Source organism: Oryctolagus cuniculus, chromosome 7, assembly GCF_051225735.1.
Source record: "Oryctolagus cuniculus isolate XC-2025 breed Fujian yellow rabbit chromosome 7, ASM5122573v1, whole genome shotgun sequence".
Taxonomy (NCBI): domain Eukaryota; kingdom Metazoa; phylum Chordata; class Mammalia; order Lagomorpha; family Leporidae; genus Oryctolagus; species Oryctolagus cuniculus.
The window spans coordinates 53902628-54028143 of NC_142873.1; the positions used below are offsets into that span (position 1 = coordinate 53902628).

Genomic DNA, 125516 nt, shown 5'->3' on the forward strand with positions numbered 1-125516 from the left:
GAAGAGGAGTCAGATGGCTTGTTCCTCGTCAGGTTTTTCTTCATCTTTATTCTCAGGGGTCCACATGCTGCCAGGAGGTTTAACATCCATGGTAACTGCTGGGCTCTACTCCAATGGTTGTTTTTCTCTCCGTTCTTTGCATCATGCAGGTGGCTACCAAGGCTGTGGCCACGGACACAGAGGCCACCCAGGTCGTCCCCACTGGTCGTGCTGTGGAAAGTTTGCTGAGAAGTCCGAGTGCTCGTGCGCAGGTGGGCAGACTGCACCGAGGGGTCTGCTCAGGACCGTGGCGCTCTGACAGCCCTCTGGCTGTGGACTCAGAGCTGCAGCGGTGTGAATTCAGTTTATCAGAGGGGCCCCAGGCCTTGATTACTTCCGAGAGACAGAGAGAATTAAAAACAGAGTGCCTTATCGTACATCAGAGTCCAAGTGCTTTTTTGTGAGTTACTCACTGCTTGTTTTGTGGATGGTTGCGAGCCAAAGACCTTTCTCTTGAAGGGTCGGTTATTCTAAACCAGAGGAGTCTCCTTTCTGTTTTGTACGAGTGTGGGGGTATCTGTGCCTTTGGAATTTAGAGATCATGGCGAGTGTGTGTGTGTGTGTGTGTGTGTGTGTGTCGGGGGGAGGGGACTTAGTTTACTAACTTCTGGTGCATTAGAACTTTGTTATTGCCTGAGCCACATATTAGCTATTTTCTCTCAGAGAATAAAATCTTTGATTCTGTGCACATCTTGTTAGTACCCTTGCAGTGGCGTCACTGGTACATTTCGTGAACTTCCCAAGTGATTTTGCTGTTTCAGTGGGCATCCCCTCTTCCCTCTCTACACGGCACTCACCCCTACCCTGAGCCTGGAAGATTACTGTTTGGTCAAGGGATACACGTAGGAACTTAGTAAAGGTGACGGTGTTGAACTAGAGCCCCATCCATTTACTGCAGTTCTGGTCATGCCAGGCAATCTAGATCTGCAGTCTCTTTATTTATGAGAGAGTACTCTGTTTTTGTCTGTATGAGGGGATTTCAAAAAGCTCAAGGAAAATGAGATTAAACGATTATTTTGGTGCAAAAAAAAATTTGGAAACTTACGCCTACTCCTAGGTGTGGAATGTCAGAGCTTTGAAGCTCGCAGCATACCTTCTTCGCTGCTAGAGAACGCTGGGGAGAGGCATGGTGTGGTGCCTCATCCCTGCCGCGTCTTCAGTGTTATGTGTTTTTGGGACTCTATTTCTTATAGAGAAATAAACTCAGTATGTATTAAATATAATTATTAAAATCTCCATTGTAAGATCCCTTAGGAAGTGAGCGACTCATGTTGAGCTGGGTCAGGCAAAGGGAGTGAAGTAACTAGGTGCTGTCCGATTGTGACAGAGTAATTTCCTCCTTGAGGCTCACGGGTGTGGGGCACATTGCAGCTGGATGTTCCAGGGTCCTCCCTACATTCTTACCCTTTTCTGGGAACATTTCTGTAAGCCCCTTTCTCTAACCAAAATCTGACCTTCCCACGAGACACTGCTGCCCCGTCACCCTCTAGATGGTTAGCCTTTGCTCCGACACACTCCTGAGTCACTGAGCCGGAGGTCATCAGTGCTTCCGGTCAGCAGTGCTTCTGCCCTCGTGGGAGACTTGGTTGCCACTACTGGCACGTGGGTAGGTCAGGGTCTGCTGATCACTTCACAATGCTCAGGACAGCTTCCCCAAACAGAACCAGTAAGTCCAAAAGGTCAGTTGAGGAAACCCATTCTAGATCATTAACTCTCCTTTCTAAAAATGGACTGCCTAGAGGCTCATGTCTTTAGACTATATAACTTACTATCACTCCCTGGTCCAGCCATCTGTAGAGCTCCAAACGATGCCCCCGCGTTCCTTGAAGAGCATGGCACCTAGCTGGCTGTGTCTGCGGTTCTATTCCTTGTCAGTCTTGGGATAATTGCAGTTACACGGAATTCTTGGCTTTGTGGCCAGTCCCCCATGGTTTTTGCTTTACTCTAGCCGTATAACCACAGCCTAGACCTTAGTTCTAACTGCACCCTCTGCACAGGTTCAGTTTTGAGCATCCTATAATCACAGCCTCCCATCCTCCCAGCTTGCCCCTGTAACATCCTGACTTTACAAGTTCTGTCTTCTTAGACCTCACAACGCGGTGACGCCATTGCCTTCTCCCTGTTCCCCGCACCTCCCTCACGTCCTTTTCTTTATTTTTCCCAGCTTTGATTCAAAAATCACTATTATCACTCTCTTGGGGATAGTCCCCTTCTGTCATTCCTGCCTGGCAAAACGGCAACCCAGATTAGCTGCAGCTCTCCATGTAGCCCCAGGGAGTGACCCTGCACAAGAACACAGTGCCTGCTGTCTAGTCTCACTGAAATGTATGGCCTAATTTCAGTGGACTTTTAGCCTTGCCCAAAGGCCTGACGTCTCACTAGTCCATTTATCCTCCCACTCTCCTAAACAGTCATTTCATACTTTCTTCTCCTCAATCCAATTTCAAACCCAACTCTCCTGTCCACTTAAGACCTTGCTTCATATTCCACCAAGAAAATAAAAGGATTCAGAAGACAATTTTCCTGCCCTCCTAAATTCTACCAGTCTACCTGTGTTCCTATGAAAAGCCAACTTCTACACTGTATGCTAGATTCCATTCCGGAACACTGCTCCAGTGCGCCCTGCTACCTCCACACACTGCAGTGCCCACTTCAGAAAATAAACATGATGGGGCCTGGCGCTGTGGCTTACTTAGCAGGCTAAGCTTCCTGCTTATGGGATGCAGTACCATTATCCCATATAGGCACGGTTCAAGTCCCAGCTGCTCCACTTTTTTTTTTTCTAAGATTTTTATTTATTTATTGAGAGGTAGAGTTACAGACAGTGAGAGGAGAGATAGAGAGAAAGGTCTTCCTTTTGTTGGTTCACCCCCTAAACGGCCGCAACAGTCAGAGCTGCGCGTATCCAAAGCCAGGAGCCAGGAGCTTCTTCCAGGTCTCCCACGTAGGTGCAGGGGCCCAAGGACTTGGACCATCTTCTACTGCTTTCCCAGACTATAGCAGAGAGCTGGACTGCAAGTGGAGCAGCCAGGACTAGAACTGGCACCCATATGGGATGCCGGCGCTGCAGGTGGAGAATTAACCTGCACCACGGTGCCGGCCCCAGCTGTTCCACTTCTGATCCAGCTCCCTGTCAACGTGCCCGGGAAAGCAGTGGAAGATGGCCCGAGTGCTTGGGTCCCTGCAAACACGTGGGAGACCCAGAAGCTCCTGGTTCCTGGCCATTACAGCCATTTGGGGAGTGAACAAGAGGATGGAAGACCTCTCTCTCTCTCTCTGCCTCTCAAATAAATAAATTTTTAAAGAAAGAAACATTCTACAAGAATTCTATCTTAAAAGAAAAAATGCAGGCCGGCACCGCGGCTCACTAGGCTAATCCTCCGCCTAGCGGCGCCGGCACACCAGGTTCTAGTCCCGGTTGGGGTGCCGGATTCTGTCCCGGCTGCCCCTCTTCCAGGCCAACTCTCTGCTGTGGCCAGGGAGTGCAGTGGAGGATGGCCCAGGTGCTTGGGCCCTGCACCCCATGGGAGACCAGGAAAAGCACCTGGCTCCTGGCTCCTGCCATCGGATCAGCGCGGTGCGCCGGCCGCAGCGCGCCGGCCGTGGCGGCCCTTGGAGGGTGAACCAACGGCAAAGGAAGACCTTTCTCTCTGTCTCTCTCTCTCGCTATCCACTCTGCCTGTCAAAAAAAAAAAAAAAGAAAGAAAAGAAAAAATGCAAATTTTCCTTGATTTTTGCATTAGTCTTCATAGCCCCCATAACCACACCACAGACTGCGTAGCTTAATCCACAGTTCTGGAATCTGGAAGTCCACGTGGAGGGTGCTGGCAGGGATGTGCCTGGTGAGGCCTCGCTCCTTGGCTTGCAGGCGGCAGCCTTCCTCTGAGTCCTCACGTGGCCTTTCCCCGTGTGCCTGTGCTCCTGGTCTCTCTTCCTCTTCTTACAAGGACACCAGTCCCTAGGGATTAGGGCCCCACCCTGACGACGCTATTTAATTATTTCCTTACAGGCCCTGTCTCCAAAAGCAGTCACACTGGCAATTAGCGCTCTAACCTATGCATTTTGGGGAAATAATCCAGTCCCTAACAAATGTACATCTCCTTTAGCAACCTCTCAGTGCTTCCTTTGTAAAAACACCTCACAAGAAGTGTTTGCCACCCTCACTCCTGGATCTAATCATCAGTCTCATGCCCAGACCTACACTGCAACAGCCCTTGTCAAGGTGACCAGTGGAGTCCAGTCACAGCATGCACAGGCCAGTTGTCCTGTTGCCAGCCTTCATACACCTGGTAGCCTTCCCTTCCAGGAAACATTTCCCTCACCCAGTTTATGCAGCGTCACTCTTCTCAATTCTCCTATCTCACTGGCTGTTGGGATCGCCTTGATAATCTGTCTTTACAAACCAGACTTCCCTTCTCGCAACACCCCAGTAATTGTCGCTTACCCAAAGACTACTTGGGAGACAATCTAGGCCTTCTCTTAAACCTTTTGGGTAAGTTGAATGCACCTGAGGGACCAGCCTTGCACCTCCCCATTACCTCAGACATCCAGGGAACTGCTTGCCATGAAGAGCTGGTGGTGTTACATCATCTTCCCATGCATCTTTTAATGAACCTGATTTCAGAACAGGCTGAAAAAAACTCACTATTTATATTCAGTTGTTTCAGTAACTGGACAACACTACTCTGGAAAACTTGCGTAAGACATCTAGTGTCTGGCTAATGCCTTAGCCTTCAAGCAGTAGTAGGGGTAACGCTTCTGTTAAGATCTGAAGTTCCCGGGAGCGGGGCGGGGGCGCTGCCACTCCTTGGCCTGCACAATGGAGTGGATTCAACTGCCCTGCCAGCTGAGAGACCAGTGTGATTGATCTACAGGGCCCAAGGCTGCATGGTGAGGAAGGTGGAACTAGAGGATTTAGGAATTGTCTCAAAGGTGTGCCTCGGCAATCACCTTTGTGTTCTGATGTAAGTATGTCTCTGGTGTAACAGGTAAGAAAAAAGAGGAACAGTTTAGAGTGTCAGTCCCCTGGGATGTTCTAACGGGATAAACACCATCAGCCATCTTGGATGATGAACACACACGTAAACCTGTCAGTCCACGGGCTCTCTGATCTCCACAGTACAGCTGGCGCTCAGCTTTGCCCGAGGACGTACACCTGGGCATTAGGTTTGATTGCATTAAGAGGTGGTTTTGATGAAGTGAGTGCTAAGTAGATGCAGAACATGGGAAAAGGCACTGCGCTCTACCTTGATGGCTCCTACTTACTGATTTCAGTTTAGCACTTCCACAAAGACCTCTGGTGCCAGGACACACCCGTCTGTCAGCTCTGGCTCCACAAACCCTTCATCATAGCACTTGTCACCACCCTGCCTCAAAGCCTTCCGTGGCTATTTTATTCCTGCCTGTCTTGCCTACCAGCCGCGAGGCCTCAGGAGCACAGGACCAGGCTGGGTTTTGCCCCAGGGCCCAACAGTCCCTGGCACGGAGTAAATAGTCTTTATATATTTTTGAACTAATGTGTGAATAATTAAGCAACAGAAATGGGATTCTTGCTCTCCTTCCTTCCTTTCATGCATGATGTGCCTACAGCCAGATTTAGCGAGGACTCAAGATAGCAAATACATTGTATGGCTACGTACCCATCTCCCAGTTCCACCCCTAGGGGCTGGGCTGTTTTCAGCTCCATCTTCATTCTGAAACTACTGATTCCTGCTGTACTTTGCACTGTAACTGGCCCCGATTTCATTTTCAGTTATGAAAACATTTTAACCCGGGTTATATGCCCAAGAATTCTGAGTTTGTTATCATTATTTTTATGTCTGCAGGTCTGCTCTTCAGTTATTTCTGCCTTTTCCAAGGGCTAGAGGCTACACGACAAATGCTAGTACCACATCCCACCTTGTAAACCCAAGTCTCTCAAGGTCTTATGGTGGACAGCAAGATGCCAGGCCACACCGAGTGGGCACTGGTGTCCCTACGGTCATCCTATCAGTGCTGGAGGACCTGGCCTCACCTCCCAGCTACACGCCGCTTCACTGAGCAGGAGGGAATCAGAAAGAAGAAACAGCAGGGTGTTTAGAAACAGCCCTATCAAATCGCCATGCATGATCACTAAGGAAAAGGGTCCTGTCCCACAGAACATAATAATTCTTAGTACTGCTACTCCTAATGACTGCCTGGTGGTAAGAGTCCCGATGGCATCTCTGAAGGGCTCCTGGATTCCCAGCCATGGCACGCACCATGCTCTTGTTTGAGCAAGACAGCCAAAGCAGAGCCAAACTGAACCTTCCGCGAGGGTAACTGTCACACAGGAATCCTGTGTGAATTTGCTGCTCGGGAGCCTTGCGGTTTGCTGAGGAAGGTTCGCTACCTGGTTCTTCAGGCTGCGCTCGTGTTGCTGCCTCATCCTCTTATTCCCGGACTTTGTCCTCAGCAGTAACACTGGGACCTGCACGGCCCTTTACAGCCCAGAATCCTCGTAGCATCCCTGCTCATCTGGTGAGGCAGGCAGGCAGGCAGGCAGGTGTCGGAAGAAAATGCAGCAGCAGTGGTGCCACATGCAGGAAAGCGGGCTGGTGCTGCAGGGCTCGGCGCAGCACGTCGGTGAGGGCGCTGCACCGGGAGGTTGGCCGTGACTAGGGTGCGAAGACCCTCCTTGTCACAGCCAGACCCTCAGTAACTGCCCCACACGAACTAAAGAGAACACGAGCCTGAGACGAACACCAGAATGCCGCTTGTGTGCATTCGTAATGAGACGCTTCCATCTCAGGACCGGGACCGAAGAATACACTTTCAGTATATTCTACCCTTCTGGGACACTGGTGCCAACTTTCTCTGCATCCACATCACATCGATAGCCTCTCACCTACTTAAGACAATAATTATATGGCTCTGCCAACTTACAATCAGAACAAAATTAGAGAAATGGTTTAAGACACCTCTAGCAATCTACCTTCCCAGAGGTTACATTTGTCAATGGGCTGAGTATCTGGAAATTGTAGGTTGTAGGCTGTAATTCCTGCACTGTTCCAAACCCAAAGCCAGAATATTTGAACCTGAGAGTTAAGACTTCCTCTCCCCTAAACAGTGCTTTGGAACGGACACAGGTAACGGTCATCTCACTTACTTCTGATTGACATTACTAATCCATATCTATGTGGTCAACCAGGCTACAGTAAGCACACGTGCTGTGGAATATGAGATAGGAGGCTGTCTGAAAAAGTTCATGGAAAAGCAGAATTATTTTGGCACAAAAGAATTTTGCAATCAATGCAGTTTTTTCATAATACATGTTTTCCAGGAACTTTTGAAAACCCACACAGCCTACAGATGGAAGGCCTGAGATGCCCAAGGAATCTGTAACTAGCCTAATCTTGTACAGTCAGCAAATGGCTGAGCAGGGTTTGTACATTCTTCCTGGCTAGGAGCCACTGCTTTTGAGGTGACTCTATGTCGTGCTGGCCTAACAGCGTGATTTAAGAGGGCAACTGTACTTTCTTCACCTCCTGATTTTATCAGGGTCCACGCTGTAGCTGCTGAGTTCTGAAAACAATGCCCCCTCACAAATGAGGAAACGGAGCTGTGGAAGAGTTCACGATTCTTTCAAGGTTACAGCCCCAGAACTTGAATTAGGTCTAAGCTCTAGACCAGAACTCTCTCCACAGGGCAGTATCCTTCCTGTTGTAAGTCTCCTCACCTTGTCCTCAGGGGAATCTTTGCCCCAGTGCCTCCCTCAGTCCACGCTGTGACTGGGCTAACTCAGGGTTTCTCTCCTAAACCAAATGAAAGGAGGAAATATTTCTACTGAGGAAGAATTATGATTCTTTTTTTCCTTAAAAGATATATTTACTTGAACGGTAGAATTATAGGGCAAGAGGAGGGGAGACAGAAAAAGAGAAGGCTTCCATCCACTGGTTTACTCCCCAAACGGCCACAACAGGCAGGACCTAGAAGGCAGCCTAGAGGCTAACTAGGACAGTAACGTGGAAGACGGCAGTGACCACTGGGAGACAGAGTCGCTGAGTAGCCAGGAGGAAAAGGAAATGGGGTGAACATATGGCATTGTCTTTGCTACCTGGTCAAAGACATTTATTAAATCATATCAATGATAATACAAACACTAAAGGATACAGTGGTATAACTACTAAACAACACAACAAAATGCTGAAAATACTAAATGAAATGATACTAAATTCTACAAATACTGTAAATTTGTAATAAAAATTATACAAATATTAAATTGTATGATACAAATATTACATATGAAATACTCAATGGTGTAATGATACCAAATGACACAAATGCTAAATGACACAGTGATAATCAATACTAAGTGGCACACACACTGATATCAAGATGATACATTACTAAATGACACACTGATCCCGGATGATACAATTATGCTCAACATCTGTCTATACATGAGGGGACTTCAGAAAGTTCAGAGAAATGTATATTATGAAAAAGTACACAGATTTCAAAATATTTTTGCAACAAAATAAACATCTTTTATGAATTCCATATTCTGTGAGCTTTCTGAAGTACCCTCATGCAAAGCACCCCCTGTTCAGCCTGAGAGCTGCACAGGAACAGCCGGCTGGCCACAGCGATCCACCCTGCCCATCCACCAGGAGATGGTTCTGTGGGCAGTGTCCTGGGCAAGCTGAGAGAGAGATGGGTGCAGGCCGTGTTAGAGCAGGTAACAACGGCGGCTCTCCCAACAGCTGAGAAAAAGGAAATGGGATGTTCTGGTCTCCACCGGACCTTATATACATTTCTGCCAGTGGTTTCCAAAATGACCCAACTCCAAAGTGCTTAAAAACCAACTGGTTCCCATGCAGTTCATTAAACATGTTGATTGATTAGCCAATAGGGTACCCTCAGTTCTAGGGATAAGATCATGCCTCATTTTGAGGAGGTGAATGGGCTACCAAGAACAGCACTCAAGGATCATGGTTAGGTGGCCAGTCCCAGATCCCAACACAAGCCAGCAATGGCATTGTTATGTGCCCTGAAAACAAGGTTAGATGCCAAAAAGGACTTTGAGGTCCGCCAAGGTGAGCTTGGTGACAGATTCTGCAGATCCTGATAGAACCTGTTTGGCCAAATCCTTCTTTTTCTCTTGGAGCTGCAAGATCTTCTCTTCCACTGTTCCCTCACACACAAATCTAAAAAACAAATGATGGTTTTGATTTGTAAACTAACAAAAACCCAAAGCAGCATATCTAATATCATCCAGGCTTCTATTATGCTTTAGTTTGTAAATGAGCTTACTTCAAGTTTTCTAGGTTTAGTTGAGAATGTCATGTTTTGGGGGCCAGCGCTGTGGCATAGTGGGTAAAGCCGCCGCCTGCAGTGCCAGCATCGCATTATGCGCGCTGGTTCGAGACCCAGCTGCTCCACTTCCGAGCTAGCTCTCTGCTATGGCCTGGGAAAGCAGTAGAAGATGGCCCAAGTCCTTGGGCCCCTGCACCCACGTGGGAGACTCAGAAGAAGCTCCTGGCTCCTGGCTTCGTATCGGCGCAGCTCCGGCCATTGCTGCCAATTGGGGAGTGAACCAGTGGATGGAAGACCTCTCTCTCTCTCTCTGCCTCTCTTTCTCTGTGTAACTCTGACTTTCAAATAAATAAAATATTTTTTAAAAAAGAATGCCATGTTTAGGGGATCCAAATAACCTTGATTAAACACATGTCCACTTAATGGACTCAGACTGACTTTTAATTTCTTTCTTTCTTTCCTTCTCTCATTCTTAGATTTATTTACTTATTTGAAAGTCAGAATTCCAGAGAGGGGGGAAGCGAAAAAGAGAGATCTGTTGTCTGCTTGTTCACTATCCAGATGGCCACAACAGCCAGGGCTGGGCCAGGCCAAAGCCAGGCGCCAGAAGCTTCATCAGAGGAGACCCTACATGGGTGACAGGGCCCAAACCCTTGGGCCTTTGGGCCATCTTCCACTGCTTTTTTCCAGACCATTAACAAAAAGCTGGATCAGAAGTGTAGCAGTCAGGACACAAACCAGCACCCAAATGGGATGCCAGCATCACAGGCGGCTTTACCTGCTACATCATAATGCTGGGCCCTTAATTTCTTTCTACAATTAAGGTAATTAAGAAAACCCAAATATGCAAAAGCAAAGAGATCCAGTTTTCACATAAGTTCTATTTGATAGTCCAAGGCCTCAAAGGTTACCAAGTTTCTGCTAGGTATGTGCAAGATGGTTTTAAGAACAGTGTCTAATTTCTTGGCTGTTTCATACTGAAAACAGGGTTTTCAAATGAAGAAGATGCCATTCTGTCATTCTTTCAATCATTCAACAAGTACTTGATTAAGTACTTGGTATTTATCATGTACCATGCGATGTGTGGGACTTGAGAGATGAATGGTTTTGCTCTGCAGACAGACATGAAAATTAAACAAGAATAATATGATCTGGTTAGTGCTATACCAGAAGTATGCCCAACGTGCAAATGAAGGGAAAAGAAATCTGCCCAAGGCAGTCAGAGCAGGCTCCGTTACGGAGTAAAGGGTTAGCTCTTAATGTGTGACTTGTAGGATGAGCAAAGGTTTTCCAGAAGGAAGACTGGGAGGGGAATGCGGAATGCTGTGCATGTCATCTCAGACACGCAGAGTTTATCCTAAAGTGAGAGCCACTGAAGAAGGAGAACAGTGGGATGACAGGAGTCACTACAGCTGGAGAAAGGAGGTGGCAGTGGGGAGGGGATGGCTATCAGGAATACTTAGAAAATACAGTGACTAGGTCTGGCATGTGAGAAGTGAGAAAGACGCAGGATCTAGTTTCTGGCTATAGATTAGAGAAACAGGGATACTATTCCTAACAACAAGAAATACAGAAGAATGTGCAGACTCAAGGTGTTAGGAGGAAAGAAAAAATTTCAGTTTGAGTCCCTGGAACATGTAATTGTACTTGCTACATAGTGGTGCTCAATAGGTATGAGTCTTAGGAGCTGAACCCATGAATGAATGAGTAATTGATGAGACCGTGGGCACTCGGAGTCAGATATTTGGCAGAGGTCTGTATATCCAGGTCTGAAGGTTAGGAGTCCTTGGATCTGGAGATACAGATTTTGGACTTATTGGAGCTGACAGAGTTTTTAAGGGAAGGGCACGCAGAATGAGCCGAGGTGAAGGCAGGAAAGCTAACACAGTCACTGTATTCGCGAATTTTGGGGTCTCAGGTCTCCCTTTACAAGAGCAGTTTCAGTGGAGCCACAGTGAAGCCTGGGAGTGCATGGGAGATACACGAGTACAGGCAGGAGGTCATTTCCAATCCTCCAGGAACCTTGGTCACGAAAAGGAAGAAGGAAGAGAGGGCCATCGAGAGAGTGGACCACAGCACTGCAGCAGGTTTTGTTGTGGATTTAAAGACAGGAGGGTCTCAGAGGAAGGGTCTGCACATAGCCAGCACTATAACCAGCTCCCCAAAAACGTCAGCGTCGTGACACACACAGACAGGCTGAGGGAGTGTCCTGGATCGAGGGGACAAAGTCATGACCACAGCACATGCACATCTGGACTTCCTATTGCTGTGACCGCAAAGGACATCTCCGGGCCTGCAGACCAGGGAACAGCAGTGTGTTGTTAACACCTTCACTTTGGCCATCTTTTTTCATGGTTATATAAGAGATCGGCCTTATTTTTAGGAAATGCACACTAAGGTTCTTAGGAATAAAGGGGCATCATGTCTTCAACTTACTTTCAAGTAGTCCAGAAAAAAAGTTTATGCACACATGCACATATAGGCAGAATGTGCACATTTCTTGTACTATTCATGTCACTATTCTGTGTGTCTGAAATTAAAAGTTCAAAGCAAAAAGACAGAGAAGAGGATCCTTTCATGGGCCACCTTGACCGAGACACGGTTCGCCATCACACACAGACGTGTTCTTTGGCAGTGACCAACTCCAGGCTTGGCCTGGTTGCTCCTCTGGCTCCTGAGTGCCGCTGGCCTGAGGGTGGTGCCTCAGGAGCCTCGGCGGTAAGGTGATCACCGTGGACCTCACCGTCTATTATAACACTTCCCAAGAAGGACCTGCAGCAAAGCAGAGCTGGGAGGGGCCGTGGGGACCTTCACTTGCCTGTGAATGACAACATCTTTCTGCTGCCCGACTCGGTAAATCCGGTCGCAAGCTTGATCCTCAAGTGATGGATTCCTGTCGGAGAGAGTTAAAGCTCAAAGGTGCTGACATCCCAGGCCAGGGTGGCACACAATGGCCTAGGGGCCAGACCCAGCACACAGCCAGTTTTTGTGTGATTCTTGAGCTACCAACTTAAGAAACCAAAGCGAAACGCAAAGAATATGTCACAGAGAACTATGTGGCCTACAAAGGCTAAATAGGCCCAAGAAAGACTAGTGAGAAATCATCTCAGACTCTAACAAGAAATTGGGGTCAGACTGTGACTAACTGCTAGCACCTACCATCAATTGACAATAATAAGTAATGTAGGGGAAAATCAGAATTCAATTCTGGTTCTATTCTGTTCCAGCTAGCTGGATGACCTTGGACGAGTTACGTAACCACAAGGCTCTGGATTTCTCCCTGCAAATGTGAAGGCAAAGAATCTTGAATACTCACCTTTCTCACACTCTCGTATTCTGTAATTCAACTAAGGAGACTTAACTTGTTTCCTTCTTTATAGAGTCTCATTATCGCTCCAAATCAGGCTATTTTACTATTGAACCCTTATATTTTGTCCTATCTTATAAACAAAATTATCAAATTAAAATTTAACCAAGTCTATGAAATCTAATATCTAAATTATAATGCGTAATTATAATTTCATGAGCTATATTATCATTTTTATTAGGTAATTATATGTAATTATTTGTCTTTGGGGAAATTGTCTTGAAGGTTGGATAATCGCAGGCTAACTCAAAAGGCACTGATATCACTTTCTTGGTTATCTTTAGTTGAAGAGTGTAGCTAAATTATATATAACTTTTCTACCACCTGTTAACTATCAGTGTAAAAGTAATAAAAAATGAAAATTACAAAAAAAAAAAAAACCTCTTTAGAACCCTGGATGATATTCTCCAACTCAGAAAACCACATAATCTCTGTGTGCTTTCTCCTCTCTCAGACCTAGGGGAGCTCAAGTCAGACACAACATTCTCCAGGCTGGCCTGTTTGTACCAATTTGGGCTTCCTGGAGACTTCAACCAATGACAATCCCAAGCAGTGGTGTCTGCAGCCCTTGACTGGTCCAATTAAAAAATCAGACACTGGTGCTAAGAAGACTTTTCCCTTGGCAACCCAAGAACTCAGGAAGGATGTCTTGTGCTCCTGGTGTTGACATACATGCAACAAAGCCAAGGGCTCTGTATTTAGTGTATTTCTAACATACTTAGAAAATTCTTTCTCCCTTGGGAGTAATGCTTCTCCTCCTTCTTTAAGATTAAGTATCCTTGGATCTCAACAAATATGTCTAGATTACAGTATTCTGGAGAAGAGGTAAAATTAGGTGATGTCAGCTCCTAGCCAGGAGGAAAGCTGTGCTCCCAGTTTCCATGGCAACAGATTTGTTACATTAACAATCAAGTGAATGAACTATTTTCAGTAGTCATTTGAAGCCTTGCTTGCTCAGGTCAGCTAGACCTTCACTCTGCTTAGGAATGCTTCTAGACCTGCAGGCACCGAGGCAGCTCCATGACCCAGAGCTCCCTCACCATAGGAGCACTCTCATCAGTAGTGCTCATCACCCCTCTAGCCCACTGGCCTTCCTGCCATGCTCGGACAACTCAAGAAACATCCAGCATTGTTACCAGTGCATGTCCAAAAGAAAGAGATGGTTTCCTCCAGTCAGGTTTAGACCAACACCTCCAGCCAAGAGAGAGATCAGCATAACCTTCAAAAGGAAACACACCATTAACTTTATATAGACTTGTTCTCCCAAACATCTCTCTTCTGCCTCAGGTTCAAGTCCAAGATCAATATAGATGAACAATGTCTTCCTTATCAAATTTCCTTCAGCTTTTTTTTTAAAATGTTACCACTGACAAATCTTTTTTTTTTTTTAAGATTTTATTTATTTATTTGAGAGGCAGAGTTGCAGAGAGAGGGAGAGACAAAGGTCTTCCATCAGCTGGTTCACTCCCCAAATGGTTGCAATAGCTGGGGCTGGGCCAGGCTGAAGCCAGGAGCCAGGAAATTCAATTTAGTCTCCCACATAGGTGTTAGGGTCCCAAGCACTTGGGCCACCTTACACTACTTTCCCAGGTGCATTAGCAGGGAGCTGGATCAGAAGCAGAGCAGCCAGGACTCAAACTGCCATTCTGCCATTGCAAGTGGAGGCCTAACATGCTGCGCCACGATGCCAGCCACTAGGCTGTGAATATCTTTGAGTTACTATACAACTCTCTGCAAACTATTTGTTTCTTATCATACAGCTCTGATGTGACCAGCTCGTACCTGAGGGCCACTGGAGCGGTTAAATGCCTCCACCAAATCCATTCTCTGTTTGGGGTTGACGGAGCCATCGATGGTGGCGTAAGTCAGGCCATGCCTCTTGAGGTGCAGTGCTACAACTTTCAGCATGCTGGTCCACTGAGAGACAATAACACTGGAAAGAAGGACAAAATTAAAACCCATGCCTCCAAAATACATTAAACAAACCCACTGCAGGGCTTTAATGCCCTTGGCATTCTGCTGCCAAGGGGAAAGGCATCCATTGGGGTCACAGTATAAGATTCTAATGCTTTTAGTTATTTCTAGGTCCATTCTATAGCTTTGTTGTGCTGATATCAGAAAAGAAAAAAAAAAAAAAAGCAGTAGCTAAAGTGACATCCCTAGCCCTCCTTTCATCAAGGACCCAGTGCTCACGCAGAGACCTGTGGGCCCACAGGGACGGGACACCGGCCCCTCCCTGCGCCAGCCAGAACAGCAAGCTGCTAGTGCTGCCCTGGCCCCAGCTGTGGTGTCATTGGTTTCACATTTTCAGATGTAAGTATTTCATATACACACATGCAGATGTATGACAGCCAGGTAACGCATAACAACTGACGAAACAAACCTCCAAGTATCCGAGCACCCGATCAAGACGTCACCAGCCCTGCTGGAGCGCCCTCACTGAGTTTGCCGTCACACCCCTGCTTTGGTTCCCATGCTTCTCTCCTGTGAGAGTTTCTGCAGAAGCCTGGCTCACCCTGACTCTCCAGGGATGGCCTCTTCAATCTGTGCCACAAATACTTTAATTAGAAATCACAGGGCATTTGTGCTATGACCTCAGCGCTCTCTGCTGAGCACGACTCAGGTCCTTGATGTACAGAGACAGGATTTGTGACTATCAGCAATACCAATTTTTCTTACTTAATTACAACCAATGTCTGTCTGGATAATGAAATAATTCACGTACCTCTTTTGGGACTTTGAATTGCTTCGGATGGCCTCCAGTTCTGCCAACAGAGATGCTATCTGGGAAAAGTGTAGTACATTAACAGTGTAGTTTAAATAATTCATTTTTCTCCATCTTCTTACCTAAATTACTCAGTCTCCTGGATTGCCTCTATGCTCCGCTCTGGTTGTTTTTATTTCTTTGCATTTATTTGTTTGAGAGGCAGAGAGACAGAGAGAGCTCCCATTCACTGGTTCACTCCCCAAATGTCTGAAACCACCAAGGCTGGGCTTGGGCCAAACCCAGGAGCCAGGAACTTAATCTAAGACTCCCACATGGGTGACAGGAACTCAGTCACTTGAGCCAGCAGCGCTGCCTTCAGGGTGTGTATTAGCAGGAAGCTGGAGTCAGAAGCAGAGCCAGGAATCAAACCCAAGCATTGGGATGTGGGACGCAGGTGCTTTAACTGCTAGGTTAAATGCCCTTCCTCTATGTGTCTCTATTTCACTTTCCTCTCGGCATCCAGAAAGCTATTTCTAAACTGTCTGTCAAGTTACTTCCTGGCGGAAGCCCCTTCCACAGCTTCCTGCTGAGGAAAAAGCCCGAGCTCCTTAAAAAATGCTGCATCATGGGGCAGGCATGCTGACACAGCAGGTCAGGCTGCCACTTCGGATGCCCACATCCCATATCAGAACGCCAGTTTGAGTCATGGCTTCTCTACTTCTGATCTAGCTACCTGCGAATGCTTCCTGGGAAACAGCAGATGACGGTATAAGTGCCTGAGCTCCTGCCACCCATGTGGAAGGCCTGGATGGAGTTCTGGGATCCTGCCTATGGCCTGGCTCAGCCTTAGCTGTTGTGGGCATTTGGGGGATGAAGCAATGGATGGAAGATACCTCTCTGTCACTGTCACTCTGCCTTGCAAATAGATGAAAATAAACAGACATTAAAAAATAATAAAATCAGGCCAGCGCCGTGGCTCACTAGCCTAATCCTCTACCTGTGGTGCCAGCACACCGGGTTCTAGTCCCGGTTGGGGTGCCGGATTCTGTCCCAGTTGCCCCTCTTCCAGTCCAGCTCTCTGCTGTGGCCTGGGAGTGCAGTGGAGGATGGCCCAAATGCTTGGGCCCTGCACCCACATGGGAGACCAGGAAAAGCACCTGGTTCCTGGCTTCGGTCAGCACAGTGTGCTGGCCACAGTGCATCGGCCGTAGTGGACATTGTGGGGGCAGGGGGGGAGGTGAACCAATGGAAAAGGAAGACCTTTCTGTCTGTCTCTCTCTCGCTCTCACTGTCCACTCTGCCTGTCAAAAAAAAAAAAAATAAATCATTTTGTTCACTTTGAAAAAAAAAAAAAAAGAGCTAGATCCCTGCTGTTCTGACCCCTGCTTACCTCCCACTATACCCTTCTCAAACGACACCTTAACTATACCAGATTGTGCTTTCAATAAGCCACACCTCATCTCATCTTTGTCCACTCAGTTCTCTCTCCCTGGAACAGCTGTCTCCATGTCTGCTTAAGGTCACTTCTTCTTGGATGTCTTCCCCAACCCCCAAAGTATGGATTAGGTGCCCACTGCCTCTGTACTATTTCCATTACCACGGTTCCTGTGACACCATATACTAATTGCTTATTAATCACGTCCTGCTTCCTAACTTCAGACGCTCCAAGAAAGCAAGGGCAGCACATGTCTGGGGCCTAGCCCGCAGCACCTTGCAGGAACAGAGAGGGTATTATCTTAATATCTGCAGAAGAAGCTGAAAGCGCTTTTTCTACTTGAAGACCTACTCCAAATGTTGCTGGGGAAGAAGAGGAACCGGCCAGTCGGCTGCTGAAGCTCCCAAAGCAGCTCTCCGGTTATTTACCAGAACCTGAGGATGCGTTCAAGTCCACATGGGGCCTGACTCAGAAGGCAGCAGGGTTCACTCTTCTGACTGGTCTTATGAATGACCTTTCAAGGCCTCTGAGGGGCCTGGCATGCATGCCCAGAAGGGCAGAGGAGGAAGAAAACTGCACCAGGACAGATTGGGAGACAAATGAGTATAGTTCCTATCCTGCCACCACATGGAACCCAGGTTCCTTAGAAATAAGGAGATAAACTCTGAGGGACCCCCGGGATCCCACATTTTAGGCTGTCATCAGTACAGTGGCAACCTAGAGGGCTCCACGGCATGAGGCGGCGTCAGTCGTAACCAACATTCTGACGCCGGGGCCAAAAGCGCAGCACAGGACTGCACCGTCTGAAGAGGCAGGGGGAAGAGCAGGTGCACTTCTCTCTAAGCTACGGCCAGTGCACAGACACTGAAGACACTGGCGTTTCGACAGCTTGGGATGGTGGAAGGTGCCGCGATGCCGCGTGCAAAAGCTGGAGGGCTGGATTCATTGTTCATGAGATGGAGTCAGATTCTTTTTTTTTTTTAATCATTTTTTTCTTAAGATTTATTTATTTATTTGAAAGAGTTACACACAAAGAGGAGAGGCAGAGAGAGACCGAGAGGTCCTCTATCCGCTGATTCGTTCCCCAACTGGCCACAATGGCCGGAGCTAAGCCGATCCAAAGCTGGGAGCCAGGAGCTTCCTCCGGGTCTCCCACATGGGTGCAACGGCCCATGGCCTTGGGCTATCCTCTTCCGCCCTTCCAGGCCACAGCAGAGAGCTATATCGGAAGTGGAGCAGCCGGGACTCAAACTAGCACCCATATGATATGCTGGCACTGCAGGCGGCGGCTTTACCCACTATGCCACAGCACTGGCCCCTGGAGTCAGATTCTGGTGAGAAGATACCTTCCCTATTTCAAACAACCTTAAACAGTTTGAACTATTGCTAATGGGCGTACAGTAAGAAGCCTTGTGAATGTTATTGCCCGAGTATTAAACAAGGAGCACTAAACTATTTAACTCAATAGCTGGCTCTAAAAGCCCCGGAATGTGAACTCCGACCACATGCGGTGCTTGTTAGGTTTCTCTGTTATCCACAGCCGAGACCCGGGGAAATGCTTCAGAATCTTAATTAAAAGGCATTTCTTCTCTTAAATGATACCATTCTCCTGGCAGCGACCTCCTTTCCCATTACAATTTTTTCAAAAAGCCTTTCAAGAGAGAGGCTGAGACTACGAATGGCCGAGCCGCTTTCAGGGCACACAGGGTAATGGTGCACATTCCAAGCCAACAGAAGGGCAGGACTCAGGTTTCAGCAGAGCTGAGGCCTCCTAACTCTGCGGCCTTCAAAGCGCTGATGAAAATAGAACAGGATGACTAATGAAGACGGGAGGTCCTGCGGGGAAACAACCCTCACAGATGGAGGCCTTTCAACAAGCCACAGCCATGGGCGCTCGCGTGTATTACATAGCCCCGAGGGTCAAGCCTTTTTGGTTTTCCTTTCAAGCTTTCCCTAAACAAATTGCTCACTCCCTTAGGCCCGTCCCTAGTTTAAACGTAGCAGGCTCCTCCAGTGATCCATGACAGAAAACCTGCCTCGATGCTGGCCGGTGCTGTCCCAAATCTCTCTCTCACTGCCCACTCTGCAATAAAGCTTCCGGGTTATTCACGAAATGAAATGAGGAGCTGATCAGCCAAAGTCTGAGAGTTCCAGCACTGTGATCAAATGGCTGTAAGCCACTTGAAGTGCCTTCATACAGGAAAATGCACAAGGGTTCCAGGTCCCTACCAGAACATGGTGACCCAAGTACCTTGGTGCTCTCGCGTGTGTCTTCAAAAAGCTCCACCTTGAAGCAGGTGCCATTAAGGGAAACCGTAGGCGATGGGACTGGATCATGGAGTTCGGACAAGGTCAAAGCGCTGAGCTGCTCTTCCAGGGATAGGACAAGGCCTTCGCTCTTCAGTTCTGTTGGGTCCAGGGCCTGAGCAGAATGAAGAGCAGGGACAGGAGCAGCTGGGCAGTTGAGGAAGCAAGACTTACTGCTTGCTGATGAGGTTCTCGCTGTATGACATCACACATGGCAAGATGTCTTAAAATTCCTCATCAGTCAATCCCCAGAGAAACCCTGATCCTATAGGTTGTTTTTTTTTTTTTTTAACTAGATTACAGATAAAACAAACGATGGAACTTTTTTAAAGACTTGCCAGATTGCACAATTCTGTATTTCCCACCTAAAGCAAGTCAATTAAGCTGTTGATAGTCAACACACACCACCATGGATCCGGGAACATACTTCCCTTTCCAGTGCAAAGATAACTTTTCACTTTCTATAATGACTTGGGTTTTATACAGAAAAGCCTACCTGAATACTACCTGAAGGCAGAAAACACCAATAGCTAAATTAACTTGGTGACATTCTGAAATACCAAAAAGCATTCAGAAGTGGTTTCCTTTTGAAAAAAAAAATGCCATTTTCCATTCTAAAACAAAAGAAACAATAAGGATACACTGTTCTCATGCCATGGGAATTATCAAGATTAATAAGACTGACAGAATAAATACATGCCCCTCCTCCATGCCCCACCAGGAAATCCAGAACAGCGCTTCCCCTGCCCAGCAGCCTGGATCCCTGCCACGGGAGACTGAAACTGCTTTCTCCAGTGGCTTCCCTGGGCCAGGCAGGGGCTTCTCTTACCGACTTCAGTAAAGAAAGATGACAGCAACATTGGCGGAGTCTCAGCAACTGGGACAGTATGTGGACGGTGCTGGACCTCGGTGAGTCTGCTGCCATGGAGGATCCTGGCCCACTGGACCCAAACTCCTGGGCCACTTCCAGGAGGGAGAACAAACCACAGGATTTAACACAGACAGATACCAGGAAGACAGGGAATGAATGCACGCTATTTTAAACTTGTTGGTATCCAATAATATAGTATAGTTATAACTTACTTCTAGACCAAGTAAGCCAAGTGAAAAACTGGTTTTCCTTATAAACTCACCTGTAGTTTAATGAGGCAGATTTACAAAATAATCAAAAAGAAGTTCTGATCCTAGGTATGGCGAGTATATTTCACTCTGGTTTGAGGTTCCTTGCTAAGGTCAAGTCTCTGACACCAAAGATTCATAGCTCCCATTTCGGTTACGCAGCCCATTGTTATCGGCCTTACGTATTGTGAGCATTCCACAGCTTACCTCTGCTGAACGGATTATCAGGACTTCTTCCTGATAGGCTGCTTCCACTCTCATGTCGTTTTAGATAGGACTGCAGAGCTGACCTGCCTCACATCAAAAAAGCAAAGCCATGGATAATGTTTGCTAAGATCAGACAGGTTTACAATGGCCACTCCTCCACTGTGCTTGTGCCGGGGCCTTGGCAAATTATAGCAATGGACTTATTAAATGCTGCCAATCCTACAGCAAGCATTGGCCAAAGGTAACGCCCAAAAAACAATTATTTTAAAAACCCAAACCATTTTCCCAAATGAGCTAATAAGTATAAGGTAAGAAAACAGAAAAAAAAAATACATCTACATTGGAAATGAGAGGTATCAGGTGGGAGAGAATTAAGCTGGAATTCGGAAGACAAGAGCTCTAGAGAAAGTGCTAAAAACAGACAATATGAAGGATAGCAAGGCAGCTTTTTAAGTGTCAGTGAGATGCTGGATGACAGGTCAAAGGTCAGATTCAGTGTATATTGTCCCTCCCACCCCCTGTGACATCTATGCCAGGAAGTCAATGAGGAATAGGTTCAAAATTTTGCCTCCAGTGTGTCTATGACACACAATGGCAGAAGGAGGAAGAGAGGAAGAACCAAAGGAAAAAAATAAAAGAATACAGATACCAAACTTATCAATAATACCAGAAAAAATAGTTTATGGAAATTTGACCCTTGATTCACGTTTAATGAAAGATAGGAATAAAGCAACAATACCAATGGAAGGGGTTTCTTCATTGCACATACCTTGATCTTGCAAAAAAGACATTGTAAACAGTCTCTTCATCTTCGGAAAGCTTTAAACGGTGCAACTGAAATTTACGCTGGGGCAGGGTCACCTGGAAGAGTGAAAAAAAAAAAAAAAGAAAAACTGGCACAAACCTACATAAATTAACTGAAGTTTGCAAAGTAAATTCCCCAGATTGACACTGGAAACCTAGCCAACCCTGGGGGAGCAGCTACCACCCTTGCCTACACCCAGGCCCACTCTGACTACAGCACAAGGGCGCCGTTGTAACTGAGGCACCAGACGACAACTGGGGGTTCCAGGTTCCGGAAGCACAGCAGACAGCTGCTGTCCAAGCCAAGGCACACACCCCCTTCCCCTGGCCGCCACGGGGCAGGAACACATCTGCTTACCAAAGGCCTGCCAGAGGAATCCAGTTGGTCTTTTGTTCTCCTCAGCAAAAGGCTCTTGGTTAAAATACTTAACCGTTCTCCTCCTTTTTTTGAACCATTGTCAACCTGACTTTTCCACAGATTGAAATCGTCAAATGGAGAACAACGAAGAAATCTTTTGTGTTGTGGATGGAAAGGCAGAGTAGGGAAGGGGCAATAGAGGAGAAAAGAGTGAAGGTTCAAAGTGAGATACAACATGAAAAACAAATCAGATTTTCTGTTACATCTGTCATCTGATCATTTTTAAAACTGCATTTCATAGCAAAGCTCTCTGTTAACCTGATCAAAAGGATCCCAGTCAATAATGAAAACCACATTTTAAAAATGTAAGATTTCCCATTAACAATGTCTATATCCTCACAAGACATACAGCCAGTAGTTAGAATTTATTCCTAAAGCTTTAAAGGTTAGCAAAGACATTCCACATCCTGTTATGGGCTAACTTGAACAACAGGACGTATTTTAAAATCAGCATTCTTTTCTCTTTGCTTCAAATAAATTGGAGGGCAGACCCAAACATTCACTGGACTAAAGAAAGATGACTTTTGTTTCCTTTAATTCCACCTGTCCTGTGTTTTTGCCTATGTAGGGGCTGGATGTAATCAAAGTCCTAGATCAGGCAGTCAATCCACAGATCCCATCTCATAAATATTAATTCTCCTGCTCTCTAAAGGTTGACAGCCTTGCCATCTGCTCCACGAGATCATCTGGCACACACTGGAGTCATCGTGAGATAGGAAGTTACTCACTTCAGCAGGGAATACATATCCAGCAAGTTGTTTTGAATGGGGGTTCCAGTGACAGCCCAGCGGGCATGCGCCTTCAGCTTACACACCGCTATCGACGTTTGCACGCGGGGATTCTTAACATTGTGAGCTTCATCCAATATGATCCGAGCCCAGACTACTCCAAGCAAAGGTGTTGAAATGCCCTGGAAGAAATACAAGGGAAACCCAAGAACAATAAGGACGATGTACATATCTTCAAGGAGATAAGGAGAAGTACAAGCAGATATTGAGGATTCAGTTTTAACTTCAGATTTGTTTAGATCAGCTACACTGAACAGGAGTTAAAAAACCAAGAGTAGGGAACAGGTGTTTAGCGGTTAAGACGCTCATGTACCACATCAGAGTGCCTGGGTTTGATATCTGACTCCAACTTCCTGCTAAAGCAGACCCTGGGAGGAAGCAGAGATGGCTCAAGTAACTGGATTCCTGCCACCCATGTGGGGAACCTGGACTGAGTTCCTGGCTCCGGCCTCCAGCCCTGCCCTGGCCCCAGCTCCAGCTGACCTTTATGGGAATCTGGAGGGTACACCAGCAGATGGAGCTCACTTTCTTCTGTCTCTCTCTCTCTGGCTTTCAAATTAATTATTTATTTATTTTTCACAAAAAAGAAGCCAAGAGTAGGAATGCAGTTTCAAATCAATAAATAACTTGAAAGTCTCAGTCCTCCAGCTTAAGATGCCAAAGAATAAAGGATTTTTTAGAAAGTTTTCATTTATTCTCTCAAGTCACATTTGAGCAACAGCCACAGGTAAGGACTACATTGTGCTGAGTCTGCAAATTCACTCACTCAATAAAATATTTAGTAAATCTCACTAAGAGTCCCTACAACCGTTCTAAAGGTCCACTTTTTTTTTTTTTTTTTTTTTTTTTTTGACAGGCAGAGTGGACAGTGAGAGAGAGAGACAGAGAGAAAGGTCTTCCTTTGCCGTTGGTTCACCCTCCAATGGCCGCCACGGCCGGCGCACCGCGCTGATCCGAAGGCAGGAGCCAGGTGTTTCTCCTGGTCTCCCATGGGGTGCAGGGCCCAAGCACTTGGGCCATCCTCCACTGCACTCCCAGGCCACAGCAGAGAGCTGGCCTGGAAGAGGGGCAACCGGGACAGAATCCGGTGCCCTGACCGGGACTAGAACCCGGTGTGCCAACGCTGCAAGGCGGAGGATTAGCCTAGTGAGCCGCGGCGCCGGCTTTAAAGGTCCACTTTTAGACGTAAGGCACTAAGTCAGACATAAAGGACATTTCCGACTCGAGAAGCTCAGACTCCAGCAGTGGGGACCTAGCTGAGCTTGTCCACGCTGCATCCCTGACCACTGACACCACATCGGATACCCTGAGGATGCTCAGTATTCGCTGAACAAACGCAGCGCCACGACCTGCATAAACTCGAGGTACTACAGGAGGCATTCACTCGAACTGTGGTAGGGTGGGAAGAGTAATCCAGACAGGATTCTTGAAGCAGAACAAACAAACAAACATAAAACTACCCCAGGAAGAGGGGTGGAGAAGCCCTCGCACTCAGAGGGAGAAGGAGGGAGGAGAGTGTGCAGAGCCCTGCGGGAGCTCCAGATCCCCTGGTGAGGAAGGGCCCCAGGCGGGCACAGGGTGTGGGAGGGGGGAGGGCACCTCAGGAAGGCAAGGTCATCAGGACCTACTGCAGCATGTACAGGAGTGCTGAGTTTATCCTGAGAGCAATGGCGAGTCCCTGACGCATCTGGAAAAGTTCTTAATCTGGGGGAAGTCAGATCGGTCACAATCTGGAGAAGCCTTCTAGAGATCTTCCCAAATGCAGAAATCTCTGAACACTTTATTGTACTGAAAATAAGAGCTCACACAGAGGATCAGTCCTTGGATGTCGCTGCATCTCTGAGGGGGGAGGCCTCACAGTATTCACAGCACACAGCTGAGATGGCCTGGGATCCCCTGGCAAAGTCTGAGGGGTTTGTGGCTATCATTTAGCTTCTGCCCCTTGGGTAGCCCTGTTGTTTGCAAGTGCTTTTTCTGGGAAGCAGAGGAGAGGCGGGAAATGATATCTTAATATCAAGATAAAAAGTGTATGAGACTATGTCCCAAACACTCTAAAATGAAAACAGCAGCGGGAGGCTTCGCTATATTTATGCATTACCGCCACACTGCAATGCAGTCATCTCTGGTTCTGAAACATAGCTGAACACTGCGCCGAGCATCAGCCCTATCACTGAATGGCCATCTAGAGCGTGAGAGATTGGACACAAGGAGGACAGTCGTTCCACAGGAAGCACATCTGCAGCATTCCTGCCCTCACAGGAAGGTACATTTGCCACCTCCAAGGCTATAAATAGACTCCCGTCACATGGTGTGTGGCTTAAAAGACTCCACCTCCCTACCTCCCCCAAGCCTCACCTCCACACTGAGCTGTGCTCCTGGGACCTCGCCCTCCTGCTTCTTTGTGGGAATCTCCTTGGCCACAAGGCTATAGGTAGTGATCACAACGTCGTACGTCGAGAGGCTGCGTAGATACAACACAGAGCAAATGGTAAACAATCCTTCTACAGACTGGGACAACTAGAGAGATGGAGATGATCACTTCACAAAGATGCCTATGGCTGGAAAGACAGAGAGCAGCATTCATTAACTTTTGTCTCTCTCTCTTTCTGTCACATACACAAACACACACACAGACACACACACACACACAATGTTGGAGACATTAAGTTCCCCCAGTTGGCTTCCCTATCTCTCACTTCTGATCAATTTTACAATCTACACACCTCACTATAGCTAGACTAGCCTCCCTCTTCCCATCTAATGAGTCAGAAAAGCAAATCTCTGGCTAGTGGGGGTATAGCTCAGTGGTAGAGCATTTGACTGCAGATCTCTGGCAAGGGTCATATTAAGCTGGATATGCTTTGGCCACAATAGCAGGTGGGATAGGGTTGGGAATACACATTTAATACTGGTTTGAGATGGATGACTCTACAGTCCCAGGGAAGAAAGAAACCCTCAAAGCACTGTTCACTTTATACCATTGGTGCTTCCCGCAGCCCCTCCCCACCAACCGCCATGCCCCCAGCCCACTCCTCTACAGTGGATTTGTGAAAACCAATTTGTTTGGCTTTCACATAAGCTTTCAGTTTACCTTGCCTATATTCTTTACATGTAAAGATTCTTAATTGAAGCTTAATATTGTATATTTCAGAGAACTTCAGTAAACATTTTTGATAAAAATGACATGCAAGGTCTACAAGTTGCCTAAGGATCACAACAAGTGAGAATAATCAGGAATGATTACAATCAGTCAGCCACACGTTGAGCACCCCAACTCAAAAATCTAAAACCCAAAATATTCTCAAAACTGACACTTTGAGTGTTAACATTACAAAATTATCTATGTAAATATTCCAAAACCTGGAAAATTTCAAAGTCCAAAACACTTGAGGACGTAGGCATCAGACATAGGCAGCATATTCTGGATTTCAGACCAGTCATCCTCAAAATGCAAACTAAGTGGGAGCCAATCTACTTCTCCATGAAAATTCAGAACCAAGGCAGGCCCCACATAGTACTCCACGCTGGGGAGGGCCTGCACACCCCAGAGGCCGTCCCGGTACCTTTTGTCTGCTGTGGGGCCCAGCAGTAGATGGAGGGAGTGTTCCTGGGCCGAGGGTCCCCAGTCAGGTAGTTTACTCCTGCAGGAGTGCTGCCCTGTTCTTCAGCAGATAAAACAGCCACTATCAGAGGCTGGGGGCAGAGATTCCTTAGCAGCAGCAACAACTATGTTCTCATCCTTGATTCGAGCAGCAAGGATTCAACCCGGATCCTCACATCACAGTTACGACAGAAAATAACTCCTCTAAAACAAAAACACAGTGGGGCCAGGGCTGTGGTGTAGCCTGCACTGCCGGCATCCCATAGGGGTGCCAGGTTGGGTCCCGGCGGCTCCACTTCCTATCTGGCTCTCTGCTATGGCCTGGGAAAGCAGTGGAAGATGGCCCAAGTCCTTGAGAAAACCCGGAGGAAGCTTGGCCACTTAGGCCAATTAGGGGAGTGAATCAGTGGTTGGAGGACCTCTCTCTCTCTCTGCCTCTCCTTCTCTCTCTGTGTAACTCTGACTTTCAAAATAAATACATCTTAAAAAAAAAAAAGAAAGAAAAAAAAATAACTCAGATTCCATCTGGGGAAACATTTCCTTTCTTCTACCCTGAGCATCCCCCTTCAGGAATTTACGGTTGGGTCTAATCCCCCCCCCACACAAGCCTAAAGCTTCTTACATGTGTGAAAAATACAGCCATAAAAATACATATATAATCAGCCAAGGGCAACTGACCACTAGTATTATCTCAAGATGCTCTGTAAGATGGGGCTGGTTCCATTCCCACTAACAGAAAAGGAATGTGAACTGGGAATCAGAATTTGGCCACCATGCTTGCAATACAGCTTTTACCAGGGAATGCTGCTGCCACCTGGCTGGTAACCCAGGGACCTCAGGCCTCCCGACATGGGAGCTTTTTTGGGGGGGCAGTGACAAAGGACAGAGCAAAAGACCACTTGCTCTCCCAGTACAGGGTATAGGTTGTTTAATGTCCCAGATATCATGAGGCTTGACTAAGCGAAAAATCAGAGAGCAGGAAAGTCCAGAGGGGCTGAACACCTGCGAGCCTGCACGTGACATTTCTGCACTTACACTTTGGCGTGCTGGTTCCGGTTGGGCCCGTGGTAGAGGTAGACTCTCAGTCTGCTGCTCTTCACACGTTTCTCTACCTCATTCTTCCAGTGATGGATCAGGGAAGCGGGGCAGATGATCAGTGTCCCATGGGAGACAAAGTCAGCGGAGTCTTGAGAGGGGGGGAACATCAATGCCTCGTTACACTCATTAGATAGCCTGTAACTTCTTAAAGCATTACCCTTTCTCTTGACTGGCTTTACTCTTACAATCAATATTGTTAGCTGTTGTTCTTAATTCTACACACAGCCTCTCTAGAATAGGATATGCAGGAGATGGCCTTTTAAAGCAAAACAATTAATGATTTATTTTCTCTTATAAAACTGTCAGAGAGAAAAGCTAAAGAAGACAGTGGGTAGCGTCCAAGACACAACGCACTTTCACCTGGCCGCAGGTAGAAGGCTAGACTGTTCCCTAACCCTCCCGAGTCGATTCTTTGTGAGTATTGTTATTTTTTTCAGAAAAGTATAACATTATCCTTCCGCATTAAAATATACGTACAAAACCCTTTCTAAGGTGTGCAAACCTTACTTTGGAAGCAGGGAGTGATGGAGTACTAGTGCCATCGCCCCTCATCTGTGTGTGTACACGTCCCTCTGCGCACAGGGGACAGGAGCCAGCAGCAACAGCGGTCATTGGAGGCCCTGAGAGCACATGGCCATGGACGTTTTATCTGTGTAACCCCCTGAGAGCTGTCCTTGTGCACATGATGACTTACTAGCAGTGTTATCTATGTGTAACAAATACGACCTTTAAGGTACTTCCAACATTATTACACTTTAAAAACATAGAGTAAGAAATCATCTATAATCTGGAAAAGCCTGAAATTTCAGAAGCATGGAAAACAGCTTCTGCTATGGTGCCTAAAATGTGAATTTGTGGTAGATCCTTAAAAAAATAATACACTAATTAATTTGGATGTACCCTGTAGTTATATCTTCAACAAGAACAAAAATAATAATTACTATGCTTAAACTAAGTCTTCTAGAGCCTTAGCTTTCTCCCTAAATTATTTTAATCACAGACCAATCTAATTTTATTTTAAAAGGAAAAGAAATAATCACTTATAATTAGCATACTGCAGATCAGAAATAATATCATAAGAAAGTAATCTAATTCTGGTTTTCCAGCAAATAAATTAAATATGACCAAGGCGTAGCTTAACAATTCCTCTTCTCTGCTGGCTCAAATGATACAGGAACAAGGCATTTTTTCCTACCGTCTTTAGAAAGCCATGTCAAAGCCACATTTTTGTCCTTTTCTTTCTTTGTCTCTTGACTATTTTGGGTCAGGATGAGGGCAATCATTGTCAGGGTTTTTCCCAAACCCATATCATCCGCTGGAAAATAAGAACAAAATTAAAGGATTAATTACGTACGGCAAAGAATCAGCACAAGTACAAGAGAAGCCATCACTGGTTCCTATGGTCTCAGTCCCACTCCAGTCCCTCTGCTCTGCCCATCCTGACGGATTCTTTCTCTTCCTTACTCAAGTGAACTCCACCTCTAAAAATTTATTTTGAGATCTAGATCAAAGATATTTACTACAACTCACATAAAATCTAAAACTAATAATTTGGATCTTTCTCTAGCCTCCATGTCATATTGTTACCTACCTAACATAGTGATTGATATCTATTCCAGTTTGACGGTGTTGCTTAGTCTTTTTCTGTTGACTCCAAAAGCAAACAAAACTCCAGTAGATATACCCTACCCCCTCCTCTACTGGTGCTAGCACATCCATGGGGTTAAGCTAACTCGAAACAATCCCCTTAACTTAACCATCAGAGAAGGACGTAAAGGGACATTTCTTGGGTACTGTCATTGAGCTTGTCACCGAGTTTATCTAATTTAACATTTACATCCTATAGATGTATGCATGCTCATTTTAACAGATTATGACACTGAGGCTTGGTCATCAAGATACTAAATTTACCCAACATAATCACTGACATAAGGCAAGTACAATGCCAGAGCATGGGCTCTATTCAAATCGTGGCTCTGCCACTGTGCTGAAGGTTAACACAGCAAGCCTGTCTGCTGTCCTTTGAAAGACCTGCTCACTAAGTTGGATTTGGCTGCCATTTAGGGAGAGTCCTCACTATTTAAGAACTGATGGGAGTAGCTTACTCTGCCGAAACTGTACCAACAATACAGCTTATGCTGACCACCCGCTTTCCTCCTGGGATTTTGGTATATGCCAGGCTAAATAAAGCTATGTGCCCAGCCCCCAGTAAAAGCCATGGGCACCGGATCTCTAACAGGCTTCTCTGGTGAGGATCACTTCACTGGGAGAGTTAAGCAGGACCTGTGTGCCTCTGCTCTGGACTCCGGAAGCTTGTGCTGGCTTCCCCTGGATTGGGCCCTGTGAGCCTCTTTGTGCTGACTTGGCTCTGAATCCTTTCACTGTAATAAATGACAGCCATGAGCATGACTATGCGATGAGTTTTTCTAGCAAATCAGTGAGCCTGGGGGTGGGCTTGAGGACCCCAACACAGTCACTTAATAGCCAATGAGGACGCTGTCATGTTTTCTAAAGAGAGCACCTTGGAGAACTTTAGCCTGACAAGTCCCCAAGCAGAATGGAAAACTTTCCCTTCTATCTTCTGTGACAACTAAGGCAATGGCCGTGTGGCCCGGCTTTTTATACCAGGTGCACTCACACCTCCACTTACTCCACCTACCACTTACTCCAATGTAAGTGGTACTGGAAACAGGCTCCCTGGAAGTCCTTTCTACAGGAAGCGGTGGGGGTGGAATGTCTGACCCTGAGGTGACAATGATTTCCTTTGCTGCTTGAAGCAAAGGAGCCATCCGCTTTCCTAGGACACCCAGTTTGTGACGTGGCTGTGGCCACTGCTCCTGGAAATGCGGCCTCCAGCCTGGCACTCCACATCTCCCAGAGACTTGGGGGCCACCACAGAATAGACACCTCCTCTGCTTACTCAGCCAAACTTGGCTGCTGCTGCTTGCAACCAACACCTCTGATCACACAGCTATGGGAGTCTGAGCAAGCTAAGCATTTCTATACCTGTTTCCCCATCTGTGAAATAAGAGATTATTGTACCTGCCACACAGGGCTGTTGAGAGGACCTAATGAAACAACACAGAGTATTAGCGCACCAGCATTCCATGAAATGCGGGCACTTACCTCAATAGCAGACTTACCCAGAATTCCTCCTTGTGGCTTCTGACTTTCCCGCCAGAGTAACCAGGCCAATGCCTGCTTCTGGTGCAGCAGCAGAGGGACCTGACAAGGGTAATCACAAGATGGAAGGGCAATTCCTGCTGAGAGGCCCAGGCAGATGGGGGCTCCACGAACCCTGCACTCCTCCATCTTCTGCAAGCGCTGCCCTCGATACTCTAGCTGTCAGCGTATGAGCCGCTCGTCCCACCATGAGGTCCCCTCACCCGCTCCCTCTCATCCAGGGCACCCTCTGACCGGGTCGCTCTGCTCGCGTTTACGTTCTGGTTTACAGCAAATGCCCAGCAGGACTATTAAGAGGCCCTCACCCCCTCTGCAGCGAGATTCCCAGTTTGTCTGCTGAATCTCTACTGCTCGCGACCAAGACCTCTGACGGGCCACCCTGCTTTCAGCAGCCATTCCGTGGGTGTTTGCTGATCGTCTCTTAACTGGGCTCGCCTCTCTGTAGTCGCCCCAGTCTGTACTGCTGGTCACAGATTTCAGTAACCTAGCTGCAGTCTCTCTCGCAGGCCCTTTGTAGTCCAGTTAGCCCTGGACTCTGAGAAAACCTTCACAAAACATCCCTGCTCAAAATGTCACAGTGACTCCATGATGTTGTCAAGCTATGCACATCTAAGTCCCTGTGCCAAAGCCACGCTCCTCAGAGAGGGGGTCCTCCTCTTCAGTGCCATCGCCTGCCCCTCCCAGCACGGGTACTGATGACACCTGATCATCACTTATTATCTCATCTCTGTATCCTCCTCTAACCGCCATTCCCTCTATTTGCAGCCTTTTGTTACTACCCTCCCTGCTGTCTGGAAGGTGTGTAGTTCCTCTCAGGCACAAAGTAGGCAGGCCACAAATAACGAGTGGCCTACAGAGGGACTTTGCCTTTATTCTGAATCCTTTCTGTACTTTGTATGCAGTCTATGTATGTTGCAATATGCACTTTATCTTACACTAAGGTCACTTCCTGTTTTACATATGTGGTACATGCACGTTCACCCCAACTAGTCCCTATCAACAGCAATTCTTCTGCATGCTTGTAGCATCAACCAAAACTCAATACATGCATCCTTGACTGCTACAGAAATGTATAATGTTATGAACTATTTGACAGGGTTTTTTGCTATTGTTCCCACTGCTCAACATGAAAGGAGCAAACACTGCAAGGAAAGTCGCTATCTATCCGTGGAAAAGACGTATCCAGATGGCGCTCGGCCGGGACACTCGCAGTGGCGTCTCCTCAGGGGCGCCACTCCGCCTCGGTCTGCCCGGGCTCACCTTCAGCCCAGCCGGATCTTCTGCCTCAGCTGTCTCTCCAGGACGGGACTCGAGGGATCGATGCAGCTCATCGATGGCTTCACTGGTGATCTTCCACACTGCGTGAAGGCAATCTTGGTTCTTGTGGCCTGCATACAAAGAGGTGTTACCCAAACGTGTCTCAAGAACTGTGTCCCGGCCAGAGCTGCAAAGAGGCAAGGAATTCTTGGCCCCGTGATGGATCAGAGTTGTGTAAAAATTCTTGCCTGGAGACTCGCCTAGTCTCACAGGCTCCTCTCTCCCCACCTGCTGTTTCTAAAATCACATCAACTATTATTACACTACAGGACAAAATAACAGAAAGTATAAGGACAAGAACAAGCTAACCCATGGTATTTTTGATGGCTCTTTTTAGCACTAAAGAAATGGCGCAAAAAAGGCAATGGTATCCGGTATTTTAGGAAGGAAACATCCCTGGAATTGGATGCAAAGAAGGAAAAGTCAGCGACAGAAAAGGCCACGTGTGGGCCCCGAGCTCACTGCAGTGTACTGGGAAATACTTCAGCATTGCCAACCCACTCATTCCACACAGAGAACATCTACAGCAACGAGTTAACAACTATGGGCCCTCAGCTCTTTATAATTTTAGGGATGAAGTATTCCAAATAAGAGGTTTCTAAACAAATGAAAAAATATTAAAATGTTTTAAAATGAAAAACTACTCATATGGACTTCTTTCCAAAACAAGTCACACACATCCTTGCCTTAATAATCTAACATGACTTAATTTTCCCTAGGTGACTCAGGCCCTCAAAATCCCTCCTGAGCCGCTGAGAGTGCTACACTACTTGAGGAAGTATGTTTTCTCTTTTCCCTTTTACAGTGACCTTAGCTTCAAATGGCACTGAGTCTACTGCTCATCGCTCTTGTTAGCTACTGCTCTCAACTCTACATCCCTAGCAGGTCTCAGCTGGGAGGGAACTGGCTCTGGCTTTTCCAGTCACTGCCGGCCAACCTGTGCTCCCATCTCCCGATCAGCAAACCAACCAATCATAGCAAACACTCATGTTTAAGGCTCTACTTGGGATCTTCATTCTGCAGCTACTTTTCTCCCTCCCTCCCTCCCCCCTCTCTCCCTCCCTTCCTTCCTTCCTGAGATTTATTCATTGATTTGAAAGGCAGAGCAATAGAGAAAGGGAGATCATCCATCTGCTGGTTCACTCTCCAAATGGCCTCAACAGCCAGGCTTGTGCCAGGCCAAACCAGGGAGCCTGGAACTCCATCCTGGTCTCCCGCATGGGTGGCAAGGATCCAAATACTTGGGTCATCATCGATTGCCTTCTCAGATGCATCAGCAGGAAGTTGGCCCAGAAGCAGAGGAGCAAGGAATTGAACCAATTCTCCAATATGGGATGCCGGTGCTGTTGCAACCAGCGGCTTAACCCACTGCACCACAACACCAGCTACCATTCTGCAGTTACTTCTGAATTCAAAGTTGTCTGGAAAGTTCAGGATGGAAGCACATAGCTGAACTGGATGCTAATGCTCTCTGTGGGTCTATTATCATTCTTCACCCATGTCACTCCTCTATTCTGCCTTAGAACACACACACACACGCACACACACTCAAACACACAATCTCACACACACACTATCTACTGGTCTACCTACCTCATAAAACCAGGAACCACAGCTCTCACCTACAGATACCGACTGCATGACTCCTGTGTGCTGGCCACTGGGCTGACTGATCAGCATTCAGTAGTGAACAGGCAGTCTCTGTCCCCTCCGAGATCTAAGTAACACTGTGCAAAGCTCTACTCATCTCATTCTTCATCATTTGGGCAACTTACAACTCAAGAATGGCTTCTCCTTCACATGGGCAGAGACAGCAATAGGTAGCACTGAAATCACAAGTGTTCACAGCAGGAGCAGGCCCTTGGATCTTACCTCCACAGGACTGACCTGGTTCTCCAGCGGTGTTTAGTCCTAGAGAACCCACAGGTTGGAGATCACGACCCAGAAGTGGTAGGGGAGGCACCAAGTGGGGAGGGTCAGTGGTAGTTTTAGTGAAGTTACTCGGTTGTGGTACGTGAGTGTTGCTCTTCTCATCAGTTCCTGTTCAAGAAACAATGAAAGAGGTTAAAGTTCAGAAAAGAAAAGGGACTACAGGTGTAGATGGGGAGGTTAAGAGAGGGTGGAATCACCGTTCCAGTGAGCTGGGCTTCCTAGAGAACACAGTATTTTAACAGGTGCTTAATCAATGGGAAAGAGAGCTTACGGCACAGGAAATAGGAGAAAGTTTTTATAAATCACAGTGCAACTTAAAAGCAAGCTCAGAAGGAGACACTAAAATGGAACGGTGAATAAATCAACGCATTCTTCATCAAAGTGGCCTCCCAAAAGTTAGAGCAAGGCTGGTTCTGGAACAGAGCTCATTTTACCTTGTTCTGGGGAGAGGGCAAGAGCGCCGAGTGCTTCCTCCAGCGCCTCTATTTGCTTGAACAACTTCTGACCCTTGTCTGGAAGAGCCTGGATGTTCACGGATGCCAGTGTGCTCTGAAAAACAGACCCAGGAAAATGCATCTCTCCCTCCGCTCAAGGTGTTAGAGGGATAGCTTCGGATCAAAGTAGCCTCCACTGCCAAAACTCATTCCCAAATGACAGGAAAAGTAAGTGTTCAGGATTTCAAGATATTTTTTCAGATTGTGGAATATTTGCATACATGAGGGAGCTTCAAAAAATTCATAAAAAATTAAATTATGATGTACATTTTCCATGAACTTTTTAAAGGCCCCTTATATAAGATATCTTGGGAATGAGACGTAAGTGGAAACACCAAATTCACTTATGTTTCATATACACCTTCTACACATAGCCTTGACATAATTTAACTTTTAACATATTTATTTATTTATTTGAGAGGCTGAGACAGAGAGAGAGAGAGGAGGGTGAGGAGCTCCAACTGCTGGTTCACTCCCCAAATGCCAACAGATGCCCAGGGCTCAAATGGGAAGCCTAGAACTTGATCCAGGTCTCAGACATAGGTAGCAGGAGCTCAGTCATTTGAGCCATCACTACTGCTTCCCAGGTCCTCCATAGCAGAAGGCTAGAATCAGGAGCCAGGGTGGGTACTGAACCTACAAACCAGACACACTATTTTTAAGGTACCTGCATTTTGACTGTGAACTGTCACATGAGGTCAGGTGTGAAATTTTCCACTTGTGGCATCACATCGGTATTCAAAAAATTGGGGAGAGATTTCGAATTTCAGGTTTCTGCATTAGAAATAACCTGTAGACGCTAAACATCCACCTGTGAAAGCTTCACATGAATACACTTCAGCCTTCCCCGAGGGGCTCATGTCTGCCCACAGCAAGCAGTGCTCAGACCTCTGGCACAAAACACACATGCAACGTTACCTTCTTCTGTCTCAGCTGTGTTGTCAGGTGCACGCGCTGGGCTGCAGGGTCGGAGGGTTCCATTTGCTTGGAAACTGAGGCAGGAGAGAGTTTTCTCTCCACGCTCGGGGCAGGGAGTTGAAGGCTCTGCTTCTTCTCTGAGTTTGGAGCCGCGTCAAAGAGTAAGGGGCTGCCTGGATGAGAGCCGACAACAACAACGTCATCCTCTTGCTCGCTGTCGTCACTGCTGGTGGCAGCTCGGCGCCCCTCTCGTGGGGACAGCCGTGGAGCTGCCTGTCCTTCGGGGGCAGGCACTGGCGCGTCGGACTGTGGCTGGGAACGCCCCAGGGGCAGCCCATTCTGGAGAGACTGGGCTGGAGGATCGCCGGGAGCCTTTGTTCTGCCAGCCTCCAGGTTCAGGGGGAGCTCCTTGCGGAGGCAGCCGCCTGCCTGGGGCTGGGCCACTGGGCTCGGATGGTGAACCTTCGGAGGAAAAGCCCGAGTGTCCTTTACTCCTGGAAGCCCTGATTCTTTCTGGACACCTTGACTCTCACCAGCTGACTTTTCCCGGGGAGGCGCAGATGGTCTGCTCGGCTCAGTTCCCCGACACTGCTTGGGTTTCATTTCAGAAAAGTTTCTGCTGTGCGTGCCTTCAGTCTCCTTGGCCACGTGCTGAAACGGCTTCTTTCTCTCCTCAGGCTTCTTCCCTTGAACTACAGATTGTTGTGTCTTCATCACCAGGCCAGATGAGAGATCTTTCTCCAGCCGGCAATCAGATCCGGGCTTCCGTTCCTTCTTTTGATCCAAGAGCTCGCCAGTCTTTTCCTTCGGCTTCTTGGCAGCCATCTTTTCCTCACCGTCCCCTTTGAGGAACTGCTTCCAGAGACCCGGTTCTTGATTCTTGTCCAGCACCTTGAATGGGTTTCGTGGTTGGCTGTAAGGATGAGGGCATGGCTCCAGAGCACGCTGAGACGTGCTGGTTACAGAACGTTCCTTGTAAGTAGGATCCTGAAGACAATGGAAGTAAGTAGAATTGATATAAAATAGAATATATTTTAAGAGGAAATGGAAACACTAAAAGCAGTCCAATATTTCTGCATCTAGAAGATACTATATGCCCAATTTACAAATTTTTAGTTTCTTAACCATATTTTCCACTCTTGGTTCCTGCTTTGTCCATGATCACGATTTCTAAGCCTCAAGGAGAAGTAGAGAGCAAACCGAAGTGCTTTTACTATCCCAATAGCCACAATTTATACTTTTCAGGAAAACTAATCTTTCAAAATGAACTTTTCCCCAAACCTAAATATTGTCCTAGTACGCTAGTTTTTTGATTTTGGCTTCAAGAAGATTTCATTGAGGGAATCTAGAATCTCAAGTTCAAGGCACACCTCTGCCCAAAGACATCTCACTATCTCCCTCAGTTCTTCATATACCAAATATCTGCTGGGCCTCTCCTAGTTCTGACATGCTAGCAGCTAATTCATGCCAATATCAACTAGATATAGATCTACAAAAAGATGCTGTAGTTGGTCAAGATTCTCTTGCTAAATACTGACTGCCTTAAAATCCTTGAAAAATATTTAAAGAAGTAAAAATAGGAGGCAAATAATTGGTCCTCTGAATTACCAGTTCCACTAAGGTCTAGCTTGCTTAAAGAAAACTCTTGCTGAGTCAGGCTAATGAAGACCCACCAGTTCATATGGACTTCAAGGTCTTTCCAGGTGATGCCACATATTAAAAAATCATAACAGATCTGAAAACAGATGAGCAATTCCTACCTGCCAGGGGACATTTCCACACCAGTGCTTCCCCTCTGCCTTACTCCTAGTGCATCGGAAGAACAACCTAACAAAGCACAAAACACAAGTAATCAAGGCTGTGAAAAGCCGTTACAGCAAGAGACATGCTTATTATTAACCGAAGACTTACCACTACTTGATACTGTCTTCAGGAGAGCATTCGGAACCAGTTACTCTTACATGTACAAAAAATAATTCTTGCTGCACAGAACATTCATAAGGGCTAAGTTAAAGAATAAAGATGGCATGGTAACCAGAGAGTATGTACACATGCATTCCTTTTACTCTATGAAGAATGACCAAGGGGTGAGTGTTTAGCTTAGCAGTTAAGATACTGGTTAGCATACTTGCATCCCAATAAAACACCTAGATTTGATATGAGGCACTGCCTCCTGACTCCAGCATCCTGCCAATAGAGACACTAGGAGATAATGGTGATGGCTAAAGTGACTGGTTCCTGGCCACCTACAGGGGAGACCTGAATTGAGCTCCCCGTTCTAGGGTTCAGCCCTCACAAGGGCTTGTTGCAGGCATTTGGGGAATGAACCAACAGACGGGAGTTATCTTTGTCTCTGTTTCTCTCAAATAAATAAATAACCCTTTTACAGAATGACTGAAATGGAGAGATAATTAGCAGTGGCTGCCAAAATCAAAAAGGGAGAAATAACCAGGCATTGTTTGTCCCTGAAGGAAGGCTACATACTACCTATAAAGTGATGTTGCAAAAACATCCCAGCCAAGCTAAACCAAAAAAGAAGCTAACCTGAATCTGGTCAAACCTCTAGATCCAATTACTAGTTTATAGAAAATACAAACAGAGGAACACAGAAAACTGAAACACTGGAAATACAATCTCCAAAATGTTGACAGTGTGGGAACTATAGACAAACCACCTACCTCCTTCAAGAAAAAAAGGACGAGAGAAAAAATATGGAGAGGAAACTTAACAGACTTCAAAGTGATATTAATCAACTGCAATTTGTGAATCATATTTGGATATTAATTTAAGCAAATAAAAATTAAAACTAACAAAAAAGATTTATGGCATTTATGAATCTACTGGTAGTTGTTACACTAACTGATATTTTTTAAAAAGGAGCCCATATCTTTTAGGCCTACATACTGAAATATTTGCAGATGCAATTATATTAGTTGGGATTTATTTCAAATATGGCAAAAGTAGGTAGGGTATATATGGAACAGAATTAGTCAAGAGTTGGTCATTGTCAAAGCTCATGTGCTGTATAATCCTTTCCTGTCTACTTGTGTACATATTTACTATCTTCAATTAAAAAAAAATACAAACTTGCATCCCATTGCAAGTTTTGTATAAAGATAGCTGGTACCCCAGCAAGAGATACTACACTGCTCTGAGTCCTGAGTGAGCCACCCGTTCTCCAGCTCACCAGACTTCACATGTATGCCTCTCTCGATCCTAAGGACGTTCTCTTTATCCCTATTCATTTGCTCCCATCTGCAGCTGATGAAGTCCCACCAATCCCTGACAGCCCCTGCCCATGTCACTCCCCTTCTGCAGATTTTCCCACTCTTCATGGGTCATCTTCAGAATCCCTTCTGTAATTTTGCTGTATTTCCTTGCACTACATTTGCATATGCTTGTCTACCCAACCATCTTTTCAGCAACTAGAAGACAACAGCCACGTAAGATCTCCTTATTCCTGGCTATGTTTTGCCTTTTTTTTTTTTAATGACACCTGTGGAAGCTATCTTTAAATTAATCTGACAGTACATCACTTACTACATTTAAACAAATATGATCCAAACACTTACATTAAGATAGATCTTCAATGCTAGACATGTTGTCACAATAAAAGCCTTTATAAGAAAGGGCCATCTTAATTTATCATGTCAACCTGAAAACTGGAATGCTAAATCAATACACTGAGATGTCCCTTGTGTCCTGTACTTTTTAATTATCAACTCCTCAATCCTGGACTGACTCTTTATGTTATCAATACCCTCATCACCTTTACCTCTCTTACTTATCATACTCCTTCTTAAATGTATCAAAATTCACACAGAACAGTGAGTTCTGAGTGGTAAAAGAGTATTTGTCTTTTGTACCTGTCCACAAGTCTTTGTCCACAGTTAAATGCTTGCCTTTTGTATACAGTGGTTAAACACTGCTGAATAAAACAGAATTGAGTGGTTTTTTTTTTTTTTTTTTTTTTTATGGCTTAACACAGTTCCTAAAAACATTTTATCAGTTAAACAACAGCTTTTAAAATGCATTTTTTAAAGTAGGCAATGTAGTCAGTCAAAAAGTATACAATAGGCAGTGAAAGGCACCCTCCATTCCATATCTGCCTACTCACCTCCCTCTCAGCACATAGCCACTCTTATCATCTTTTTGTTTACCTCTAGAGAGATTCTTAAGTGCATACTCAGGTCAATAGAGATACATATACATGATTTCTTCCTCTGCTATGGAAATGGTTAAGTTAGTATCTATACTATAGGTGGAACAGCCCTACTCTGAAAACACAAAATCCAAACTGTTCCCAAACCTGAACACTTCAACACATCAACATGATCCAGAAACTGGAAAAATTCAGTACCACGAAACTATTCCTACACAAAATTATTACAAGCAGTGTGTACAACTATTTTTGGGCTATGTGCATACAATATACATGAAACAGGGAATTTCATGTTTAGATTTAGATACCCGGCCGGCGCTGCGGCTCACTAGGCTAATCCTCCGCCTTGCGGCGCCGGCACACCGGGTTCTAGTCCTGGTCGGGGCGCCGGATTCTGTCCCGGTTGTCCCTCTTCCAGACCAGCTCTCTGCTGTGGCCAGGGAGTGCAGTGGAGGATGGCCCAAGTACTTGGGCCCTGCACCCTATGGGAGACCAGGATAAGTACCTGGCTTCTGCCATCGGATCAGCGCGGTGCGCCAGCCGCAGCACGCTGGCCGCGACGGTCATTGGAGGGTGAACCAACGGCAAAGGAAGACCTTTCTCTCTGTCTCTCTCTCTCTCTCACTGTCCACTCTGTCAAAAAAATAATAAATAAATAAATAAAAAAAGATTTAGATACCATCCCTAAGCCAAGATGTCTCATTATGTACTCATATATGAAAATATTCCAAATCTGAAATCCGCAAACACTTCTGATCCCAAGCATTTTTTTTTAACTTTCTTAACGATTTATTTATTTGAAAGGTAGAATTACAGAGGCAGAGAGAGAGAGAGAAAGAGAGATCCCAAGTATTTTTTTTAACTTTCTTTTTTTTTTTTTTTAACGATATTTTTATTTGAAAGGCAGTTACAGAGAGAGAGAGAGAGAGAATCTTTTATCTGCTGGTTCACTTCCCAGATGGCCACAATGACTGGAGCTGGCTGATCCAAAGCCAGGAACCAGGAGCTTCTTCCAGGTCTCTCACATGGGTGCAGGGACCCAGAGACTTGGGCCATCTTCTACTGCTTTCCTAGGCCATAATAGAGAGCTGGATTGGAAGTGGAGCAGCTGGGACCTGAACCAGCATCCATATGGGATGCCAGCACTGCAGGTAGCAGCTTTATCCACTATGCCATAGCGCTGGCTCCATCCCAAGCATTTTGGATAGAGGATGATCAAACAATATTAAATTTCTTGCCCTTTTATACAAAAAAGTTTATATATTTGTTTGTTTGAAAGGCAGAGTGACAGAGAGAGAGGGAGAGACAAATTAAGAGAGATATCCCGTCTGCCGATTCACTTCCCAAATAGCCATAATGGCCAGGGCTGGGCCAAGCCAAAGTCAGGAGCACAGAACTCCATTCAGCTGCATGCATGGGTGGCAAAGGTTCAAGTACCTGGGCCAAGCTCTGCTGCATTCCCAGGAGCGTTAGCAGCAGCTGGATCAGAAGTGGAGCAGCTGGGACTCAAACAGGCACTCCAATATGGGATGCCAGAGTGAAAAGCAGTGACTTAATCCGCTACACCACAATACTGGACCCCTGCTTTTTTAATTTTTGTTTCCATTTAACTTAACAATATGCCTTTGGGGCCGGCACTGTGGCACAGTGGGTTAAAGCCCTGGCTTGAATCGCCGGGATCCCACATGGGTGCTGGTTCTAGTCCCGGCTGCTCCACTTCCAATTCAGCTCTCTGCTATGGCCTGGGAAAGCAGTAGAAGATGGCCCAAGTCCTTGGGCCCCTGCACCCACATGGGAGACCTGGAAGAAGCTCCTGGCTCCTGGCTTTGGATTGGCTCAGCTCAGGCCGTTGCGGCCATCTAGGGAGTGAACCAAAGGATGGAAGATCTCTCTCTGTGTCTCTACCTCTCTCTGTAACTCTTTCAAATAAATAAAATAAATCTTATAAAAAACACAATATACTTGGATATTTTTCTGTAAGAACATTTATATAAAAGGCTTCCTTATTCATAGACTTCTCACAGATACAGTTTTCTACTTATGAGTGTTGCATTATTTTTAACTGGATCCAGAATTGTGTTCTTTCTAATACTTTACTTCTGAAAGCAAATCACAACAAATAAATAGCTCTGCATGTGCCATTGCGCATGTTTCAGTACAACTGCAGACTCCTCATTCCTCATACTGTGAATCTGTGCTTTCTGCTTCTCTCGATCAGGTTAACCTTTGGATTTTATTGGTTGTCTTTTTGCAGCTGTCTTATTCAATTTTCACCTTCATCAGTTCCTTCTTTCTGCTTTCCTTTAGCTAAATTTTCTAACTTCTTAAATGCCCTGTGATGCACAATATGAACCACAACAGTGTGCATCCTGATTCAAAGCTAATCCTGAGTGGGTCTCAAGTTCCCCAAGCCTAGAGGGAAAAGCAAAGATGATCCTGCCCCAACGCTCCTATATGCCGTAAAAGCTAAGGCAAAAAGAAAACAGATCCACACTCTCCCTCTTGTACAAACTCACAATGTTCCCGTTCAAGCTCACAATTTTTAAAAAATGTACTTATCTAATTTTTCTCAGTGCAGGATAGTATATTGAACACGTGTAATAAAATGTTTGGGGGCTGATGCCAAGGCTCACTTGATTAATCCTCCACCTGCGGCACCGGTATCCCATGTGGGCGCCGGGTTCTATTTCCGGTTGCTCCTCTTCCAGTCCAGCTCTCTGCTGTGGCCCAGGAGTGCAGTGGAGGATGGCCCAAGTGCTTGGGCCCCTGCACCCGCATGGGAGACCAGGAAGAAGCACCTGGCTCCTGGCTTCAGATCAGCACAGCGCCAGCCATAGCGGCCATTTGGGGGTGAACCAACGGAAGGAAGACCTTTCTCTCTGTCTCTCTCTCTCACTGTCTATAACTCTATCTGTCATATAAATTAAATAAATAAAATGTTTGAAATTCTTTAAATGCATAAAATCCAAAGTACCAGCTACCATTGGGAGTGCTGCTATTGATGAAAATAAATCAAGAACAAATGCGGCTGTTGTTCGAAGTGTGCTGGGTACTAAAATCTGTATTGAGAGAACATTTCATAAGTGGTACCTATTTTAAAGTCATGGGGATTTTCAGGAGAAGTACAAGAGTTGGAGAAAGAAGAAAACAACACATACTGAGCATCTGCTATGTACTAGGGGCAAGGCTAAAAATGCTTTTTACTTATATTTTTAATTAAAATCAATCTGGCTGGGCTTCTCTGTTTTTAGGATTAAATGTTTCCATTATGTTTATTAAATTATAAATCAACAAAGAAGGCAGTGGAAATATATTCTCACAGTGAAAGTAAATATTGATTCTGCTATGAAGATGCACGGAATGTCTCCAGGATGCTAATTAATTATTTTCCAGGACACAGGTTATAAATAACAACGAGAAGGAAGCCAAACCTTTACCAGAATACAAACCCTCCTTTCTCCCAGAAAGCAGCTAAGGGTTACCAGCACCAGACCCACAACGGCACTCACTGCAGCAGGCTGGGACTCTCTCAGGCTCTAGCACTACCCTCCCTTGGTTCTAATCCCACTCCTACCAGAGTCAGTTCTGACACATCAGACTTTACTCAAAAGCCCCACAGCAATTTCCTTTTCTGTAAAAAGGTAAAATAATAATAGTCACACCTCATCCAGTCATTATGATGATTAAAGAGTTAACATATACAATAATAGAAACAATCAGAGGCAGGCAGTTGGCCTAGGGGCTAAGCTGCCGATTAGGGACACCTGCATCTCACCTTGGAGGGCCTGGGTTCCCAATTCCGATTCCAGGGAAGCAGCAGGTATTGGCTCAGGCAGTTGGGGCTCCTGCCACCAGGGAAGGAGACCTGGACTGAGTTCCCAGCTCCTGGCTTCAGCCTGGCCCAGACCTGGCTGTTACAGGCATCTGGGGAGTGAACCAGCAGACGGGAGCTCACTGACTCGGATACACTAAGCAGATACACATTGGGTTTGGCAGTGTGAGGTGCAGATCAGCCTATTCCCTGATGCTGGTAGGTCTAACTCTTCCCCAAGCCGTGTCAAAGGGCCCTTAGAGTCACAAGCCCACGTCTTACACGCTCCAGTGCTGGAAAAACCAAAGGCTAGCTCTCTACTCTAGTCCTTCACACTAAAATTCAAGACGGAATAAAAATGTGAAGGTGAAGAAGCAAAACTCTAAGTGCTGGGGAGGGGGCGGGGCGTGGTGTTTGGCACAGTGGAACCTACATCCCGTATTCGAGGGCCTGGGTTCTGGTCCTAGGTCTGCTTCCAATTCCAGCTTCCTGCTAGTGCACACCCTGAGAGGCAGCAGGCAATGGCTGAAGCACTTGGGTCCCTATCACTCCACATCGGAGACTTGAACTGAGTTCCTGGCTCTCAGCTTTGGCCTGGCCCAGGCCCAGTTGTTGTGGCCATTTGAGGAATGAATCAATTAACTGGAAGATATCTCTCTCTCTCTCTCCTTCTCCCTCTCCCTCTCCCTCTCCCTCTCCCTCCCTCTTTTCCTCCCTCCCTCTCCCTTTCATATAAATAAGTACTCTAGGGACAAAAGAGATGAGATGAATATTTTTGTAAATCTAAAGTGAAGGCTTTTCTTAGTATGACATAAAACTCTGAAGCTAAGGTAAGGAATCTGGTAATTTTAACTACATAAAAGTTGTAAATGTCCATGTAGTAAAAATACTATAAGCAAAATTATAAGGCAAAATGCAGCCGGGAAGAAGTAACTGCCATACACAAGATGAAGGGCTAACATCCTTATGCACAAGGATTTCATCCACTCACAGCCCAGTCCATGACACTCCACACCACCAAGTCCTGGCTTTATTCTTCACAGCTTGGCGGGGCCAAGGACCTTCTGCACAGGTCTGGTTCATGCCCAGATGCCTTTCCATCATCAACCGATGACACTGGGGCTAGATAATCTGCATGCCAATTTCACCCAGTGAGCGACAACACAAGTTTTCTAGACATACAAGAATTCATGTGCTATTAAAAATAAACTATTTAGGGGTGGGATTTGGGCCTAACGGTTAAGACATCAGCTGGGAAGCCTGTGTCCCACGGTGGAGACCCTGGGCTCTGGTTCCTGGCTCTGGCTCCTAATTCTAGCTAATGCAGACCCTGGGAGGCCATAGTGATGACTCGAGTAGTTGGGTTCTTGCCACCCACGTGGGAGACCTGGATTGAGTTCCTGGTTTCTGTCTTTGGCCTGGTGGGCGTTTGGGGAGTGAACCAGTGGACAGGGGTCTCTATCACTTTCTTGATCTCTCTTCTTTGCCCTTTTCCTTTCTTATTATTTCTCAAAAAAAAAAAAAAATTAAGGGAGCTGCGTTGTGACATAGTGGGTAAAGCCACAGCTGTTCCACTTCTGATCCAGCTCCCTGCTAATGGCCTAGGAAAAGCAGTGGAGGATGGCCAGAGCATGTAGGCCCCTGCCACCCAAGTGGGAGCCCAGCATGAAGCTCCTGGCTTCGGCCTGCCTCAGCCCTGGCACTGCAGCCATCTGGGGAGTAAATCAGCAGATGGAAGATCTCTCTCTGTCTCTCCCTTTCTCTCTGTAACTCTGACTTTCAAATAAATCTTTTAAAGTAAATAAATAAAACACAGTAATTTAAAAATAAATATTTTTAATATCCCACAACTATTTAGAAGACTAAAATGTGAACTGGATGTCTGGCACAGCAGTAGGGATGTGGCTTAGGATGCCTGCATGCCGCTCTGGAGGGCCTGGGTTTGAGCGCCGGCTCTGCTCCCAATGTCAGCTCTCTGCAGATGTCCACCCTGGGAGGCAGCAGTGATGACGCAAGACGCTGGGTCCCTGCCATCCTCAAGGGAGACCTGGACTGAGCTGCAGGCTTGTGGTTACAGCCTGGCCCAGTGCCAGCTGTTGCAGACATTTGAGAAACAGGCCAGAGGATGTCTGTCTCTGTTTTTCAAATAAAATAAAATAAAGATAAAAAGAACAAAAACGTGCTTTAAACATTCATAGGCCCTGTATCTAGAAAACAAGAGCTCTGAGATAGAAGAGAGAAACAGGAACTCGGGAACGGACGACGATACTTAATGTGTGCAGCCAGGGTGCACCACATCATTCCCGTCAGTTGCTTCCCTCTGGTTCTGCAGAGACTGTCACGCTTATGTCATTGCCCATGCACAGAGGGCCATGTCTGACAGAGCTGGCCAAATGCTGGTGAGTGCTGCCATCTGGTGTTTCAGCTGGAGAAGTGCATCTATGTGAATGCGGCAAGGCTTAAACAAGTGGGTGCCTTAGCTTTGATTTACATCTCACCGCCCCCATTACTCTGCTGCACCATCTCCTAGCTGTAAGCCAAACATAATAGTATTAATTAGAGAATGTAAAACTATTCAAAAACCCACAAACGCCCATAAACTCCCTGAGGTCACTGCCCACAGTACAAGGGTTCCGGCTGAGTGCCCTTACTGTCTGCCGAGGAAGATTATTCCTAAGCTGATTTTTTTCTGCTTAAATCCCCACCTATCAGGGTACATGTTTGCTTATATGTTGAGAACTGCATTTTATTTGCCCTAAAACAACATTTTCAAAGCTCCAATACTAAAAGTGTTCTAGGTTTGGGATGAAAGAAATATATTTAGTATATGTTTTTTTTTTCTATTTTATGACACTGATCATCTCTCAGCCTTATATATTTAGTATGGAGAATTTTTTTTTTTCAAAAATGTATTTATTTGGGGACCAGTGCTGTGGTGTAGCGAGTAAAGCTGCAGCATGCGACACCAGCATCCCACATGGGTGCCAGTTTGAGTCCTGGTTACTCCACTTCTGAGCCAGCTCCCTGCTAATGTACCAAGGAAAGCAGCAGAAGATGGTCCAAGTGCTTGGGCCCCTGCACCCACTTGGGAGACCTGGAAAAAGGTCCTGGTTTCACATCAGAACTCCAGCTGTTGCAGCCATTTGGGGAGTGAACCAGTGAATGGAAGATCTCTCTCTTCTTCTCTAACTCTGCCTTTCAAATAAATAAATAAATCTTAAAAAAAAAAAAAAAAAAGTCTATTCTTTTGGGGCCAGTATTGTGGTGCAGCAGGTTAAGCCTCCAGCTGTGATGAAGGCATCCCATGTGGACACCAGTGTGAACCCTGGCTGCTCCATTTCCATTCCAGTCTCCTGTTAATGTGCCTGGGAAGGCAGTGGAAGATGGCCCCCATACCTGAGCCTCCGCCACCCACGTGGGAGACCTGGATGGAGTTTCAGGCTCCTGGCTTAGCGCCTGGCCCTATCCTGGCTATTGCAGACATTTGGGGAGTGTAACAGAAAATGAAGATCTCTTTCTCTGTTCCCCCTCCCTGCTCTTTCTCTGTCACTCTTTCAAACAAATATATAAATCTTTAAATAAAAATTCCAGAATAGCCAACATAATCTTAAAAAAGAATAAAGTTGGAGGACTCACACTATTTTATCTGATTAACTGTATTAGGATAGGCAAACAGATCAAATGGAACAGATCATCAGTCCCCAAAACAGACACACATATACGATCAACTGCCTTTTTACAAAGATCTCATGTATTTCAAAGGGAAAAGAAAGATCTTCAAAATACAGCGCTGCAACAATTGGACAACATGTGGAAAATAAATGAACTTCTACCTCATACAGTACACACAGTTAATACAAGGTACATGAGTCTGAATGAAAAAGTCATCTGAAAACACAAAAATCTATAAAGTTTCTGGGGGATCCACTGGAGATACTGTGATCTTTGGGGTGGGCAAAGATTTCTCAGAAAAAAAAAAAAATTGCAGACTATAAAAAAATGGTAACTTGGACTTCATAAAAATTAGAAACGTCTTTTCCAAACCAGTTAAGAAAATGAAAACCACAGACTGGCAGAAAATATTCACAATACAAATATCTGCTGAGCAACTTGTATAGAGAATACACAAAGGATTCTTTCAAACTTTAATTGGTAAAAATCCAAAAATTTACACTGTATAATTCCATTTATGTAACAATTTTGAAATGGCAAAAAGTTCAGAAACAGAAACCAGATTCATGGGTGCCAGGGGTGAGGAGGGGGCGTCAGGGACTGTGGGAATGAGTGTCTGCCGTGGTAGGTACATGAAACCACACATATAAAAACAACTAAATATGTGCACACACGCAAATTAGTACAAGATGATCCTTCTGTAACTCCTACTGATTTTCCTACGTATCTTTCCATACGTGTGACAAATAGCTTATTTTATCCATATACAGTTCCCTGCCCTGAGTTCCCTATAAAGGAGAGGAAAGCAACTTTTTGTTTTCTTTAAATTTGCATTTGTTTTCATTTTATTTGAAAGGCAGAAGAGGTGGGGGAGAGGAGAGGAAAGGGAGGAAGAGGCAGAGGGAGAGGGAGAGAGAGAATCTTCCATATGCCAGTTCACTCTTCAAATGCCCACAATGGCCAGGCCTGCACCAAGCCAAAGCCAAGAGACCAGAACTCCATCCAGGTCTCCCTGAGAGGGTGACAGGGCCGCCAGCCACTTGAGCCATCTAGGCTAATTCCTGGGATTGCGTTAACAGGAAGCTGATCTGAAGTGGAGTAGCTGAGTCTCCAACCTAGGATGTTGGTATCCCAAGCAGTAGCTTAATCCATGGTGCCAAATGCCCACTCCTGGGGCCGGCGCTGTGACACAGTGGGTTAAAGCCCTGGCCTGGAGCGCTGGCGTCCCATATGGGCACCGGTTCTAATCCCGGCTGCTCCTCTTCTGATCCAGCTCTCTGCTGTGGCCTGGGATAGCAGTACAGGATGGCCCGTGTCCTTGGGCCCCTGTGCCCATGCTGGGGACCCGGAGGAAGCTCCTGGCTTCGGACTGGCACAGCTCCAGCCGTTGTGGCCATCTGGGGAGTGAACCAGCGGATGGAAGACCTCTCTCTCTCTACTCTACCTCTCTCTGTAACTCTGTCTTACAATAAAATAAAATAAATCTTTAAAAAAAAAAAAAAGCCCACTCCTAAGGTTTATTGAGTCCTTAACATATGTTAGACCTTTTTACACATTTCCTCTGTTCTATTACGAGAATTTGAAAGCTGGCAAGTTAGTTGCTCTTGGTGGTTTGACACTACTAATTACTTGAGAGGTTGACCACACTGGAGCTATTTACCCAGAAATTAACCAGAGATCAAGCTTCTCAAATTAACCAGTCGCCCAGAAGCTAGGGAGTGACAGTCCAGAAGATAACTCAATACATGTAAAAACATTGGTTTGTAATGACTTTTGAAGAAAAATCCTAAAACATCCCCAACTGCAAATATTTCAGGGTATTAAAAAAAAAGCAAATGCACGTAGATACTCCCTTTGGACACTTACCTGTAGTCTTTCTTGTCTTGTGATGAGAACAAACCCTGAAGTTCCACCACGAAGTCCTCATGCAATAAACAATGAGAAACAGGAACGCTAGAAGGGGTGGGGGGGAGGAAAACATGTTGTTTTAGGAGGCAGAGGATAGGTTTCAACACCCTCTGGGTTTAAACCAAGAGGCTAGGTAAGGCTGGCAGGTGCCACAGTGGTGTCTGTGGAGGGAAGGGCCCCTCTCTTCCATCCTTTCTCATTGCCTCAGCTGGAACAGGCCCACAAACACCTTTTCCTTATTGACTCAGGAATCCGAGACTGCAGAGTGACATCCCCAGGAATAACTCTGGCAGCAAGGCTGCGGTGAGGCCTCACGTGATTCTCCTCAGGCCCCTCCCCTCCCCTTTCTCCTTCACGACCCCTTAGCTGCCGCTCAGTGCTATTCTCCTGCCTCCTTCTAACAATACTAACCTGCTCCTGGCTTAGGTGATTTATAACTACTGCCTCCCAACTTGACATATGCAGACCATTGGAGAGCAAGTTTGAGTGCTCGCCCATAACCTGGGATGCATTTCTTAGCCTATATAATTCTTTTTTTATTTTTATTTTTTGACAGGCAGAGTGGACAGTGAACGAGAGAGACAGAGAGAAAGGTCTTCCTTTTGCCATTGGTTCACCCTCCAATGGCCACCGTGGCCGGCGCGCCACACTGATCCGAAGGCAGGAGCCAGGTGCTTCTCCTGGTCTCCCATGGGGTGCAGGGCCCAAGTACTTGGGCCATCCTCCACTGCCTTCCCGGGCCACAGCAGAGAGTTGGCCTGGAAGAGGGGCAACCGGGACAGAATCCGGCGCCCCGACCAGGACTAGAACCTGGTGTGCCGGCACCGCAAGGCGGAGGATTAGCCTAGTGAGCCGCGGCGCCGGCCAGCCTATATAATTCTGCTTACCAGACATATGCCAAGTAAGTCGTTCATCAAATAATCGCCATCAAATGAAGTACTACTGTATGCTGGTATAGCTGTACATTTACATGAATGTCTCTGGGTAGAGGTCCATTTCAGTGTAGTTTTAAATGACTGAGTCATTAAGAAAAAGATATTCATTACCATGCTTTACCAGAGGAGGGGGACACTGATCTTTGGAAGAAAGTCAGTCCCTGACAGTATGTTTCTCTTGATGTAAAAGCCTTATGCCACCATCAACGCTTAGTTTCTGTGCACCTGAACATGCTCATCTCATAAAACTTGAGCTGGGTACTAAAGCTAAGAGGCTCTGAAATATTAGAAATAAATCTTGGGGCTGCCGCCTGCAGTGCTGGCATCCCAAATTGGCACTGGTTCCAGTTCAGTTGCTCCACATCCGATCCAGCTCTCTGCTGTGGCCTGGGAAAGCAGAAGACGGCCCCAGGTCCCTGGGCCCCTGCACCCACCTGGGAGACCTGGAAGAAGCTCCTGGCTCCTGGCTTCGGATCAGTGCAGCTCTGGCCATTGCAGCCATTTGGGGAGTGAACCAGCAGATGAAAAGCCTCTCTCTCTCTTTGCCTCTCTGTAACTCTGCCTTTTAAATAAATAAATCTTTTTAAAAAGAATAGATACTAAGCCCTGATATGCTGATACATTGTTGCTCTAGATAGCTTGAGTATGTTTTTTTTAAAAAAAGATTTATGTATTTGAAAGTCAGAGTTACACAGAGAGAGAAGGAGAGGCAGAGAAACAGAGAGATCTTTCATCCGCTGGTTCACTCCCCAGTTGGCCACAACGGCTGGAGCTGCGCCAATCTGAAGCCAGGAGCCAGGAGGTTCTTCCACCAAGTGGGTGCAGGGGTCCAAGGGCTTGGGCCATCTTCTACTGCCTTCTCAGGCCATAGCAGAGAGCTGGATCAGAAGTAGAGCAGCCAGGTCTTAAACTGGTGCCCATATGGATGCCAGCACTGCAGGTGGCAGCTTTACCCACTATGTCACAGCAACGGCCCCATTGAGTATGTCCCTCCCTCTCTCTCTCCCTTTTAAGATGTGATACTGCTTTACTCAAAAATCATCTTGAATTTAATTAAAATGGATCCCACTTAATTTTTTTCAAATAAAATATGTATTTGAAGTCTAAAAAAACATTTTCTCTAAAACTTACTTTCTAGATCTGAAATGGGATGCAAAAATCTTCACTCAGTTTCAAAGCAAAACAAAGGTACAAATCATAAAGGAATCATCAGAAGTTAAACCTACTGAAAAGATATTTACTTTCTAGTACTAATATCCGTGGGTTCTGTACACATAATAAGGAGCAAATAACTACTCAGCTAAATAGAGAGCAGGAAAAAAATGTTTACTGATGCGATAGCTTTAGCTTCACACAGAGAATGTAGCCACTGATACTGTAAAATATCTCAGCTGATGAGCCTAGTATTAACTTTTCTCACTGTAGAGAAGACGTTTTGGGGCCGGCACTCTGGTGTAGCAGGTTAAGCCACTGCCTGCACTGCCAGCATCCCATATGGGTGCCAGTTTGATCTCGGCTGCTCCACTTCCAATCCAGCCCTCTACTAATGCACCTGGGACAGCAACAGAAGACTGCCCAAGTGCTTGGGTCCCTGCCCGGACACGGGCGACCCGGATGAAGCTCCTGGCTCCCAGCTTCCGCCTGGCCAAGCCCTGGATGTTCAGCCATGTGGGGAGTGAACCAGCAGATGGAAGATCCCTCTCTTTCTCTCTGCTTCTGCCTTTCTCCCTCTGTAATTCCACTTTTCAAATTAATCTTACAAAAATTTTACAAAAAAAAAAGAAGACGACTTTTATCATCTCTGGGTCTTAGCTTTCAAGTCTGCAAAACTAGAGTGCTGAATCAGGTCTTCTTTCAACGTTAACCACTCAAATGACAATGTTTCCTTGGATTACTAATCTCACCATTTGGATTCATTCTATTAAAAAAAAAAGGTTGACAATCTGAACAGCAGTGTTGCAACTTAAACATTGAAAAAAGAACATCAAAAAGCTGGCCGGCCCTTAAATTAGTATAAAACAGCACAAATAATTTTGCACGATGCCCACCGTAGGTCCTCACTCCGGGAAGGGGATGGGGGAGGGGGGTGTCCAGCAGAAGGGCGTGGCTCAGGACTGACAGGTGAACAGAAACCCAGAACCGGAAGAGACTGAGGGTTTCCAAATACAGTGGACCCTCCATTTCACAGACGGGGAATCCGCGGCCCAGAGAGGAACCACCCTCGGCGACAGGGCCGGGATGAGCCTACAGCTTCAGCCTGGGGTCACCAAAAGCCTGAAGGGTCCTGGCCCCGCGGACCAGGGGCGCCGCCACTCCCAGTCCCCGCACGGCAGCGGCTGGCAGCTCCTCCCGGGGGGCTCCGGGGATCGCAGGGAACGGCGCCCCGCTCGAGACCTACTCGGTTGCCCGCGCGAAGCCGCACGTGTCCGTTCGGCACACGTAGAAGCTCTTTCCCTTATTAGGGCCATCGCGGACGCCGGTCTTCAGAAAGCACAAAGTCCCTGGGGAAACAAGAAGGTTAACAACGGTTACGCCGCGCTGGGTCCACGGGCCCGACGGACGCAAGCCCTGGATGCCTTACCGTGCTCCGGGCACTGAACTACCTCCATCACGCCCCTGCTCTGCTCTTCCCCGAAACCCCACCTCCAGCCCCTACTTCCGCCTTTTACTCCGCCCTCTCCATCCAGGAACCAATCATCATTCACCCCCCTGCAGGCGGAGCCTCCATAATTCACGGCCCACGGCCTTAGTCCCTGCCCTAGCTATTGTCAGCCAATCACATAGGACAGTCGCTCACCTCCAGCCAATCACGGCCGCCAGCTGGATTGGCGGGCGTCGAAATCAAATCTAGAGGACGTAGAGGACCTGTCTGGAGCTAAACTGCCGGCTGGGGCGTGGTTAGAGCTGGAGGCTGGCGGGGCTTCAGAGGAAAGGGAAGCTTCCGCTTGCGGGTCTTGAGCGCGGAGGGAGAGGGGTTTTGTGGTTTACGTGTAAGACTTAGAGGCCGTCCCTGGAGGGAGCACCCGGCCCAAGCCGCTGGGAGCTTCGAACTCTGCAGTCTGTCAGCCGGGGCTGGCGCTCGTGGGCTCCCTTGGCCTTGTGCTCGGTCACTGGCGAGGGGCGGCCTGGAGAAGCAGCCCTGCAGGCGGAACCGGCGAATCTGCGGTGCTGGAGGCGGGAGCAGGGGCCAATTGCATAGTCTGTAATGGAGCAGACGCGTCCCGCTGGTGCTCACATGTGCGCGGCTGTCTCGCTCCACCCTCTGGGGGGCTGCGCAGCCGTTTACGCGCGATCCCGAGACCCGCAGAGCTTTGACAGACTCTCCCAGGGTCAGAGGGCTAGTGATGGGCGCTGTTTGGACAGGTGCACGGGCTCAGGGCCTCCTGTGTGGACTGGGAACAGCAGAGGGGAAATTCGGTTTTGCCTTGTGCGTTTTGAAGCGTCACATTTACTCTAGTATGCTTCCTTAATTTTAAGACCCGAGAATGGGCGTAAAAGAAGACAGTTTAAAATTGTATTAAAATGTATCCATTAACCAAAAAAGGAGAAGTCGATGCCAGAGCCTTCTTGCAGTAGAGATGGCTTCATAGCACAGCTATTGAGGACCAGGTGTAGCAGATATATGAGTGGCTCGTGGCACTGTTCTTAGGGAAACAAGTAGGACAGCAAATTTGCAATGTCTAGGAACTGTGGGCTATGTGGGGTCAATGTACGGGCGTCTGGAGCGGGGAAGACAAACCTGAGCATCACTGATTAATTAAACAGGACTTACAGATAGCTTTCATGTGCCACCGTGGAGCAGGCGCTTGAAAATATAAAATTAATTTACTCACAGTTGCATGAAGCTATTCTAACCACAGAGAGCTTACTTAGTTATTTGGGGGACACTGAACTAGCACATCTTGAACACTTAAAATGACACTTAAATGAACAACAAATAAAATCCTATTTAGATATCAGAATGAATAGTTAGCGGTAAACGTTGTCGAGTTAGAAAAAGATATGTCTGAAATTTCCAAAAGTAGAGGGTTAGTTTGTGGTGATAACTCCATTTGAAATACTTGTGGGTAGGGTCTGGCACGATGACGCAGCAGGTTAACGCCCTGGCCTGCAGTGCCGGCATCCCATATGGGCACCAGTGCCAGCATCTCATATGGGCACCGGTTCGAGACCTGACTGCACCACTTCCAATCCAGCTCTCTGCTATGGCCTGGGAAAGCAGTGGAGGATGGCCCAGGTCCTTGGGCCCCTGCACCCACGTGGGAGACCCGGAAGAAGCTCCTGGCTCCTGGCTTCAGATCAGCACAGCTCCAGACATTGCGGCCAACTGGGGAGTGAACCAGCGGATGGAAGACCTCTCTCTGCCTCTCTCTGTGTAACTCTTTCAAATAAATAAATCTTTAAAAAAGCAAGACAGATGCAAAACCAAACAGGTAGACACTTTTCATTATTCCAAGATTGTAATTGAAAGATTTTTTAAAAATATGTATTTATTTGAAAGGCAGAGTTAGAGGAAGAGGCAGAAAGAGAGACCTTCCATCCACTGGTTCACTCCCAAATGGCTGCAATGGCCAGCAGCCAGGAGATTCATCTGGGTCTCTTAGTGGATGCAGGTGCCCAAAGCTGGGACTCAAACCAGGGCCCATATGGGATGCAAGCAGAGGTTTTATCTGCTACTAGCTAGTCCTGAATTGAAAGGTTTTTGTGTGTGTCTTTAATAGGTACTCTACTGGGAAGATGGGTCGTAAATGCTGGGTTTACTGACAGATGGGCAAGATAATTCTTGAATAATGTGATTTTTGAAACAAGACAAAATCAGGGCCTTGAGATGTGCCATTAAGGAAGAAGCCCTACCTCTGCAAGTACTCACCCAAGCCAGGCCCAACTCCACAAAACTGTGCACAGCCAAATTACAGAGAGGGGAAATACTCCCATAAATCGGAGATCTGCTGGATCAAAATGTGTAGTCCTTGGACAGCTTATCCCACTGAACCGTATTTATGAAAACAGAAAAAATGAACAGTTTTACATTGAGTAAAAGAGCATAATTGGAAACATTTTTAACATCAATTCATCTGCTTATTGGCATGAATGATAATGAATTTTACAATATATGGTTTTCAAAATATAGGCATATGTATATATGTGTGTGTGTTTATTTTAAATATATTTTGTTCATTAGCTAAGACCACTGAAGATAGCTCTGGAGATGTGCTTTATGGACCCCTGTCTTAAGTAAAACTGAGCATTTGAGTTTGCTTTTCCTGGAGGCTTGATGTATTCAGAATGAACGCCTTGATCCAGGTCTGGATGGTTTAAATGCACAGGTCAGACATCCATGTCTGTGCAGACAGCAGTGGTCAAATGCAAAGTCTATGCTGGAATTGTTCTCAAGCTGGATTGTGGTAATGGCTGGGCAACTGTGTGCATTTGGTGAGACTCATAGAACTGTACGCTTTAACAGCTGTGTTCTGTGACATCCGAGTTATACCTCAGTACAACTTTTAAAAAAACATGTGAGCAATACCAAAACATCTGCATGGACAGTGATGGCTGAAACAGTTCATGCAGATGCGTTGACAGCCTAAGGAAATATCCTAATGGGTGAAGAAGGAAAGTAGTAGTAGGAACTCTAGTTTCAGATGCTGTTGATCTGTGTTCACTGGCTAGGCACACTAGTTCTCTAACCTGTGCAATAAAACCGAAGTTGGTGCAAACATGTACGTTAATTTTTGGGAAAATGGAAAAATTATATTTTCTCTGGCTGGCATTGTGCTAAGCAGCATATATTAAGTGTATCAGACACCTGTAAGGTGCCAGGGGCGAGAGGATCGCATAGAGGAGTTACCTATCTTTTTTTAAATATTTATTTATTTACTTGAAAGAGTTAGAGAGGCAGAGACGGAGAGAGGGGTCTTCCATCTGCTGGTTCACTCCCCAAATTGCCACCATGGCAGGAGCTGAGCCAATCCAAAGGCAAGAGCCAGGAGCTTCTGCCACATACGTGCAGGGGCCCAAGCACTTGGGCCTTCTACTGCTTTCCAGGCCAAAGCAGAGAGCTGGATCAGAAGTGGAGCAGCTAGGACTCGAACCAGCACCCATATGACATGCCAGCACTGAGGGCCGAAGCTTTACCTGCTACACCATAGTACCAGCCCTGAGCAGTCACTCTTGACACCCCTGTCACTATCATTTTAAAATAAAAGCAGGGGTGGTGATTAAGAAACCCAGATCCTATTTTGGAGTGCCTGGGTTCAAATCCGGGCTCCTCTTCCAGTTCCAGTTTCCTGGCAGTGTGCACCACGAGCTGCAGCCCATGGTGGCTCAGCACTCGGGCTCCTGCCACCCGCCTGGGAGATCCGGATGGAGTTCCAGGCTCCTGGCTTCAGCCTGGCCCAGCCCAGCTGTTGTAGGCACTTGGGGAGTGAACCAGCGGTGGAAGATCTCTCTCTTTCAAATAAATAAAATATAATTTAAAAAACATAATAAGCAATTCCAAGTTTCAAGTGATTCGTAATTTGTAAAATCCCTGCTTATGCAAGCTTTATCTTTACTCATTTTTTGAATTAAATTATTCAAATATACTGTTCCACTTAGCTGATACTCCCAAGAAACGTACTTTGCTTTCTGAGCTGCTGATGTCTTTGTTGCCTTGGTTTGGGGAGAGGAGGGAGTAACTGATGTTAGCTGGCAGACGAAGGATCTTTGTCCAAGAGACATGGCTGAGAGGGAAAGTTCTCGTGTTCTGTGATAACTGCCTTTACAGGCACAGCTACCACCTGACCCGTATTCCTTTCTCCTCTTAATTGTCAGGATACTAAAATTCAGAGCAGTGGAGGAACTTGCCCTAAAGTCATGTCCCAGCCTCTACCTTACAGAGCCTCTCCTAGGACTTTGGAATCAGAAAGGGCCCATAGATTAATTTTTCTGACTCAAAGCCATAAAACTGGTAACAGCAGATGAGGGACTGGAAGCCATTTTGGGGACTTCCAACCCAGTTCTTGCAACTGTGGATCTTTCAAAGCATAAATTCATCATGTAGGTATTTAACCTACAGATTGCCAAGCATTTAGTTCTGTGTTGTGGTATACACATACGGTTCAACATAGCCAAGCTAAAAGCAAACCAACCCCCTGAGTCCTGCCGTTTTAAAAGTGATCACTAGGTGGCAGTAGATTTGCATCAAAACCGAAGAAAAGATGCACCACCTTCTGCTTCATCCAGCTTAAAGGCAGGTAATCAGTGCAACTTCGTTTATGTTGTGTCTTTCAAATATGTGACTTGTGAGATGCGTCCTTTAACACGGGCACAGTCAGGGTGATGTCATAGCAAGGTGAGTCTGGTCTTAATTTGAAAAGAGACTTCACAGATTTCTTTTGTTTAATATATTTAATATATTTTTTAATTTATTTGAGAGGTAGAGTTACAGAGAGGCAGAGAGAGGTCCTCCATCCACTGGTCATGCCCCACATGGCCACAATGGCCAGAACTGCACTGATCCAAAGCCAGGAGCTTCTTCTAAGTCTCCCACGTGGGTGCAGGGGCCCGAGGACTTGGGCCATCTTCCCCTGCTTTCCCAGGCCAGAAGCAGAGAGCTGGATCAGAAGTGGAGCAGCCGGGACTCACACTGGTGCCTATATGGAATGCCAGAACTGCAGGTGGTGGCTTTACCCACTACGCCACAGTACGGGCCCCACAGATTCTTTTCTTGTACCAGTATTTTGCTGTACTAGATTCCAAATTTCCTTGTTCTTAAAATATTATACCAAAAGTGGTTCAAAGCAGGCCCCTTCTCATCTTCCTTTTTGTAAGTGTACACTTCACTGGATTTTTAAAAAGGTTTTTATTTATTTATTTTGAAAAACTGAGTTAGAGGAAGAGGTAGAGAGTGAGCAAGCTTCCATCTGCTGGTTCACTCCCCAAATGGCCACAACAGCCAGCATGGGGCCAGCCAAAGCCAGGAGCTTCAGCCAGGTCTCCCATGTGGATGGCAGGGGCCCAAGTACTTGGGCTATGTTCCACTGCTTTCCCGGGCACCTTAGCAGGGAGCTGGATCGGAAGTGAAGCAGCCAGGACATGAACCAGTGCCTATATGGGATGTTGGCGTCACAGGCAGCAGTGTTATCCACGTCGCCACAATACTGCCCCTTCTTGGATTTGTAAAGTACATTTATAAAATTGTGCCATCACCACCAAGATACAGTTTCAGAACATTTCCATCACCCCAAACCTTTGCTCAAACCTGCGTGTAGTCAGACCCCTGCCGCCCCCAGCCCCAAGGCAACCACGGATCTGCTTTCTACCTTTATAAATTTCCCCTTTTCCGGACATTCCGTATAAACAGTTCTGCAATATGTAGTCCACTTTGCCTCTGTCTTCTGCCACTGAGCGTAAGGCTTTTGACGTCCTTACATGCTGCAGTGTGTGTGATGCTCCACTCTTCATGGCTGTAGAGTATTCCACTGTGATCGGTCTCCTGTTGATGAGCATCTGGATTGTTTACCTGTTGAGGTTATTAGAAGCAGAGTAGTTGGGAGCATCCAGTCCCTTTGTGGGCATGTGGTCTCATTCCTCTTGGAAACCGAGGGGACCTTCTGGCTCACATGCTGTGATTATGTGTAACATTTTAAGAAACTTCCAAACCGTTTTCCAAAGTTGCTATACATCTTGAATGCTCATGTGCATGAGTGAAGGTTCCTGGTTTTTCGTGTGCTTACCAACCCTTGTTATTGCCTGTCTTTTTTTTTTTTTTTTTTTTTTTTTTTTTGACAGGCAGAGTGGACAGTGAGAGAGAGAGAGAGAGAGAGAGAGAAAGGTCTTCTTTTGCCATTGGTTCACCCCACAATGGCCGCTGTGGCGGGCGTGCTGCAGCTGGCGCACCATGCTGATCCGAAGCCAGGAGCCAAGTGCTTCCTCCTGGTCTCCCATGTGGGTGCAGGGCCCAAGCACTTGGGCCATCCTCCACTGCCTTCCCAGGCCACAGCAGAGAGTTGGCCTGGAAGAGGAGCAACCGGGACAGAATCCAGCACCCCGACTGGGACTAGAACCCAGTGTGCTGGCGCCTCAGGTGGAGGATTAAGCCTATTGAGCAGCGGCCTATTGTCTGTCTTATTATTATAGTCATTCTAGTATAGATGTGAAATGCACTCTGTTTGTTTTAATTGGCATTTTGCCAATGATTATTGACAAATGCTCCTTTTCATGGGCTTTTTAGCCATCATCTTCCGCTTTTTAAATAACCCTGAAGGTCTTTTTCCTTTAAGGTTTGTATGGAACTTGAACTAAAATGACATTGTTCTTAACCCAAGGAGATCAAAGAAATAGTAATGGTTTGTATAGTGTGAAGTAACAAATTTGCTTATGCATTCTGACTACAGTCATGTCAACAATATTTTTAGCCAAGCAACCTGCAGACTTTTAAGGAGGCTGGGTAGAGAGATGATACAGCTTTTATTTTCCATAATTAGCATGTACCTTCCTTATGATTTAGAGAGTCCAATAAAGATATTAAAAGCAAACACATAGGAAAAATAACAAAGGAAACACGCCAAAAATAATAACTATGCTCATTTAAGGTAGCAGGACTGCGGCCAGGGCTGTGGCACAGCTGGTTAAAGCCACGGCCTGCAGCGCTGGCATTCCGTATGAGTGGCTGGTTCGAGTCCCAGCTGCTCCATTTCCAATCCAGCTCTCTGATAATGGTCCTGGGAAAGCAGCAGAAGATGGCCCAACTGCTTGGGCCTCTGCACTCATGTGGGAGACCTGGAGGAAGCTCTGGCTCCTGGCTTTGGCCTGGCCCAGCCCTGGCTGTTGTGGCCATTTGGAGAGTGATCCAGGGGAGGGAAGATCTCTGTCTCTTCCTCTTTCTGTAAGTCTGCCTTTCAAATAAATAAAATAACTCTTAAAATAATATTTTTTGCATATATGCAATATAAAGTTGCAAATTTTTTTTCTCTCTTTAAACAAATATGCATATTAGTAATGTAAATGGAGTGTGCCATCATCCAAAACCACTGCTTTCATCTTTCACACATGAACTCCTCTCCCCTACCTGGCACCTCTAATTGCTGGAACTTAACTATGAATTCTATATTTCATCTTGTGAGTTTTGATCCATCACTCTAGCCTGTCTAGAGCTCTTTGAATCTGGTGCAGCTCACTTATCAGTGCCATCCCTGACTGTCAAGTGAACACTTGACAAGGCCATTCTCTTTACCTTCACCCAAGTTTCCAAGAAAAATGCTGAGCAAGTGGAGCCCTTTATTGTGACCTGGAGATCAATGAGGCGCCTTGGCCATCAGGGAGGCAGGGAGTCACATAATGCCCATGTCGTCTTTCTTTTTCAAAGGCCTTGCTGCAGCTCATGGATGGACCTGTGGCTCTCCCTTTACCTGCCAGCCTGAAGAGCCCAGCAGAGAAGGACGTGAGATGAACCTGGTACGGCTTTGTCTTGGTGAACAGCACAGGAAGCAGCCTAGAGACCGCAGGGGGATGTGGCTTTGGGGGCCAAAGTCTCTCGCCTCAGCTAGGTCAGTGATTCATAGAGTCACGCCACCTCCTGCGTGCAGATTCACTTCATGTCTGTCACTTCTCACTTCAGAGCCAACCTGCCCCCTCCTTCCTCTCTCTCTTGGTCCTCTCTCAGGGTTTACAGGCATTTGGATGGGGGCCAGGAAAGTGCTGAGTTGCATGGGAGGGATTTGCTGTGACTTTGCGATGAGACGAGACGAGGAAGCGTTAACTCTCGGGATGAAGAGCCCAGGCAGCTCCCTGTGGGGAAGGGCACAGAAGCCCAGCACATGCTCCCCAAGACTGAGCCCTCCTTCTCTTGAGTTCCCCCTCTACTTTCTCACCCTCCCTTTCAGAGATGGAACGTCCACGTTACTCTAAGCACAACTGCAGACCTATTTCGACCGACACACAGTAGACAGAACGTATTCTTGCTTCTGTCTACCGTGCCAGCCAGCCAGGAGTTTCCTGCCTCTCCCCGCGTCTAAAGGCTTTCTTCCTGCAAGTGCAGTTTTCTTCCCTCTCTCGAGCATGGCCGGCTGGGTGGGAGTCAGACCCAGCCACTGGAGCCCAGAGCAGAGTCTGAGTGGGGCAGGGAACGGGCGACTCTCCTCTCTCTGGTTGGTTGGCTTTTATTTCTGCTTTCTCATGCCTGTGTGCTAATTGTCTCCATTTCTTCTCTCTGTTCCTCTTTTTCCTCCTGCTTTCCCTACTTCCCCTTCCCTTCTAGCCTTCAACACTTCTCCTTCAGTGCGGGGTAGATGAAAACCCCTTGAAAGAGGGGCTGTGGAGGGGGAGTCTCCTAGGTTCTTTGAATTCTCACCCAGCGCTCTGCATGCACGTTTAAGCAATCCCATTTCATCCTTAAACCTTTTTATAATGACACCAGCCCTGCCACTGCAGTAATCACCTGTTTCAGACAGAAGAGCCCGAGCACGGCGAAGTGGCAGGTGGGAAATTCCACACAGTTCACTTGACTGGCTTTGCTTTCAAGTTGTATATGTTCCCTAACTGTGCGTATGCACAATAGAACGTACCAAGCATGCGCACTCAAATAACCTAGTCCACCCGAGCCATGTTAATGGATTTGAAGAGCACATGTTGAGTAGGTACAGGACAAACTCAAGGGCAACCCATCATTGGACAGTTCTGCCACAGTCTGAGCTGTGACCCCCGTAATGCATATGTTGAAGCTGTAACCCACAATGTGATGGTATCTGGAGAGGGGACCTTTGGGAGATAACTACATTTAGATGAGGCCAAGAGACTGGGGCCCTCAAGGTGTTGTTAGTGCCATTATAAGAAGACACATCAGAGAGCTTGGCCTCTCTGCTGTGTGAGGGCACGGTAGGAAGGTGGCTTGTCTCCAAGCCAGGACAGGTGCCCCTACCAGAAACCCTGTCATCTGACCCTTGATCTGGCTCTTCTAGCCTTTTGGCTGTGACAAAATGAGATGCTGCAGTTTCAGCCCCCAGTCCATGGTGTTTTGCAATGGCAGCCCAAGCTGATCAATACAAATACCCAAACTAATTATCTGCCATAACATTTGTTTCCCAAGTATACCATACACACTCCAATCTACATGTAAATTGAATTATCCAATTAATACAGGCATAACGTAGCTCATGACGGAAGTCTCTGGGGACTCCGTTTCTCATTAATTCCCATAGATTTCTACATCTTCACTGGGAACTCCTGTACTAAACCACCCTGGCTTTTTTCATTTAACTGTGAGCACTCACTCACGGTTTTATCCAAATGTTCTTCTGTCCACATTGGACAGAAGATATCCCTGTTTGGACTCGTTCTCTCTCTCTCTCTCTCTCTCTCTCTCTCTCTCTCTCTCTCTCTCCTTTCCTAAATTAGCCTCTTGGTCTGAGAACCCAAGCAATGATCCCATTTTGTGGGAAAGACCATGCTTGCATTGAATTCCCACATCCTGTTCTCTCCAGTAGGGTGCTAAGAATTCGGAATTCAAAAGCAGGTGTCTGCCGTCCTTTCTGGAGGCAGAAAGGATTTAAATGGCTGCTTTATCAGTGCTAACAATGATGATGCCTGGTGATTGTGCGTTCTAAGCCCACCCCTACGAATCTTACGAAGTAAGATTATTTCCATTTTGTGAATGAGGAGAGTAAGGCAGAGAATAACTGTCAAAGATTACAGGCCAGTGGGTGATGTGGTCAGCATTTGAAAGCAAGCAGTCTAAATCTAGAGCTTACATTCCTGGCTATTAATTTGCCAGATGTAATCACTAAGCGCACCACCCAAAAGGAGCAAAAAGCCAAAGTAGAAGACAGGAGGAGGGAGCTGTTGGTGGTCTCAGCTTTGTCTTGCTGGAGCTTCCTTTTTTTTTTTTTTTTTTTTTTTTTGAGATTTATTTGAAAAGTCAGAGTTACACAGAGAGAGGAGGAAAGGCAGAGAGAGAGAGAGAGAGAGAGAGAAAGAAGTCCTCCATCCACTTTTAGTCCCCAATATGCCGCAATGGCTGGAGCTGCACCCATCTGAAGCCAGAAGCCAGGAGTTTCCTCCAGGTCACCCATTCGGGTGTAGGGGCCCAAGGACTTGGGCCATCTTCCACTGCTTTCCCAGGCCATAGCAGAGAGCTGGATCGGAAGAGAAGCATCCAGGACTAGAACCAGCGCCCATAAGGGATGCCGGCACTGCAGGCAGAGGACTAACCCACTGTGCCACAGCACCAGCCCCTGGAACTTCCTTCTTGATGAGAGCTCATATGTCTACCATTTCTTTTATAAGTGAGGACTGCTAGATATGGTGGCTGCCATTTTGCCTTTGTCATCAGGTGGGAAACCTCTGGGCTTACTGAATTTAATGATCCCCCATTATTACCACACTGAATTCTTGTCCCCAGTCAAAAAAGTGTGTCAGGCCGGCGCCGCGGCTCACTAGGCTAATCCTCTGCCTTGTGGCGCTGGCACACCAGGTTCTAGTCCCAGTCGGGGCGCCGGATTCTGTCCCGGTTGCCCCTCTTCCAGGCCAGCTCTCTGCTGTGGCCAGCTCTCTGCAGTGGAGGATGGCCCAGGTCCTTGGGCCCTGCACCCCATGGGAGACCAGGAGAAGCACCTGGCTCCTGCCTTCGGATCAGTGCGGTGTGCCGGCCGCAGTGCGCCGGCCGCGGCGGCCATTGGAGGGTGAACCAACGGCGAAGAAAGACCTTTCTCTCCGTCTCTCTCACTGTCTACTCTGCCTGTCAAAAAAAAAAAAAAAAAAAAAGTGTGTCAAAGGAGCTATGTGGGCAGCTGTATGTGTTAGAACTGACTGGGCGGAGCCAATAATCTTGACTCTACATCGAAGCTGAGCTCAGCCACTACAGACTCCTGTGACGCCATTCAATGCCTTGGGTCAACAGTGCTTTTTCCACAGTGTCTCTACTGGTCCATTTTAGGAATAGAAAGTACCTGGCCCACGCCTAGAGAATCCCAGCCACATGGCACCAGCACCTTTTTATCGGGCTGGTTGAATGGTGAGCACGGAGAGCAGACAGACCCTCCATATCCTGTTACCAGCAGAGTGGTACAACTAGTTGCTGTCAGACAGACCACTAAACAATACGAAAGATTCCCTACAGACTGACTTAAGAACTTGTACCATTTGCCTTCCATCATGGGAGCCCATAATCAGCCATGCTTTCATGTGTGTATTTGAACAGCACCATCAGGCAGCACAAGGTAGCCATTGACTCAGTATGCTTCAGGCTGAATGGAAATCTGGGACCCAGGGCAAAGATGGCAAAGGGATCCCCTCTTCTTTCAGTCTGAATACACCTCTCTCTTCCAGAGCAAACTTAAGAGACCCAGGGACAAAGCAAGCACAGATCGCCTTTTCCGTCCCAGTGGTCCTCTCTTTACCTTACGTGGAGAGAGCTTTGATGAGTCATGATGAGATGGCAGAACACACTGTGATGGAAGGAGCATTGATTTTGGAGTCAGTGCACCCGGATTTCATGACCATGAGCCTTAATGCCATTTAAGATCATGACACTTAATTGGTTTTTCCTGATTCACAGTTGTGATGGCCACTTTCACATGTCAACCTGACTGATCTAAGGGGCACCGGGTAGCCAATTAAACATTATTTCTGAGTGTGTCTGGGAGGATGTTTTGGGAAGAGATTAACATTTGAATCAGTAGACTGAGTATTGGTCAGCCACTGGGCACCATCCAATCGGTTGAGGGCCTAAACGGAACAGAAAGGCGGAGGAAGGGAGAATTCTCTCTCCTCCTGAGTGGGCCACCTACCTTCTCCTGCCCTCGGACAGGACAGTGCCTGGTTCTTGGGCCTTCAGACTCTGGGACTTAACATTTCTGTATGTTTCACCTTCCAGATTCCGGCCTCATGCTGGGAGTTACAGCACCTGCTCTCCTTGTTCTCAGACCTTGAGACCGAGGCCGAATCATACCACCAATTTTCTTGGTTCCCCAGCGTAGAAGGCAGGTCATGGGACTTCTCTGTGTCCATAAACTTGAGTGAGACAATTCCTAGAATAAATCTCCCTGCATGTATGGATTCAAAGTCCCTCATTTCTGTTTCTACAGGAACCCTAACACAATGGTTTAATTTTGGCTTCTTCACATCATTGTCACAAGGATTCAATTCCCACAGTAACATTAGCTCCTTTTGCCTTTCCTGGCTGAGGGAAGGGACAATTATACAATTTCTGTATGTCTTAGCTCCTAGCATAAGTCTTGGCACACACTAAATGCCAGAGAACACACAAACCTTTTAATTTTTCTTCTACATTAATATTCCAGTGGAGGGGGCGTTTGACACAGTGGTTAAGATATTCCTTGGCATTTCTGCATCTCACATCTGTGCCTGGATTTGAGTCTTGGCTCTGTTCCTGATTCCAGCTTCCTGCTAATGCACACCCTGGGAGGCAGCAGATGATGGCTCAGCTACTTGGGTTTCTGCCACCCTTCTAGGAAATCTGTATTACATTTCTGGTTCCTAGCTTCAGTCTGGCCCAGCCCCAACTAGTGTGGCCATTTGGAGAGTGAACCAGTGGATGAGAGATCAGTCTGTCCATCTCTGCCTTTCAAATAAATAAAATAAATTTTAGAAAAATATCTTTATTCCACATGGGTCATCTGGTTCTCAAATACTTTTTGAAAGAAAAGTGTTTTTTAAAAAGCCCTCAGATTTAAGTTATTTGCATAAGTAAGATATCTATTATTATATACATTTATATATTGTTGTTATTCACATGCAATAAAGTACTTAAATCTTAAGAGGACACTTCATAATTTTTTACATATGAATACACTCACAAAACCATCATCCAGGTCAAGATACAGAAAATTTCAGTTACCCTGGAAGTTTCCTTCCTTCTACCTCATACCTAGTTCTCCCCTGACAGAGGAAATCATTATTCTGATTTCTGTCATCACAGATTAGCTTCTTTGGTTCTTGAACTTCATACCCTTTTGTATCAGACTTCTTTCACTCAACAAATGCCATGGGATTCATTATATTGTCATGTATGTCAGTAGTTTATTCATCCTTATTACTATGTAGAATTCCATGGTATATAGAAACTATAATTTATCCACTCACCTGTTGATGAACACTGGTTTTTTTTTCTTGTCTTTAATGATGATGAATAAATTATATGTCATTTGGTGAACATAGCAAGCATTCCTTTCTCTTGAGTAAATGCTAGTAGTGGAATTGCTAGGTCATAAGGTAGGGTATATATGTTTAGCTGTGTTAGAAAGGAAAAACTTTTTTACCAAATAGTTGAACAAATTTACAGTCCCACCAGCAATGTATTAGTTGTTCCAAATTCTCACCAGCATTTGATATTGTAAGTCTTCTACATTTTATTTTAGTCATGCGTCTATGAAGTCATCTCACTGTGGTAATTTGCATGTTTCTGATGAGCAACAGTGCTGAGTATCTTTCCCTAATATCTCCCTTCAAGGGAACCCGATGCAGAGAGCAGAGCTGATTGACAACCTCCAGCTTCCAGATCTTCAGATCTCTCGTGATGTTCACGCTGAGGCACATTTCCTTCCAGCTGCTTCTCGCCAAAGACTAGAGACACTAAAAATAGGCCTTTTCTTCCTAATGGGGGGATATTCCTCCCAATGGCAGCCTTTGTTCAGAGACTCCTCTCAGCCTGGCCCGATTATCTCAGAACTGCTGTGCGCTCGGAAGCTCTGCCTGTACAATCCTTCTTCCCTCCCTCTTTCCTTTCACACAAATCGAGCCTCCATGACAATCAAGGGCTCTTCCAGCCTTCTCCTGCCCCATTGCTCCATCCCCACATCACCTTCCCAGTCATTTTCTCCAGCGGAGCCTTTGCATGACTAATCGTGGTGTGTGCTTCTCAGAGCACCTGCACTGACACACGTGCTATCAACTACCCTGAGATAACATGAGAAACTCATGTTCAAGTCTTTTTTTTTTTTTCCAAACCATGGTTGCCTTTTGCTCATTTTTAAACTGAATTGTGTGCTTCTCCCTTTTAATTGATTTCAGTATGTAGTCTGGATAGAAGTCTTTGTTACATATGTTTTGTGAATATCATTTCCCCATCTGTGGCTTGTGTAATCAGTCTCAATGTTGTCTTTTAATAAATGGAAAATTTTAATTGTAGTCATGTCCAACTTATCAATGTTTTCCTTTATCATGTAAGATGATAAAGGAAATGATAAAGATGTCAAAATTCATTTTTATATGATTAGTCCCTTACTCCAGTACCACATATTAGAAAGAGTATCCCTTCCCCAGCACAATAGCATCTATAAATAGAAATTAGGTATATGCATAGAAGTATTCCTGGACTCAGTATTGGTTTATTTGTGCACCTTTTCCATATGGTTTTTTTTTTTTTTTTTTTTTTTTTGACAGGCAGAGTGGATAGTGAGAGAGAGAGACAGAGAGAAAGAGAGAAAGGTCTTCCTTTTGCCGTTGGTTCACCCTCCAATGGCCGCCACGGCTGGCGCACTGTGCTGATCCGAAGGCAGGAGCCAGGTGCTTCTCTGGTCTCCCATGTGGGTGCAGGGCTCAAGCACTTGGGCCATCCTCCACTGCCTTCCCAGGCCACAGCAGAGAGCTGGCCTGGAAGAGGGGCAACCGGGACAGAATCCGGCGCCCCGACCGGGACTAGAACCTGGTGTGCCGGCGCCGCTAGGTGGAGGATTAGCCTAGTGAGCCACAGCGCCGGCTTTCCATATGGTCTTAATTGTTGCAGTTTAATAGAATGTTCTGGAGTCTGAGAGTCTAATCCTTCCAACTTTTTATCCTTAAATACTGCCTTGGCTATCCTAGATATTTTGTATTTTGATTTAATGTTAGAATGAGTTCATCAGTTTCTAAAACACACACACACACATACACACACACACCTACCTGAGATTTGAATTAGGATTCCATTAAATCAAGGTTTTTCAACCTGACGCTATTGAAAGTTTGGGCTAGACAATTCTTTGTTGTGAGGAGGAAGATGCTTAGCAGCATCTCTTGTTTCTACTTAAAAGATGCAGGTAGCACCTCCTTAAGTAATGACACCAAAAATGTCTCCATAAGTTGCCTGGTGTCCTCTGGGAAGCAAGTTTGCCACCTCTTCCCCATTGATGACAGCTGTAAAAAACCTACAGGTGAACTTGGAGAAAACTGACATCTTTATAATATTCAGCCTTTATTTTTATAAAATTTTCATTCATTTATTTTGTTTATTTGAAGGCAGAGAGACAGAGACAGAGACAGAGACAAAGGGAGAGAGAGAGAGCGATCTCATCCGCTCATCCACTCCCCTGATGCCTCCAATGGCTGGGACAGGGTCAGGCTGATGATGGGAGTTGGGAATTCACTCCAAGTCTCCCATGTGGGTGGCGGGAATCCAAGTGCCTGAGCCATTGTCACTGCCTCCCAGGGTCTGCATTAGCAAGAAGCTGCCGTCAGGAGGTGCATGCAGGGACTAACACCTGCACTCTGATAGGGCATCCAGGCATCTTAACAATTAGGCTAAATGCCCACCTCCCAGTTCATTTTTGTAGATTAATCTTGTACTCAGTGATCCTGTTGTAGATATTTGTGAATGTTCTACAAATATTCAAATCATCTGCAAGTCAAGACAGTTAAACTTCTGTTCCATTGCTTTTACTTTTTACTTCTTGTCTTATTGCACTACCCAGGACTCCTAATATAATGTTCAATAGAGATAGAGATAGTTGGCATTTTCATCTTATTCCTAAGTATGGGGTGGAAGCAGTGAATATTCCACCACTGAATACAATAGTCTTTATATTGTATTTTATTTTTTTAAAGATTTATTTATTTATTGGGAAGGCAGAGTTACAGGAGGCAGAGGAAGTGGTGGAGTGGGGAGAGAGACAGGGAGAAATATCTTCCTTCTGTTGGTTCATTTCCTGAATGACTGCAACAGCCAGAGCTATGCTGATCTGAAGCCAGGAGCCTGGAGCTTCATCCGGGTCTCCCACATGGGTGCAGGGACCGAAGAACTTGGGCCATCCTCCATTGCTTTGCCAGGCCATAGCAGGGAGCTGGATCGGAAGTGGAGCAGCTGGGTCTCCAACTGGTGCCCATATGGGATGCCGGCAATGCAGGCGGTGGCCTTACCTGCCACACCACAGTGCTGGCCCCTATAATAGTCTTTAGAAAGTTTCCTTCTATCACTATTATACTGAAGAATAATATCAAGAAAAATTACTATTATTAAATTCTTTTTCCACATCTATTGAGATGATCAAGTGTTTATTTCTCTTTAATTCATAGTTATTTACATAGATTGGATTTTAAGTGCTAAAACAACCTTACATTCTTGTAATAAATCATGCTCAGTAATTAGATCATGTTTGGTACTGGAGCAATGAGATAATCATATGGAGTAAAACAAACCTTGACCTTTATTCTACTGCTTAAAATGTAGTGAGACATACAGAACATGAAATGTACCATTTCAACCATTGTGTAGTACAGTGGCGTGAAGGTCAGTGACATTGTTGTGCAACTACTACCATCGCCCATCTCCAGAATGTCTTCCATTTCCCCAAATCAAAACTCCATAACCCATTAAACAATAATTTCCTGTTGCCCCCTCCTCCAGTCCAGACAACCACCATTCCTTCTGTCTCTCTATATTTGTCTCTAGCACTCTAGGCACTTGCTATAAATGACATAATACAATATTTATCCTTTTGTGACTGGCTTATTCCACCTAGCATAATGTCTTCACGGTTCATCCGTGTTGTAGCATGTGTCAGAATTCCCATCTTTTTTATAGCTGAATGAAATCCCATTATATGTACACACCACATTTGTTTATTCATCCATCAGTGGGCCCTGGCTGCTTTCACCTTTTGTCTCGTGTGCATAATGCTGCAATGAACATAGCTATGCCCGTGTCTCTTCCTGTCCCTGTTTTTACCCAGAAGAGGAATTGCTGGACCGCATGGCGATTCTGTTTTGAAGAACTGCCACGCTGCTTTCCACAGCAGCTGCACCATTTTATATTCCCATCAGTAGTGCTTGACGGTTCCACCTCCTATTTTATACGAAAATTGATACAAAATTAATTGAGATGTATTATTTTTGAAGGTAAAGCAACAACGTTGCTAGAAGAAAACACAGGCAAATAGCTTCATGTTCTCTTTATTGCTACATTTATTAATTGAGAGGCAAAAGGGACAGAGAGACAGATAGTCAGAAAGAGAGAAAGAGCTCTGCCATCCACTGGTTCAAATGTAATAGCTGGGGCTGGCCTAGCCTGAAGCCAGGAGCCTGGAACTCAATCTGGATCTCCTAAGTGTGTGGCACGAGCCCAAGAACTTGAGTTATCCTCTGGGTGCGTTAACAGGAGGCTGGAATGGGAGCAGAGGCGTCAGGACTCAAATTGGCACTCTGAAATGGAATGCAGGCATAACAAGCAGCAGCTTAGCCTGCCACAACCCCTCCACCACACACACACACCAGCTTCATGAAATGGGATGTAGGCATAACCACGAGACACTTAGGATGGCAGAGTTTTTGTTTCTATCGGTGGCTTTAGGATGTGGTACAGGGATGACAAAGGATAGAATTCCCCTCCCTACATTGTTCTAATTACCTTGCACAATATCTTATAGCTTATGTTTCGTTTGAATGTATTTAAGTAGAAATGCATGCTCCAGTCGCTCCAGTCTTCATCACTCAAGAACTCTCCCCAGACCCATTGATTTTCTCTTCATTTATCTGCCTGGACCCGGAAACATGTAAGTCGGTGATCCTTGGTCTATAGTGTCATTGTACTCAAAGAACTATTACAGGGATGTCTTTTAATTAGAGACTTACTGCATATACACCTGTACGTGCCATCAAAGAAAATGTATTGTAATTGTTCCATTTTATCTCTGTTCCATTGACTGGGGACTCTCAATGATTATTGTTATAACAAAGAAAACATTGAAAACCCCTCACACTGAAAAATGCTCTTACTTTGTACCTAATAAAGGTAAGGTAGTAGGCTGAGCAATTGCACCAGTGATATAGGACAGGTTCCTCATTACCGTGTGTCTCCCTGTGTGGGCTGTGTGTGCACAGTAGGCCAGAGAAATGTCTCCCAGGAAGAGGACACAAAGTGAAAGTCTAGGAGCTCATAATCTCATCGTTACCAAAGGGCATGGGTAGAGGTAGGGGCTGAATTAATCAGCCTGTCATCACTCTAACAATATTCCCGACACAGGCTTCTTAGGAAGACATGGGGGTTATTTAACCCACAGTTTTGGAGGTTTAAGGGCACAGGGCCCGCATCAGCTCAGTGCTGGCAGGAGTCATGACAGATTGCAGTGGTACACTTGAACCAGGAAGCAGAAGAAGCTGAGGGGAGCCGCGCTTGCTCCTTTTGTGTCAACTTCCTTTCTAAGCACTCCCAGTACTCCCTTCAGAGGGCGCCCCCCCACCCCCGGGCCCCAGGCCCTAAGGACCTCCTCGGGTACCCCCTCCCCAGAACCAGGTTTCCAACATGAGAAGCCTGGGAGGGACATGAGCACAGCAGGGGCCTTCTGGGATTGTGGGTGGCATCACAATTCTCTCTGTGGACGTGATGCAGCTCAGAACACGCAAATGGAAGAATACGCACTTTTATTTTCTCCTCTGTGGATATCCTAAGCGATAAACAAATATGGAGGTTTGGGCCGGTGCCACGGCTCACTAGGCTAATCCTCCGCCTTGCGACGCCGGCACCCTGGGTTCTAGTCCCAGTCGGGGCGCCGGATTCTGTCCCGGTTGCCCCTCTTCCAGGCCAGCTCTCTGCTGTGGCCCGGGAGTGCAGTGGAGGATGGCCCAAGTGCTTGGGCCCTGCACCCCATGGGAGACCAGGAGAAGCACCTGGCTCCTGGCTCCAGGCTTCGGATCAGTGCGGTGTGCCGGCCGCAGCGCGCCAGCCGCGGCGGCCATTGGAGGGTGAACCAACGGCAAAGGAAGAAAAGGAAGACCTTTCTCTCTGTCTCTCTCTCTCACTGTCCACTCTGCTTGTTAAAAAAAAAAATGCAGGTTTATTCAATGGGTATGGTAGGATTGAGGAAAGGGAAGAGTTCCAAACTAAAGACACCAAATCGGACACGTTTGGGAGCCAGCAGGTGATTCAGTGTGGCTAGAGCACAGTGGACCAGGGAGCAAATATGACGATGCAGCCCACAAGGCTCCTATTACTGGAAAAAGCCACTTAAAATGGCAGCACTCACCCTCTTCACATCCTGCCTGCTGTGACCTTAAAGAAGTAATGAACTTGGGTTTCCATACATAAGTCACTTATAATATATGAACTTGTTAATCAGTGTCCTTATCCAGTGTGGTCTTTTGTCCCAGCAAATGGTTTAATGTAATAATTACACTGTTGCCAAAACACCACTATTTAGCAATCAGAGCTGGCGGAAGGAGTCTTGAATTCAGAGGCGACATGAAGGAAACTCCAAATGTCCAACATGCAATTAAATATAAAGCAAGTATTGAAAAGGTGAACAGAAAGCCAGCTAAGATAGTGATGGATGTAACTCGCTCCTATCTCTACACTCAACAGTAGAAAACAAGTTAACAAGACACAAGAAGACGTGTGTCATTGTATTTAACAAATATATATTAGCAGTCTCTCAAATATCTATTAACAATCTCTAAGCACTAGATGTGAGACTCAGAATTTTCTGATAATTTCATTTTGTACTTGAAATACTCACAAGCGTTATGCAAATCAGGAAAGCGAAGATCATTTTCCAGCTGGCTGACCTGCCTCACCTTGGTATCACCTCAACCCCATCCATCAACTGTGCTGATTGCTTTCAAGTCTCCTGAAGCCGAGCTGCTGCCTCCCCACTAAATAACAGCCGGTGGCTCACCCTTGTCAAGCAAATGAAGTCCAGGTTCCAATGCATGTCCAGGGTTGTTCTACTGCCTCTCTCTGCCCCAGAATCTTGCGCTAACTGCCTTTCCAGATTTATCTCCATTGCTCTCCTCTGTAAATCTGACACTGGAATCAAACCAAAGCTCCTCCCTGCACAGTACTTTACACGGGGCCCCTCTACCCAGACTGCTGCTCACCCCAAGTGCTCCTCTCAAAACACGTTCTGTTTAAAGCCCAATGCAAATGACATTTCTGTCTTGAATTTTTCTCTTCTTTCTTAATGTCCATACTACTTTTCTTCATTAGGAAGGAAAAAGTTAATAGCCAGGGAGTAGATATTTATTTATTTATTAGAGATTTATTTTATTTATTTGAAAGATAGGTTACAGAGAGAGGTAGAGACAGAGAGATCTTCCATCCGCTGGTTCACTCCCCAGATGACCACAACGGCTGGAGCTGCGCCAATCCGAAGCCAGGAGCCAGGAGCTTCTTCCAGGTCCCCCATGTGAGGGCAGGGTCCCAAGGACTTGGGCCATCTTCTACTGCTTTCCCAGGCCATAGCAGAGAGCTGGATCAGAAGAGGAGCAGCTGGGACTAGAACTGGCACCCATATGGGACGCCAGCGCTTCAGGCCAGGGCTTTAACCCACTGTGCCACAGCGCCAGCCCCGGGAGTAGATATTTAGCCTAGCAGGTTGGATGCCGATGTCCCATGTTAGAGTACCTGGGTTCTATTCCCAGCTCCAACTCCTGACTCAAGCTTCCTACTAACTCAGCTTCTGGTAAGAAGTGGTGCTGGCTCAAGTAATTAGGCTCCTGCCACCCACGTGGGAGACCTGGATGCCATTCCTGGTTCCTGGCATTGGCTCCAGGCCTGCCTAATCTGTTGCAGGCATCTGGGGCATAAATCAACAAAAAGTATGTGCTCATTCTCTTTCTTTCTCTGCCTTTCAAATAAAAGAAATTTTAAAAAAAATTAATAACCAATATAATAGAAGTCCCACCTGAGCTTACATGAAATGCAGACTTCGCTGGACCTGTTGAGGGGTGGAGCCTCCCACAGCACAACTGCATGACATCACCTGTTGGAAGGAAGGGGGATGGTGTGATGAAGAGGTCGCTGCAGAGGTTCCTGGGAGCAGAGGATGGACAATGAGGAAAATAGCATGAAGACTGTCTCCCGGCGGGTCACAGACAGGCTGGGGTCTGGACTCTACGGAGACAGGAGAAGTTGAGCAAAAGCAGAGAAAGCTGTTTTCACAAGGGATTCTTTAGAGAGATAGAGAGGCACACACGAGCTTGGATTTGTACCCTTATATCAGCGTACAGTGCAGAGACAGGGGGAGAGTGTGGTCTTGCTACCACTGAGCCCTGTCCAGCCTGGCATCTTGTGTGCTCCATCCTCCAGCTGTGGTGGGAGCCCATGTGGCAGACAGAGCAGCAGGGAATCAGATGAGGGTGGACTTACTTGTGAGCTCATATGAATTCCCAGGAATATGTGCAGGACGTTGTAGATGGCCAAGACCTTATATAAGCAATCAGGTCCAAAAATCCTGTAGAATTTGGATTATTACTGCTGATTTGGTTTATTTTATGTGCACAGAAGATGAAGACTGGGAGAAATTTGGGTTACATCGACATTCATTTACAACCTGGAATCGTTTAAAACCTATCGCCAAATAATGTCTGATTTGATCAGCGTATCAACCACGTGAGGTGGGTATTACTGGCAGATTCTCCCCACATCGATGGATGTGAGCATTGTGTCTATGGTGGAAAGACTCCCGGACTTGTCGGCAGCTCTCAGTTTGAGCTCTAATTCTTCTTCATGTGGCTACAGGAGCATGGATAAATCATAATCCCTCAGCTTTGATTCCTTACCTGTAGAATAGGAATAACAACCCCTTCTGCGCAGGGATGCCATGTGACCCTGAAATGACAAACAAACCCTGCACAAGTGTGAGAAATTATTACGGCACATGACTTTCTACCACTACATTCATCTTCTGCCGTAAGTCAGTTATTCTCATATATGTCTCAATAGACTAGAAATAATGAAGGAACAACCATGCCTCATCTGTCTGTGTCAACTTGCCTTGCACGGAGTAGGAACTCAATATGATGGTGCAGAAAGCCACAGAGGCGATGAAACAGGGTTCAAACCACAGAATGGCTTGGACTAGACACCAATCCCGAGAGAGCAAGGTCATTTATTAAGGTAATCAGGTATATAACACCATCAAATACAATAGGTCAGATCAAGTTTCCCAGGAATGTAATACATGGCCAAGACTTGCAGAAATGAATAATTGCTATGGTTTGGACATGGTTTGAGTGTCCCCCAAGGGTGCCTGTGTTGGAGGCTTGGTCCCCTGCTGGCAGGATTAGGAAGTGATAAGTCTTTGGGAGGCAGAGCCTACTGGGTGGTCCTTGGATCCTTGGAGGCCCTGCCCTCCAGAGTCAGAGCTTTCTCTGTGACCCCTTGGTGGTTCTCGTAAGAGCTTTGTCATAAAGGAGCAAGCCCGCCCCTCCTTTGCTCTCTTCTTCCTGAGTGGAGATGTGATCACCTGCTCCAGCCACGGCTGCTTACAACCCACTGCCCTCACGGGGGGCTTGTGCCATGCTGTTTGGACTTCCAGCCTCCAAAACTAAATAAGAGCTAAATAAGCAGCTTTCCTTTATAAGTTAGCCTGTTTCCAGTATTTTCGTTTTGCTAAGAACAAACCAACTAAATACAACTGTTAAAAGAGAGCAAGGGGGCTGGCATTGTGGGTTAAGCTGCTCCCTGGGATGCGAGCATTCCATATTAGAGTGCTGGTTCAAGTCCTGGCTGCTCCCCTTCGGGTCTGGTGTCCTGCTAATGCTCCTAGCAAGGCAGCAGGAGACGGCCCAAGTGCTTTGAGCCCTGCAACTCATGTGGGATATTTGGATGGAGTTCCTGGCTCCTGGTTTTATCCTGTCCAGTCCTGGCTGTTGCAGGCATATGGGGAGTGAACCCCGAGATGAATGATTTTTCTTTCATTTCCAATCTCTCTCTCTTTCTCTCTCTTCCTGTTGCTCTGCCTTTCAAAGAAAATAAATCTTTTGATAGGGAGAGAGAGAATAAGCAAGAGTGAGCAGGAGCTGGCAAACCTTCCCCAGAAAGGGCCAGATGGTAAACATATTATTTTTATTTATTTTTTAAAAATATTTATTTATTTATTTGAAAGAGTTACACATAGAGAGGAGAGACAGAGATAGAGAGAGAGAGGTCTTCCATCCAATGGTTCACCCCCCAATTGGCCGCAATGGTTGGAGCTGCGCTGATCTGAAGCCAGGAGCCAGGAACTTCCTCAGGGTCTCCCATGCGGGTGCAGGGGCCCAAGCATCTTCTACTGCTTTCCCAGGCCATAGTAGAGAGCTGGATCGGAAGTGGAGCAGCTGGGTCTCGAACCGGCGCCCATATGTGATGCCAGCACTTCAGGCCAGGGTGTTAACGCACTGTGCCACAGCACAGGCCCCTATTTTTATTTGTTTATTTAAAGATTTATTTATTTAGTATTTGAAAGGCAGAGTTACAGAAAGCCAGAGGCAGGGGGTGTGGGAGGTGTCTTCCATCCACTGGTTCACTCCCCAAATGGCCACAAGGGACAGAGCTGCACTGATCCAAAGCCAGGAGCCAGGAGCTTCTTCCAGGTCTCCCACGTGCGTGCAGGAGCCCAAGGACTTGAGCCATCTTCTACTGCTTTCCCAGGCCACAGCAGAGAGCAGGATTGGAAGTGGAGCAGCTGGAACTTGAATCAGCGCCCATATGGGATACTGGCACTGTAGGCGGTGGCTTTACCCACTACGCCACAGTGCCGGCCCCTAGAAGTAAACATTTTAGGCCTTGCAGGTCATATGGTCTCCAGGACAACTGCTGAACTCTGCCATTTGATCATGAAAGCAGTCACAGACAGTATGTGAGCAATAGGAGTGACTGTTCTCCTATAACTTATATTTAAGAAGCAGAAGCCAGTGCTGCGGCTCAATAGGCTAATCCTCCGCCTGCGGCGCCAGCACACCGGGTTCTAGTCCCGGTTGGGGCACTGGATTCTGTCCCGGTTGCTCCTCTTCCAGGCCAGCTCTCTGCTGTGGCCTGGGAGTGCAGTGGAGGATGGCCCAAGTGCTTGGACCCTGCACCGCACGGGAGACCAGGAGAAGCACCTGGCTCCTGCCTTTGGATCAGCGCGGTGCGCCGGCCGCAGCAGCCACTTGGGGGTGAACCAATGGAAAAAGGAAGACCTTTCTCTCTGTCTCTCCCTCTCACTGTCCACTCTGCCTGTCATAAAAAAAAAAAAAAAAAAAAAAGAAGAAGAAGAAGAAGCAGAAATTGTGGGCCACAGTTCGCCAGCCCCTGAGATGGAGGCTAGGGAGGATGTGCAACACAAAACACTAAAAAAGTAAAAGCAGGTGGGCGACACAGAACAGAAGAGGTTAAATCAAGGAGAAACGGTGAGGCTCTCCATGAAGCTTCCAGAACGAAAGTGAAGAACATAATTGGAGAGAGAAGAGATGGTCTGCTGAATTGGATTCAAACAAATTTTATTCTAGAAGTTCAAAAGGAGAAAGACGACTTAGGGGTTTTAGTTGCCTGAAAAAACTCATGATGAGACCCACAGTGAAATGGAACTGCTTAGAAAATAAAATGTGCTGTAGGGCCCATGAATGAAAGCAGGGTGATCAGAACAAACACACTGATCCTCCTGGGGGTGGGGGTGGGCACCGCTGAGCCCTGTGCACCTGACACATAGAAGTGCTCCTGGAAGTAATGCTTCCCCTGTCTTGCCCTGGCTGGAACAGGCTGGTGGTCTCTGTGGCATCTCTGTGCTGGACTGAAATGTGAAGAAGCTGGAAGGTGAACGGGGAGGTGAGGGGTTGCGTTGGGGGGGGGGGGCTCTCAGGCAGAGGAGCAGCACCAGAACCCATGATTCTCTGGCCAAGGCTCGCATCCCTTCAAAATCCCAATTAAAATACAGATTCCTAAAAAGTGAGGGGAGGGGACCATGGGGCTTTCTAAGAACACTCTATTCCAGCTTCATTTGCCCTAAAATGCTCCCTTACCTGATAGAGAAGAAACCAATGTGTTGACATGCTTAAGGAAACATTCAGAGTATTTCACGTGGGGCATAAAGGGAGATGAATTTAAGGAACAAGCGAGTCTACAGTGGGAGTTCTTATAGCTACCAATAATCCGCTTGCAAAGGAACCAATTACATTTGGAGAGGGCTGTGTGCCTGATAAAATAATTAAAAATAAATCGCTCTCCTTGGAAATGCAAATTGCCGAGTGTGAACCCTTTGGCCACACAGACAATAAATAGATGTGTTTTCTCAAGTCTGCGGTGCGGCTTCGATGGATCTCCAATACAGGGTGCAACGTGAGACAACGGGGAGGGAGCCCCAGTGCAGCTGTTGAAAGCCTCAAGCATGACACCCACCTCCTTGAAATTTTCCAGCCTGATAGCTGACCCCCAGGGGCCAGAGTGGACCTCTGCTTCCCCGAACTCTGGCCCTGCTGGCATAGGAGGGGGACGGGACCACTATTAATCCCTGCCCTTCCACACAGCTCCCACCACCCTTGCCACCAGCCACAGCTGCCCCAGGACCCCGTGGACCTTTTGGCAGGGGAGGAAAGGAAACTAGGGGCCCTGGGGGTGGGCAGGGGCATTGCCCCACGGAACAAAACGAAACGAAACACGGTTGCTCCTCAGTGATGACTTAGGAAGTTACAGAGAACAGAAACAGAGGACAGAAAAACTCGGCTGTCAGCTGTCTTAGCATGTTGTCAATGAGCCAAAATGGATTAAACACCTACTCTTAGGCTCTTGAGTAGGCATTTATAGATGGGCTGGAGGAAGAAAACTGGATTTCTGCCTCCAAAGAAGTTTTAGTCTGGTCGGAGAGGGAGCGCGGAGGCACACGAGAGCTTGTCACGTTCCCAGCTTGTCTTGGCCTCTTACCTGCAGGAGAAGGCCACCTAGGGCCAGTGGGATGGGCTACTCCCGGTGGTGTTCCCAGAGCCATTGGAGAGGAGAAGAGACGGGAGGGGAGGGAGGCCCCCGGGCTTTGCCACAGGGTCTCCCTGCACTGAGAGGCTGTGTGGGGAGGAGCGGGACTTCCGTGAGGGATGGTCTCTGGGAAGGGGGAATGGTGCTGGCTAGCCCCCGGGGTGGGGGAGGTGTGAGGGGACGATGAGGTGATCTACAGCAGCACAAAGCACTGCCCGGCCCTGTGTACACACCCAACAGTGAATGTGCCTGCTCACTGCCAGGGCCACAGCAACAAACAGAATGAGGATCCCTCCCTCCCCTTCCCCCACACCCGGGACTCCGGTGCAAAGGCCTTGTGTCAGCTGCCGGTGCCTCTCGGAGCTCACTGGCCTTCCTCTTCCTCTTCCTCTTGGTCTTCCCTTCTGTCTGTGGTCCTGCCCCCAGCCCCGCCCAGATCGAGCCAGAGGGCCTTTTCTTTCTGCGCCTTGGAACCCAGCGTTGCCACCTTCCTGGCCTTCTGGTATACGCAGAGCAGGGCCAGGAGGAGCAGGCCGCACAGGACGAAGGGGCAGATGAACAGGAAGTAGACTAAAGGGACGGAGGAGCAGATCCTGGAAGAGAACGTGGGCTCTGCAACGAAAGGGGGACCAAGAAAGGGATCATCACTCTCCGCCGGGCTGGTACTCATCAATCATAAATGCTAGCGGCACTTACTGTTACAGGCGAATCTATGAGAAAATAATGGGGCCAAACAGCCCCTGGAGCAGGCTGCTGACACCGGACAGGGAGGGAGGGGGCGCTGCTCTGTTCTCCCCATGCAACCCCCCAACCCCCGGCCCGGCAATTTCCACCGCCCGAGGTGGCAGTGACCTACTTAAAGCCACCAGCCAAAACACAACACAAAACAAAAAAGCAAACCTCTCCTTTCATCTTCTTTCTTGGGAAAAGATATCTATAATTCAGCCCTCATTCTCCACGCTGTTGCTGCTGCTGAATTTTTAACTGAGTTATATTCCCACTGCTGCTCCTGGATCACACGCCACACTGTCCTCCAAACCAGCCGCCTCCACAGCGAGCAGCACCATCTCCGCAACCCGGGGGCCTCCCTCGGGCTCCTGCCCTGTGTGGCTCCCCTGTAGCCAGCACCCGACCTGCTCCCAGGATCCAATCCTCTGCCTCCTTCCCACCCGGCTGGGACCGCTACCTCTGCCCGCTTCCTACCTAGCCCCAGGCACAGTTCCTCTCTTTATCCCCTTTGTTTAAACCTCTTTCCTGCCCTTGTACCGCCTCCTTTGCTTCACTGTAGTTACTTGAGTTTTTCTGATGGTGCCATTGGTTTCCGTATCCCCTGCAGCGCCTAGCACTAGTGCTCCATCGCTTTTGCTGATCTGAATTAAACTGGATCCACAGCAGCCACGCGGACAGCAGGGACTCCAGGGACTCGGCGCAGGCACGCAGAGGCACAGGCTCAGCGGCAGCTGCTGTCCCCGGGAAGCACCGGCGGCAGCCAGACATGCAGAGCACGCACAGGCCGCCCAACGCGGTTCCTGGCCACACGGCCAGGCAAGCAAAGGCAGGCAGGACAGCAAACACCGCAGGTTCCCGGAAATAATATTCTTGAGCCGCTGGTCAAAGGACTAGGCCTACAGTCTCTTGAAACAGAAAGATACATGCTTAAAGGGACACTAACTACTAAATAGGGTCTTTGAACTACTATATGTATTTGTGTCACAGTATTTGAAATTGGATGTTCTGGCCGGCGCCGCGGCTCACTAGGCTAATCCTCTGCCTTGCAGCGCTGGCACACCGGGTTCTAGTCCTGGTCGGGGCGCCGGATTCTGTCCCGGTTGCCCCTCTTCCAGGCCAGCTCTCTGCTGTGGCCCGGGAGTGCAGTGGAGGATGGCCCAAGTGCTTGAGCCCTGCACCCCATGGGAGACCAGGAGAAGTACCTGGCTCCTGCCATTGGATCAGTGCAGTGCGCCAGCCGCAGTGCACCGGCCATGGCGGCCATTGGAGGGTGAACCAACGGCAAAGGAAGACCTTTCTCTCTGTCTCTCTTTCTCACTGTCCACTCTGCCTGTCAAAAAAGAAATTGGATGTTCAGAAAATTCTGACGCTAACAGTAGCTGAGCTTTTACAGGGTGGTGGGCATTGGAATGATAGAAGCCATTTCTTCTTCAAAGGTGAAGCTACAGGATTCCTGGGATCATGTACTCTTAGAGACGAGAGCATTTGGAGGTCATTTTTGACCAGTCTTCTGCTACAAGAATTCCATTTTTGGCCTACATGTGAGAAAATGTCTCTTTGATGGCAGTCAAGGAAGAGTCTAGAAATTCGCTCAACTCCTGCATTGTGAGCTTCTTGAGCGGAGGGCCTGTGTTCTGCTTGTCTTTTCATCGGGGGCAGCAACTTTGTCCACGGGGCTTCAGTGGAGCCCAGTGAATAAATCCGTTGCACAAGAACATTGCATATGTGGGAACGCAGGGGTGGTGGTCATCCCATTCCACAGGTGAAGGTCATCACCAAGCATTGGGCTGGCAGCTCTGAACGGGGTTAGCAAAGAGCTGCAGAGGTTTGTGCTGGGATTGTCTCTGGGCTCCTGTGTATTCTCCAATCAAATCTGGTTTATCTTTGTGGCAGGGTGAACAATGAGTAGGCTAGATTTCAAATTCTTACCATTCTCTCTCCACACCTGACCCAACTCCGCTCCCAAATGACCCATCTTGACTATAGTTATTCTCCCAGGTTTTGTCTGAGTACATTTGAGGGCCTGTGGGCCCTGCAATGCCGAAAGAGAATGGAGCCAGGGTCCAGCTGTTGAGATCACTGGTCTTGGGCATTCTGCAGAGAGTACTAAGTGAGCACCTAGCGGGTCTCAAAGAGAACTGGGTTCAAACCCTCACTCTCAACTTATTATTGATATTGAATAAGTTAGTTGTCTTCTCTAATTAGTTTCCTGGTCAACCAAGTGGAGATACTGCTTTCTAGAGTTGTGATGAGCTAATGGATAATACAGCACTGAACATAGGACAGATAGCACTCGTTGACTGGCAAGCAATAAGCCTTAGCTAAAATGCTGCTGAGAAAGTTACGGGACAGGAGAATTGCAAGCAATCTTCTCTTGAGAGACCAGACAGAGAACAGGGCCAGAGTCTGCTGATTTCTCACAAAGGGACCACAAGCTTGGCCACGTTCCTCCCCAGGCTCAGTCTGTCTTTTAGACCTTTGTCCCCAGACCAAGGTGACGTTCACCTGAGAATCAACAACTTAGCAGGCGCTGGCTCTTCTAGTTACAGGAGGCAAAGAATTGTAAGGCCAGAGTCCGTGGCACCAAGTATCATAGTTGCCGAGATGATGGTGATCATAATGACAGGATGGGGCCAGTACCCCAGAGACAGGAAGAGATCTGATACTGTACACTTCCGCCCCTGAGACCTCAGCTGGATGGGGCTGCCAGAGGGCTTGACACTCCTAAGGGGAGATGGAGACGGCTTCAGCTACGGTGCTCTGCCACCAAAGGCAGGCAGAGTGTGCTCTTCACAGTGCTGCACTGGCCAACAGTAGCAAGTTTCAGCTCCAGTGTTTCTGAATTCCTTCTCCTGGAGGGTAGTGTTTGCTCTGGATCTCACAAATCACCATTCCCCACCATCTGCCTCTCACCCATATCTGGACTAGAACTAGGGACATTCCAAACCATTAAGGTTTGGCACTTTGAATCAATCCAAGTAAGTGCCCAATGCTCAAAGTACAAGGCCTGCAAAACAGAGCCAAAAACGTAATGAGAACACTTCATCATGAGGTTTAGCGCGTAACTTGCTTCTGTCCACAGCTAAACATAGCACAAGGAGCACTCCTTTTTTATATTGGCCTAGAAATACTTCAGAAGAAGAGAGCTATGGAATAACAACTTCTTCTCACCAGCAATCCAAAACTTGAGCACCTAACTATGCCCTGTGTAGCCATGCGGGTAAGTTGGCTCCTGTCAAGGAAACAGATGAGGCACGAGGTAACCTGGTAACAAGTGCATCCCAGAATAAGTGCACCCCCGACAGCATCCTGTTTCAACACTATTGAAGACTTGAACAGACAACTCTAGTTTTGTTCTTTCACCAAGAATTTGTTGAGGGGGCCAGCTCTGTGGCGAAGCGGGTAAAGCAGCCGCCTGCAGTGCTGGCATCCGATATGGATGCTTATTCTAGTCCTGGCTGCCCCACTTCCGATCCAGCTCTCTGCCATGGCCTGGGAAAGCAGCGGAACATGGCCCAAATCATTGGGCCCCTGCACCTGCGTGGGAGACTTGGAAGAAGCTCCTGGATCCTGGCTTCATATCAGCCCAGCTCTGACTGTTTAGGCCATTTGGGGAGTGAACCAGCAGATGGAAGACCTCTCTCTCTCTCCCTCTCCCTCTCTCTCTACCTCTGCCTCTCTGTAACTCTGCCTTTCTAATAAATAAATAAATCTTAAAAAAAGAAAAGAATTTGTTGAGTGCTACATAAAAGGCCTTATTGGAGGCACTGTATGTCTAGACAAATGGCATGGTGTCTCTAGAAACTCCAGTGAGACTGCAACACCTATTAGCTTCAAGGATACACTTTCTGAATAAATCCTCATGCAGATAAAAGCTGGGAATAGTCATACGCACCTCACTACTACAAATAATTGAGTCTTTGGGAAGCCTTATGTTCTGGCCTATTAATAACAGAGAATTCTCTAGGATAAAACATTTATGTTTAGAGTCTGAGAGTTAGGTAAAAAGACCCAGACAACTCTAGTCCCTTCCTTGGCTTAGTCAATAGTAAGCAAGTAAGATAGGGAGGAAAAGGCAAGATCCTTTCCCCCAGGAAATACCTCTGAACTTTGCTGCTGTCACTTGTACAACCACATGCTATAAAGTTCTGGAATGTAGTCCTAAAATGAGGCCAAATAGAGTGGGTAGGAAATCATTTGAGGGCGCTGGTACTGTAGCGTAGAAGGTTAAGCCTCTGCCTGCAGTGTCAGCATCCCATATGGGCACTGGTTCAAGTCCTGGCAGCTCCCTGCTAACGCACCTGGGAAACCAGTGGAAGATGGCCCAAGTCCTTGGGCCCCTGCACCCACGTGGAGACTCAGAAGAAGCTCTTGGCTCCTGGCTTCAGCTTGGCCCAGCTCCAGCTATTGTGGCCACCTGGGGAGTGAACCAGAAGATGGAAGATCTCACTCTCTCTCTCTCTCCTCTCTGTATCTCTGCCTTTCAAATAAATAAATAAATATTTAAGAAAAAAAATCACTTGAGAAGTGCAAATTAGTACTATGTTATATTTGACCCGGATCTTATTAACACATAGACCTGGTACCCACCTGGAGGCAATCCCACTGAGATTCTGTAACTATTTAAGTATCTGCTGTGATCTAGGCACTGCGTTAGTACTGGCAACAAGATGCTCACAATCATTGCCTCTCAGAACGGATGGTCCAACAATGGTGATGGATGTTCAACCGGCAATTGCAGGTGTAGGGACTAAGGAAAAGGTAAGTCACTAAAACTGGCAGCTCAGCTGATAGGCAAGGGATAGCAGATACTGACCTGGGAATGACAGCACGGGGGTTCCAGTGTGGCACTCGTTCAAAGCGAGAGGCCACTCAGTCCCAGCTACTCTCCTCTACTCGGCACCTTCTCCCTTCCCACTGACCCTTCCCCCTCTGGAACATACACGTCCTCAAGTTCTGGCCATCTTGAAACCAAGACGGAAAAGAAGCAGGGCTGAAACACGGATGAACACCTGCCGCCGCTTGTTACTGCCTTTTCTCTTTTCCTTTCTATCGAAGCTCTCGATAGAGTCATCTGCACTTGACGTGTCCACTTGCTCGCTCCTCGAGCCGTGCAGTCTGACTCCTCTCATTCCTTTTCTGTAATTGTCCTGTATCGCCAAGCCCAGCAGCCACTTTACCTCGCTCCTCTTAATTGACCCCTGCGCAACCGTTCGATGTGCTGACGCCCCCTCCCTCGGGATACCCTCTCTGCCTTGGTTTGCTCTGATGTCGTCAGTACCACTTCTCGCATCCCTCAGCCTCTCCTTTCAGTCTCTTTCCCTGGTCTTCCTCTCCATTCCCCTAACAAATGCTGCCATGTGGAAGTCCTGATGAGCCTCTGACAGCTCCCCTCTGACAACTCACAGGTACTCCAAGCTCAATCCCAGATCAACTTACCCAGAACTGAACTAATGCCCCTCTAAACCTTTCTCCTGGGTTACCGCGCCTATAAATAGCTCCAGTCTCCACCTAAGCCACCAACCATTCATCCTTGATTTTCCGTCCCAGGCATTCACTCTCCGCATATATGTAATCAGTTTTTAAATCTTGAAGATTCTCTCTCTTAATAGTTAATGCCTGGCCGGTGCCGCGGCTCAATAGGCTAATCCTCCACCTGTGGCGCTAGCACACCGGGTTCTAGTCCCTGTTGCTCTTCTTCCAGTCCAGCTCTCTGCTGTGGCCTGGGAGTGCACTGGAGGATGGCCCAAGTACTTGGGCCCTGCACCCTATGGGAGACCAGGAGAAGCACCTGGCTCCTGGCTTCAGATCAGCGCGACACGCCGGCCGCAGCAGCCATTGGAGGGTGAACCAATGGCAAAAGGAAGACCTTTCTTTCTGTCTCTCTCTCTCTCACTGTCCACTCTGCCTGTCAAAAAGAAAAAAAAAATAGCTAATGCCTGCCCTTCTTTCAGTCGGCACTGGCACCATCTTAAGTCTGGCCCTTGTCTCACCTTGCCTCCCACAATCTCAAACAGTCCTCTCGCTCTGTCTGCCTCCCCTCCGACTCATCTGGAACACTGCTCCCAGCTGAGCATTCTCAAATGCGAATCTCATGATGTCACTCCCCCGCTGGAGCTTGTTCAATGACACTGTGTGTGTGTGTGTGTGTGTGTGTGATGCTTGGAGACATAAAGGGAAAAGGAGTTACCATTTGTGGACTGCACTAGATACTTTATGTACATTTGTGCACTGATGCTCATTTTATGAGAAGGCAGAGGCTCACAGAGGTCAAGTAACCAGGGTGTGATTTCGTGGCTAGTAAGCTGTAGAGACGTGAGGCTTATCTGGCTCCACCCCTGGGGGATTTTCATCATCCTGTTTGGTCTCCTCAACCACTGGAAAGGAACAGCCTGGTGGAAAATCCGAAGTTCTAACTCGTACTGGGGAGACTGCCTTGAGAACCTTGACAGTAGTCACACTGAAAATCCTCGGTTGGTCACGGCACAGGCTTTTGAGCTTTTGCAGCTATGAAGAATGCAAAGATCACTCAATTTTTAAGGTTTCACATTCAGAGCTCATCTTTTTAAAATGTTACTCCTGTTTTCCAAGTATTCTGCCGACATTAACTATATATATTTATATATAAACTTCATATTATATATATATATAGTATATATATTATGAAGGATCCCAACTGCCTCAGAGGAGATGTGCATTTTAGTCACAGAATAGATACTTTTTACAGTTATTATCTACTTATTCTACTGCCAAAACTGCTGCTTCTCCAGAGCCCACGAATCCCAGTGGGAAAACATGTACGGAATGTGCTCCGGGGTGTGGGGCTTCCTGTGATTGTTGGAATGGAGGGAAGGCTGGCAGGGAGAACAATTCTGCTGAAGACTAGATGTGGGGAGAAGGAGACGGTGCCCCAGGGAATGCATCAGCCAGCTCTGAACTCACTACTGAAGCCTGGCTGCAGTTGTCCCCACTTTGGGAAGTCTTATCTTTCCCTCCTGGGCTCTCCAAAGCTAGCAGGAGTCTTTGGAATCTTACCTTTACTGGACATGACCTGTTATCCTTCCTGGTGTGGACACGAGACCACACCTCCACTTCTCCAGTGGTCTTTCCCACAGCTGGTTTAGCGTCTAGATCATCTCTCGCTTCTCCTTGAACCCCACTGGAAAGACCTGGCTGAGAGAACGCACCTGGCTACAACACCTGCCTGCTGATCACCAGAGAAGACATCCTGGCCCGGCTGGAGACATTTCGGCTTTCATTAACAAGTGCTTAGTCAATGCCTATCATATGCCTGGCCCTGGCCTGCTCCTCCATCCCAGTCACCTGTGCCACACCTTCCTGAAGCACCCTGCTGATAGGATGACCTTCATTCTAGAGAAAGGTCACCCTTTGGCCAATAGCCTTGAGATGCTGCCCTCCTTGCTGGAGCCCATAAAGAAGTTCCATAGGGCACCCTGGCTTCCTTGATGCTTTCAAGGCATAGTTAGAAGAGGGGCACCAAATGACCATCATGGGCAAAGTCCTGGTGGCCCCAGGAGGTTGGCATGTATTCACTGAGGAGGGACTAAGGGAGCCCTTAGATATGTAGTTGGCCTTGGTTCCATCAGATCAGCATGTAAAGTCCCCGTCTCCCTCTCCCTCCTACAACCAGGTGGAGATGAAAGGATCAGCCAAGAGACAAGGCTGTCTGCGTCCCACATTATTTGGTTCCTCAAAGGGACAATGACATTGGTGACACGTTTGTTTGGGAGAAGAAGGGCAAGCAGGTCAGATGCCCCTGATAATTGAACAACTATGCAAAAACCTCATTTAGACTTTGTTCAAAGGAGTCACTGTTGAGAGAGATAGCAAAATCACTGTCTTTAGGAAAACATGTCTTCAGCCCCATGGAGGAGCAATACCTAGTTGGGAGGGAAAGCTGCAGAGAGCCCAATACCCTCTCGCTCCCCAGCCCATGCAGGTGAACCCCAGTACCTGAGGGCAGCACGGTGAGCATCATGCGCTGTGACTCAGCTGACGCTTGGCTGGCCCATTTGCTTGACTGCCCATGTAGCTGCCACTCTGCCACCCTGCACCAGTACATGCCAGCATCTGCCAGCTCCACCCGGTGCAGCTTCAGGACAAAGTCCGCAGGGGCTGAGCGGTAGCAGTGCAGACGGCTCTGGAGCGCCTCTTCCCCATACTCCAGCAAGCCATCATGGTGCAGGTGCACCAGCATTTTACTTCCGGAATGCTCTCTGTTCCAGTACCATATCACGGAGTACAGGGCAGCTGGGCCGCCCGAGTTCTCCAGGCCACAGCGCATGGCCACCTCTCTGTGCTCAGTGGCGTTTGCTGTCCAGTCCACCTTGGAGACACGGATATTACTTCCTAGGAAACAAATGGCAGTAAGTTAGAGAAGAATGCACACGTTCAAACTGGACATGTCCTCTGAAAAATCGTTTCTCCGTGGAGAAATCCAGGAGAGAAGGAGAAGGGGAGCTAGGGCCAGAGTGCGATACCATCTGTTAATTCCCTCCTCAAATGCCTGGGGCCGGGCCAGGCCGAAGCCAGCAGCTGGGAACAATCCAGGTCTCCCACTTGGGTGGCAGGGACCCAGCTCCTTGAGCCATCTCTGTTGCTTCCCGAGGCAGCTGGAGTGAGGAGCTAGAGCTGAGAGTCAGCCTCGGGCACTCTGATACGGGTGGGGGCATCTTCCTTGGGATCTTAGTCACTGCACCAAATATCTACCTTCCATGCTTCATCCTTAATACTTTTCCTTGACCCCTGGCCTTCTTTCACATTTGCCAGAACATTCTCTACTAAGAACCAAACCAGTCACTTCCTTTTTTAACCTGACCTCTTGCCTCTTGGACCTACCACTGAGCAACACCCAGCTTGAACTGGGCCCCCTCGCCTGCAGCTTCCACCTCGTCCTCGCAGATTCTCTTGCTGCTCCACTTCCCAGAGGGGCCGTCTGTGACTCTGCACCTCTGCAGTTGTGTATTCCACCACCACCCCTCCTCCCACACCTGAGGACTGTCTCCTGTGTGACCGGACATTTTGATGCAAGTATCAGAATACTACCCAGGGGAACCATTCAAATGATTTGATTATAGTACAAACAGATTTGGGTATTTACTTTTTTTTTTTTAAACAAGGGAGTGGACTGCAGAATGATAGGGCTACCTGTTTTTGTTTGTTTGTTTTTAAGATTTATTTAGGAGCTGGCACTGTGGTGCATTGGGTAAAGCCACTGCCTGCTGTGTTGGCATCCCATATGGGCGCCAGTTCATGTCCCGGCTGCTCCACTTCCGATCCAGCTCTCTGCTGTAGCCTGGGAGGGCAGTAGAAGATGGCCCAAGTCCTTGGGCCCCTGCACCCACGTGGGAGACCTGGAAGAAGCTCCTGGCTCCTGGCTCCTGGCTTCGGAACAGTGCAGCTCCAGCCATTGTGGCCGGGGAGTGAACCAGTGGATGAAAGACCTATCTCTTTCTGCCTCTCCTTCTCTCTCTGTGTGACTCTGACTTTCAAGTAAATAAATAAATTAAAAAAAAAAAAAAGATTTACTTATTTCATTTGAGATAAATAAGAGAGAGAGATCTTCTGGCCCCTGGGTTAACTCCCCAAATGATTGCAACAGCCAGGGCTAGGCCAGGCCAAAGCCAGGAGCCAGAAGCTTCATCCAGGTCTCCCACGTGGGTGGCAGGGGCCCAAACACTTGGACCATTTTCGGCTGCTTTCTCAGGTGCATTAGCAAGGAACTGGATGGGAAACAGAGCAGCCGGGACACAACCCGGCACCCACATGGGATGCCAGCGCTGCAGGCGGTGGCTTTCCCCACTATGCCACAGCACCAGCCTGGCACTTATTTTGTCTTGCCCCTGCTAATCAGTAGGTGAGGACTTGGAAAGACATTCAGAGTAGGTACAAACGAAATGAAGAAATTTTAGGGTGTGCTAAATTCCCATTCCATGACAAACATATTTACGAGTTTCCTTTTAAAAGAACAGCTTTGTCTGATCTTGGGCTTTTTTAGTTACTAGCGTTGCTCTCTCCTTTTCTTCCCGGAAAAGTATGTGCAGGAGTAGGTTCCTGTGACACTGTCTCTGTCTCCTGGCCTCAAACCCTCCCGACTTCGTTGCCATCTGGCTTCCTGCCCCATCCCTGTCCTTGGCCAGGGCCTGGTGAGCCAGGTCAGGGGAAGCTCCAGTCTTTCTCTTTCTTTTCTTGTCTGTGATTTTTATCACTGGCACCCCTTTCCTTCTTGAAATTCTCTTCTCTTTTGACCTCAGGGAAAACTTCCCTCCTCCAATTCTAACCGATTCTTCTCAATTTCTCCTCCAGGGGCTTCTTCCTTAACTCATTCTCTACATCAGAGAATTGGCAACCCACATCACATCAACCCACAGACATATTTTGTGTGATACCTACAGTATTTCATTTTTTAACTTGAGAGGCCGAGAAAGAACTCCCATCTGCTGATTCATTCCCCAAACGCCTGCAACAATCAGGCCCAGGCCTGGCTGAAGAAGGGAGTAGAGAACTCAGTCCAGGTCTCCCCTGTGGGTGTAAGGGACCCAGTTACTTGAGCCATCTCCAGCTGCCTCCCAGGATGCACATTACCAAGCGGCTGGAACCAGGAACCGGAGCTGGATATCGAGCCCAGTACTCTGGGAATGTACTATAGTACTATGTACTATGTACTATGGGAAGTGGGCATCTTCACTCACATCTTCACCACTCGGCTAAATGCCCACCCCTACCTACAATATGTTAAAAGACTTAGGATTAACAGTGAATGTGATTGTAGCTACCTCTTGAATGTACAAGAGATCTGATAGCATTGAGCCCACATTTCTACATGGGCAGCACTGGCTTGAGCTAAACAGTGGCCGTCTCCTAAAAGGGGGCATACACACAAGGGTAAGACTCTGGCTTAGACAGCTGGAAACACAGCCTAACTACCATATTGCCCTTGGGTGGCGAGTGTCTTAAGGGCAAGAGCTGGCCCTGTGTACCTTTGCATACCCACTACCTAATGCACAGTAATGTGCAATTATAATCTTATTTGTTTATTTGAGAGACAGAGAAACCTTCCATTTGTTGGTTCACTGCCCCAAATGCCCACACCTGGACTGGGCCAGGCTGTAGCCGGGAGTCAGGAACACAATACAAGTCTCCCTGATGCCTGGCAGGGACCCAACCAAGTACTTGAACCATCTTCTGCCACCTCTCATGGTGTGCATTAGTAGGAAGCTGGAATCAGAAGCCAAGTCAGGACTCAAACCCGGGCTCTGAGATATGGGATGTGAGTATTTTAACAGCCAGGCTAAATGCCTGCCTCATAATCTTATTTTTATTTTATTTTTTTTGATGCTGCCTTGAAAATAGAATTTTAAGCATGAAAGTAGACCGATTTGTTTGCATTGTGCTACTGGAGCTTGTCCAATTGCTGAACCTTAGCTGTGACATTCATTTAATTTTAATCAACACTGGAGGTGACCTGACCAATGCTGTGAGACCTAATCAACCCTGTCCACATTGAGACTGGTGCAAATGGATGGCACTCCCATTGCATTTTTAAAGATCTCCTGAGGAAGAGGAGATTCCCTCAGCAAGCCATTCCAATGGTTAACTACTCTTATTTGCCTTATGTTTAGGCAGCCAAATGTTGAAAAGCAATTTCTCCACACATCCCCATAGAGTTGTACAGTTTCTGTTCACAGTGGGAGAAATATGCTTCGTATTACTCTTTCTCAGCCAAATTACAGTAGAGCCCCACTGGAATGACACAGCTTGTTATTACAGAGATCCGGAGATACGATACCCTGGGTAGCTGCAGAGACCAGGCTGCCAGGCTGAGAAGCAAACCAATCACAGGGATCTTGTACCCATCTGAGCTCCTAGAACCCTCTGATGGGTTCACCTTGAGTGACCTCACCTCCTCCAGTGAACTACTAGGTCCCACAATCATTGGTGAGTAGACACCATCCCTAGAACTCCAGGCCATATTTTCACTTCCATATAAGTGAAAATCTTAACCATCACACCATAGGATAGCTGACCAAGCAAAGATGGCAGTCCTAGAGAAAGACCCTTGAGAATTCATGCATGGTTTTTTTCTAATACACATTTTCCATGAACTTTTGAAGATCCATCCTATGCATGAGTTTCAAATTATTTGCACCAAAGTTAGTTTGCCTTTTGGATGTACTTTTGTATACACACAAGGTTTACCTGTGGGCTTGAGTCTCAATTGTGTTAGTCCTGACTTCTCGCTCCCAAGCTTGTGCCAAGTGCTATTTGTAGACAAGAGCCATTCTTCCACAGCACAGTGATAGTCACCCTGGTCGCTGTCATCTACGCCCAGAATGTGCAGCTGAAACAAATCTTGGGAAACCTTCTCAGCGTGAAATTTTTGTTTCCTCCAAGGGGTGTGAAATTCATCCCCATATTTTATAACATTGGTTTGGTCCACTTCCAGGATCCTCAGCCAGGATGCATTCGTGGAAATAGGAGAGAAATACCAAATAACAACCAACTGGAGGTTTCCAGTGGACCAGGACAAAATGCTACATTCTATTTTGGTGTTGGAGTTGATGGCGATCTCTTGGACTTGGCTACTTGAATTCACTTTTAGCTTGCTCACTAAAGTAAAAGAATGGAAGCATTTACTTTGCTAGAAAACAGACTCTGAAGGTAAAAGGGTTATTAGAGAGCAACTAGGGCAATTCTTCCTATAGAATCCACAACAGCCCCACTAAGGGGACAGCTCCCCACTTACCAAGCAGCCCATTCCATCTGCAGGCTGCTCTGCCACCAGAGAGAACTCTGGCTGGTATCAAGGTGAGTTTTCTCTCTTCCTAACTCCACACACTGGTCCCAGTCCTACCCTTGCTGCAGAGAAAAGCCCCATCTCTTTCCCACGAGCTAATGCTTCAGTATTTAAGCAAAGCTGTCCCTTTGGTAGCATTTCAGGCATCAGGTCAAGGGGAAACAGCACTAGTAAGCTTCTGTATGTTCACTACCCGCAGTACTTCTGGTTCCACAGTTTGCCACATTTTGCTTGTATCTGCCTTCAAACATGGACAAACGAAAGGAAGCTGTATATGGGCTGCTAAAATTGTATGTCTCTTTGCAGCCACTCAGTCCACTATCTCCTAACCTCAGCAACTTTTCTGCTTTGTCAGAAAGATGGGCAATACACCTTTCTTCCAAATCTTATCCTAATTTCTTGCTGGCGTCACTGATTCTACTTTTGTAATAGCTTCTTGATTTGCCAGTAGGTTCCTTTCTTCAACAAACATTTATTAAGTGCATTTGACACTGTGTGCCAGACTAGCCCAGAGCCTGTGGATACCTCCCCTCAGCGGCTCGCAGTTAGAAGGAGAGACATATACAGGGACAGAGGCTTAGAGTTTACAGCATCGTGTCACCCTGTGGGACAGGGATGAGGAGAAGTGGCTATCAGAGCACATGAAAGGACCATACAACCCAGATGTAGAAGTGACAAAGACTTCCTGGAGGAGGTGACTCTGAGCTAAATCTTATAGGTTCGTGGAAATAATTGTGATGAAGAAGGGGTTAAAGAATTCCACACAAAGGAAGCGACTTGAACAAAGACTTTGAACGGGAACATTGGATATGGCAGAACTGCAAACAATTCAGTGTGGCTGGAGCTTAAATTCAAGACAGAAAGTGGAAGAGGGTGCTGGAAAAGCACAAATGTACCAGTTATAGAGGACCTTGCAGGGCAGCCCAGGGGAGTTAGGACATAAGGTGCACAGGGAGGAGTTGTGATGACTCAGGTTTCCAACACGGGTTACTAGTGGGTAGTGGAGACAGGAGAACCATGTAGAAGAAGTAGCTCTGGATAACGGCGGGCCTGTGTTCTGCCCTAGTGAGTGTACACATGTCTTGGAGGCAGTTTGAATCTGGAGATCAGAAGAGAAGTAAGTGCTTGAGGATAATGGACTGGGGAGTTGTCAGCATGTGGATGGCACCTCCCTTGGGAGAGTACAGTGGGCAGAGAGCAAACTGAGGATGAAACCCAGAGGAACAGTTTCCTTTCATAATGAATTAGAGGAGGACGTGACTTTTGCAAAAGAGGATGAGAAGGGACACACAGTGTTAGAAAGCAGCCAAGAGACTCTGGTGTTATGGGGCCAAGAAAAAGAGAAGCTTCAAGAAGAAAGGCGTGGGACACCATTTCAATACCACAGACAGCACAAGTAAATTAAGGCATGAAGTCATAAGAAAAGGATCACTTCTAGTACCAAAAATATTACCCAGCAGCAGAGAGAATATGATAGCTACCATGTTCAAGCATGAGCTTGGTGTGTTCAGCCCTGTACTAAGCATGTCAGATATGTCATCACATTTAAATTGCACATCAGCAATTCACAGTTGAAGTAACCAAGGCTTGAACAGATTAAGTGACTTTTCCATGCTGCTATTCAATGCTTGTCTGATCTAAATGATTTCAAAATCTCTCAATCGCTCTGTCCTAAGAGAATGCAAATTACAAGATAGAAGATACATGACACAGCCAAACTTTGCCTAGGTTGTGTTTTACTTTTAACCAATTGATAAGGTAGATTATACTTGATTGTAATCCTAAATTCTTTGATTATCATACACTAACACATTAAAAAGAGGTGGATGAATGCGTTCTAATGGAATTACATTATCCCTACTACTAGGTAAGACAGTCTAAACAACAAATAACTGGTAAGGCATGGGCAAAAACCAAGCTAAAAGATTTTTCTCTCTCCTGGATCCGGGCCCTCGGGGCCCCCTGCTGTGCACCATGGTACCCTTTAGTTGCCACGTGGATGGAGCTCACAGGAAGACGGGGAAGGGACACAGTACGGTGGTTATCATTAGCCAGTATAGAAGGATTTCAATGCTTGAACAAGCAACATGGGCATCCCATGCATACTAACTTAACGTTGACCTGGATGTCGCTCATCATGTGATGCCTACTTACACGACACCAGCATGGCAGCAGGCATTCAACACTGTATCCCTGTGACTTCCCCAGAACGGGAAGAATACTTCCCAACAAGAAGCAGGGATGAATTCCCAGTGGTGCTCATACCTGGTAAGACAATGTGTACCCTCACCGGGTGAGAGATGGCAGAAGCCCTCACAAAGCCATTGGTGGGTAGGGCGTTTCTGTCATGAACTTCCACTTTACACCTGTACACGCCTATCTCTTCCTCAGTGGCATCGTAGATTTGGAGTTGAGAGCGAGATGAAGACTGTGAGATCTTTGTCTTCCTTTGGAACTGGGGTAGGGTATCTCCCCACTCAATAGTGCCATTGTGGGAGATCCGAATGAGCTGCTGGAAGACAGGAGACCTAGTCGGCTGGAACTGCCATGTCACAGACAGCGGTAGGCTGAGCTCCGAATAGCCAGTCGTAACGATGCAGGCCAAGTCAAAGGTGCTGGCTAACGTCACTTGAGGTTGACGGCTCATCAGATTCACTTGTAGACTTGACTCTGCACACAGAAAAGCAAAATATAACCTCTACCATGTTTCCCAAATCAAGTGCAGTACTTCCAAATTTTTCTCATTGCTACCTCTCCACATTGGACCATGCATTTGTGTATTTGGAGTGTCATACATTCTGGGTAGACATTGGTTCACAGGTCTGAATTCTGACCTCCGTTTTCCAAAGTTGACCCCTTCTAAGACTGCTCCCAGCAGTGACAACAAGTAGGCAGTGTCTCTCCAGTCTGGGAATTGGACGGCTGCTGCTGGGTGGGTGGAGCTGTCCCCACCCCAAGGCTGCCTTCCTTCCCCTCCCCCCAGCACGGGTACAGTATGAGAACCCTTTTGCACGTGCTAGAAGAAGCTGCAATGCCAGGAGAATAGCAGTCAAAAGCCAGAATGTGTAAGGCACAGCTACATTTCTCCAATACATAGGAATGTTTTTAACCTTGAACAACTCACAAGTTGCACTCTAAAGATGATCTTTATGAAGATGAATAAGCTTTGGAGATCAATTGGCAGAGCCTGCAGCTAGAGCCTGCACTGGGTCCTAGGGTACACACACCATAACCGGGGGGTTCAGGATGACACACAATCAAATTCCACAGCAGAATGACGAGGCTGACGCCCGAGTTCAGAAACGATCCCTCAGACACTTACGCAGGGACTTTACGGTAACCGCAGTCCTCTGAGCCCAGCTCAGATCGCTGGCCGGGCTCCAGGTCCGCTCAGACACTCTGCACTCATACGTGCCACTGTCCACGACAGCGGTGGAGGTGATCTCCAGCTGGAAGGTGGCCCAGTCGCCTTTCTCCAGCCTTGTGTTGCCATGGTTACTGGGTCCCCCAGAGGAGGCTCCCAGCTGCACAGTGCCATCCTGTGCCATAGCAGCCACCAGCTCGGGCTGGGTCTGATCCTGCCGGGTACGCCACCAGCTCACAGACAGCGGACTGGCAGCTCCCCCCACCCTGCAGAGAAGGGTGAGCGCCTCTCCTTCCCACACAGGCTGCTGCTTGTTCTTGGCCGACACTTCCACACTTCTCGCTGCGGGGTTCAGATTTTAAAAGAAAAGAGGGTTTCAGTAAACAAAACATTTTCTAAAGCACATTCAAATCTCATTTATTGGCACTTAACTGGCTTGTGATAAACTAGATCTGGCTGCTTCCTCCTGTACCACCTCCAGAAAAAAGATTTACTAAACACTTAAAGAGTGGGAACAAGATAGCAGCAAGCGTATCAGGAAGGTGTCTTTACCCTTACGTAACTGATCATTTGCGTGAATTTTCTATCAGTTTGTTAAACCAGCCCTTCCTTAGAAATATCTAGTTGGGCAAACATCTGGTGAAATTGTGCATCAGATTAATTGGGGGCAGGGTTTGAGTCTGGAAGTAATAAAGCTATTTTTATTTAAATTCTTATTTTCAAACTCATACCTTCAGCTTCAAAATGATCCTCCTCTTCCTACTTATCTTTCCCTAATTAATTCTAATTAGTTTAGAATATGTTTTAAATAAAGAATGAACATTATAATATCTCTGTTTACAATACTACCATAATAATAATTACTAGAGGGGTCGGCGTTTAGGTGTAGTAGGGTAAGCATCTGCCTGCAGCACCAGCTTTCCATATGGGCGCTGGTTCGAGTCCCGGCTGCTCTACTTCCAATCCAGCTCTCTACTGATGGCCTGAGAAAGCAGTGGAGTTTGACTCGAATGCTTGTGCCCCTGCCTCCACATGGGAGATCTGGAAGAAGCTCCTGGCCTCGGATTGGCTCAGCTCTGGCTGTTGCAGCCTTTTGGGGAGTGAAACAGCAGATGGAAGACTTCTCTCTCTGTGTCTGCCTCTCTCTGTAACTATGTCTCTCAAGTAAATAAACCTTTAAAAAAATAATTACTGGGGAGGGGGGGCACAATTACTTGGGGGAAAATATGTAGATATAGGTGTACATATATGTCTATATGTTTATACATATATGTATACATCCGCATATATCTGTACATGTTGCTAACAGGAGAAGCTGCTTATGTCTGAACTGCAGTGTAAAACATAAATGTATGAATGTAAGACTGGCTCTCAGATGGGAAATCAAAGATGTGCAGAAATGCAGACATTCGCTCAACAATCACTCATTGTGCAGCATCTTGTGTGGTTGGGGGCCACGTAGAGACACATCAGGAGCTCAGGCGTCCTGGGCAGCCCAGCAACATGTGTGAGGCCACTGTCCTCGGAGTCGCAATTACCCCAGCAACATACTGGCTCTTTCTGAGCCTCAGTTTCCTTTCCTGTAAATATAAGGACAATAATAGCACCCAGCCTACTGCATCGTTGAAGAAGTGACACCTGCCAAGGGCTTAGCCCAGCTGGCTCAGGGCAAGTTCTCGGTGAAGGTTAGCTATTAGCATCCGCATTTAAAATGACATGCACCTGCGAAAGAAGAGGTAGTTTAAAGCAAATGAGAAAAGCAAACTAGAACTGGCATTAGAACTCCAAAGAGGGTCTAAATCAATGTGCAAATTGCTCTTCCCTGCTGAGGGAGGAGTTCAGTCTTTGTTTTATGTATACATATACTTTAGTTACAAAGACAGAATGGAGGTTAATGTCTAAAAGTAGGTCAACAAAATTAGCAAACTTGTTCCCAAACTTTGTGTGTTAGAAGCATGATCATACTTTAAAATTTCTTCAAGTTAGACTCATAACTGAAGTTTAGAAATTAGAGGTGGAAATTATTACTCATATTCTCACCACCTTAACCATTATATGTTCCAACTAACATCATTAAAAAAAAAAAAAACCAATGAGGTTTCCTTAGTTCATTGTGGTCATGATTGCCTCTTGCTAAGACATAATAAACTTGCTAAGCGTGTGTGAGGTACAGTGGTGATGGGTGTAGTGAGTGTCTCCTTTTGTTTAAAATATGCATGGAATGATAATACTGTCCTCCTACTTCAAATAGTGGAGCAGAATGCTAAATAGGGTCCTTCATAAATTTGCTAGTAATGTTTCCTGCTCATGTGAAAGGCTATTTTCAGCGCTGGGAGATGCCCCCGCTGTTGGGGCGAGCAGCTGTGTACCGTGAAGCACACCTTTGCACATGGCTGGCACAAATCTCCACCTGCCGGGTGAAGAAAGAAAGCCTGCAGCTTGTTCTAAGGGAGGCTGAGATGCACGAAGCAGAGCTTCAGCTCTGTGTAAATATCCAAACCCGCCTACACTGTTTCTCCTGAATCCTAGAAAGTCAGACCAAATGCTGAGTGTGAAAACTACACCAACACACTTCCTGGCCTGCCACTCTACCCCGAAGCATGTGCGTCTTCGTTCCTAGCAGCTGGGGTGATGGAGAAGAAGAGGAAAGGGAAATCGATCCGTCTTTGGAGACGCCTCCCATGAGCAAGTACAACAGGATGTCTTTATTTTTAGTTCAGCTTATTTTTAAAAATGCTTAAAAACTTGGTTTGCTTTTGGGCAATTACTCTTTCTAGACTTGAAATTTAACACCCAGTCCAGAGCATCTGAATATTAGTTTGGATTTGTCTTTTTTTTTGTCTCCACACTGCAGCACTGATTATGCAAATATGTTTAAGGTCATCCAACTTTCAGAGAGTAGAGGTGAGTGAGTGTCTTTCCCAGTCCTGTGCCTCAGATACTCAGAGCCATTTGGCCGGGCGTCTTACCACATCACAGCAAGTTCAGGGGCGGCAGTCTGCACACTACCATGCACCTCTTCATTTCTCACCGTGAGTCAGAATTATAACTAAGCACCATTCCTCATCCCAGGGTAACATAACAGGCGATTAACAGAAGGCAATTGAATGATCCAGCCCAGCCTGAAGGGGAGGTAACCTGGGTGCTGACTCCCCAAAAAGGGCCAAAAAGTGTAGCTATGCTTAGTCTACTCATGTCTCTTTCTCTCTCTCTCTCTCTCTCACACACACACACACACACACACACACACACCACAAATAGATCAGAGAACCTAAGGCAGCAAGAAGGAACTTAGGGTCCCTCTGGTTGTATGCGTCATTTTACAGACAAGGGGGCTGATATTTAGAGACAGGAAGCGCTGTGTTCGTGGCCATGGCTCACTGATGGCCCAGGAATTGGACTCGCCTCTCCAGCTGGTTCCTTCACTCCACTTCACCTCCAGTGTGGTCTGGTTGACACCCATTGTGAACTGCCCAGTCTACGTCTGGCCCTGTCTTTACCTACCTGCTGGCTTCACCAGCTGCACGGGGCTGACTGGTGACTGCTTCCTCTGCAGCACCTGCCAGGAGCCCCTCCGAGATCTCACCACCTCGGCCACGGAGCATCTGTAGGCACCTTCATCCTCCGGCCCCACAGAGAAGATCTTGAGCGAGAAAGCCCTGGGGTTTAACTTGGAAACCTGCAGCTGTCCTTGACTTGCTCTGTCTTTGTAGTCCGTCTTCAGGCCCAGGACTCCATCAGCATCCACCTGGGCAATTTCCGTCCCATTGAGGAACCAAGCACCCTGGAGCTGTTGGCGGCTGCTGCTGCCCTCTGCCAGGCACGTGAGTTCTAAGGGCTTCCCTTCAGCAAACGTGCTCTCAGCTGTGATGCTGACCTGGAAATCTCTCCCTGGCAAACAAAGCAAGGCCAGTAATTAGAGAGCCGACTGCATCTGCGCTTCCAGCAGCCGAGATGGGCAAGACCCGCCGCGAGGATGCCGCAGCCTCACCTTTCACTTGGGAATTCAGTTCTGTAGTGGCAGGGAAGCAAAGAATAAAATAAAATAAAGTCCCTGGAGTCAATAGGCTCCTGACTGGTCTTTAAACCACCCAGAAAGGAGAGCATATACAGCTTTCTGAACGCAACCCTAATAAGCAGGATGTATGCACAAATGAATAGAGCATACATTAGGTATGCTTTTTCAATTAAAAACATTTTTTACCATATAGAATTGCTGTACTTTGTGACTTCTTACTCTCTTTGTTGACTAAGAATACTCAATGGAATTTCCATAAGTTAAAGGCACATGTGATATGTCTTTACAGGACACACGTATTTCAGAGATAAAATTCTAAGAAGATAACCATACTTCCCTCCCTCCCTCCCTCAATCAGAGTAACTTCTTAACAAGAAAGGAGTGGGTACTTGGCCTAGCGGTTAAGTTGTCCCTGTCCCACATTGGAGTACTTGGGTTTGATACTCGGCGCCGCTTCTGGCTCCAGCTTCCTGCTGATGCAGACCCTGGGAGGCAGCAGGTGATGATTCAAAGGTTGGGTCCCTGCCACCTACTTGGAGGACTTAGACTGAGTTCCTGTCTCCTGGCTTCTGCCTGGCCCAGCTCTGGCCATGTGGGGTGTGAGCCAGCATTTGGGAGCCCTGTCTCATCTCTCTGCCTCTCAAACTTTTTAAAAAAGAAAAGCAAACTTCAATAATCCACCACGAATTCATTGCTTGTAGCAAAGGATATATGTAGTTTCAGCAACCCCTCCTATAGGACCAGCACCCACGTGGGGACATCGGGAATCCCAGACGAGGCCTTTCTACTTGCTTTGATGAAAATGCCAGGGTCACCGGGAGTGACACTGCTCCAAGTTGGGAAGGGGGTCAGGTGGAAGAGAATCAGCGCTGACAAAGGCAAAGCACGAGTTGGGAACTGGAACTACCTTAAGATGTCCGAGATGAGTGGACTCCACAGAGAGACAGGTCTGCCTTCCAATCCAGTCCCTCTGCAGGGGGCTGGTGGGCTTGGCAGGGTCAGTGTGTTGAAATCAGGCACCTCGGATCTACAATGGGGGGTCGGCCCCTTGCCTCCTAGGGTGGTGGTGAGGGTTAAACTGGGGAACATAGGTCACGTGCTTACAGAAAGCTGGCAATAACAGGAATGGAGCCAGAATCCATCTCTCCCTCCGGCACACCTTGTCCCAGGTCAGCCCCTGAGGGCAGAGCTGGCGGGGCATCCTATTGAGCTACACATCCCCCAGCGACGACACGTACTCAAACCTGCCAGCCGCATTTTCTTGGAGGCAACCAGCGACCAGAGACAAATAGAGAGACACCCCATCCATCCCCACCACCACATGTTAATGCATTTCCCGAGAAGATAATTACCCGCTGGCTGGATCCTCAGTACGGTTGGATCGGTCCGCTTTTTTGAGATGCAGCTCCAGGTTTCATCTGGATCCTGAATCCACTCAGCCGCCTCACAGAACACCTGGCCTTGATCTGAGGGCTGCAGCCTCTCTATACGCAGTCTGAAGGTCGTGACCCCAAGCCTGTCCAGCCGCACATCACCGGCCGCAAACCTCTCTGTATACACTGGCCCAGGGACCACCACAAAATCTCTGGAGAGGGAAATAATCTTGGTGGCCTGGCCGCTTCCTCCATCCTGCGTCAGGTACCAGGAGACGGAGAGGTGGGTGTGCTGAGCTGTGGCTTTGGCTGCCTCACAGGTAAGCTCTAGGGCGTCATCTTCCTCCTTACTGAGAGTGCGAGGACTCATGGTGGCAGAGAGGGTGTCTGGCAGGACTGGAGACAAGGAACGGTGGTCACCGGACTGGCCTGTTCTCGTGCAGCTGGCCTCCTTTGGCGAGCAGGGGGGGCCTGCAGCCCCATCTGCACAGCGTGTACTTTGGGTTGGATTTCTCATTAGCCATATGCTTTCCCCATTGCCCACGGGAACATTGGCATCTCTGTATAGGCTATGGAACTTGGCACAGCAAATGGCTCGGTGATGCATTGACTCTGGCTTTGCTTCATCAGCATAGCTGTGACCAATTTAGGGACTCAGACGTGGAGAATTTAAAGGGGAAAAGCCCTGGGAGCCTCAAAACCTACATTCTGATCCTTAATCTATCTCTGTCTGACGTGAAACTCGGGCCCATCACTTTACCGCCCCAGGCCTTACCCTGCTGCTCTCGAAGGTACAGTTCTGAGACGATCTGGGATCACTTACCTGAGTCAAAGCACCGTCATCGCCAAAGTTTTCTGGCTATGCTAATTCCCTACCATTCTCTTCTTCCTCAAATGAAATCACACAACTGAAGTTTCTGTGGAAGCAACGCTTGGGTCGAATCACTAATTGCATTTCATTAGCATCTACTCAGTGCTAGCCATTGTGCTAGGAACTGATGCAAGCATCCTCAAGGAGCTCAGGGTGTGGTGGGAAAGAGGCCAACAAATAGCCAAACTGGTGGGTGATGAGAAGAGTGGTGTGAACAGAGTTTCAGGAGGAAACCTGTAGGGGCCAGCGTTGTGGCGCAGTGGATTAAGCTGCTGCCTGCAATGCTAGCATCCCACGTGAGCCCCAGTTGGAGTCCCGGCTGCTCTGCTCATGATCCAGCTCCCTGATAATACGCCCTGGAAGGTAGTGGAAAATGGCTCAAGTTCTTGGGCCCTGCCACTCATGCAGAAGACCTGAATGGAATTCCTGGCTCCTGGCTTTCAGTCTGGCCCAGCCTCCCCGGGAGTGAATCAGCAGATGGAAGATCTCTCTCACTCTCCCTCCTCCACCCTCTCTGTCACTCTACCTTTCAAATAAAATAAATTGGAAAGAGAGGCGGGGGGGGAGGGGGGGGACAGGTGCCATACGGCTCAAGCAGTCAAGATGAATTCTACAGAAGTACTATCTATCCTGGGTGCCGAAGTAGATGTAGGAGTCTGCTCAACAGAAAGAGGGTGTAATGCAAAGGGACAAAAATGACAACTGCAAGGACTGTGACCCTCTCCCCCTAGGCAGATAAGCTAGAGGACGGTGGCTTGAGAACAATCATTTTCACGTTAGTGGCTTGTCACCTGTAATTCTAATGCTAGTTCTCTCTTAAAATCACTGGTCTGCCTTCAAGGAGAGAGGACATGGGGAGAATGCTCAAAGCTTTGCTTAACGCGATCGAAGTTACCAACCTATGGAGACCGTGGACGAGACCTTGGGAAGACAATACATTGGTTAAATCTTTATGGCACTGTGATTGGGAAGAATGAGATACCTATGGGTGACTGATCTCTAGGATTTCCAGGCTCTTTCTCAAAGCAAATGGAACAGGTTAAGGGCATGTCCTGGTGCCAGGGGATGGAGGGCCCTCTGGCTTTGCAGGGGCTGGCTCGCAGAAGCAGGCAGACAGCTTACCGACTAGATTAGTCTTGGCACTGTAACTGCCGTGGTATTTGCCATCAGTGTTGGGTGTGTGACACTCATACTCGCCAGCATCCTTCATCTGGAGCGCTGCGATGTGCAAGACAGAGTTGCCCTGCACCCTCTCCACGTAGATTTCCCGGCTCCGCACTCGCTGCGCATACACTGCATAGGAGAATTTTGCATTCTCGGTGCTGACGATCTGGATTTCCTGGGCTGGGGCTGTCGGCAGGTACACAGACCACCGGAAATGCTGCTCAGAAGGTCCCTGGTGGCCAGTTACGTTGCAGCCAATGCTGACTGGGTAACCTTCAGTTCTGTACAGTGGTCCTTTTTGAATTGTTACTTCTCTCTGGCCAATGCTGAGCTTAGCTTGCAAGGAGGAGGAAGAAAAGGGAATAAAAATAGATTAGCACTTCAGTTCCCAGTGCGCCACATTATGTAGCTTCCTATATTACAATGCTGGTAAATGAGATCGGAGGTTATTAGCTATAATCAACTTAAATGTTGTACACCTTCTTCAGGCTGAGCTGCAGTAGAATGGCTTGATGAGTTAATTGTTCTTTTACAACTTTAACTTTCATAGTAATCTCTAGTCTCTTTTTTAAAAAGGGAAGCTTCATCAATGCAGCATGGCGACTTCCATAAAACATCTGCTTATCTAAGTGCACTTGTTTTAAAGCACATACAATGTATGATGATTGATCTTTTATGGGAGAATTCAGCATACATGTCCTCAAACTCCACAGTACCTGCTCTCCCACTGAGGGAAAGTCGACAGCTCTTCCCTGGGTGCCGTGATTCTTCTAGCTGGTGAGTTGGAACTATTTGTAGCTCTTGGCCAGGTCTGATGCAAGACTAGCTAAAGTTAGCAGCTGAATAGGCAGCGACACTTCCTTTCTATACAGTGGAGGTGGGTAGGCTTTTTTTTTTTTAATTGTCTTGTGATTTCTTGAAGAGCCACAGCTTTACTGAAATGATTCATGAGATGGCTGTGAAGTCTAGCAGGTTCTGGGGTCAGAATTTATTTTGTTTTATTTTTTTTAAGATTTATTTATTTACTTTAAAGGTGGAGTTACAGAGAGAGAGGCAGAGGGGGAGAGAGAGAGGGAGAGAGAGAGAGAGATCTTTCATCCACTGGTTTGCTCCCCAAATGGCTACTACAGCTGGAGCCGAATAAGTCTGAAGCCAGGAGCCAGGAGCTTCTGAGTCTCCCACGTGGGTGCAGGGGCCCAAGGACTTGGGCATCTTTTACTGCTCTCCCAGGCCACAGCAGAGAGCTGGATGGGAAGTGGAGCAGCTGGAAATGCCAGCGCCACAGGTGGCGGTTTAACCCGCTATGCCACAGTGTCGGCCCCCAGAATTTATTTTAGATTTTTGTTTACCAAACTTTCCAGTCAGGAGCACCACTATGGAGTGGCCTCTATGTAATGAGCATCAGACATTAGGTTTATGAAGAAAACATGACGAAAAGGCCACATTTGAAAAATCTTGTAAATCAAGAGTTCTTCAGCAGGGAAAAGGAAGGCCTATGCTTTAATATTAATTTTTGAAAGCTAGTTCATTTTGTGTTACAGAAAGAACTGAAACAGATGAAAGAGATGCCACAGGGTGGGCTAGGTCTTTTACAAGGGTTCAACGGCAAGATGGGGAGACAGGGTTGGAAGACATCAGAAAGGGCCCGCAGTGGGTGATTGCTGGGGTTACAGCGTTAATAGAACAGTGTTCGTAAGAAGACATGAAGCACAGAGCATCTGCTGGAGTTCCCGACTCCACAAGGACAAAGAATAAAGGACACATTAGAGGGGAAAGAAAGGTGAGGGAAATGGACAATGATATTACAGCAACCCTGATGACACTGGATATAAGAATCGTGAGTGAGAGGCAAACAATTCTAAAAGACAGCAAGGGGATACAAAAAAAAAAGACAAGATAAAAACGGTGAGTGGTCACCTGATACAGTCAATTAAAAGTTGCATATAAGGGGGACCACGCTGTGGTGCAGTGGGTCAAGCCATCACCTACGATGCCAGCAGCCCATTTCACAGCCCAGTTTGAGTCTCAGCTGCTCCACTTCTGATCCAGCTCCCTGCTAATGCACCTGGGAAGACAGCAGAAGATGGCCCAAGTGCTTAGGTCCCTGCACCCACCAGGGAGACCTGGATGGAGTATTTGGCACCTGGCTTCAGCCTGTCCCAGTCTTAGCCATTGTGGGCATTTTGGGGAATGAACTAATGGATAGGAGCTATCTCTCTCCATCATTCTCTGTTGCTTAGCCTTTCAAATCAATCAATAAATCCTTAAAAAATTGCATATATATATGCTTAATCTAAAACTGGTAGACAAACAAATCAATGCCCAACCAACAAGCTGCAACACTTCCAGTAATCATTAAAAATATGCTCATTTGCTCATAAATCCCAATTAATACATCACATTCTTTTTATAATAAGTATTTAGGAATAGACATTAGACCACCTTAGAAAAGTTTAATTACTTACCAAAAAAGTATACCGCATAGGCAATTTTAAAGATTTTTCAGCAATGCTGTCTTAGAGAAATGTGTACTCTGTGCACCACACTACATGAGAAAGAACATTCATAGCTATCCTGTTCATGTGATAACCCATATGACCATCAACAGTAGAATGCTTGAACTGGAATATTTTGCCAAACTGAAAAAGAATGGGGTGAGTGTTTGGCACGGCAGTTAGGCTGTCCTTTGGAATGCCTGCATCCCACGTTGGAGCACCTCGATTCAAGTGCTGGCCCTGCTCCCGATCCCAGCTTCCTGCTAAGGCACACCCTGGGAGGGAGCAGCTGGTGCTTCAAGTACTTGGGTCCCTGCCAGCGATGTGGGGGATCTGGATTGAGTGTTGGGCTGTAGTCCTCAGCCTCGCCCAAGATTTATTTATCTAATTATTTGAAAGAGCAACAGAGGGAGAGAGTGACCTTCCGTCCACTGGTTCACTCCCCAAAGGGTCCCAACAGCCAGGGCTGGGCCAGGCTGCAGGCAGGAGCCAGCAACATCATCCTGGCCTTTCCTGTGAGGGTCAAGGGCCCACGCGCTTGGGCCATCTTTCACTGCCTTCCCAGGTGCTTTAACAGGAAGCTGAATCGGAAGCGAAGAAGCCAGGACTCAAACTGGCGCTCCCACAAGGGATGCCTGCACCATAAGCAGCAGCTTACCCTGCTGAGCCACAATGCCGGCCCTTGACTCCTCACATAAAGAAAGAAAGAATTTGAAAAGAAATGAGAATGAATTAGTTGCGACTGTTTTCAGTGCCATGGATGACTTTGTTCCATGGCAGATACAAAACACTCCTGAATGCCTACATACAGAATGATTCCACTGTTTACAGAGTTTGGAAATCGACAAAAAACCACACTGGGTCGTTTAGTGATGCAGGCAGAAGGAGTTAAATCATTAAAAGAAAAAGGTAGGAAGTGGTTATCATGAAAGTCAAGAGAGTGATGGGTGGGGGCGGGGGTGGGGAATGTGACTGGCATGCAGCAGGTGGCCTGGAGCCCCCAGGGTCCTGACAATGTTCTGTTTCTTTCTTTCTTTCTTTTCTTTTCTTTTTTTTTTTTTTTTTTTTTTTTTTTTTTTTTGACAGGCAGAGTTAGTGTGAGAGAGAGACAGAGAGAAAGGTCTTCCTTCCGTTGGTTCACCCCACAAATGGCCACTACGGCCGGTGCGCTGCACCGATCCGAAGCCAGGAGCCAGGTGCTTCCTCCTGGTCTCCCATGAGGGTGCAGGGCCCAAGGACCCGAGCCATCCTCCACTGCCTTCCCGGGCCACAGCAGAGAGCTGGTCTGGAAGAGGAGCAACCAGGACAGAACTGGCGTCCCCAACCAGGACAGGAACCCGGGGTGCCAGCACTGCAGGCGGAGGATTAGCCTAGTGAGCCGCGGCGCTGGCCAGACAATGTTCTGTTTCTGGACTTGGGTGCTGAGCACACGGGTTTTACTTTTGACTTGTTTGTTAAACTGTGTGTTTATGTTTTACCAACATCTTCTTATGTGTCACATTGCACAATAAAAACGTTCTTGTAAAAATCTGCTTTTTTGCTACTGCTAATCTGTTTATATCAGGGCATGTTTCCACAAACAAAGTTATTTTTGGCGGTTGGGCAACACTTCTGCAACATTTTCCATCACTTTTCAGAGATGGGTACTGCATTTGAAGAATTTTATTGTGAAAATTAGCACTTCATTTTCTAGTGCTTTATCTGCCAGTTCAACAAGTTTTTATATTTGATGCTTGAGAGACTAAAATGTGAGGATGAGTTTGGGAGTTCCTGACTTCTGGATTTTAAAGGTAGGCTGGTGATCATCTCTCTATGAAAAAGATACAATAAGAGTGCTTTCAGGAATTCAAAGAAAGTGACATTTTTGGAGGCAGCAAATAGGAAAGGCTTATAGAAGAGATGGCATTAGAAGTAGACCTTGGGGTGGCATAGCTGGCAAAGCTGCTGCCTGCACTGCCCACATTCCATTTGGACACTGGTTCGAGTTCTGGCTGCTCCACTTCCCATCCAGCTCCCTGCTAATGATCTCAGGAAAGAATTGGGAGATGGCCTAAGTGTTTGGGCCATTGCATCCACGTGGGAGACCCAGAAGAAGCTCCTGGCTCCTGACGTCAGATCAACCCAGTCCCAGCCATTGTGGCCATCTGGAGAGTGAACCAGCAGATGGAAGACCTTTCTCTCTGTCTCTCCCTCTTTCTCTCTTTGTAACTCTGCCTTTCAAATAAATACAACAAATCTAAAAAAAAAAAAAAAAAGCAACAAACAAAACAAAACAGTATAGAGGCCAGGAGAGAGGCGATGATGACAATAACGATGAAGAAAGGGACTAAAGCTTAGGAGCTGCTGCTGCAGGGGTGAGAGCTACAGGGTTTCCAGTGTTTTGGATCCTTAGGGGTAGTAGGGGTAAACTAAGGGACGGGAGGTGGGCAGAAATCACGGCTGACATGCAGGTTTTGTCTGGTTGACTGGGAGAATAGCAGTACTCTTAACAGAAACAAGGGTAGCAGGCTGGGCCACTGTTGTGCTGTTGTGTTGGAGGGTGGGAGAGTATGATGTGTTTAATTTTACTAACAGGAAAGACAGCCAGCAAACATTTAGAAATGTGGCTTCAGTGTATATGTGTGTATGTTTAAAATTGAAAGTCTACTCAACCCTTGGAAAAATCTATAACCTGACCCTTCCAAAAAATAACCTCTGTGATATTCCCATATTTGGTAATGTCAGCACTTAGAAGAGGCTGAGTCAGACTTGAGCCTAGACCTTCAGTTGCCAAATCTCTGGTGTTTCCATTGTTTCTCAACACTTCCTCTAAATGCCTGTTTGTAACCAGGGAGAGTTCAGGGCTAGAAACGTAGACTAGTGGGAAGTCTTAGAGAATGTGAGGGGGGCTAAGCAGAGATCACTGGAGAAGTTAGGGAGGTGAGAGGGCACCCAGGACCCAGCGACTGGGAACCCAGGAGGAAGGGGCTTGGCAGCACTGCTGAAGGCTGCTAAGAGGTTCGGGACTCCACACAGAGCAGGTCCTGAAGCTGCTTGATGAGGCTGTCCACGGAGAGCTTCGCCAAAGAGGTCTTGATGGCGCAGACGCAGTAGGGTTGAAGGGTGACAAGCGACTGCAGGAAGTGAAAACCAGGAAGTTCCATGGAAAGGGAGAGAGCAGACTGGTGGCAGCAGGAAAGAGGAGCTGTGTGTAGAGAAGCAGTGAGGGGCGGATGGAAACAATTTCCTTGGCAAGTGTTTTGGCGGCAGCAGCAGCAGCAGAGGGCAGAGGTGGGTGAAGACAGAGCAGGTAATGAGTGGAGGAAGGCCCTACCGACCCCACGTGTGATTCCAGGAATGCCCACGGGAGGGTGCTGTGGTGTGGTCACAACATGTGTGTGCCCCACAAAGCTGTATTTGGGACCGTACACCCCGGGATGTTGGACCTTGCAGAGGTGACCGGGTCATAGGGTTATCCCTGGGATTGATGCCCTGTGGACGAATCCAGAAAGCTAGCGGGTCCCTTCCACCACGTGAGGACATGGCTAGAAGGCGCTGTCTGTGAGCGGGCTCCCACCAGACACCGAATCTTGGGAGGCCTTGATCTTGGATGCCCCAGACTCCAGGGCTGTGGGCAATGACTTTCTGCTGCTTTTGAGGGCTGCCCAGACTGAGACACCCTGCTCTCACAGGAAAGTGGAAGAAATGGGGGCAGAGTGGGGGGGGGGGGGTCACCAGTATTTCTGGGTGAAAAGGAGTGAGTGGCAGAGCTCAATGCCAATGGGCATGCCTGGGGACCCTCTACTGAAGCATCTCATTCCCTGGCGGCTGCTTCAGGAACTAGCTCTCCTCCTGAGGAGGGAACCTGCCCCCAACAGCGGGCTGTTCCATCGCTTTCTGTTTTAACAGACGGGGCATTAGGCCACCCTCGCACAGCAGCCCAGGTTCTGGCTGAGCCATGAGCACCCAGCTTGGCAATGACATACCAACACGGGAGCCCTGCTTCACACACACTAGGAAGTCCTTGAGAGTATCGTCATTATTAAAAAAAATCACTGGTATCGTCACAAATTACCATTTTGGTATTATTTGAAATGATTAGGTTGCACTATAATAAATGGCCCATACTTAAATATTTTTCATATAAAAAACTCCAACCAATTTTGAATAACTTCATTTGTACAAAATGTGCCTGGGGAACAACCATCATAACCAATCAACTTCTCTTTCTTTACACACAGGGATACCCTAAACACTCGGAAGCTGAGAGCCTCCTTCTAAGATAAAGTGGGGTCAACCCCCACCCCTCACTCATGAACTCAATCCAAGACAAACAACAGCCCCCCCCCCCCCCCCCCGAGCCTTCGGCATTAATGGCCTTTATCTGTAGGACAGCTGGTAAGGAGCGTGACAGGTCAGGCCGGCAAAGCTCACTGCCAAGTCCAGAGCTCGGTTACCCATGATGTCAACCTCCTCCAGTACCATATATCCTGAAGGGATTATTCACTCTTTATATTTTCTGGGAAAAAATAATAAATTGGGACAAAGTGCGCATACATTTTCTAAACAATGTAATTGCTCTGTTAATCATCATTTTATTTCCTTCATTTTTCTTCTATATTTGCAATGACAAATAGCAAGCTTCCAAAGCTTTTCAAGTTACTGCCTGATTGATGTATCCGTCACATAAAAACCATGATTCCATACAAAATTAATGCTTAATTTTGAGTCAGAATTTAGTGAACATAAATATAGAATCCAGTTTAGGTGATGGTTTAAACAGGTTAAGGAAAAGCTTCCAGTTTCCCCTTTTTGAATCTTGGTTAGTACTTTGCTCCCCCAAGGCCTTCTAGCCTACACCAAATGGGGGGGGGGGAGGGGAAAGAGAGAGAGAGATTTTATAATTCTCTGATTTATTGCACAATGTAAGCCCGGTTTCCCTTATACACAAGGCAAATATACTCACACAGTCCAAATACACAAAGCACACAGACTTGAGACTCACTCTCAGACAGCTGAGCAGGACAAATAAAGAAACACAGCAGCCCCCAAAGGATCGCACCAGTGCATCTGTGCACTAACACCTGCTACACCCCTCTGGCAGGAAAAGACCACCGCCACCACAACCACCACCACCCTGCCCCCCGGAGGTCCTAGCACCTCCCCCTGCAGGCTGTCTTTGTTTCCATCAGGCCCAGAGCTGATCCCTAGCTTACGCAATCATATGTCCCTTGAGTTACCAGTCTAACTCCACCAATGCTTACTAAGCAAGCCCTATGGTGCCACATGCTAATTCTTTAGCCACAGCCCTGGCCACACTGACTACAGTTTGGTTTGGTTGCCGCCAACATCCAGGCCATTCAGGCATCTGCACTAACTCCATCCAGTCTCTCAAAAGCAAAGTTTGTAATCAGGGTCTACATATAGACTTAAAGGATCCTATAAACTAGGGTGGGGGAAAAAAACCCTTCCATCCTTAGTTTCATTTCTTTCTAATATAAATTTAGTATTTTATTTTGCTATAAATGCAGATAACAAACCACAGATTATTTTCCTATCATGTTACAATCATTGCACATATATTAAACTCTTATTCATACTCATCACTACTTTGAAGTTTGCTGATTAACAGATCCATCTCCAGGTCTTGTCATGTAATGCATAAAGAATCAAATAAGCCACTACATCACAATTTGCTAACAAGTATTTTTTTTTTTTATTTTTTGACAGGCAGAGTGGACAGTGAGAGAGAGAGAGACAGAGAGAAAGGTCTTCCTTTGCCGTTGGTTCACCCTCCAATGGCCGCCGCGGCCGGCGCGCTGCGGCCGGCGCACTGCACTGATCCGATGGCAGGAGCCAGGAGCCAGGTGCTTCTCCTGGTCTCCCATGGGGTGCAGGGCCCAAGCACCTGGGCCATCCTCCACTGCACTCCCTGGCCACAGCAGAGAGCTGGCCTGGAAGAGGGGCAACCGGGACAGAATCTGGCGCCCCAACCGGGACTAGAACCCGGTGTGCCGGCGCCACAAGGCGGAGGATTAGCCTAGTGAACCGCGGCGCCGGCCCTGCTAACAAGTATTTTGATAACCATATGGCAATGCTGATTTCTTCTATAATCCTATGCATTTAAAGAAACTATTCTGAGATGAGGTCTATAAACTTCACCAGATGCCAAAGGAACCCAGGGCACAAAAGCTGCTGCTCCCTGTTCTCCTTGGTGTAGAATATTTCATTCTCTTCCCAGTCTGCCTGGTTCTCCATTTTACCTGTGCAGATCCCCTTCCCCCACTCTGTTCTCACACGGAGAAAGGCCCGGGGCCAGGAAGCCTCTGCTTGTGGCCTTCCGCAGGGCCAACTGAATAGTCCTGCTCTCTCCCCAGCCTTTCGGTAGCTGTCTGCCAGCTCCTACGTGTAGCTTAGAACTACCAGGTGCTCTCCTGAATACCTTTCCACCAAGCCACATCCCCAAGGCATACACCTAAGGGAAAACTTAGGGTCTCCTCTCAGTCTGGGGAGCTAAGTCTTGCACTCTGTCTCAGGATGGTCAGCCCAGCAAGACGAGATACCAAAGCCAAGCAAAACTGGCAGCTCTGGCAAAGCAGACAAACCTAAAAAGCCATGGCACCAGGTACATGGGACTCAACCGACCATTGCCACGCCCTGAAACTGCAAACTGTCTAGGAAAGCCAAGGCCTGTCCTTAGCATCAAAAGTGACTGCTTGGCCGGCGCCGTGGCTCACTAGGCTAATCCTCCGCCTTGCGGCGCCGGCACCCCGGGGTTCTAGTCCCGGTCGGGGCGCCGGATTCTGTCCCGGTTGCCCCTCTTCCAGGCCAGCTCCCTGCTGTAGCCAGGGAGTGCAGTGGAGGATGGCCCAAGTGCTTGGGCCCTGCACCCCATGGGAGACCAGGAGAAGCACCTGGCTCCTGGCTTCGGATCAGCACGGTGCACCAGCCGCGGCGGCCATTGGAGGGTGAACCAACGGCAAAGGAAGACCTTTCTCTCTGTCTCTCTCTCACTGTCCACTCTGCCTGCCAAAAAAAAAAAAAAAAAAAAAAAAGTGACTGCCAGCACCAGAAAAGGGTGGCCTGGCTCTCCCTTGGGAGCCCAAGTTGCCCTGTTCCCTGTGATGACAGAATCACGCAGGGTTATGACACTTACTCAGAAGGAAAAAGAGAGATGCCGCATGCAGGACGCGTGCCATGGGGCCACAACAGCGCTTTCCAGGTGGTGTCACCGACGCTGCTCAGAGGCTGAGTGGCAAATACTTGTGCTCGCTGCAGGAGTAAAGAGGAAGCAATTGTGTGGTTTTCAGCCTGCAGAGAAACAGATATGTCTTGCAAAGAGCACAGCTGGTTACATTATATGGATCTTTGTTGCTCACTCACATTCAGGGCTAAAGAAGCGATCTTTAGGGTTAAGCACGTATAGACAGATAAGAATACGATAATTGCTTATTTTGGGTAAATATGGATGGACTATTTGGTATTGATGAAGGGGTTTAAGTGAAGTCAAAATATCAAAAAGCAATTAGAAATGTTCTCTTCTTGGCCCTCACCTCCTCTCCTGTCTTGACACAGGAAATGAGAGGGGGTGCCAGGAAAACACGGGCCTGGGGTGATGTGACATGATGGCGGGGTGGCAGGCTGGCCAGGGTTGCACACTAATTCTACTTTTACTTAGCTGTGCAATCTTAGAGAAGCTAGTACATGGCAGGCAGTGTGGTGGGCAGCAGGTTACTGCCACCTGAGACACCTGCATCCAATACTGGAGTGCCCAAGGTCAACTTCCGGCTACACTGTGCTTCTGATCCAGCTTTCTGCTGATAAGCCTAAGAAGGCAGCAGATGGTGGCTCAAGTACTTGGGTCCCTGCCACCCATGTGGAAGACCTGAATGGAGTTCCAGTTTCCTGGCTTCAGCCTGGCCCAGCCCTGGCGGTTGTGGGCATTTGGGGAATAAAAACCAGCAGATGGAAGATCTTTCTCTGCACCCCTCTCCCACTGCCTTTCAAATAAACAAATAAATCCTTTATTTATAAAAAGAAAAAAAAAAAGCTAATTAACCTTGTCTAACCCTTATCTCTAAAATGGCTATACTAATAGTGTGTACCCTAAAAGATTGTTGTGAGAAGTTGAATGAGCATATTCGTTGAAAACACTCAGTCCAATATCAGGCTTATGGTTGGTGCTCAGTGACTGTCAGCTACCTATCACTGTGGTGAGATGTTCAAGTGAACCTCCATCTGCCCCATGTGGGCTTAGGCACCACGGCTGGCAGAGGAGCACGCACTGAGCCCAGGCCAGTTAATCTTGCTGCAGTTCTAAAGGGCAATACCATGAGAGGGATGAACTTATTGAGGACGTTAGCTCCCTAGATTGAGGCTACATTGAGACAGATTGTATCAAAGTTGGTCTGTTTCAGCCCACAGTTACAGGAATATCCCTGCTCCATCCCTCTGTCCGTCTATCCAGCCAGCCATCTACCATAAATTTTTTCCCCGAGTTCTGGGGTAGGTTGTGCATATACAACCCTTTCTTCATTCTCAGGCTGCTTCCATGTCATCAGATATACAGAGTGCAATGGGTCAGCTATCAGTGGGGACCGGAGAGCGATGCAGGAAGTGGTGGGCGGGAGAGAAGGTCAGGATGGATGGAGCTGGGCCAGACAAGTCAACTAGGGGGAAAGGGGGCCGAGCCTCAGATGGGGACAAGCAGTCCCCAGCATGGAGAGCAGTGCAGATGCTGCTGGTGTAGACGTTCCAGGCTGTGTGAAAGGAGATGTGAAAGGTCTGTGCGGTGGGCTGGGGCACACCTTAGCAGGCTTTGCATGCCAGGTTTTAGAGTGTTGCTTTTATCCAGAGGGAAAGTGAACCATTGAGAGGGTTTTTAGTAGGAGCGACCTGGTAGGATTTTCCTTTTAAATTGAATTCTGTACTTGTGTACTTCTAACTGGTTGAAAGGTAGGGAGGAAGATAAGGTAGAAGCAAGAAGGCCAATTACAAGATTTCTGCAGTTGTCTGTATGAGCAATCATGAGAGCCTGCATTAGGGCATTAAAAATACTGACAGAGGAGAAATCAGTGAGATAATCAAACCCTTATGAGCGCCCCCTATAGGTGCTGGAGAGCTAAACATAGTTAAAGTGTCAGCTTTGATATCAAGGAGTTGCTGTTTGTAATGGGGAGCCCCAAAGAAGAACACATCTGACCATCACACCAGGGGCTTGGGTGAGGTTCCTAAGAGAGGACAAGGAAAGAGACCTAGACACTTGAGGGAGGGAGAAAGCATATTGAATTTGGGGAGAATGGGAGGTCAGGAAAATCTTCACAGGAAATCTGGGTATTATAGTACAGTGGGATGACATTCTACCAACTCAGATCTGGCAGCTGCTGTCTGTCTATCTTTTATCTTTATCCATCTACCTAATCCGTCAAATTCATCTATTTTGCCTAATCTTTCATTTATTCTATATCTATCACCTATTATCTATCATGTATCTATCAAATGCATCAATCATATCTATCTAAATCATCAATCTATCATCTATCAAATCCATTGATCTCATGTATCTAACCTAGCTTATATATTTACCTAATCAATCTTATCTCTCTATAAAGTCTATCAATCATCTATCTCTCTGTTTTATTCCTTAGCAATGACCCTAAACAGTTAGTCCCCAATGACAGTCTACCTACAAATAAGTGAAGGGCTATGTAGTTCCCTTTTCAACGAACTATGCAAGGCAAGGCTTGGGGAAATCACAGAACCATAAGGGCCCTGCCCTCCGAGCACTTGGAAACTAATTTAATAAACAGCTATGGATAAGAAATAGTAGTCATAGAAGGAAGCACATGTCTGGCATTCAAATCACGGTTCACACAGGAAATACCCTAAGAGTTAATAGGCTGGAGAGGCAAGAGGCAGCCACAGAATGCCATTCAGAAAAGGCTGGTGGGGCAGGCATTATGGTGCAGCAGGTTAAGTCATTGCTTGGGATGCCCACAGCCCAGAATGAAGTGCCTGGGGTTGAGTGCTGCCTCCACCTCCACTTCTGAACTAGCTCCCGCTAATGCACCTAGCAGGTAGTGGGTGATGGCTCAAGAAGCACTGAGTTCCTGCTACCCACATAGGAGTCCTAGATGGAGCTCCTGGCTCCTGGCTTTGACCTGTCCCAATGCCGACTGTTGCAGGCACTTGGGGAGTGAACTAGTGGATGGAAGATCTCTGTCTCTGTTTGTCTGTGTTGTTCTTTCTTTCTTTCTCTCTCTCTCTCTTTCTCTCTTTCTTTCTTTTCTTTCTTTCCTTCCTTCCTTCCTTCCTTCCTTTCTTTCTTTCTTTCTTTCTTTCTTTCTTTCTTTCTTTCTTTCTTTCTTTCTTTCTTTTCTTTTCTTTCTACTTTTTGACAGGCAGAGTGGACAGTGAGAGAGAGAGAAACAGAGAGAAAGGTCTTCCTTTGCCGTTGGTTCACCCTCCAATGGCCGCCGCAGCTGGTGCACTGCGGCCGGCACACCATGCTGATCCGAAGCCAGGAGCCAGGTGCTTCTCCTGGTCTCCCATGGGGTGCAGGGCCCAAGCACTTGGGCCATCCCCCACTGCACTCCCCTGGCCACAGCAGAGAGCTGGCCTGGAAGAGGGGCAACTGGGATAGAATCCAGTGCCCCAACCGGGACTAGAACTCGGTGTGCTGGCGCCGCAAGGCAGAGGATTAGCCTAGTGAGCCGCGGCGCCGGCTGCTCTTTCAAATAAGTAAAAATGAATAATTGTTTTTTAAAAAAGGAAAAGAAAGGAAAGGCTTATTTTAAGTAGGTCCTTGGAGATAACATGATTCAAATAAGCAGAGAGGAGGGAAGGGCATTCCAGGAAGGAGAAATAAAATGCACAAAGGCTGAGGCAGGGATGTGCTGGTCGTGCTTAGGGAAATACTAAAGGGCAGTGTGCCTCGAATGGAGATTTCAAGCGAACCTCTTTCTTCAGGCTGTTAATTCAACAGCCACTTGTTCACCACTTCAGTAAGAGAAGTCATGGGTCACCCCCAGGCACCAATATTGCTGACAAATGCACTGTATCAATCAGTTATTGCTGTAACAAATAACCACAAAACTGTTGGAGTGAAAATTATTTTATAATTTTTGAAAAGATTTATTTATGTACTTGAAAGTCAGAGTTCAAGAGAGAGAGAGGGAGAGACAGAGATAGTGGTGTCCTCTATCCGCTGGTTCACTCCCCAAATGGCCACAATGGCTAGGGCGGGGCCTGGTTGAATCCAGGAGCCAGGAGCCTCCTCCAGATCTCCAACATCAAGGACATCAGCCATCCTCCTTTGCTTTCCGAGGTGCATTAGTAGGGAGCTGGATCAGAAGTGGAGCAGCTGGGACTCCAACCAGCACCTATATGAGATGCCAATGTTGCAGGTAGCAGCTCAACCTGGTACACCACAGTGCCAGCCCTTATTTTTTTTTAAGACTTTAAAAAAATTTATTCTAAAGGCAGAACTGAGGAGGTGGGGAGAGAGAGAGAGAGGGAAAGATGGAGACTTCCATATACTGGTTCCATATGCTGGTTCACTCTCCAAATGTCTGCAAAGGCCAGTGTTGGGTCAGATTGAAACCAGGCGCCAGGAGCTTCTTCCATTGCTTTTCCCATGCACATCAGCAGGGAGCTGGATCAGAAGTGGAGCAGCTGGCTCTTGAATGGACACCCATATGGATGCTGGTGTTGCAGGTGATGGCTCTACTGACTACACCACAATGCTTGTTGACAAGTGTTTGGGTCAGCTGGGTGCTTCTGTATGTCAGTGGATTTGCTTGTGTATCTGGTCAGCTGACAGGAGCTGGATGGTCTAGGACAGCCTTGGCTTGGATGACCTGGCCCTCCTGCACATCCCTCTAGCAGGACAAGATACTGTCAGGGATCTGAAAGGACCGGGATTTGGAAATACATCAGCACTTTTTAAAGGCTCCATTTACATCATGACCTATAATAATCCACAGGCTAAAGCTAGTCACATGACCAAGACCAAGTGCAAGAGATGGATGAAGAGACCACCCCCCTAAAGAGGGGGACAGCAAAGTCACAGACCAAAGAGAGAGAAAAGACCAACATCATCAACGCACTTTAGCATGAAAATTTTAAGAATTATGGGACAGGCATTTGGCACAGCAGTTAAGTTGCCGCGCGGGACCTGGGTACCTCACTGTAGATCCTGTAATACCCCTGTATCACTCACTGGATCACCCCTGGAGTTCCTGGTTGGAGTCCTGACTCAGCTTCTGATCCACCTTCCTGCTTATGCACACCCCGGGAAGACAGCAGATGATGGTCCAAGTGGGTGGGTCCCTGCCACTCACATGGGAGACCCAGGTGGGCTGGCTCCCGGCTCTATGTGCACTTGGGGGAGTGAATCAGTGGATGGGAGATCTCTATCTGTCTCTGTCTCTCTGCCTTGCAAATAAAATGAACTAAATAAACAGAGAATTAAGTTTTAACCAGAGACAGCCATTTCAATAATACAGAGTACTCTGTTTCCTTGAAATATATACGACTAAGTAAATGCTCTATAACTTCTCATTCCTGGCTGGTGCCAAAATATTTTTTCCTATTTCCATTTTAGTGGCTCCATTGCTGCCAGAATTTTAACATTAACAGGGTGATGTCACTTCTGTTGTGGAAGAAAAAAAAAGCATTCTGTTGTCAAGAAAAGAAAAGGAAGAAAAAGAAGTAAAGCAAAACTAGAGCCAGCCAGGGAGACAGTCATTCTATTACCTTGGGAACCACTGCATCACAATTGTCTCAGTTGAAAGGAATACAAAAATGCAGCTCCTGGTTCAGATGCTGGGAGAAGGGCCACTGCCCAGCAAAGCAGCCAGGAAAAATTCAGCTCCACTTAAAAAAAAGAGAGAGAGGTCTGTGTTTCAGCCCGACATGCTCCAGTGTGAGTGTCCTAGAATCATAGAAATTGCAGGCACTGTAGCCTCCTATTGTAAGCATTCAGGCCCAATAAATATTGATTTTTATTTATTTATTATAAATATTTTATTTATTTATTTGAGACAAGACAGAGAACTCCCATCTGCTGGTTTACTTCCCACATGCCTGCAACAGCTGGGGCTAGGCTGGGTTGAAGCCAAGAGCTGGCCGCTCAATCCAAGTCTCCCACGTAGGCGGCAGGAACCCAACGGCTCGAGCTCTCAATGCTCCCTCCCAAGGTCTGCATTAAGCAGGAAGTTGGAATCTGGAGGTAGAACTGGGTACCGAACACAGTTACTCCAAAACAGGACCTGAGTTTCTTAACTGCTAGGCCATATGCCCGCCCCCAAGAAATATTCACATAGTGATGCTTTACACGCTAGGCTCTGCATGCAACACACCTCATGTCCACAGTCTTATACAGAAACTCGCTTCACCATGTGGTAGGCTTTATTAATCCCACTTTACAGATGAGCAAACTGAGACCTGGAGACATCCACTAACTCATCCAAGATTCCATGGTTAGGAAACGGCTGTGGGGCTGCCTTCCGGTCCTAGCACACCACCTGTCCTGATGCTTATGATTTGCCGAAGCGTGCGACAGGGGGCTCTGCTGGGAGCTGATCATATTGTGCCCTCTTCCCTCCTGAGCTCTTACAATTCAGACCCCACTGACTGCTCCTGCACAGGCCCGGGATTGCCAACACAGAGGAGGAGTTCTGCTGCCGAGCCTCACGTCTGCACGGACTGAACACTTAGCAGTCCTCGCAGTCAACTCCCTCACACAGCAGGACAAACTGAAGCCTGCAGCAGGCCCAGCTGTCCCTCGGCCCCTGTGGTAGACGAGGTTGTCCAGGCCTCAACCCCAGCCTCTTCAGCGCCTACTGACCCGGCTCCACCAGGAGCTGACTAGCAGTTCAGCAAGGCCCAGGAGCTCTTCCATGTGGGTCACTACTCTTCCTGTCTGTGGGAGCAGCACCGGTCAGGTCTCCAAGGGCATGGGTTGGGGGTGCAGACTGGGGCAAGAGATGGGGAGCAAGGATGTGTTAAGCTTCCTGGAAGAAGGAAAAGGACCACAAATGGGACTCCTGGGCCAGGCCTGTGTTTTAAGTGAACATTCCGTCGGGAAGGGCTTAGTCCTAACACTTCTTATGAGGAATGAACTGAGAACAAGTTCTGATGAAGACAGTTTGATGGGAAGCCCAGAATAGACTCCAGAAAAGGAAGAAAGGGAGAGAGACAGCGAACTCCCTCTGTCTAGGGACTGGACTTTGTCTGGACTGGGGACAGACACTCGTCCCATAAAATGGCACAAGTGTTCCTGACCCTAAACAGCCAACTTTATACTCTACTTCCAATCCCCCACCTCCTCCCTCCCCCTCCTCAAACTCCCAAGAGTTTCCAGGTGCTCTGTCCGGGTTGTCTGAGTTCCTAACTCTCACTGGCACTTCAGCCCCAGGGACTCTGGGCTTGGATCCACTGAGATTCACAGAATAGTGGACACCGCTCACGGTGGCTTAGAACTCTTTGCTTCCTGCTTTGGTGCCAGTTCAGCACGGACTTGACCATGCGTGCGAAGCTCCTTCTCACTGGATCCTCTTTCCCTGCCCAACCTTGACCCTGTGGTCTTCTCCAGGACTCTGCTTCACCCTTCTTCCGCTCTCGCTCCCCGTCCACATCTGGACAACCACAGCCCAGGCCCAGCTTCTCCCCTAGACTCCAGACGGATCATCTGCCGGCTGTTGAACATCTCCCCCATGAGGTCTCTCGGAAGCTCTAACCCAAACCCAAACCACTGCTCTCTCACTGGTAGTCTCCATGGTGGCCAAGTGTGGCAGCATCCACAGACCCCAGCGATGGCTTCCACAGTTCACATCCACTTAGCAAGTCCCACCAGTCCTCCCCAAGATCTTTTTTTTTTTTTTTTTTTTTGACAGGCAGAGTGGACAGTGAGAGAGAGAGACAGAGAGAAAGGTCTTCCTTTGCCGTTGGTTCACCCTCCAATGGCCGCCGCAGCTGGTGCACTGCGGCCGGCACACCGCGCTGATCCGATGGCAGGAGCCAGGTGCTTCTCCTGGTCTCCCATGGGGTGCAGGGTCCAAGCACTTGGGCCATCCTCCACTGCACTCCCCTGGCCACAGCAGAGAGCTAGCCTGGAAGAGGGGCAACCGGGACAGAATCCGGCGCCCCGACCGGGACTAGAACCCGGTGTGCCAGCACCACAAGGCAGAGGATTAGCCTAGTGAGCCGCAGCGCCGGCCCCCAAGATCTTTTTTTTTTTTTTTTTTTTTTTTTTTTTTTTTTTTTTGACAGGCAGAGTGGACAGTGAGAGAGAGAGACAGAGAGAAAGGTCTTCCTTTTTTTGCCGCTGGTTCACCCTCCAATGGCCGCCGCTGCAGCCGGCGCACCGCGCTGATCCTGGCAGGAGCCAGGAGCCAGGTGCTTTTCCTGGTCTCCCATGGGGTGCAGGGCCCAAGCACCTGGGCCATCCTCCACTGCACTCCCTGGCCATAGCAGAGAGCTGGCCTGGAAGAGGGGCAACCGGGACAGAATCCGGCGCCCCGACCGGGACTAGAACCCGGTGTGCCGGCGCCGCAAGGTGGAGGATTAGCCTATTGAGCCACGGCGCCGGCTCCCCCAATATCTTTTATGAATGAATTCTCTCTGCTGCTGTCACCACTGAGGGCTTCCATTTTTTCATCTGGACCTAAGGCAGTCCGGTGCGTAGCCTTGTCCCTCCCATCACCCTCCTGCCAGAGTGATCTAAAATGCACACACAGCCATGTGTTTTCTAGATTACAAGTTTTTCAGAGGCTCCCCAAATCCTTATAGAAGATCATGTCCAAATTCCTCGACGGAACCTTGGCAAGCTGGCCCTGAGGAGTTCTCTCTGCAACCTACCCGTCACTTCTCACGGCCACTTGTACTGCTGTCTTACCATTATTCCCCTCTCCAACGTGCTGGATGCTGTGTCCTCGGCTTAGATCCTTGCTCCATTCCTACCTGGCAAGGGCGTGTTCATTCAACAATTGAAAAATCTGAATGTGCATTTCCTATGCGAAGCCTTTCTTGACCCTTGAGAGACCACTACACCATCCTCTGTGTATGCCAGTGAACGTCTATGTCTTTACTTACTAGAAGGTAATAAAACTACTTGCATGTCTCACTCCTGTAAGATCATGGGTTTCATTAAGAGCAGGACCCTGTTCTGACTCACTGATATTCAGGCACCACGGCTGGTGCAGGGATTAAGAACATGCACAAACTTTGAAATCAGAAAAATGTGAATTCATTTTTTTTTAAAGATTTATTTATTTGAAAGACAGAGTTAGAGAGTGAGCAAGAATCTTCCGCCTGCTAGTTCACCCTCAAATGGCCCCAAGAGCTGAGGCTGGGCCAGGGCAAAGTCAAGAGCAAGGAGCCCCCTCTGGTTCTCCCACGTGGGTGTAGGACGTAAGTATTTTGGGCCATCTTCTGCTGCTTTTCCCAGGCACATTGTTAGGGAGCTGCATGGGAAGTGAAGCAGCCGGGACTTGAACCAGCGCCCATATGGGACGAAGCATTCACTACACCACAGTGCCAGGCCCCTGGGTTCAATTCTCAGGGGAATTATCAAGTCCCAATTTCCTTACGTATAAAAATGAAGACAATAGTGCAAGACAGTCAATTAAGAGAAAATGTCAGGGAAAGTTAGGAATCATAAAGACTTCTGTGTACCATAGATCTTTCTGCTTAAATAATACACATGCACATTCAGTTACCAGTCTTTTTTTTTTTTTTTGACAGGCAGAGTGGACAGTGAGAGAGAGAGACAGAGAGAGAGACAGAGAGAAAGGTCTTCCTTTGCTGTTGGTTCACCCTCCAATGGCCGCTGCGGCCGGTGCACCACGCTGATCCGATGGCAGGAGCCAGGTGCTTCTCCTGGTCTCCCATGGGGTGCAGGGCCCAAGCACTTGGGCCATCCTCCACTGCACTCCCAGGCCACAGCAGAGTGCTGGCCTGGAAGAGGGGCAACCGGGACAGAATCCGGCGCCCCGACCAGGACTAGAACCCAGAGTGCTGGCGCCGCAAGGCGGAGGATTAGCCTAGTGAGCTGCGGGGCCGGCCAGTTACCAATCTTTACCAATCTCTACAGCTCTCAGGTTTGATTTCTATAAAATGAAGTTAAGAATTTAAAAAACATCCATGAAGCCAAGGTGTGCAGAATCCTTCCCTATTTTTGTGAGCCATCCCTCTCCTCTCAATCTGTTACAGTTCCTTTGGCCATAACTAAATGGACAGGGGTGAGCATTCAGCCTAGTTGTTAAGATTCCAGTTAGGACACTCAGGTCCAACATGGAAGGGCCTGGGCTTGACACCGCCCTGGCTCCTGACTCCAGCTCCCTGCTAATGTGTACCCTGGGAGGCAGCAGTGATGGCTCAAGTAACTGGGTGCCAGGGAGACCTGTACTGGGTTCCCAACTCCTGGCTTTGGACCCAGGCAGGCACCACTGCGAGCACTGGAGAATCGGCAGACAGGAACTCTCTCTGGTTCTCTGCCTCTCAAATTAATAATCATAATCTTAAAAGCCATTTGCCTCTGAGTCTTTACAGAACGTTTTTTTTTTTTTTTTGACAGGCAGAGTTAGACAGTGAGAGAGAGAGAGAGAAAGGTCTTCCTTCTGTTGGTTCACCCCCAAATGGCCACTACAGCTGGCGCGCTGCGCCTATCCGAAGTCAGGAGCCAGGTGCTTCCTCCTGGTCTCCCATGCGGGTGCAGGGCCCAAGGACCTGAGCCATCCTCCACTGCCTTCCTGGGCCACAGCAGAGAGCTGGACTGGAAGAGGAGCAGCCGGGACTAGAACCCGATGCCCCAACCGGGACTAGAACCCAGGGTGCTGGCGCCACAGGCGGAGGATTAGCCTAGTAAGCTGCGGTGCCGGCTTACATAACATTTTTTTAATGATTTTTTTTTTTTTGTGGTCAAAGCATACTACAGTAAATGTACTGGCTGATGCATTTTTAGATGTAGTAGCAATAAGCACATTCACATTATTGTGTAATACAGCCCCAGAACTTTTCCTCTTGCAACACTGAAACCCTACACCCCCTACTCACCAATTTCCCCTCCTCCCAGTCCTTGGCAAACACCTTTCTGCCTTCTGTTTCTACACTTTTTGATTACTATATGAGTGGAATTATATGTATTCCCTTGTGACTGGCTTGTTTTGCATAATGTCCTCAAGTTCATCCATGTAGCACCTGATAAGATTCCCTTCCTTTTTAAAAGGGAGGGAGGGAAAGAAGGAGGAAGGGGGGAGGGAAGAGGGAGAGAGAGAGGGAGGGGGGAGACAGGAAGGGGGAGAGAGAGAGAGAGAGAGAGAGAGAGAGAAACAGCTGCAACAGCCAGCTCTGGTCCAGGACAAAGCTAAGAGCCAGGAACTCCACACTGTTCTCCCATGTGGGTGGCAAGGGCCCAAGTACTTGGGCCATTGTCTGCGGCTTTCCCAGGCATGTTATCGGGGAGACAGACTGACGGTGGAGGAGCCAGGCCTTGAATCAGCACACCAAGATGGGATGCTGCTTTCGCAAGCTGTGGCTTAAGCCACTGAGTCACAACACCGGCCCCTGCTTCCTTTCTAAGGCTGGATGATATCCTATTGTGTGCATAAACTACATTTTCTTTATTCATGGATGGCCATTTGGGCTTTTCTACCTCCTGGTTGCTGTGATGTTACCGTGAACACGAGTGGGTTGCTACCTCTTTCAGACACAGCTTTAAATCCTTTTGGATATGTGCCCAGAAGGGGGAGAGCTGGATCATTTGGTAATCCGATGTTTAATTTTTTAAGGAACCACTACACTCTTTTCCACAATGGCTGTACTGCTTTACATTCTCACCAGCAACCATACACAAAAGTTCTAACTTCTCTGCATTCTTGCCACCTGTTACTTTCTGTTCTTTTGACCCGGCGCATGTCAGGTATTAGCTCACTGTGGCTTGGCTTTGCATTTCGCTGATGGTTCGTGACGCTGAGCCTCTTTCCCTGTGCTTGCTGGCCATTTGCGTATCTTCAAGAGACTTCTCTGTTCAAGTCCTTCGCCCATATTTCAATCAGGTTGCTTGTTTTGCTGTTGTTGTTATGAAACAGTTTCCTATATATTTTGGATATTAACCCCTTATCAGATATGATTTGGAGATATTTTCCCCAAATGGGATATTTCTCCCATTCCATGGATGATCTTTCCATTCTGTTGTTTCCTTGACACATAGCAGTCTTAAAAGTTTAATGTAGTCCCCAATTATCTATTTTTGTTTTTGTTGCCTGTACTTCTGATCTCATGTCCAAGAAAACTGCCAAATCCAATGTCCTCATTCTTCCTATGCTTTGTTCTACAGTTTTATAGTTTAGGTCTTAGGTTTGATCTTTAATCCATTTTGAGTTAATTGTATACCAAGTATAAAGGATCTAACTTCATTCTTTTGCCTGTGGGTATTTAGTTTTACCAAGAGCATGTTTTTGACATCTTCTTCTCTGGCATATTTGCATGCTGGCCAACAGATTTGTATGATCATAGTACCGAGTGTTGTTAGTACAGGCAGGATGGAGAGAGCAGGGAACAGGGTGGGCTCAGGTAAGCATCACCTCGCTGGGTGAGCTGTGCCCCCAGGTGTACCCCAGCAGCCTGCAGCCCCATGCAGCGAGTGCATGTACTTCTCATTAGCCAGGTCTTTTTTATTTTGCTCCTTGATGCTTTAACGTCTAGGGTCTTGCTCATCCCAGACAGACTTGCCCCTCCCAGGGCCAGCCAATTCCTACAGAGAAGAGAGCCTGCCTGTCACGAACACACCAACCGGTCCAGAGCCCAAGCCCCCACACCTCCTCCTCCACTCATTTTGCACACTCAGTTCACTAGCATCAGCCCTTAGGACCTGGGGCCAGGTACCAGACATGGAAGGATAGCCTGTAGACCCCAGAATCTGCTGGGATTATTCCATCCAGCCAATCCTAAATCTGCCTCACTCAAGCCTTTGTGTGAAAAACACAGTGAAGGCTCTTGCCTGTGTTCCCCTTGCTCCCTCCTCCTCTTGATTCTGGTATTTTCTGTTGCCCTCCCGTGGTGCACTGTGCCTCTCCTCCCGAGATCTGTGAGGAACAGCCATGGTCTCCTGTGCTGTTGGCCCTGCCATTCCTAAGTAACAGTGAAACCTTTAAATTCAGAGAGTGCTGTGTACACTGGGGTGTGGCACAGAAGAAACGGAGTGGCAGTGACCGGAGTGCACCAGGGATGAGGACAACAGGCCGGAGAGCTTCTGGGGCCGCCCCTCGGGATGACTGTAGGTTGTGATCACACCCAGGAAGTCCTTGTTCCAGGG

The 125516-nt window shown here is 47.3% G+C and overlaps 3 protein-coding genes and 1 pseudogene across 13 annotated transcripts in view; 1 reads left to right on the forward strand and 3 right to left on the reverse strand.

Moving 5' to 3' along the window:
• TRIM45 (tripartite motif containing 45) overlaps positions 1-416 on the forward strand; it is a 10285-nt gene extending 9869 nt beyond the window's left edge. For all 6 annotated transcript variants that reach the window (XM_051858761.3, XM_051858762.3, XM_089336977.1 and 3 more), the window contains one exon: positions 150-416. In XM_051858761.3, coding sequence (XP_051714721.3) covers positions 150-298 — 149 coding nt within the window. In that variant the 3' untranslated portion in view covers positions 299-416. The remainder of the gene's footprint in view (positions 1-149) is intronic.
• Positions 417-8110: 7694 nt separating this feature from the next.
• On the reverse strand, positions 8111-52214 carry TTF2 (transcription termination factor 2). 3 transcript variants are annotated; one of them, XM_008264600.5, is made up of 23 exons: positions 52080-52214; positions 51897-51999; positions 48522-48608; positions 36771-36837; positions 35011-35997; positions 34033-34147; positions 33539-33706; positions 31610-31737; positions 30310-30391; positions 28362-28481; positions 27104-27254; positions 24823-24928; positions 22408-22589; positions 21620-21773; positions 21227-21318; positions 20458-20540; positions 19961-20094; positions 19076-19246; positions 15408-15466; positions 14465-14615; positions 13819-13901; positions 12134-12208; positions 8111-9206 (listed from the first exon to the last, which is right to left on the reverse strand). In XM_008264600.5, the coding sequence occupies exons 1-23, from the start codon at positions 52105-52107 to the stop codon at positions 9062-9064; spliced, it is 3471 nt and encodes a 1156-aa protein (XP_008262822.4). In that variant the 5' UTR covers positions 52108-52214; the 3' UTR covers positions 8111-9061. The 3 variants fall into 3 exon arrangements, with proteins under 3 accessions (XP_008262822.4, XP_008262824.4, XP_051714718.3); XM_008264602.5 differs by having other exon boundaries at positions 33554-33706; positions 52080-52213; XM_051858758.3 differs by lacking the exon at positions 51897-51999 and having other exon boundaries at positions 52080-52170.
• On the reverse strand, positions 38799-38891 carry LOC127493861 (small nucleolar RNA SNORA40; annotated as a pseudogene).
• A 17412-nt stretch (positions 52215-69626) lies between the features above and the next one.
• CD101 (CD101 molecule) lies at positions 69627-112648 on the reverse strand. Of its 4 annotated transcripts, none has more exons than XR_016237098.1 (12): positions 112356-112646; positions 102684-103061; positions 100670-101086; positions 98804-99190; positions 95258-95641; positions 94201-94605; positions 91338-91748; positions 87093-87488; positions 77820-79001; positions 74243-74291; positions 73366-73443; positions 69627-70223 (listed from the first exon to the last, which is right to left on the reverse strand). XR_016237098.1 is itself a non-coding variant. In XM_089336980.1 (9 exons), the coding sequence occupies exons 1-9, from the start codon at positions 112396-112398 to the stop codon at positions 78754-78756; spliced, it is 3069 nt and encodes a 1022-aa protein (XP_089193106.1). In that variant the 5' UTR covers positions 112399-112646; the 3' UTR covers positions 76744-78753. The 4 variants fall into 4 exon arrangements, 1 of the variants encoding a protein (XP_089193106.1); XR_016237099.1 differs by having other exon boundaries at positions 69627-69889; positions 70095-70223; positions 73366-74291; XM_089336980.1 differs by lacking the exons at positions 69627-70223; positions 73366-73443; positions 74243-74291 and having other exon boundaries at positions 76744-79001.
• Positions 112649-125516: the final 12868 nt, after the last annotated feature.

Excerpts from the sequence above, each read along its gene's own strand:
- TTF2 (XM_008264600.5), bottom strand. The coding sequence starts at position 52,107 with ATGGAGGTAGTTCAGTGCCCGGAGCACG. Across the intron at positions 19,247-19,960 it reads ATCTTTCTTTACTGAAGTCG|GCCCTGGACCCAACAGAACT; the intron begins GTAAGAGAAGCC and ends CATTCTGCTCAG. Across the intron at positions 13,902-14,464 it reads ACCGCTCCAGTGGCCCTCAG|GTTATGCTGATCTCTCTCTT; the intron begins GTACGAGCTGGT and ends TTCCTTTTGAAG.
- CD101 (XM_089336980.1), bottom strand. The coding sequence starts at position 112,398 with ATGGCACGCGTCCTGCATGCGGCATCTCTCTTTTTCCTTCTGA. Across the intron at positions 103,062-112,355 it reads ATCTCTCTTTTTCCTTCTGA|CTAAGCTCAGCATTGGCCAG; the intron begins GTAAGTGTCATA and ends CCTCCTTGCAAG. Across the intron at positions 94,606-95,257 it reads GGTTACCGTAAAGTCCCTGC|AGTCAAGTCTACAAGTGAAT; the intron begins GTAAGTGTCTGA and ends TTCTGTGTGCAG.